A 109001-nucleotide genomic window follows, 5' to 3' on the forward strand; every position below is an offset into this window, starting at 1 on the left:
AAAAGTTTTTAATTTCCTTTGAGATTCGAGTTTGAAAAGTAAAGCTCAGACTCTAATAATTAATTTTGATTCCGCAAAATACTTTTAATTTTCTATTTTATCATAATAATCATCAAAACATTCCAAATGTTTAGATAAAGCCGTTGAAATTTTGATTCGAGATTGAAAAGTGAAGCGCAAATATTTCTGCAGAATCATTGCAAATCCAGAAGTAATTGAATCATTTTCTTCTGATATTCTTGTAAATGGTTCCCCTTCCTCCCCCGTCTTAAAAATTATTTTATGTCAAATTCTTCCTTATGATTACGATTGCCTTTTGTATTTATTCGTCAAAATTTAGTTGTTCTAAATTAAAGTTACAACATTTCCAAAAAAAAAATTATTCCAAATGTTTAGATAAATTCGTTGAAATTTTGATTCGAGATTGAAAAGCGAAGCGCAGATGTTGGAATTTATCCCAAAATTCTTCCCACGTTTGAATTTGTTTCAAAATTCTTGCTTTGTTTAAATAATACATCTCCGCGTAAATTCGAAGGTGTAAGCTCTTAAGAATTTTTAATTTCTTTTCAGCTATTTTCCTCATACTCTCCCTGTGCATACGAGCATTATTTAAATGAGTGCATACAGTGCTTACTATGTCGAAAGTCAGGAATTTGTTCCACATTTTATTCCATGTGTTGGCCACAAATTTTTCAACAACTTCTTCATTAAAAAGGTTAAGAATGTTTTGGTTGTTAGAGATTGTTTGGTGTCCACTCATAGTCATTGCCAGGTCATTCAAGACTGCAGTTTTCTCAACAGGAAACATGATTTTATCTTTAAGTTTTTCGACTTCTTTTTCAGAATAAATCCCACTGGTAGCCAAATCTTCGGGGTTGGTAAAGTTTCATGTGTTGGCCTTGGATGGTAGAAGAGTTTTACACTCAATCTGGGTTCCTCTGGTTTTTAAAATATGGGTCCTCGGAGAAAGAAAATAGGTTTGGTTGATAGCAGACACTTGTAGTTCATTGTAACAATTTTCTCCCTGTTGAATTTTTACCTCCATCGACGTGCATTTGATTATGTGAATCGCTTCCCCGGAAAGTAATGACATATACCCTGGATCTTTCATTATATCATAAGCAAATTGGTTTTTTTGTGGTTGTTTGATAAAGTAGGTTTATTTAAATCTTTTCAGTACACATAAAAAAGGTATAATACCTCTTACAAAGACCTTATACAGTAAAAATTATAATTAGGTATGCTATCGATGATAGATCTCGCCTAAAAACATCAGGTGCCTGAGTAGCTAAAGACTCTGCATTTTTTATAACTTGTTGTTCTAAATTACATTTTTGTGTTACAATGTCGATATACAATTGCTTCATTTGTTTCCTAATGTTTTTCAACATAAATGAATTTTGAATTGACGTACGCGAATATGTCCAAATTTGAAATTGAAATCTTTTGTATTTTTAGGGAAACTTTCGTCTGGTTGGGTTTCAAAAATAAACAATTTGGGTTGTTCGGTTTTCGTAATTTTATATCCACAAACAAGTTCGCTGGATTTAGAATTAAGGGCAAAAGTAATTTCTCCCTTACTAACTGAATATATGGTTTGAGGATTGGACATGTCAAGATCCACCATCTTATTAGCTCTACCTTCGTACAATATACTATATTGGTCGAATTTATAAACATGAGGTTGAACAGTGTTCAAATACTTATATCCTCCTTCTTGATCTATTCTATGAGAGTTATTTTAACAGTTGCTTGAACTACTACGCTTTTCCAAGATCCAAAGGGGTCCGAATAAGCTACAACTTGACATGTCCCATCATATTCAATACTTCCAGTGATCGTTGTTGGATGCGTTACATTACAGTTTGGTTGATCTTAAGCCCATTAATTACGTGATTATTTGATAATTTTAGAATTCCCGATTTATGTGCAATCTCACATTCAGATTTGCTTGTTTCTGTTATGTATTCATTCATTCCGTTATGTACTATTGAAACATGAGAGTGCATTCCGCAATGATATATTGTCCTTCGAATTTCGACCTTACATTGCCTTACCATAGTTTCCGTATATTCACTAATTTGCAGTACTTGGATATACGGATATGTAATGTTTAGGTTCGTTTTCGGGACATCACATTGGCCGACTTCAAGTAATGAAATTGTAGTTATATTCAATTCCCTCGATCCACAATTGTACCCGATCATTCCCCATGCGAGTGATGGAATGAGAAAAAGAAAACTCAAAAGTGGAACAATCATTCTGTAACAGAATCTTTAGTTTTTCTATTAATAAAGATTTTAACTAATCACTTTCATCGTAATTTGTTCATCAACATTTAGTTGGTTAATTTTAAAAATAAGACATCAACCATTAATCTTTGAAACGTGGATGGAGCTGTTTTTAGTCCAAAAGGCATTCTAACGAACTCGTAATGTCCGAAGGGTGTGCTAAACGCGGTTTTGTGAGAATCTTTAGGATCTAACTTGATTTGAAGGAAACCTTTTGCTAAATCTATAATGGAATAGTATTTAGCTCCTCCAACTTGGTCATTAAAAAGTCATAAGGTTTGTTAGTAATGGCACTTTTAATGAACATGTGGGGAAGTTGTCCCAGAGTATTAGTGACTTCTATACTGTATACGTCATTAGTTTCGTCGTTTGGAGTCAAAGTTTTCCTTCTCATTTTGATCCTTATGCAATTGTCAACTTCTAATTTTTGTGTCATAAAATTCAATTTACTATTAGTTTTAATAAAAAAATGAATACCTAATATTCCGTCATAGGGTATGCAGGTTTCATCAGGAACTATTAAGAAATCAATTTCAAAACCGACAATTTTAAGGGTTATTTGTCCTAGTGTTTCCGACGATTCACCGCCTATTCCGAAAATTTGAAAGGTTTTTGTTTTATCGATTACTTTGTCTTTTGGTACGCATTTTAATTTCAATAAATTGGCTTCTGCTCCGGTATCTAATAAGACTTCGACATTATCAGTTTCCCTAGAGATTTTCAAATTAATATAGGGACTATTTTTGCGACAGATTTTTCCTATCGAGTTTATTCGCACGGTAGGTTTTCTGTTTCCATTACTTTCGGTATGCGCCCATTGTACGCTGGAGTCTCCATTTTTGGGCTCATTTTGTGGAGACTGTTCCCGTTTCCCGAATTGCGCGCATTATTTACTGCTCGTTTCATGCAATGCTGTATAACGTGACCAGCTGTTTTGCAATATGAACATATTTCATCTAAATTATCATTAACATTAGAATTTCTACATCTCGCCGCGGTATGACCTATGCCATTGCATAATTGGCATTGAAATTGCGCCATAGGGTTACCTGTTCGATTTTGCATTCTACAATCGTCTGTAGAGTGGGAATTTGTTTTGCAAAATTTGCAAAATTTGTTAGATTTTAATTGGTAACATGTTTTAGCATTGTGTCCCGGTCTTTCGCAAATTTGACACAAGATGGGAGTTTGTTTTTGTCGGCAAAATTTTTCTGGGTGTCCAGTTTGTTTACAAATTGGACAAATTTGAATTTTAAAACATGTACGAGCAACGTGTCCCGTACGATCACAAATTTGGCATTTCATTTCATTTTCGTTATTCTGGGAATAACATTGATCCCTATTATGATCATTTTTCTTGCAAATTTCGCAGAATTTGCGGATTTATTTACGACGGTTGTACCGGAAACAAATTCTCTTATAATTGTCATAAGTTCTTTGTTGACACTAGTTAAGATAATTACGGCTTTATTTAATCTATCTACGTTGTCTACTAGCGAAGAGGTAGTATCCCAGTGATCCTTGTCTAAGTCGGAATTAATTTCCACAGTTTCCTCTAATTTACTCAATTTATTACACAATTTAACAATTATATCATCCTTAGGAATCAACATTTTGTCAAACAATGAAACAAGGAAAATAAATTATTTAAAAACATAAGGGACAAAATAATTCCTATGACATTTAGTCAAGTGATACTCTAACTCTAATTCCCTCACTTCGTGCGTGTTATCTCTAGGACATAAAATTTTAATTTCGGACGCAGGGAAATTATTAGCGCGACATTTATAAAGATGCTTGACCATGCGCTCTTTTAAAATTCTGTGAGAAGGGTCTTAAGGACAAGTTTCTACGTCTTTTCTGACAGGAACGTATCTCATTACAAAAAAAAATCCAATAATTCGATTATAAATTTTAAAATAAAAGAAATTTAATAATTGATTAAATAAAAAAAAAGAGAAATTATTTAATTTTTTCAATGAAGATTGAGAAGGCGAAGAAAAATAAAAAATTCAACGAATAGTCAGACGGGTAAAAGCGAAATCAATTTCGTCAATAATAGTTCTTTTACCGGGAATTGTTGAATAGTTTACAAGTCGTCTGACGATAGTGTTTAAATTTCTATTCTCTTCGGCTAAAGCTTTCACTTGTTTCCTTAGATACTGTAGTTCGGAAGCATTGGCCGCTATAGCATTAGCAAATTTTTCATGATCCTTTTGAATATCCATTTTAGAAATATATAGTCATATATAGATGTACATTCATATATATATATATATATATATATACATGGAATATTCAAAAGTAAAAAAAAATGTACTATTATTTAAATTATAAAAGGGGTAAAAAAAAATTTTAAAATCGTGTTAAAAAACGCGAGGGACTTCGCGTTCGCGAGATAACGCTCGGGAGTCGCGGGTACTAGGCAGCTGTACGCGGGGACTCTACCTGCTACGTTATGCGTGAAGCGATGTGCTTACTTTAGGAATGAGAGAGAAAGAACTATATTCCATTGGAGCAAGAGAGAGAGAGAGAGACATTGAGTTTACTATGTTAGACAATTTTCAAATAAAATATTTAATATAAAATTTTGAAAATATAATTTCTTTAATTCACGATATTTAGAAAAATCAAAAATCGTATTTTCGACCGTTGTGCCGGAAATGATTTCTCTCATAATATTCATAAGTTCTCTATTAACGCGAGTTAAGATAAGTACAGCCTTATTTAATCTGTCAACGTTATCAACTAATGAATTAGGTAATTCATTAGTTCATAATTCATTAGGTAATTCATTAGGTAGTGTCCCAGTGGTCTTTTTCTATATCAGAATTGATTTCCACAGTTTTTTATAATTTACTGAGTCTATTACACAATTTAACAATTATATCGTCTTTGGGAATCAGCATTTTGTTGGATAGTAAAGTGAAATTTTTAATTATTTAAAAACATAAGGGACAAAATAATTCCAGTTACACTTGGTTAAATGGTACTCTAATTCCATTTCACGAACTTCATGTGACCATGCGTTCTTTTAAAATCCTATGGGAAGTTTCATAGGGACAAGTGTCCAAATCATTTCTAACAGGAACGTAACTCATTTGGAGAAAATAAAAAAAAATTAATTTATTAAAATGAAAAAAAATTTTAATAAATTAAATTGTTAGTCGACTGAAAGCAAAATCTATTTCATCAATAATTCTTTTTTTCTCGGGAACAGTTGAGCAAGATACCAAACGACTGACAATATAGTATTCAAGTTTCTATTTTCTTCAGCCAATGCTTTAATTTGTTTTCTCGAATACATCAATTCGCTATTATTATAGTTTTGACGAGACGAAAAAGTTGTTCTTTTAAAGCTTGTGTTACGTCCCAAAAATAATAATTTTATGGTTCGTAATGATACTTTTTATCAAATTTAAATAAAAATATAATTTTGATTAAATTCAATTATATTTTATTTATTTTAAGCCTAGACTTGCGTCTAATAGCTTGAGATTACTTTTGTTGTTTTTTTTTCTATTCTTTGATTCGATTAATAGAAAATTAAGGATGGAAAAATTTATAAAAAGTGGAATGAGATCTTTCTCGAACTGAGATTTTCTACAGTTCAATAATTGGTCTCGGAATCAAGGGTAAATAGTCTTTTTAGGAGTCACTTGTATTTAAAATAATAAAAATGGAAATAAAAAAAATGGAATGTAAGAATGAATTTATACTAAGATCAATCCAAGGATTAACGTAGTACGATTCATTCTCAGTACAGGAATAATTATGACAAGAATTTAGAAAGAAATAAAATAAAATAGCAATTTAATATAGATAATTCCATTCGTTGGTTTTGGATGGTTGCAGGATGACTGGTGCTCGTGCTTCCACTGGCAATGGCAAGATCTTATACCAATTTTCATTAACTTGATATAATGAGGGTAATAAACTGTTACACATGGTTTGTGTTCCCGTTAATTTTAGGATGTGTGTTCTGGGGGTTAAGAAGAAAGTTTTGTTATTTCTTGTCACTTGTAATTCCATGAAACAATTTTCTTCATGTTGAACCTTTACTTCTACCGGTGTACCTCGGTTTCCCTTAGAAGGAAAAGGAATTGTTTTTATTTCTTCGTCTTTAGGAAGAGGTAGAAGTGGTACAATTTCCACTTCTTTGGGAAGGGGTGGAAATATTAAAGGTTCTTCTTCAATAACGTTTAATTTTTGGCTAAGAGCGTCTCGCTCTCTTCTTAATCTCCTAAATCCTTGGATCGGTAACCAAGATTCTCCTTTCGCTGCTTTAGCTTTGGCTAGTCTCCTATTAATAGCCTTTCTTTGTGTTCCGGTCAACTTCTTCGGTGCCGTAAAATATTCAGACACTAAAAAAAAATATAAGAATCAATCACTATTCCGTTAAATCAATAATTTCTGGGAATGTAGAATTTCGTACTAGATTCTCCTCAGCAAGAGCTAGAGTTCTTAACAATATTGCTTCTTCAACTGTTAAATCTATCTCAACAAAGTTTAGGGGTTGCACCTGCTCGATTTGGATAGGAACCCGTAATGTTGGCTTAACAATTGCAGTAGAAACAATTTTGATAGGTTTTTTGATCAAGTTATGATACATCCATGAACTATTTGGAATAGTTACGAATCTTTAATTTCCTCTTTTCCTTTTATTAGAGAAATTTTCTTTGGATGATAAGGATATTTTCTGATTCTTCAAAAATAGATATATTCTATTAGAGAAAGTAGAAATTTTGCAATTAATTTTAATTTTATAGAAAATTAAAATTAATTATCCTTTTAATTAAAATTAATTATCCTTTTAATTAAAATAATTAAAATATTCAATGCTGCAGTGACACGCATGCGCTAATGCAGTTGTTGTGTATCTGCGCGTATGAACAGTAAAATTTGGTTCAAAATTTTAATATTTTGAAATAAATTTATCTTTTTTTATTTCTTTTTGGAAGAAGGAAGTGATGGGTTTTCAAAATCTTATAACAATTCTATTTTTATAAGATTGTTTAGTTGGAGCTGAATAAGGAGATGGAATATTTTCAATAATTCCCTTTTTTATCATTTTTTCAATATTTTGTTGAATTATAATTTTTTCATTTTCAAATCGATAAAAGAAAATAAGGAGATAAAAATTTCTATAAACTTTTATAAATTTTAAAGTATTTTCTTTTGCAAGTTTCTAGATGCTAACTTAATTCCATAACGCGTACTTCATGCAATCCTGTATGAGGACAGATAATTTTCTCCTCAGATTCAGGATAATTGTTCCTTCTGGATTTGATTAAGTGACTAACGATTTTTTCTGGTCTCAATCTATGAGATGGATCATAGGGACACGTAATTAAATTTACTTGAACTGGTACATAACTCATTTCAAAAAAAAATTTCTAAAATTCAATTATTTTATATTTAATCGAGCAAAAGCAACGTCCAAATCATTTATTAATTCTTCTTTATTTTCTGCTGTAGTAGCAGGTACTAATTCCTGGACTCATAGGTAACTAAAGGAGAGAGAGAGAACAAAAATTATTTAACAAAAATTTTATTCTATTTTAATCTAAAACTTTATTATAAGTAGATTCTTCTTTGCTACAATTATCCTTTTTAGGGATTTTATAATTACTTTTAAAGTTAATTATACATTGTTTACAAATCACAGGATTATTTAAATGCCTACATAGGTTTTTTTCTAAATAAAACAATCTTAGTATCTAAATTTAATTTTTTGAAAACCGAAGGATGTATTAATCCGAAGGATGTATTCATATGGTTTTAATTCAGGTTTTACGAAGGGTTTGGAAGATTCAGGAGGATCTTCCTTGGGTAGCGGCGGTGGTATTGGTGTTTCAGTTGGCAGAGGTGGGAAAATTGTTGACTCTTTAAAAGCCTCGGCATCTTGAGCCCTAATTTTTAATATATTCCTACGGTATTTGTCGGAAGGGAGCCACGTTCCTCCGCTCAGGGTTATTTCCTGCATACGCTTCTTCTTCCAGCTGGCTCTTTGTCTTTTAGACAATTTTCTGGATTTTGTGAAATATCCTGACACTATAATTAAACAAACAGCAAAAAAAAGTGTGTTAAAGAAACTCAATCGATTTCTATCAATTCTACGTCATTAATAGGGTTTATTGTTCCATTTCTCACTTGATTTTCCTCAAAAATTGCCCTATTTCTCTGAATCAAGGCTTCTTCAATAGTGAGATCAATTTCAAGAATATTATTATCTTGATTGATATTATTTACTTGAACTACTATTTCTGATTGAATCCTAACAATTGGCTTTACAATTGCCGTTGGTTTAATAGTAATAATTTCTTTTGTTAAATTGGTAAAAATTAAAGAATTTGCAGAAATAGAATTCTACTTTTTATGACCTCTTTTTCTACGACTAGATGGATTAGGATTAAGGTTATCCATTTTATAAAGATAATTTATTCATACTCTTCTAAAATGAACATAATTCACTCGAGAGGCAAAATTTAACACAAAATTAACTAATACTACAAAGAATAAAAATTAATCTTTTTAATTATTTATTTTATAGAATGGATGGATAATTTTGGACAATTGGAATAAGAAAAATAATTCTTACTCTTCGAAAATGGAAGTAATATTTTTCCACTCGAGAGACCGAATTTTAGAAAATTAATTATTATTAGAAATAAAAATTAATTTCTATTTCCTTTAAATAAGAAAAATCAAGATGTTAAAGGCTGCAGAAGCACTAAGAAATATTAATCTTATAACACTTCCGCGCGTATTAACTGTAAAAATTTATTTAAAAAAAAATTTTTTAACAAAACACAAAATTTTTTTACCAAAAATTCTGTGGTTTCCCAATGATCTTTTTCTAAATCTGAATTGCTTTCAATTGTTTTCTCAATTTGACAAATTGCATTACAAAGTTTTACAGTTATATCATTATTAGGAATCAACATTTTGTTAGATAGTGAAGAAAAGAAAAAGAGAGAAAAAAAATTATTTAAATACGTAAGGGACAAAATAATTTCTGTGACATTTAGTTAAGTGGTATTCTAATAATTTTAATTCTCTAACTTCGTATGTGTTGTCTCTAGGACATACAATTTTTTTTTCTGAAGCTGGGTAATTATTTTCGCGACATTTATAAAGATGTCTTGTCATACGCTCTTTCAAAATTCTATGTGAAGGGTCATATGGACAAGTATCACAATCTTTCTTAACAGGAACGTAATTCATTTTATAAAAAAAATTCATAAAAATAGGATGATTTTTCGAAAATTTACAAAAAGTTTAAAAATGGTCAAAGAATTACCATTCAAAAAAAAAATTATTAAAGGGGGTGCACCAATAGGGGGGGGGGGGTGGAAAAATTGATTGCACTAATCAGAATTCGCGAGGGAGCAACCGTTCGCGAGATACCGCTCGCGCGCCGTGGATAATACACGGGGCCTACTCAGCGAGAGAGAGACTGAATTTACTATATTGAACAATTTTCAAATTAAATATTTAATATAAAATTTTGAAAATATAATTTCCTTAATTCACGATATTCAGAAAAATCAAAAATCGTATTTAGAACCGCGAGGGACTAGGTCGCGTGTACGCGGGGATTATGGTCTCTTGCAGAGCAGGTGGCCAAATACTGTAACACTGGTAACTCATGATTTCACATTTGCCGGTAAAACAGTTCCTGCAATTATCAACAGTTTACCAAATGTAGCGCGCGAATTTTAAAACAAACTTTGTAGGAAAAAATATATTTTCCACTAAAATATTAATCTTTTCGCATTTAATAATTTTTATCGACGAAATCTTTGAAATGTATCAAATTTCTTGTATATTTTTTATTTTAAAAAGGTTTTATTAATAAAATGAAGTAACTCTTAAAATGTATTAAAATTATTTGATGTACCCTATATCCTTTGTAGAATAATTTAATATTTATCATAAAGTGTAGTAAAATAAATTATAATAAAATATATATATATATAATAAAAATATATATAGTAAATATATACAAATATAAAAAATAAATATAGTACCATATAAATATAAAATATATAAAGTATAGTATTTAAGCAATATTTATATATTTAAAATAAATACATATAGAAAATATATATTATCAACATAAAAAATATACATAGTAAGTACATATAAATATATATAATAAATATAAAAAAATATAAAATTAATAAAATATAAAGTAATAAATATTTTATAATTATTTAGATGAGTTTTATTTTATTTATTTATTTATTTTTCGAAAAAACTAAACTGCGCTTTTTGGTGCGAATGGATCAATGAAAGATGTGAGCAAAGTGGTTGGGCGGGTTTCCATTCTAAAGGGGTTCGAGACACACAGAAAATATAAATCAGCATTCAGTCTAGTTTGTGCTCTTCGGATGTACCGTTCTGAAATTCTCATCAATCAGTTGAACTGGTTTTTGTTGTGTTGTGTATATCATACATTAAAAAAAAATGCTCGCTAGAAAGTGTTCTTCGTTATTTACTGCTCGTCAAAAATTACTTAAAGGTACTAATAAAAATTGACAAAGTTTTTTTCATTTAAATTATTCAAATAAAATTCAAAACTGTAAAGCAAAATTTTTTCTAAAATAATATAAATTTTTATGAATTAACAATACAATTTTTTCTAAGGTAATATAATTTTTTCTAAGTTAAAATTAAAAAATTAGAAAATTTTCTACAATTTTTTTTTTGTAATTTTTATCTAATTATTAATTATAAATTAATTATAAAAATTCCACTTGAAACTTTTTCGTTCGACAAAAATTTGAAAATCAAGAAACAATTTTGAAACTAAATATTGTTATCATAGATTTGTATTCATAAATTCGCTTTATAATTTTTGATAAGAGTTTTTTTTATAATCACTTGGAATATTCTAATAATCTTTAAGTCTTGGTAAATAAAATTTTAATATTAAAAAAACCACCTGATACTATTTTTGTTTAATTATTATTTTAGTATTTAATCGTCAATTTTAAAGCGGTTAGTAATAAATTAATTATAATTAAAAAAAAATTTTTTACTTTTTGTTTAGAATTGGATTAATAAATTTTTTAAAAAAATTTTTAGGTCAAATGTAACATTTTGTTCCCAGCATCCAGATCAATATTTGGTCCATTTAAGGGAAATCCTGCGCGAAATTATTACGCATTATATATATAATACACAATTATGATTGAATTATTAAAAATAAAATACAGAAAATAGTTGAATAAATAAAATTAATCATTAAGAAAATAATTATAAATTATAAAAATTTTTTTTTTAAAATAATAAACAAATTCGATTTTTTAAAAATAAATTTGCTTTCCATTATTTTTATTATTTGCATATTTAACCATTTATTTAATAATTAATATATTATTAAATAAACAATTTTAATTAAATTCTGAAAAATTCTGTGAAAATTCAAAACATTTTAATGGAATTTTACAAAATAAAACAAAAATCCGAAAAATAATATTTTTGATTAATTTATCTATCTATTATTTTTTTTCATCAATTTTAATGTAAAAAAATAAACTAAAATATTTAATATTAGGAGAAATTTAAAAAACAATTTTCTTCGTTTAATTTATTTTCACAAAAGATTTTTTTTATGAACAAAAATGAATTCAGAGTATTAATATTTAAGAAAATTCATTTAGTGTCTAAAAATAGAAATTTTAATTTAAAAAAAGAATAAAAATTGGAAATTAATTTTGAATAATGATAAATTACGAATTTACTGAATTTTTGTTTATTATTTATTCAGTTTCACTGAATGTTGAATGTTATTTTCGAAAAATTTATAATTCTCTCAATTACTATCTTATCTTGTTTGATTGATTGTAAAGGAAGAAATTAATTTTGCAAAAGAGAACTCATTATACTTGGCATAGAAAAAAAAAACAAAAAGAACAAGACATTGTGAAAAAAAAATTTATTTCACTCTCTATTATTTTTCTTCTTATCTAATGTATTTCTCTTCAACAATAATAGTAATATCTTTTTAGTTAATTAATTAATTTTTCCAGAACATTAATTTTTTTATTAACAATTTTTTTTTAGTAAAAATCATAAAAAATTATATTTCTATTGTAGAAAAATTATATTAATATAGAAAAAATTATTTTTCCAGCTTACAAAAATTTTCATAAATATTACTATTTTTGAAATTTATTTCTTTCATAGTTATTTTGCACTATTTTTATTAATATTTTCTTAACTATTATTATTACCATTTTTTATTATTATTACCATTTTTTTATTATTATTAACATTTATTATTATTATTTTTGTAAATAAATAACTATTTTAAAAAAATTAACATTTATTGGAAAAAAAAGTATTATAATTGCACTTTTTTGAGTTTATTTATTTTGAATTGGATTTTTTTTGCGAGCGAATATTTGGGTTACATTTTTTTTATGGCCCAGAGGGACAATAGTTTACAGTTGAGTTGGTCTCTTTTATATACGAGTGCAAATCTCAATTGTCGTTAACAGGCATCAGTTAAATCTAATCTGTTATTTTATTGGCGAATAGCAAATGTATGACTTCCTAATAATTCTTCAATTTTTTTTCTCTTTATTTTTATTTTTTTTTTCATAATGAAAGTTCAAAAATTTAAATCTAAAAATATAACATTAAATTGTTTTTTATATTAATTATGTTCTAATTACATAATATTAGTCCTACATAATTATAAATATTAATTAGATATAAATTCATAATTGTTAATAATAATATTAAAAAATATTAATTTTTTTTACTATTAATTAATAATTATTTTTTATTTTAAACAAATAAATAAATTTTTTTTATTTATTTAAATTTATTACTAAATAGTAATAAATTTATATATTTACTATACAAGAATAATAATAATAATATAAAATAGATAGTTTAAAAAATAGTACTAGTAGAAAATAAGAATAAAAATTACTTTTCAATGGAAAAATTTTGAGAAAAAAATCTTCGTGTCAGTTTTGAAAAAAATATTTTATTCAGGATGTTCTAAAGAAAATATATCTATTTTTATCTGTTTTAAATTTAGAAAACTGGTCCATAAGTATCATACATTCACTACATATATTACTGGACAAAAGGAAATTTTTTTAAAAGATTTATTACTATATTTTATTATCATACTTTTTAATAATAAAAAATAAATAAATAAATAAAGTAAATAAAAAAATGTAAGAATGTTAAATAAAATTTAATTCTTTTAAGTTCATATTTTTTCTATTATGTACAAATTTTGAACTTCAAAATATTTTACAATCTAATGGACGCGAGTCTAGGCTCAAATATTAAATTTTAATTCCAATGTACATTAACACTGGAAAAAACTTGAGTATGTAAAATTTTGAAAAATAACAATTTTTTTTTTTGATAAAAAATAAAATTTTTTTTGACTCTTTAGGAAATGAAATTCTCTGGTCAAGAACTATGTCCGCTGGACCATTGCTTCACGAGCCTGAGAGGCCAGTGGTAATGACTGACATTCCTGGACCTCAGTCCCAAAAATTATTTAAAGAATTAAATAACATACAGGTAATTATATTTCTTGTATAGTAATTAAGGTAGAAGTTCTTTTATAATTTGAGGTTAAAATTTTTTTTTTAAATATTTCGTTTTACTTAATTTTAAAAAATATTTTCTTTACTCTTTTTGTTCACATATTTTATGCGAATAAGTAAACAGAAAGCGTATATTAATATTTAATAATAACAGTGTTACATCCTGTATATTTTTTTTCAACTTTTATCTTTCAAATTTTATCTTAAAAATAACTTACAATTGACCCTATAAGAGTTGCATTAAACAGACTAGACAAAAATTTCAAAATTATTTTTTTCCCACGAAAATTTGTTCAAACAACATTTTTATTGCTAACAGATTGCACCGTGAAAAAGGCAGTTCAAATTTCATCCCTCTTAACAGTTAATTTTAACCTTTTAGAAAAAATACTTTTTTCCGAACAAAATTCAAAGTGTTTCCAAATGTTAAAGGAATAACCATAAATTGAAATATAACCTATGACCAGATGTCTATAAAGAACGGCCTTTTTTTAAGGGTACGCGTACGGTCGTCCTTGCCCTAAGGTGGCCACTTTTTTATTCCTGAGGTGGCCACCATGTGTTTTTATGTAAAATCACTTTAAATTTTTTTACGATGTAACATTTATCAAAATATATATTACGAAAAATGTAAATTTTATCGATTTGGAAAATTTTATGATGAATAATAAAATAATTTAGTGTTTAATGTATGAAATAGGATAAATAATTAACAATATTTTAGAATGGCTTCTTATAAACAAAAAAGAGTTTGCAACTATTGATTCTTTGATTATCAGCCAAAAACAATAAATTTCAAATAAAATTACCTTAAATTGATTTTTGCAACTATTTTTTTAAATTTTTCAATGGATTTTTGAATCCACCTTGGGGACACTTTTTTTTAAAGCAAAATTTCAACTGATTTTCCATAGTCGCCTAAATTTTATTTTCCTTAGTAAAATAAAAAATTTTTTTTGCTAAAAAATTAGCAAAGGAGATACAGTTTCAGGGCATATATTATTAATTATTAATACCGTTTATGAATTACAGTCGTTCAAAAGATGGGTGGAAACCTTGGAGCCACCCTAATATTATGTTTATAAAAAACAAAAATTTTTATTAAAATCTTTAATTCAAGTTTGTAAGGATTATATATTATTATTAGATGAATATTTTTTTGTGGTTTGTTAATATATTAATTTAAGTAATTTTTAGACAAATTTTTTTTTTCTTATTAAAAAAAATATTTTTTAGAAAATTGTCCTAAAAATTACTTAAATTGATTATAGATTATAGTTGTAATTATAATTATTAATATATAGTTCTTATTATTACGGGAACTGTTTTGAAATAAAAAAAATAAATTTTTTTTTCAGCAAGCTGGTTCAGTTCAATTATTCGTTGATTATGAAAAGTCGACGGGTAATTATGTGTCTGATGTTGATGGAAATATTTTATTAGATGTTTATATGCAAATTTCATCGATGCCCCTTGGTTATAATCATCAGGCGATGCTCGATGTTTTGGCCGACCCTGTTAATCAAGTAAATTTTCTTTTTTTACTTTTTGAAAATTTAAAGCAAAAATTTATGATAATACGTATTAATAATAATTTTTAAAATTAATTTATAGAAAATAATTGCCAACCGACCGGCCCTGGGAGTGTTTCCCGGTGGAAATTGGCCGAAAAAATTGAAGGACGTTCTTTTGAAGAAAGGCGTAAGTAAAAAAAAAATTCGTTTCTCGTGAAAGATACAAAAAAAATAAACATATTATGAACAAATAGAAAAAAATTTTTTAAAATTGATAGAAAAAAATTTATTTAAAAATCTTTAATTTTATTATAATATTATAAATAATATTTTAGGTCGCACCACCTGGTTTGTCGAATATAACAACAATGATGTGTGGCTCGTGTTCAAATGAAAATGCATTTAAAGCAATCTTTTTTTGGTACGCAGAGAAAAAGAGGCAAGGCGCTCCATTTACAAAGGAGGAAATGGATAGTTGCATGATAAATAACAATCCAGGGTCGCCTAATTATTCAATTATGTCTTTCAAAGGTAATAAAAAAAATTATTTTTAATAATTAAACAATTTTACAATTTTTTTTTCCCATTTTTAATAATACATAAAATTCTAATTTTGTTTTTTTCATTTTCAACCTTTTATGTTTTACGATTTTTTTTTTCAATAAAAATATATTAACTTTTTATTTTTCAATAAATGTATGTCCTTTTTTTCTACAAATGTATTTTTTATATTCTTTAACAAAAATTTGTATGTTTTATTTTTTAATAAATTTGTATTTTTTATTTTTAATTAAATATGTATTAATTTAAATTTAATAATAAATTTATTATTCGTCAAAATTTTGTCTGACATATTGGTTACGCCATTTTGTATTTTTCAAATCCGACATCAAATTCATAATTATCGACCCCATATAAACCCCTTTAGTGACAATGTTTTGAGCAAATTGAAACTTTTTTTTTTAAAAAGACACCATTTTGGTCATTTGTTCAGAACCTTTTTTGAATTAATTTTTTCAGGTGCTTTCCATGGACGGACACTAGGCTCCCTATCAACGACTCACAGTAAATATATTCACAAAATTGATGTACCGGCTTTTGATTGGCCGATAGCACCTTTCCCTAAGTACAAATATCCCCTTGATGAAAATGTTCGTGAAAATCAGCAAGAAGATCAAAAATGCTTGGCAGAGGTAAATATTCTCTTTTTAAATTAAAAAAATTTTTCCCCCTTTATTTTCAAATATTTCTCTGTCGTAAAACAAGCTTGACGCCTCGAGATCGAATGCCACCGATTGACTCGTTCGCAACTCTTTTATAGTCGAGTCGTTCGTCTCTGGTGGGGGTAGACGATATTTACCGACATTTGGTTATTTCCGACGCGCGAAATTTGAAATTCACATTTTTTACCTTTAACATTTTATACTAAATGTGTATCATCGATTTATTAAAATCGAAGTTTTTAATTATTTTCACTGATTTGTATTGCTTTTTTAATTAATCTGCATTTAATTGTAATTAATTTGCAATCAATTGTAATTAATCGATATTTCAACAGATTGAAGATTTAATAGTTCAATACGAAAGGAAAAATAGTCCAGTGGCTGGAATAATAATTGAACCAATTCAAGCTGAAGGTGGTGATAATCACGCGTCACCGGAATTTTTCCAAAAACTTCAGGCAATTGCAAAAAAGGTGATAAATTTTGCAAAGATATTTATTTTTTTTAAATATACATATAAGTTTTATTTTTTATTTGTTTTATTTTCATTTTATAGCATGGTTCGGCTCTTTTGATTGACGAAGTACAAACGGGTGGGGGACCAACTGGAAAAATGTGGTGTCACGAACACTTTAATCTTGAATCACCACCGGAAGTTGTTTCGTTCAGCAAAAAAATGCAAATGGGCGGTTATTATCACATTCCTGAAATGAAGTAAGTGATAGTTTTGCCCAACGAAAATATTACATTAATTATTAATTAATAATTACTTTAGAGGTTGCGAACTCATAAGGTGGCAGCGGTGGGATTACTGGCGAAATCGTCGCATTTCGTATATCAGAATTCTATAACAAGATTTTAGAGGAAACATTTTTTTTAATTGTTTCTAATGAATTTTTCTAAAATTGTACATTGTACAGATATTATTTTCGATATAATGAAAAAAATAAAAAATTTACAGAGCAAAACAGCCGTACAGAATTTTCAACACATGGATGGGTGATCCAAGTAAATTAATCTTACTCGAATCGGTATTGGAAGTGATTCAACAGGACAATCTTTTGGATAGAGTCGCACGAGTTGGTGACTATACATTAAAACAATTAATGACAATGCAGAGGGAATTACCGCATGCTATTAATTCAGCCCGAGGTCGAGGAACTTTTATTGCTTTTGATTGCGCGACACCACAGCTTCGCGATTCAACCGTTAAGAAATTATTATCAAAAGGTAAACGAAAAATTTACAATATTTTTTGCATTTTTTTTTTGTAAAAAGTAAAAAAAATATTTTTAATTAAAAAAATCAGCAAATAATTTTTCTTTTTGAAATTTAAACTAAAAGGAAATTTTTTTCGGGGTTGTTTTTAGGAATTCAATCGGGAGGCTGTGGGGAGAAGGCAATTAGACTGAGGCCCGCTCTTACATTCACGGAATATCATGCAAACATTTTCCTCGATACTCTTCGTTCCGTTCTCAAAAATTAAGAAGAATAACAAATTTTTATTATTTTCTAAAGTTTCTTTCAAACATCCAGTGTCTTCCAAAGGTAAAACAGAAAAAATGTAGAGAAAAAAAACTTGTCTTCCATTTTATTGAAAAACAAAATCGTGAGATTATTTTTCTACAAGAAAATGTATTTAGCAGATTTTAACCTCGTTAACAAATAAAATATTATAAATTCTTTTTTAATTATATATATTGAAAATAATGTGCATATCGATTTTAAAAATTATGGGAAGAATTAATATTTCCCTATCTACCTCTTGAGATTTGTTTTAAAATAATTTCGAAAAATGTTGGGAGAATTATATATATATATTTTTTTTGAATATTTGTAAATTCTGTTTAAGTATTAAAAAAAGTGATTCTTTTCTTTATGTACTGTTTAATTATTTGTCTAACCTTTTGAAATTTTTGTATTTTTCTGTTTTTCATTATGCAATTTCCTACTTTACCGATGGTAGGTAACAAAATGAAAAAGGAGGTCTTTAAATGGTTTAACTGTCAACTGACGTTAACTGACCGTTAATTGAAATTAATTAAAGTAATTAATTAAATGTTACAAAATAACAACAATAAAATAAAATTTTTAAAATGTTAAAATTAAAAATAACGGGTTATGTAACCTCAAACTGTCAAGAAATATAAAATAGTTTATTATTTCTCAATAAATATGTTAAAATTATAAATAACGGTTTTCTAACCTAAAATTGTCTAGCCTTAAAAGAATTAATTTGTTTTAAATGAATTAATTCGAATTATCAATTAGAATACTGGTAATATAACCTCAGACTGAATAATAATTTATAATATTATTCTTTTCGAATATCTCCCTCTTAATTACAAGAAATAATTTTTGTTGAAAATATCATTTTCTTATTAAATAAAAAGTAAAATTTTGCATATAAATATCAATTCTTAATTAAATGTAATTTTTTTACCAAGTTTATTAATATTTAAATTAAAAATAAGAAAAACTCACCCATTACAGACATATAAATTTATTCTACCTGATTTTTTTCAATTAAATAGTACAAATAATTAAATATTCTTTTGTTTTCAAAAACTTTTCTTCCCACACTGCGAACAAATCTGCGAAGAGAAATATTTTTACGTTTTCATTATTTTTCGTAAAACTTCGTTAAAATGCTCAAACTCAGGAGATCGGCTCTTCAGTATCATATGATCAACAATTCGTTGTCGTATCTGCAAGAAAGAAAAAAAAATAAAAGTTTGAATGAGAAAAAAAAAATATTTTTTTTAACACAAGAACGGGTATAATTACTTTTCTATTTTGATCTTCATCACCATATTTTTGTGATAAATTCCACAAATTAACGGACAATTGTGCCATTGTTGATTGTTGTAAATCTGCTCTTATTATCATACGAATAAATAAATCTAAAGCTAGTGTTGATTGTTTTTCCAATTGTTCGATTGTGCCCAAATATTTTAAATGTGTTAAAATTTCATGAAGCACCTTCGATGATATTTTATTTACTTCGACAATGAATTTTTGATCTGAACCATAAAGCCGATCATTTGAATCCACCTAAAATTTAATAAAATTTAATTTAATTATTTAAATACAATATAATAAATTTATTTTCTATTTTTTTAAATGTAAGGTGCCATACCCCCCTACCCCTAAAGCGTTACGTAATTTAAGTATGGCTTCTAATGAAAATAAAAGTAAAAATACTTTGAAATTCAGTAATATTAAAACAAATATATATGCAATTTTATAAATAAAAATTCAAACCTTGTCAACATGATATGGATAATTTTCTTGAGTGTAAGTACTCAAAAGATCTAGAACTCGTAGATAGAGATAATATTTCGTTGATGAATGTTCTTCAAAGCAACGTTGAATAGCATTTAAAAGGCCTCGCATCAAGTACAAAACTCCGTGTTCAGGACTGTCCTTTTTTACAGAACATTTGAAAAAATCAAAATAATTTTTCTCATAAAAGACTTTAAAAAAAATTAAAAAATATTCATACTAGCGGAAATTAATATAAATTTACTTACTGGAACAACAAGAAGTGTCGATAAAAAATTCGAAAGATAGGAAAGCAAACATGGTTCCGTACTTTTTTGCCTCCCATCGACATCAATTGTTTTCGGCATTTCTGGAACCAGACTCAATGCCGCTTTGAAAGATGCATCGGCTATGAAAGTTTATAATTATTAATGACTTTTTTGACCTTATAATCGTAATATTTTTGTAATATTACTAAGATTTCTTCGAAAGATTGATTCAAGAAAACGAATTATTAAAAATTATTTAAAAGAAAAATAAATATTTCTAATCTATGTAGGTATTATGGTTAAAAAGAAAAATTTTCCTACCTTGACCTAAACACTGATTGAGAAGTGAAACTTGACCGGAAAGAAGATATAATTGAAGTCGTGAATGAACCGATGATAATGATGGAATTGTAATAAAACAAAAAGCCGCACAAGCTCGAACAAATGCCGAAGTTCGACGCGTGTGATGTCCACGTACAATTTTTCTAGTGTCAACAGCCAATCTATTGACACACTAAAAAAAAATAAAATTTACCACTTTCTAATTACTTGAAAACATAATTATTAATTTTTTCCCCTTTTTTAAAGGACGTGTGAAAATTTCTAAAACGGGAAAAAATAATTTAAAAACGTTAAAAAAAATTTAAAATTTTATACCTGGACCAATTGAACATGAACAGCGTCTAGATTTGGAAAAGCGGCTCTTGCCTCAACATAAAAATTCAATTGCTTCTCAAAATCACGGCCAAAATCGATTCGCTGAACGAGGCCGCAAATTAAATTTCCAATTTGTCGTTTCTCATCTTCCACAGTCAATGCACTGAAATTTTTTAGGACAAAATAATAATAAATTAAGAGATAAAATATTTTTCCTCTTATTACTTATTAATTAGTTTTTAAAAAAGTAAACTTTTAAATCACTTACCTAACAGAATCATGGATAATTTTCATAATAAACATAAGAGCATTGATTACAATTGGATCTGTAATTGGTCCATTTTGAGAGCCAAATCCATCGACAATTATTTTACATACATCAACTTTAATACTCTCCTTATGAAAGAGGTCCAATAGTGGTAGAAAATTATTCTGCAGCAAATTATGAGAAAAACGAAACAATTTTTAATCACTTACATTTTTTTTGGTTTTGAAAATTTTTATTAAAAAAAAATAATTGTAATGTATTTTCAGTTTTTTTTAGATTCTGTGCATAGTAGTATAGCTATGCCGCTTCTGGATAATATCGGTAATGCAGATTCCTACTTACCGACCACGAGGGTAATTTACCGGCCGTTGGTGGGGTACCTGATTTGCATATATTTAAATTATACATACATTATACATTGCATATCATTATATTATCAATTGTCTTAAATTATTACAATTGGTTTTTACTGTATTCCAGATTTTCAAGTATCTTGATACTTTTCCCTCTTATTCTTGAAGGTGTAGAGTTAGTTGTGGACAACAAGATCATCACCAACTTCATACTCTTTGCTCCTTCTCCTATCGTTGTAGACAAGACAGAAGAAGAAGAAGAGTTAGCTGAGTACAACATTTTCTATTTATATACTTCTTTTTTTCAAGTTTTATTTTAATTAATTTATTTGTTTATTTATCATGGCTCACCGAAAATCTAATAATCGAATAGTAGTCAATCCATATGCAAGAGTAGTCGAAAGAGTAAACAAAAGAGTATTATCTCAAGACAGCATTGATGAAATTTGTGAGGTCTCACAAACTTTCATTGACGTTGTCCATGTTGAATTGAGATCTATTGCATCTGAAGAAGTCAATGCTCGTTTCAAAACAGCATGTGAGTGGCATAAAAAGTGTAAGGCACACTTTGCTTTATTAACAAGGTTCGCTAAACGTTATATAATGCAGGGTTCTCATAATAATAAAAGAATTGAAAATTTGCTAAAACAACTTAAATTTTATGAATGCCAGTTAGATAACATTATGGAACTTGCACAAACTAAGAAACATGGAGCTGGAATAGATAAATCGAATGAAAAAATTAAATGGGTAGTTACTAACAGGGCTTTTAACAATAGACTTCAAGATGGAAGTATTATAAATATTTCACATTTAGATATCAATGATTTCTTAGATGATGCTAATTCAGTTTTTAAAGATCAGGTAGAACGAGCATTAAGAGATGGTCCATTAAAAGTATACACAGTTTTTGTTGCTAAGTATAAACAAGTTCTGTCTGATAATACTACAGTTTTTGATATAAAAACCTTTATTGCTAGTACGAAAGAAATTTTTCCTACAACTCATTTAGATGTTTTGTATAATGAAAATTTTAAACAAGTAACGCTTCGCCTTTGTGAAGATTTTGAAGAAAAAGATTCAAATTGACGACTTGATTCAATTCAAAGATTAGATGTAAATTTTAATAGATACAACCCCATGAAGGCTGGTTCTTTTATAGATTAAAGCTTATTACTTCCTAAAACAGATTCTTCATCTATGGGAGGTAATAATACAGAGATTGTTCAAAATCATAAACTTCTGAGCATTGGATGTTATCTAAAATTTAATGAACAAAGACTAAGGTTAGAGACCATTGTCACCTAACTGGTAAATACCGAGGTGTAGCTCATCAATATTGCAACCTAAACTATCAGGAATTGAATACTATTCTTGTTGTTTTTCATAATTTGAGTGGTTATGATGCTCACTTTATTATAGAAGCCATTGCGAATGAGTTTGAAGGTAAAATTGATCTCCTTCCTATTACCGAAGAAAAATATATTAGCTTCACAAAACATTTCCCAGAAAATGGTATAAAATTTAAATTCATTGATTCATTTCGATTCATGGCATCATCTTTGGACAAATTGGCCTCATATCTATCAAATTATTCAATAGTACATTCCGAATTTGAGTCTTATAATGTTAAAACGATTCAGTTATTAACACGCAAAGGAATTTTTCCATATGAGTTCTTCGACAATAGATCGAAATTAAACGAGACACATCTACCTCCAAAAGAGAAATTTTACAGTACCCTAAATGATTCTCATATAAGCGATGAAGATTATCGTCATTCACAAGAGGTTTGGTCTGCTTTTAATTGTCAATATCTCTACGAGTATGTTTATTTGTATATGAAAACTGATATTTTACTACTCGCAGATTTCAGTTTGTTGAAAGTGGTATTAGAGGGGGGATTAGCCAATGTTCAAACAGATATACTCATGCCAATAATCCGTACATGAAAAATTATAATGAAAATGAAGATCCATCTTATATTGTATATTTGGATGCTAATAACCTTTATGGTTGGCTATGATTCAAGCACTTGCAGATATTGTTATGTTTGTTAAAAGTGGTATTAGAGGGGGGATTAGCCAATGTTCAAACAGATATGCTCATGCCAATAATCCGTACATGAAAAATTATAATGAAAATGAAGATCCATCTTATATTGTATATTTGGATGCTAATAACCTTAATGGTTGGCTATGATTCAAGCACTTGCAGATATTGATATTGTTATGTTTGTTGAAAGTGGTATTAGAGGGGGATTAGCCAATGTTCAAACAGATATGCTCATGCCAATAATCCGTACATGAAAAATTATAATGAAAATGAAGATCCATCTTATATTGTATATTTGGATGCTAATAACCTTTATGGTTGGCTATGATTCAAGCACTTGCAGATATTGTTATGTTTGTTGAAAGTGGTATTAGAGGGGGGATTAGCCAATGTTCAAACAGATATGCTCATGCCAATAATCCGTACATGAAAAATTATAATGAAAATGAAGATCCATCTTATATTGTATATTTGGATGCTAATAACCTTTATGGTTGGCTATGATTCAAGCACTTGCAGATATTGATATTGTTATGTTTGTTGAAAGTGGTATTAGAGGGGGGATTAGCCAATGTTCAAACAGATATGCTCATGCCAATAATCCGTACATGAAAAATTATAATGAAAATGAAGATCCATCTTATATTGTATATTTGGATGCTAATAACCTTTATGGTTGGCTATGATTCAAGCACTTGCAGATATTGATATTGTTATGTTTGTTGAAAGTGGTATTAGAGGGGGGATTAGCCAATGTTCAAACAGATATGCTCATGCCAATAATCCGTACATGAAAAATTATAATGAAAATGAAGATCCATCTTATATTGTATATTTGGATGCTAATAACCTTTATGGTTGGCTATGATTCAAGCACTTCCCTATGGTGGTTTTGAGTGGGTAAAAGATGTAGATAGATCTTTTAACTTTAATATCGGTAATGATTCAGATTTTGGTTATATATTAGAAGTTGATTTAGAATATCCACATGATCTACATTAAAGTCATAGTGACTTACCATTTTGTCCAGAACACTCAAAACCACCTGGATCAAAACAAGAGAAATTGCTCACTACCCTCCTACCAAAACAAAAGTATATTCTCCATTATCGTGCGCTTCAACAAGCAATAGAGAGTGGTCTTAAACTCACTCAAATTCATCGAGTTTTAAAATTTAAACAATCTGCATGGTTGAAGCGTTATATCGATTTTAATACCGACATGCGAACAAATGCAAAAATTGAGTTTGAAAAAAATCTCTTCAAACTTATGAACAATGCAGATTATGGTAAGACAATGGAGAATGTACGAAAACGTGTTGATGTAAAACTTGTAACAAAATGGGAGGGTAGGTATGGAGCAGAGGCTCTCATCTAGAAACCAAACTTCCACACACGAGCTATTTTCAATGAAAACTTGGTTGCTGTGGAACTTAACAAAACTAAAGTGCTTATGAATAAACCAATCTATATTGGACTTAGCGTTTTGGATATATCTAAAACATTGATGTATGATTTTCATTAAACAAAACTTAACAAAACTAAAGTGCTTATGAATAAACCAATCTATATTGGACTTAGCGTTTTGGATATATCTAAAACATTGATGTATGATTTTCATTATAAATATATGAGAAACAAGTATAGTAAAAATTGTAAATTGCTCTACACTGATACTGACAGCCTTATTTATAAAATTAAATGTACAGATATCTACTCTGATATGAAAGCAGATATTTGTAAATTTGATACATCTGATTATACTGCTAATAATGTATATGAAATTCCGCAAGCTAACAAAAAAGTCTTAGGACTCATGAAAGATGAGTGTAATGGACGAATAATAACAGAATTTGTTAGTTTACGAAGTAAAATGTATAGTATTCGTGTGGAGGAAGAAGATTTTTTGAAAAAAGCAAAAGGTGTCAAGACGGTAGTTGTGAAAAAATCTATTACTTTCAATGATTACGTGTACTGTCTAAGGAACATTAAAATACAAACTAGAGTACAATATTCTATAAGATCAAAACTACATAATGTACATACACAAAAACAGACAAAAATAGCATTGAGTCCTTATGACGATAAAAGACGTCTTTTAGACTTGTACAAAAAGACGTCCTATACATGTTCTATGTCTTGGCCATTAGATGTCTTTAAGATGTCTAAAAGACGTCTTTTTCATTCAACATTTGAAAATAGAAAAATTTGCATAAATAGAAAATATATATTATTTTCTAAGTTCAACTTGGACTTATAGAAACTAATCAATGCAAAAGTGATTGGAATTTTTCTAAGTTTAATTCATTTAAGTGAGATCGTTAACTTTGTAGAGGTTCGTATCTGTCTTGAACGGCTGAGGTGCCGGAATTTTTTATTATTTCTCCACATTGTATTAAAAAAAATAAAATTAAAATAAATTTAATACAATATTACTGAGTTTCAACTTAGAAAATGTTAAAAAAGAAATGTTTATTTAAGATCTGAAGAAATGTAAAAAGAAGGAATCTAAAAGACGTCTTTTAGACGTCCCTTTTATGTCTTTTAGACGTCCAAAAAACGTCTTTAAGACGTACTTTAGACGTCCTTTCTTATGTCTTTTAGACGTCTTTTGAACGTCTTTTGGACCAGACATAGAACGTTTTTTAGACGTCTTTTAGATGACTCAGAGACATTACAATCATTGTCCCCGAATTGTCCGCGGACGTCTTTTAGACGTCCCTATGCCCACTGGGTTGATATACCTACTCCTTTATTATTATATGCTTGAAAATTTTTTTTTCTTTAACTTTAATAAAAATTTACATATACAATTTTATATAAAATTCAATTAATTTAAAAATTGTTTAAAATATAAAGGTAGAATAATAAAAGAAGCAATTTGAAAGTAATTTTTTTTATTATTATAAGCCTTTAAATATTTACATAATTTTTATAGTATAATCTTATAATATTTTATTCAAATCCAATAACATTAAATTTGCCACCAATATATTTTAATCACAACTTCTCCGACTGTACGGCTTCTTCCATCATTGTGAAGAAGGTAGGGTCAGCTTCAAATAGTTTTGCGAACCTTGCCGGCAGAAAAGTTGTTAATGCAGCATCCAAGTCTACTACAATCCTAGAACCATATTTGGTCTGCACCTTGTTTATTTTAGTTACGTTGTATAACTCATTCACAGTCAACTCAGAAAGCGGCTTCGTTGGCAGAAATCTCTTCATGCGACCAATGGCGTTGACTTTTTGGAAGTCCATTGTTTTAATATCTGTAAGCAAAGAAAAAAGATGGATTTTTAATATTAAATTTATAAAACTAATTTGAAATACAAAATGTTTCAATGAAAGAAAGAAAATTTACCTACCAAATGAGTAGATGATGCTGTATTTGTTAAAACTGCTAGTACTGCTAATGTTGCTGTAGATGCTGAAGCTGTTGGTACTGTTGATACTGCTGAAGCTGCTGCTGCTGGAAATTTAAATAGAAGTGTCGAACCGTTGCCCACTCTTTTACCCCCACTTTAACGACTGCGCACGCAACTGCCTCCACTTTAAGTTAAAAAGAAGAGTCATTTAGAAGACGTGTTCAAACTCGCATGAAAATGACGTCACTAAAATGTTTCTAAAAAAAGTGTCTTTGTCATTATCTACAGGCAGGTTAAAACCTGTCTGAAGGTTTATTAGACAATGTCTTTATTCTATTCAAGATGCAGGTTGAAACATGCTTTAAGATATTCAAACAATACTATTGTTATCATGGAAAAAGACAAGTTGAAACTTGCTTACATATTTTTGGACAATATATTTATTCCTATGGTGCTATAGTACCAGGGAAGAACGCTGCAACAGTCAGACAGACAGGTCTGATGCATGGAACTTTCACTCACTTAACGCGGTAACCGTACGCGCACTTTTGCTGCGCACTGGGCCTTACCACAGCACCCACCACCACACACTCCCACTACCCACAACGCCTGCTCGGTATCTCGCGAACGCTTAATCCCTCGGGGTTCTCTATACCGTTTTTGAAATTTCTAGTTTATACTAAGTGGGTGGTGGTGGATGGTAGTATTAGAAATATACATATAAAGGAAAAAAGTTGGTGGGAGGGGGGTGGTTAACTAAGAGCAATGTATTTTACACAGGTGAGTGGGTGGTGGGAGGGGGGTGTTGCAAAGAAAAAAAATGTATGCAAATTAGGTTGAATGTAAAAAGAGGGTGGGGTGAAAGTGGGTGGTGTTTGCATATTATACGTCCAAAAGGATGGATAGTGGGTGGAATTTGCATAAACTAAAAGGGTTAACAATGAAAATTGAATAATAAACTATAGAAAACGTATGCAAATTAAAAGGGTTAACTAATTTAAATATATGCAAATCAGGTACCCCACCAACGCTCGGTAACTTTTCCATATATTTAAATATATGTAAATTAAAAGGGTTAACTAATTTACATATATGCAAATCAGGTACCCCACTAACGGCCTGTAAATTACCCTCGCGGTCGATAAGTAGGAATCTACATTACCCATATACCCACAAACGCCCGGTAACTTACCCTCGCGGTCGGTAAGTAGGAATCTGCATTACCGATATTATCCAGAACCGGCATAGCTATACTACTGTGCATATTTTTTTAATAATGTCAAGCGACTAGTGCCTCACAAGGATTTATTAATTTTTTTTCGTTTTTTCTCCTTTTTCATTTACAGAAAAGGAGAAATCGACTTAAAATATAAAAAATATATATTATATAGGATATAATATATATTATATATAAAATATAATATAAATATTATATTTTCTAAAAAATTAAAAATTTTGGAGATGTTAGAAATATATTAAAAATATAGAATATATAAAAAATATATAATATATAAAAGTATATAAAAAATATCGTTTTAAAGCTGAATATAATGTAATTTAATTCAATAAAAACTTAAAAATTCCAAACCTAAAATAGTTTTTTCAAAACAAAAATTTCTTCCTAAAATAAAAATTTTTTTTTATTATAATTATAAAATTTGAAAAATTCTCACCATAATCAACAATGATTCGAAGTCCTGTGTGTGAGCGACAATTTTCTCGACAATTGTTTGTAACTGTGGATAGAATTGTTCAAAAATTCGATTTGATCCCAAATGATTGATAATTGCTCCCAAAAATTGATTTAGTTCCGTTACCTACGAACATTAAATTTAAAAAAAGAAATTACCAATTTTTCGTTAATTTTTCAACTTTTAAAATTTTTTTTTAAAAATGAAAAAAAAATTTATTTTTTATAAAATATATCAAATTTTAAATATCAAGTTTCTTAAGCCGCATCAACTTACGGAAAAATGAATAACTGTAAATTGAATCCAAATTTCAGTGCAATACATAAATTTCGTCGAATCTTTGAGGCTCGCCAAATATTTCCAAACTGCATTTAAAACCATTTGACAATCATCTTTCGATGGGGGTTCTTTTACAAAAGATTCGCCCAAATTCCGATAGAGAAGATATTGAGGAAATCCTAACAAAAATTATAAAAATTTATAAATTTATAAAAAGTTTATAAAATTATAAAAAATTTATAAAAATTTATAAAAAATTTATAAATTTATAAAAAATGTATAATTCTTTAAAAAATGTATAAAGTTATGAAACATTTATTAAAAAAATGTACTTATTTATAAAAATAAATAATGTTGTTTTAGAAACAAACAAAAACAAAAAAAAACATTTTTTATTAATATTAAAAAAAAAATAATAAAATAAAATTATTAAAACAAAAAAAATTTATTATTTAATTAATAAATTTCCAATTATAAATTTCTTTATACTGTTACCATCATCTTCACAAGTTGTCACCAAATTTACAAATTCCATCGATCTTTCTGCAATGTATGATGCTTTGAACGACGTTAATGCAGTGTTTATTAATAATCCTCTAAAAAAAGACGAAAAATATATTTTTAGAATTCTATAATAATATTTTTAATATTAGAAAAAAAAATTATTGCCTCTGGCCGTAGGCGTTAAGGCGCTTACAAACACAAATAAAGGCCAAAGGTTCGATCCCCCCAAGGATAATTGATAAATTTATAAATATTAACTACTTTTTGTTCTTACTATCATTTTAATATTAATTTTTTTTATTTATTTAAGAAAATTAATATTATTTGATTTAAAAAAACATTTTATTATTAGAAAATATTTAATATTTTTGTTATACTTAGAAAATATTTTTTTAAGTAACAAAAAAATTTTATTTAAAAATATTAAAATAAATAAAATAATATAATAAATAAAAATAATTTACTTATATAAAAATTTTATTTTCCCAAACCTTTTTGGCATTAATTTGCAGCGTGAAATAATTTCAGTCATTAAATTATCGGTTGCGGTTGCAGCGACAATTTCCAATATCCATTCAAGAGCCGGTGTATAAAGATTCAAATAAGAATGAAAAGAAATATTTTGCTTGATCAATTCAATTTTCATCGATGGCGTGAATAGTTGTTGAAATGTGCAAAGAAAATCGTAAAAATTCTCCTTTGCAAATTCAAAATCTGTATTTTTATTTAATGCCAATCCAACGCGACACAAATAGCAACGAGCGTAAACTGCAATCAATGGATTGCCAATACCGCGAATCATTCGTGTCATTCTTTTTAGTGCTGTCACTGCTTCGCTGCAAAATTTAAAAAAAAAATTTTTTTATTGACTTTGGTCGTGGGTGTAAAGGCGCTTGTAAATGTAAATGAGGGTTTAAGGTTCGATCCCGCACAAGAATTTAATTTTTTTTCTTTCGTTTTTTCTCTTTTTTTATTTAGAAAAAGACAAAAATCGAATGAAAATATAATTAAAAAAATATTTTGATTTCTTTACTTAAATTTTCTGATTCTATTTATTTAGGTAAATAATTCTTTTGGTTTTTCTTTCTTTCTTACCTTGTAGTAAGGAAATTATACGATTTAATAATTGCCATTTCAACAAAAAGTCTCGGCACCAATTCTCGAATTGAGGCAATTTTATAGAACCAATTTTGACAAGTTTCCTTTGCATTCTCCGGAACCATATCCGGTGTAAAATTTTCCGGCAAGCTTGCACTTTTACTCCCAGGTCTAAATTGATGCAAAAAAAGTTTTTTTTTTGAAAAAAATATTTCGTTAGTGACAAGAAAAATACGGAACCGTTCATTAGAAATTAAAATTCTATAGAAAGTTCCACAAAATTGAAGATTTAAAAATGAAAAGGTCTCTTTATGTATTTTTTAATAACTGAAAAAAAGTTCCGTACAAACTAGAATTTTATTACGAAACAAATCTGCGGAACTTCTATGGAACCGTTCCGAAAAATTTTTCAATATATATATTTTGAAATATTTTAAAATTTTTATACAAAAATAGAGAAAAATATATAAAAATAGAGAAAAAAATTCTCACTTGTTAGATTCGGACTTCATTTTTAATCTTTCATATACGAGTTTACCGAAAATGTCCAAAATGTCAGTGATGAGGACAAATTTACTTGGATAAAAGGCAATGACTGAAGTGTCGCCCAACAATTTTGCGCACTGGAAAAATGTAAATAATTTTCTAAAGTAAGAATTAGGTTAAATTTAATTAATTCTTTCAGTGGAGTTTAGAAGAATTAATGAACTAGTTCCGAAAATTATTAAAATAATAAAAAAGGTAAATTAATGGACTGGTACCGGAAAGTATAACGAACTGCAAACAATTTACTGAACTTGTTCCGTAAAAATGAAATTTAAATTCTTTTAGTTGAATTTAGAAGAATTAATGAACTAGTTCCGAAAATTATTAAAATAATAAAAAAGATAAATTAATTTAATGATTTCTTTCAGTTGAATTTAGAATAATTAATGAAGAAGTTCCGAAAAATATTAAAAGAATAAAAAGGGTAAATTAATTGACTGGTACCGGAAAGTATAATGAACACAAAAAAATTTACTGAACTTGTTCTGTAAAAGTATCTAACCTATAGAATTAACAGAATTATTGAAATAGTTCTAAAAAATGATTGAAGGAATACAAAGAGAAATCAATAAACACCAGAAAAATTGAACAAACTTATTTTAAAAAAAAATTATTGAACTCGTTCCGTAAAAGGTATCTGCCTATATATAGAGAATTAATATAATTAACAAACTAGTTTCAAAAAATTATTAAAGGAATAAAAAGAAAAATTAATAAATTGGTGCCAGAGAAATTTAACAAACTTATTTTAAAAAAAATTTACAGAACTTATTCCGTGAAAGAAACTTAACTAATAGAGTTAACATAATTAACGAACTAGTTCGAGAAACGACTAAATGAATATAAAGACAAATTAATGAACTGGTACGAAAAAACGGCCTTGTTTTTTAAATTACAGAACTTGTTCCGTAAAAAAGATTTCTTTTATACTCTTAATAGAATTAATAAACTACTGTAGAAAAACTATTCAAAGAGTAAAGAAGAAAATAAAAGCCGGTACCAGAAACAATTGAGTAACTCTTTCAAACACAATTTTACTGAACTTGTTCCGTAAATGGTGTGCAATCGAAAAAATTGATAGAATTAATAAACGAGCTTTGATAAATGACTAAAAGAATAAAGACGAAAATTAATTAACTGGTATTAGAAAAATTTAACGAACTTGTTTTAAAAAAAATTTACTGAACTTAGTTCTTTGCACTATCACAACGATGTAATTTTTCTTTGCGAATCATAAGTCACAAAAAAGTACGGAACTTGTTCAGGAAAATGTTTTACCAAGCCTTTTAAGGAAAATTTAGTAGTTTTATTTAGAAAACTATGTAATTTTTCATTACAAATCTCAAGTCACATAAAAATACGGAACTAGTTCAGGAAAATTTACCACTAAAGCCTTTTAAGAAAAATTTATCAGTTTCTTGCGAATCATAAGTCACAAAAAATACGGAACTAGTTCAGAAAAATATTTACTCAGCTTCTTAAGAAAAATTTACCAGTTTCATTTAGTATAAACACTATGACAACGATCTAATTTTTCTTTGTGAATCACAAGTAAAAAAATACAGAACTAGTTCAGGAAAATTTTTTATTAAGCCTTTTAAGGAAAATTTAGTAGTTTTATTTAGAAAACCATGTAATTTTTCATTGCAAATCTCAAGTCATAAAAAATACGGAACTAGTTCAGGAAATTTTTTTTGCGAACCAATTTAACAAAATATTGTGAAATTAGTAAATTTTTTTTCTCTTTTCATACCTGAATTGCAATTTTAAGTGCCTTTACTCGAAAATCCGAGTGCCATGCTTGAACAAGTTCATTATTTAATTGCTCGATTCTTGCCATGTATTCCTGTTGTGATAAATCGAGTAATTGTCGAACGGAACCTTCTTCATATTCATCTAATCTTTCGAGTCTTGTTTTCACTCTATCCACAGTTCCACTTGATTGCACTTTTACAACAACTGTAATTATTTATTAAAATCAATTTCTTTTGTTTATTTAATTATTTAGTTTGACAGTTAGTTAATTATTTATTTTGACATTTACTTTTAATTTTAATTAATTTTAATTTTAATTGAATTATTTAATGTAACCCTTTAATTAATTATTAAACTTTACCATTTCATTTTATTTCATAATTTAATTATTTAATCATTTAATTAATTATTGCATTTATTCATATTATCAATTACTTTTAATTACTTTTTTAATTGAATTATATTATTTCATTTTTTAATCAATTATATTATTACAGGTATTATTTAAGTATTTCAAATTTTTTTAAATGCAAAAAAATTTTCCAAAGAAGAAATGAAAAAGATAAATTTAAAATTCAAAATTAAAATTTCAGGAGTGAATTTTTACGAATTTTTGACCTAATTTTCTGTTTTAAAAATTTTAGGTTCCTTATTGTCATCAATGGGAGAAGAATTTTCTGTTTTCGATTTATTAGCGCGTTCTTTATCCGCTTCAGCTTTATTTAGTAATTCTTCAAAAAAATCCGAAAATTCTTTCCAATTTTTTAATTCACGCGGTTTTTGTGTTGTTAAATTTTCCTCATTCACTGCTGGCACATTATTAATTGCACTTGTAACTTTTTTTAATTTTCTTTTTTCCGAGTGCTTTCGTTTTTTACTCTGTTTCTTTGGCATTTTTTTCCCTTTTGTTTTTACGAAAAGAAAATTTTTTTGAAAATTATTTCAATTTTTAAAAATCTAATATATTATAATTATAAAACTTATACAATTTATTATAATTTTATAGATAGAAATTTTTTTTATCTTTTTTTAAAATTTAAAATTTTTTTATATATTTTTAGTTAAGTGATTTAATTTTAATAGCAACGACGTTTTGTCTCCAAAACGTCTGTTAAGTGCACTAATTCTCGTTTCTTGATTAAAGACGTGATTTCTTCTTTCTATGAGACGAAATTTAAGGGTGGGGGGTAAAAGAGAGTGGGAGGGGGTAAGGGAGATATTTCTAAGTCACACGTTGGTTAGACACTTTTTTTCGCAAAACTTGCAATTTTTCTTGGTTAGTGAAATTATACTCAGAGACGAAAGTGTAAAAGTGCTGTTACTACACTTTTTATTTGATCTTAATGAAATAAAATCTTGGAATTTGTCATCTTGTATTAAATAAAATGAGAATTATACAAAACAATTTTTAACTTATAGAATTTATCATTTCTTTACGAAGTACTATACCTATAATTCGTTTTCTAATCATAAAAATAAAAAAACTTAAAATAATTATAAAACATTAATTACGGAACTGGTTCAGGAAAATTTTAAAATACCTATAAAATGTAGATTACTGGTATTTTTAAAAATCAGATTCCAGAAAATACATTTTTAAGTATGTAAATATGTATTTTATCGAGGATTATAAAAAAATTAAGGAACCGGTTCAGGAAAATTTTAAAATAACTACAAAATGTAGATCAGAAATATTTTTAAAAATCAGATTCCAGAAAAACATTTTTAAGTAAGTAAATATATATACTTTATAAAGGATTACAGAAAAATTAAGGAACCGGTTCAGCAAAATTTTAAAACCATACAAAATTTAGATTTAGAGTTTCGTTTAAATATATTTTTTTTAAATAGTGTAGAATTAACGTTAATTTGTGCTTCATCTACAAGTAACGAAGAAATTACGGAACCGGTTCAGTAAAAACAGTTCAATAAATTTTTTACAAAAACAGTAAAGAAAATATAGTGAAGAACATAAAGTTCAGGAAGATTTATACTAAAATAATCCTTGAAAATTAATCGTAGAACTAATTCAAGAAAATTTCTACTGAACTAGTTCGGTAAAATCTATTTATTCCGTTTGTGAAGAAAAGTTAAGAAATAAGAATAAATACCTCTTTCTCCTCCAGACAGAAAACTTGTGATAATCGACAATTTTTCATTAGTCGTGAATTTATTTAAAATTGTATTTCGTCTTGATGTCCACGGTTCGACTAATTCTTCCGTCTTGTCCTTGATCTTTTTTCCGGTTGATACATTCGATGAGTAATCCCACTAGCAAAGTGAAAAATTGCATTTTGGAAAACAAATTGTTACTAATTTAAATAAAAAAGACTGTTAAAATGAAATTAAGGAACCAGTTCCTGAAATTTTTTTGAAATACTTCTAAAAAGCGGATTATGTCAAATTACCTAAGATTTATTAAAAAAAATATACGGAACTAGTTTTGTAAAATTAAAACAGAACTGGTTCAGGAAAAAAACGCTGAATTTGTTTTTAAAGAACTGGCAAAAGAAAAATGTCAATTGAGTACTTCTTATTACAACTAGTTTAGGAAAATGTATACTGTACTAGTTTTTAAAGAACTGGTTCCGAAAATATTACATAACTTTTTTTTGAAGACTTCATAAAGAAAAAATAATACAGAGTTTGTTTTATTAAAGAACTAAGATAGATAAGTAAATTCATAAAAATCTAGTTTTTAATCAACTGGTTAAGGAAACTTGATCTAGGGCAATTTTTTAAAGAACCGGTCCAGGAAAATTAATACAAAAATAATTTCTTACTGTTTTTACATTTTTTTAAGTTTAAAATTTTTTGAAGTTTAGGAAAATAACGTGAAATTAGTTTTTAATGAACTATTTCTGAAAAAATTTGAAATAACTGCCAATTTTTGAAAAAACTGGTTCAGGAAAAATTATTTCCTGAATTAATAAATTATTTTTGGTATACTTTTACAGAAATAAATAAACTTACTAAAAAATATATTAATTATAATTTTTTTAAATAATGATCATATATACCTCGTCTGTCGCCATTTTGGAAAGTGGATCCAACTCCTCGCGAGCAAATTGAGTGAGCGGATCGGTCCCATCGAGATTGGAATGACCCAATAGGGGATCAGCAAATGTTTTTAAACTCGATGTGGAACTTTGTGTCGGGGTTGGTGTCCTTGTCGAGGAACTGGTGCTTGTGCTTCGTAACGTACCCCGTCGAACAACGCTTCTTCCATCGACAACCTAATATGGGTAATTTTAAAGTATTTTATCATTTAGGCTGTAAAAAGTACAGAACCAGTTCGGGAAAATTCTGCAGAATCTTTGATGATCAATCGAGAATATTATCTTTGACTAATTTATGAAAATAAGGAAAAATTTTATGTATATTTGTAATATATTGTGAATTAACGACAAACTACGGAACCAGGTTCTGGAAACCTAGCCAAAAAAGTTTTTTTTCGACTAATTCAAAGGTAAAGGAATAAAAAATTTGAGTACATTTACATTATATTTTAAATTAACCAGAAACTACAGAACCAGGTTCGTCAAAATTTGTCAATTGACAACAATATACAAATTAAAGAACTAATTCCGGAAAATTTGACAAATACCGAAAAATTATAAAAATATGGAACAAAATTAAAATTTTAATACAAATTAATATAAATAAAATAAAAAAAAATTTGCGGAACCGGTTCTAGATAATATTCAAAATCATCAGAATGTCAACTATAAAAATAATTTCTTACTTATAATTCCAGAAGAAATTGTAAAAACGTTCATTTTTGTTATAATTGGACTTAAGAAAGAATTACAGAACCAGTTCCGAAAAAAATAAAATTTCTAAATGTAAATAAAAAAACGCTTCAAAGTAAATTTAAAAAATGAAAAAATATATGTAACGTTTCAGGTACATTATCACTTTGTATTTCGTTTATAAGAGAAAGTACAGAACTCGTTCCGGAAAATTTTCCAAATGCTTTGAAAGTAGATATTAAAATAGTATTTTGCTTAAACTAGTTCAAAAATAAATATGTAAGAAATTTACGTAATTTTTTATCGTATTTCGAAGTGAAGAAAAATTACGGAACCTTATAGGAAAATTTGACAAATGCTTCCGAAAAGAAGATAAGCCTAAATTTAAATAACAAATATAAAATTTTGTATGTATACTCCAAGATTATATTTTTTACAATAATAAAAATTGAAATTACAGAACTAGTTCGGGAAAACTTTAACGTGTACTTTGACAGCGGACTTAAAAAATCTATTTTTAAAGACTCTGAAGAATATAAATAAATAAATATATATATAAACAATGTGTAGCTTTCTAAATATATAAAATTTAAATATGAAGCAATTTTCTTACATTTTTTATAGAACCAGTTCAGGAAAAATATTTCTATCAATAAAAAAAGATCTAAAGTCAAAAATTCCATATTAAAGTACCAAATTAGTATTTTTTTGAATTACTCCCCCCCTTATTTCATACACCCGAATAAAAAGGAGGGGAGTGGGTAATTTTAAAAAATACTAATTTGGTAGTTTAATTAGGAATTTTTTTTCTACTGAACTGCAATCGGAAAATCGCATCGACTTTGACATCCCCTTATGTTTTATACACTTATTTTTTTATAGGTAATATAATTATTTTTCTTTTAAATACCGATATTATTAATGGCTTTAGGGGATGATCCAATACTTCTTCTAATTGTGGACATTTTGTTGATCCGTATTCATATGTTCGTGAGATCCTGAAAATTTTATTTTTATTTAATTAACCATTTTTTTTACAAAATATATTTTTTTTGATAGGTACTAAGAAAGGAAAATAAATACGCTTACCAATCGATTTCCGCCATTTATTCCCAAATTTTTTTTCTCTATCTATAAATATTATTTTTTACAGTAACAATAAGAATAATAATAAATTTAAATAATATAGCAAATTTTGCATTGTAAATATTTTTTCATCTTTTCAATCACAAATATGATGCTTTTTAGGTTATGAACGAAGAGATTTGTTATTTTATCTTTGGTGCGGAGGAAAAAAATATCAAAATTATGCAGCAAAAAATGTATTTTGTACAAATTTTATTTTTATTTATTATTTTTGTCTTTTTTTTATCTCTTCAAGATAGAAATCATCTGTTTTTTTTTATAAATTTTTGAGATTCGAAACGTCAAATACGAAATCTAACCTAACCTAATTTTTGAAGCTAGGTTCAGTTATGTATATCTTCCTATATTTTCAATAAATAACATTTTCAACGAAATCGTAATTTTCATCAATAAAAATATTCAATAATTTATTAATATTTTATCAATATTCTATTTAATATTTAATATTTTTCGTGAAATTAGATTTTACAAAAAAAAGTTGTTTACTATTTAAAATTTTGGTAATTTTAACATTTTAATGTTGGTTCTCCTGTTAGAAGGGTTGAAAACTGGAAATTTATTTTTCTCTACTTGTAAAATGTAAATAATGAAATGTTACGAAAGTTATACCTTTACTTTTAAACGAAAACGATTAAAAATAATTAGAAGTGCTTAATCTAGATAATAAAATAAAATTTTTTTAAACTATAGACAATAAAAAATTTTCTTAACAGTTTTAGAATAAATATTGAAAATTTTCAAAAACTTTTAAATCTAGTGGAAAATTTAGGTACAGTGGAAATGCATATTTATAAAATAGAAAATAAATAAGTAAATATTGTTATAATATTTATTATTTTTGCGTAGGCAAAAAGTGTTTTTTGCAAATACAATCTCCCGTTTTTAGCGCATAATCTTTCCTCGGTATTGCCTTTTGACACTTTTGTAAAATATCTGCATTTCTAAAAACCCTAAAAACCGAATATCTCGATAGCCATGAACTATTTCTCTAGAGGGGAAGCTCACATCGGTGTATGAATATGGGTACGAGCACCCCCACAATATAATAATTTATAATTAAATTAACTTTCTTATTTTTGTCAAATTTTACTAATTTTTTTCTATCCTAAAAAATATACGTTAATAATAAAAAAACAGTTTTAAAATTATAATTTTCGCGCCAATTTTAATAAAAGTAATTTCTCGGAACTTTTCCAAATTTTGAAAAAATTTCACTAAAATATTCTCTCCCTCTCTCTCTTTCTCTCTTTTAAAAACATGCTCATGGGTTTTGTCAGTTTATTGGTGGAATAACCAGGAATAACTGAATTCAAAATATTCAATGGAGTACCAAGTTAGGGGCTGGGGGGGGGAAGCTGGGGAGAGGGGAAACTCTCGTCTCTTTTCTGCTGCTGACAACTTTCTGTGTGTCTTGGTTTTTAAGGTTTTAGAGCCTGTGAATATTTTTTTTTCCCCCAATCATCAAATTTTTTCCAGTTTTCATTTTTTGTATAATTATAATGATAATAAAAAAAGAAGTACATAAGTGATAAAGAGTGACAAATTTTTTTTTTTTCAAGAAGAGAGGAAAAATCAAATAAATAGAGTGTACGGCAATGGCAACAGTTGACGATGTTTTCGAAAGTTGGGAAGACATGGAAGCTTCCGGGGTAAGAGCAGGAGAAAGTGGAAAATAAGGAGATAACAGAAAATAATTATTAATTTTATTCGAAAGATTAGAAGTTTTAGAAAAATTGTCAATTATTGATTTATTTTAGAGAATTATGTAGACAATATGCTAAAATTTTCAAATCGTCACATTCTTGTTACAATTGACAATTTTTATTCTTTGCCTCTCTCTCTCTTTTTTTTTTCTTTCTCGCTCTTTGTATTTGTACACTAAACGATGGCAATTTATCAATTATAATTTAACGAAAAAATTGACTCGACTCGTGATTTTCGTTTTTGTCTATTAATAATAAATATATAACGTCTATATCTATATATACGGACGAGAGTGTTTCACTTTTTTTGGTTATGTCACTTTAAACGATTTTGTGATTGGTCACGCATTTTTCTTTTCTTTTTTTACTTTATTTTTAGTTTTGTTTGCTTGTTATTTTTTTTTTTTGCTAAATTTTCGATAATTAGGTTTTTGGGAAAATTTTATAATTTCCCGATAATATTAATTTCTATTCTATATTCATTCTTATTTTAGGCTTTGGATCGAAAGTTGAATGATCTTCAGATAAATCCTTTGGAAGAATTGAACGACGAAACTTCCAGGTAATAAGTATAAATTATTACAATATGTGAACAAAATTTTTGCAGTTCGTTATTTATGTACAGTCAATTGGAAAAGTTTTTTATATTTTTTTTGCTCTCAATATTTATAGAAGAAAACAAGAATAATTGAATAACGTAAAAATACAATAAATATATGGGTAATTCCACGTGATATTTTTCTATGACATTTTAAAATCGGTTAAACATATTTTTTTCTCCTTCTTTATAGAAAAATATGGGTAATTCCACGTGAAATTTTCCTATGATATTTTAAAATCGGTTAAACATATTTTTTTCTCGTTCTTTATGGAAAAATATTAAATATGGGTGAAATTTTTTTTTTTTTTTTTTTTTTTTTTTTTTTTATGGTGATATTTTTTTCTCCTTCTTTATAGAAAAATATGGGTAATTCCACGTGAAATTTTCCTATGACATTTTAAAATCGGTTAAACATATTTTTTTCTCGTAATTTATAGAAAAATAGAGGAAAGACGATTTTTTAAAGTATTTATTTTAAAACAAAAATGTATATTACAGGCTCACAAGTACTAACGGCTCAGGCACGAGGATGATCATTTTAGGCGATGACGCACTACGTTCACAATATGTTCCACCGAAACCGACGGTGAAAATTTTGAAGAGGCCTTCAAGAAATTCACAGGGTAGCGGCGATGGTCCACTTTTAAATGGCGAAAAACCAAAGCAACCAATCAAATCTCTCAAACAAGTGAGGCATTCCATTTCAAATCGTTCCACCGACAAAAAACAATCGCAAGGAGAGCGATTTTCTAATAAAATTAATTATTTAAAAATTTAATTATTTCTAACATATTATACACTAAATTGAAAGAGAATTTCATGAACTTTCTAGTGCTTTTTTTTATTTTTTTAAATTTCTCTCAATTTCGTAGAGAAATTCCTGTTTGAAAGTTTAAACTCTTAATATCTCAAAACACCCCCCCGTCGATTTTTATGAAAATTATATGAAAATAAAGCTTAACTTTTATAGTTTCTATTCCCATATAATATATTATGGACATTTAATGGGATTAGTAGAAAAAAAATTGTTTAAAAAATGTGTTTTTGAAAAATTTGACAAATGGTACGAAGTTGAAGGTTAGTTAGGATTCAACTTCGTGACATTTGTCAAATTTTTCAAAAACACATTTTTTAAACAATTTTTTTTCTACTAATCCCATTAAATGTCCATAATATATTATATGGGAATAGAAACTAGAAAAGTTAAGCTTTATTTTCATATAATTTTCATAAAAATCGACGGGGGGGTGTTTTGAGATATTAAGAGTTTAAACTTTCAAACAGGAATTTCTCTACGAAATTGAGAGAAATTTAAAAAAATAAAAATAGCACTAGAAAGTTCATGAAATTCTCTTTCAATTTAGTGTATAATATGTTAGAAATAATTAAATTTTTAAATAATTAATTTTATTAGAAAATCGCTCTCCTTGCGATTGTTTTTTGTCGGTGGAACGATTTGAAATGGAATGCCTCAAGTAATAAACAAAATAATTTTAACTCGTTTACATAATTTCATGTTTATTATAAGTATTATAATAATTAAATATAATTATAATTATCGTTTGATTTATTTTCAGAGAGAGCAAGAATATGCCGAGGCAAGAAAAAGAATTTTAGGAGAAGAAAAAAGTCCAGAGGAGAAGATTTTGCAGGATGTTAGTAAAATTCAACCTAAACCTTCTGTATCAGGTAAATATTTATAAATATATAAATTTAAATTGTAAATTAAATTAATTGTAAATTAAAATTAATATAAAATATATTCGGAGCACTTTGAAGAAAGGTACCCCAAAAGGAAAAAATTCGTTTGATTAGGTATACCTTTCTTCAAAGCGCCTCAACAATATTAAATAAATAAATTAGAATTTTTTTTAAAAATATTATCCTTTTAAATAAAAATAAAATTTTTAATTCTAAATTACGAATTTACAGTTTTAGGCGCTAATGAGTCGAGTAATGTAATTAGAATGCCCTTGGGACCGGACGGTACAAAAGGATTTAATGTGAGAAGATAGCGCGTTATCGGGAATATTCTCCTTGTAATCCAACTTTGAACCTCTCGAATTCTCTTCGGAAGGAGAGACGGCTATGAGGCCGTGATATCAGCTCTCAGCTTCGTGCTCCAAGAGGAAAGAGCAAAGAAAGAAAAACTGATCTCGAGTGATAGAAGAATAAATTTTTATATCAAAAAATTCACTCCCGATGAAGAGCACGCGAGCTTACCAGCTATATCCATCAATGTCTCGTCTCGTCTCGATTTTTTAAAAAATGTACAAAATGGAACCACGCTTTCGTCATTTTTTTTTTTTTTTTTGCTTTTTTTAAAAAAATGACGATGGACCTACTACACTTGTCAATCCCCAAAATACTCAGCGTGCGCGCATCGACTCTTAAAAATGGAAGAAGAAAAAAAAAGAATGACAAAGTAGAAAAATTTATTTATACAGAATCATTGTTCACGTTTTCGAACATGTTTCTATCTTTGTTGAGAAAGTCAATTTTTTTTATCTGCACTGTAAAAAAATACTGCACTGACTGACGAATCTTGTTTAATTTTTTTTTTTGTATTTATAACAAAAATGTTGCAATATGATGGCAGAATGTGAACTATGTTTTGTAAATATTCGTCGCTTAGGAGGGAAAAGGAAAAAAAATAGTAAATTTTTACTGAAATCAATTTTAAATTCTCCCTTGATATCTAAACATTCTGTCGGCTTTAATTTCGTTTTAGAATATTTAAGAATTCGGAGGATTTTTTGTTCTTTGTTTTTTTTTTAAAAAAAACACCAAATGTGTAGGTATTTGCTAATCTCATTGGGGAAAATGTATTTTTCTATAGTATTGAATTATATACATAAATGTTTTTTGTATATATATACATGTATATTCTTGTAGAATCTATGGAAAGAAAAAAAAATGATAATTAAGACTAGATATCCAAAGTTTCATTTCCGGGCAAATTGTTTCAAAATATAAAATGTATGAAAAAGATTAATGACTGTTAATAAAATTTCATATATTGCGGTTTTTATTTCTTTATATATGTTTCCTGACCTAATAGGGTTTTTTTTGTAAGTTCGGCAAAATTTTCTATATTTAATTTTTGTTTTATGATTTATGAACTTTTTGTAAATTTTGTGGCCTTTGGTCCGTAAAATTAAGGTGTTGGTTTCTTTAATTAAGAAATAATTTTATTGAAAATATTTTTTCTAATGCATTTTTGCTGTCTATCACATAGCAAGACGATGTTGATAGAAAATCAGCAAAAAATTTAAAGGTGGCGTTTTTGAGAAAATCAACTTTATAATTTTTTTTAAAAAATCGTCGCCATTTTGATAATTCTGAATATTTTTGAAAAATTCTTATGGATTATAAAAGAATGCAAAAAAACACATTAGAATTCACAAAGAAAGCCTTAATAGTATAAGGGGCCGTTCAAAAAATACGTAACGCTTTAGGGGGGAGGGGGGGTCAAGCTATTTGTTACGGTCAGCAGAAAAAATGGCGCTAATTTCTTGTGAAAAACAACATATTTCATTTCCCTAGCATTCTGCCCCAAAAGAATTTAATTAGTTAAAAACAAATTTTAATAAAATTCTTAGTAATTTAATTTTTTACAAAAAAAATTTAATAAAATTCTGCATACAAATTTAATTAATTTTAAAAACTTGGCAAAATTCAATTATTTTCAATGTCTACTAATTCAATAAAATTTCACAAAAGAATTCAATTATTTAAAAAAAAATTTTAATAAAATTCGGCAGGGTTTCAATTCCACCTTTTCCAACTATACAAAAACCGATTCTACATGACCAATAATACACAAGCTCAATTCTACACAAAGGCAAACTCAGCAATGACCGATTCTACAAAATATAACTGTATTAATGTAGACAAATAATTAAAAAACAAAATTCATAAGACCGACCCTTCAATCTATAATTGTACTTCGAATTTAAATATTAAAAACTTAAATCATCCACAGACCGACTCTACAAAGACCGATCCTACATAATAACAACAAATTAACTTTTGACAATTTTTAATTATCCACAGACCGACCAAATTCTTTTGCAGAATTTCAATTATTTTTAAATAAAATTTTCATAAAATTTCTCGAAAAATGAAATTATTCTTAAGAATTTTATTAAAATTTGTCAAGAGAATTTAATTATTTAAAAATTTGATGATAAAATTCTTTATGAGAATTGAATTTTAAGAAATTCAATTTAAATAATTGAATTCTCGTATAGAATTTTCTAATAAATATTAATTTAAAAATATATTTCAGTTAAAATTTTAGATTTTTGAATTTGAATAAATAAATAAATAATAATTGAATATTAAAAGTATTATAGCGTAGCTTTTTAGAAATAATTGAATTTTTAAAAAGTTTAATATTAAAATCTTTGAAAAATTTGAAATTTTTATAATATTTTTAATTAAGAATTCTGTGGGAATTAATTTTTTTCAAAAAGTTTAGTGGAATTTTTTTTTAATTATTTGAAGTTTTTAATTTCTACACGGAGAGAAAATACATATTAAATTTTGTAAAAGTATTTTACAATTTGGGGAAAAAGTGCAACAAACCGAAATTTTGACATATAGAAAATACTAAACAGTGAAAGAAATAATATAAAATTTACTAAAGTTATGTTAAAATTAAACTAAAATTCTTATATTTCATATAATTATACTAACTTTCACATAAGTTTTTTTAAAGTTTAGTATTTTTGACATCAAAATTTTGCCTTGTCACATTTTTTCCCCAAATTGTGAAATTTAATATTAAATTTTACAAAATTTAATATAATTTTCTCTCCGTGTAATATATATGTAATTGGGTCAAGAAATTGGCCTAACAGATTAAAGTTGTCCCTTATAGGCGATTTTGATGAAACTTTGAGAAATTGTAGGGGAATACATGCGAATAAAAATTCCAAAAGTGATTATAGAAAATTTTTTAAATTACGGATGTACAGGTGTTTTCAAATTTTTTTTTTAATTTTGAAAACACAATATCTCCGAGACAAATGGATGGATTTTAATGATTTTTTCAGAGATTACTTATTATTTAAAAGCTTCAGAAAATAATACAAAATAACAACAACAAATATAATCAGAAAATAATTATGTTTTTTTTATTATACAAGAACAGCGTGTATAATTTCGTAAATCGTCTTTACGTATAATATAATAATGAATTAATAAAACAATTCAACTGATATGAACAATTTTTCAGATAAAATAGACGTATATAATATATTGAACTTTGATTATATTATAACAAATTGAAATTATTTCATTAATTAATTCTCTTAATTCGTTGATGTCGCGACATTATTTTTTTTTTTAATTTCAAAGAAATAAATTTCGTTCAATCTGAACATATATAAATTTTCTCTCTATTAAAATATAAATTTTCCTCTAAAGACGAATTCCATATACATTTGTATACGTATCATAATAATAATAAAAATAATTTTAATAATATAATAATATTACTAAAAATAATAATAATAGTAATAATAATAATAATTATAATATCAATAATATTACTTATATAATAATAATAATAATAATAATAATAATATTAATATTATTACTATAATGTGTATGTAAAATTATTTTAAGCGTAAGTAATATTTGTCAGAGGATCAACGCAGTGTAAAAGAAATTCTAAAACATATATAATATAGTTATCTAAATATTTTTATATATATATAATATATATATAAATCTTCTAACAAATTTTGTTCGCTCTTGTAAATCAATGAACATACAGTATTAACAATAGTTAAGCTTTGATTTTATTTTATAATCAGCACTTAAAATATAAATGATCTTAAATTTTAAATTACTTTAATATTTTTTGCAGTAAAAATACTACTATATAATATATATTGATCACAAAGAAATATTTCTTCGTTAATAAAGAAATTTTTTTTTTTATTTTTTTTTTTAAAGAAAGTGTTATTTTCCTCTCTATTTAGAGAAAATTTTCTTTTTCTACTTTAACACAATTTTTTCTCTATATTTTAAAGAAAATTCTTTCTTTAATTAAAAGAAATTTCTTAGCTTCATTCAATTTTCTATAAATACTTGATAAGGGAAAATTTGACAAACAATCGAAACAAAAAGTTAGTCCAATTATTTTAAAAGAAATAAAGACAATTTTAATTTTATTGGTAGAAATTTTTTATCAAAAAAGAATTAAAAATTTCAACTAATTTAAAATTTCAAATATTTAAAATTTTAAACTAATTAAAATTGAATTCTTTACCCTTCTATCAAAAAAGAATTTAAAATTTTAATTAATTTAAAATTTCAAGTAATTTAACATTTCAAAGAATTAAAAATTTCAAATAATTTAAAATTTCAAATATTTAAAAATTTCAAATAATTTAAAATTTCAAATAATTTAAAATTTCAAATAATTTAAAATTGAATTCTTTACTCTTCTATCAAAAAAGAATTTAAAATTTCAACTAATTAAAATTGTCCTTTTTTAAAAAAAACATTGGATCAACTTTTATTGTGACTTTCCATCAGATTCTTCCTTAAAAACAATTTTTTCTATATCCAAAAAAAGTTTCTTGTATCAAATAACAAAACATCTTTCAATACACATTTCGAAATATATTCAATTATAAATTCAAAAATATTAACAAGAAAAATTTATTCAAATAAAAAAATTAGATATTTATAAACGAATTCTTGATTTTAATGTAAGAAAATTTATTTCTATTTTTCTTATATTAAGCTGACAAAAAATAGAAAAAAATTACAACTTATAAACAAGAAAATTTTTATTTTATTTTATTTTTTTCGCTCTAAGATGCATAATATAAACCATTTTTTTTTAACAAAAAGCTTGAATGTGTATAAAAGAATTCTTTTTGCAATTTAAAAGCAGAAGCTTTCTTTTTTCATTTGCGCCCCATTTTAATAACAACAATAATATTAATAATAACTAATGCAATTAATTTAAATTTCTACCCTTATTTCTTAAAAAAAATGAAAATAAAACAATTTTCTGGTACAAAAATATGAAGAATTTTTTTTCATTAAATCTTAAAAATAACCCTAGAAAGAAAGCGTAAATAAAATTAAAATCTTTCTAGAAATTTTGATAACCTATTTTTTTATACATTTTATAACACATTGATAGCGGAGAACCTTGCAGGAAGCTTGCAAAACTTGCATAGCAAGCTTACCGCAATCTTGCTGCAAGATTAACTGCCATGTATGTATTCATAACCTTCGAAATTAAATTCGAAAGAAAATGTAGATCTTTACACCAATCTCTACATTTTTATGACACTCTTTGTCTTGTTTGTTGAAAAAAAAAAATTTTTATCTAAAAACAAAATTTACACTTGTCTCAGTTACTGTAACATGCGTGCAATCGAAATAGTTCCTTATTTGCAAATGTATAATTACATTTTTCACATAAATGTTTAACATCGAGATTTAAAAATTTACTCTTTGTTTCATTGAATTTCTCTAAATAATTATTAATTTTAATGTCCTTACAAAATTTTTTTTTACTATTATGAGTATTTGTTAATTTAACTCTACCGCTTCTTAAATAAAGATCATGACTTCTTAACATTTTTGGTGAGAATTGCATTGGTAGTCGTTTTAATTGTAATTTTCTTTCCTTACCAATATTTCTCAGTCTATTTCTCAACAGTTCTTTATTATTACATGTTCTATTTGTTTGTCGATTATTCTTTAGAAAATTTCCGCCATTTTTCTTCATATCAGCAGTGATGATGTTTAGATTTTTATTGATGTAAATTGTACTCTTTGTGTGTTTGGTACTTTCTTTGTTGCTTTTTGTTTGAATGTTGTTGCTGTTGATGCTTTTTTCACTGGTGTTGATGCTACTGATACTTTTGTTGTTGGGGTTGATGCTTTTGTTACTGGTGTTGATGCTACTGATACTTTTGTTGTTGGTATTGATGCAACTGATACTTTTGTTGTTGGTGTTGATGCTTTTGTCACTGGTGCTGATGCTACTGGTACTTTTGTTGTTGATGTTGATACTGTTGTCACTGGTGTTGTTATTTTTGTTGCTAGTGTTGTTACTGTTGTCACTTGTGTTGATGCTGTTGATATTTTTGCTGTTGGTGTTGATGGTGTTGGTATTTTTGCTGTTGGTGTTGATGCTGTTGGCATTTTTGCTGTTGGAGTTGATGCTTTTGTTGGTATCAGTGCTTCTGGTGTTGGTATCTCTGGTACTTTCGCTATTTGTGAAGTTGTTTCTGTCTTTACTAAAGTTGCAACTTCTTCTGATGGTTCCTTCTTTGTTAAGGATGTTGTCGCTTGTTGCTTCTTTAGAAAAGCTAATCTTTGTGAAAGTGTGTCCTAAATTGAGGTCATCATCTTTAGGAGTGTTATCCGTAAGTGCAGTGTGTTCGTTTCGTTCGCATTTGTTGAAAGGAACATTAAAAGTTGCTTCTTCGTTGGCAGAAGAAGCTGTTAATTGTGATGTATCAGCAGAAGCTTTAACAGCAGCATTAAGAGCAGTGGTTTTAGAAGCAGCATTGATGATAGTAGATCCTTTAGCAGCAGCATTGATAGCAGAAGCTTTGTTTGCTGCATTAGAAGCAGCACAAGCTTTATTAGCAGCATTAGTAGCAGCAGATCCTTTATTAGCAGCATTAGTAGCAGCACATCCTTTATTAGCAGGAAAACCTCCTTTAGCAGCAGTATTAGTGGATCCTTCCTTAATAACAGCAGAGCTATCTTTACTGAAGCTTAAACCTTCTTTGCTAACACTTTGTCGATCTCTATTAGCACTTTGACGATCCCTACTTGCACTTTGTCGATCTCTACTACATCCTTTACTATCCTTTACAGCACTGTCAGTAGCATTTCCTCGGTTTCTACTAACACTTCGTCGATCCCTACTAAATTCTTTACTAACAGCTTTATCAGCCACTTGGTCTCTATTAACACTTTCTCCACTAGCACCTTGATCTTTATTAAAACTTTGTCGATCCTTACCAACTTCTTCCAGGTCCTTCGCACTTTCCCGAATCCTAACAAGCGGAACACGATCCTTATCGTCACCACCACTAAGAATCTTTCTACCACCACTATGAACATTTTTACCGTAAATGGGTTCACACCTACTGACACTCCTCTCACTCTTCTCCTTCCTGTCCCTCTTGTTCTCACAACGTCCATTATCCAAACAAACACTAACACTCCTAACATCACATCTTTTCCTACCATTACCCAATGTGTCACTCCGCTCAATCCCAATGTACAATTCCCGCCATTTCTTCCCCAGTCCATCTTTCCTCGTCTTATCCACCTTTTCACGCACATCATCCAATCGAACATCAATAATCTCATCCTCAACTTCTCGTTTTATCTTCAACTCCCGAATTTCACTCTGTGCTTTCGCTTTCGAACGATTACGATTACAACGATCGGCACTTTTCGAACGACTCTTAACTTCAGTCTTCAATTGTTTCCTCGGTCTTAAAGTTCTTGCTGTCTCGACAATATCAATTGGTTCATTCTTAATAAGATCGGTGATTATTATCGTAGTCGGTGGTTCGGTACTCTGTGGCCTCTCCAATGATTCTGAACTACGATTCTTCCTCTTCCCACCCACATAGTCGACTGATCGTTTCCTTGGTCTGAGATTTCGGAGTAGAGATGAATTATCAATGCCTATATTATCCTTACTGAGTGCGCGTAATTCTTTTGATGTAAAAAGATTTCTCGTCTCTTGTTTCTTCCATAAAATATCGGAATTTTTAGATGTTTTATCATCTAAATAGGTGAAATCGGGTGTTTTAGGTAAATTAATGTGTCTACAGTCTTTGGATATGGCTTCTTTCCCAGTTGTTGGGTCTGATTTATTATCACAGTAACATTGGCAGCGTGATGTATTGGTGAATGTTGTATAGAGTAAACATTCGGGTAAATCACTCTCCAGTCCATTAAGTGGAAATTCAATGAGGCCAACATTTTTTAATAATGGATCAATTTCATGTGGTTCACATTTTATTTTGACATTTTCAATTTGTACCATTGGCACGCCATTTGGTTTTTTTATTTTACTATCCGTTTCCTTACACATCCAGGATAATTGATTTTTTAAAGTTGTATCAGTTTTAAGACATTCGATGTAGAATTTATGAAATTCTTCGAGTTTGTAACTGCAACGGTGACAAATTTGCTTCGGCAGTAGGTCCATCTCGTGCACCTGGGACAAAAATAAGTATATTGTTTAGTAATATTTATAAAACGATGCGATGTTGATTTGGGTCTTTTTTAAAATCTTAAAGAGTCCTAAGGTAGGTTTTTAAAAATTTTCTAATGTCTGGATAAAATCTTAAAATTACGGAAATCTTTTTTCGCAAAAAAATTGATTTCAGTTGGCATTTAAACAATTAGAATCAATCTGTCGAGAGATTGTTACAAATATAAGCTTAAATTATATATTTAAAATTTTTTACATTATTATATATCAGCATTAAAAAGAGGGGAAATTCCTCTTTACACGTGCAATTAATTTCCATTGTTATGAAGCTATTTAAAAAATTTACGATGTAAGCACTTTCTAAATGTCATATCTATACGATGATGAGTTAGTTTCTAAACAGAAATTTGCAAAGCAAGACTTTTTTAATATTAAAATAATCGAATTTAAATATTGATATTTAGATCTCGTTATTGTAATCCCAAAATATTTATAATAATATTTCCCTGAACTTAAGCGTCTAAATCTATTATTTTGGGAATTTGTATCTTTTATCCCACTTATCGACAATGCAGATCTAAACTGATTAAAAATTTCCAACAGCCTTTTCTTGAAAAATATAAAATATTATAACCTATAAATATTTGGGAAACTTATTTTTTATCATAAATACATACGATGAATATTTTATTTTAAAATTGATAATTTATGCTTTCATTTAAGCCCTTTTAGATATTTTTATAATGTTGCGATTTTATTTTACAATGCTTCAAAAAGAGCTTTAAAAATGTGATTTTTTGACACTTTAATCTCATTTTCTATGGAACTGACCGGATGAAAAAAATTTCTTTTGTCATATTCTTATTCAGTGACACCTAAAGTTTCAATAAACACAAGAATTTTTAAGTAAACAGTACATCAACATTTTTTTGTAACCCAATGTGTAATCTTTATTAAAAGGCTCTCTCATAGCAGAATAACTTGTGTGTTTTGTAATTTCATTTAAAATATAAGAATGTGTTTGTTGTTTCGTGGTTTTTCAATGAATTTTCGACCGGCGCCTTTAAATGACACTTTTATGAAGACATACTGAAACTAATAATAAATTCTATATTAATAATAAGAACAGTAATAGAAATAAGAATAATGGTAATAATAATAAGAAGAAAAATAGTAACACTAATATTACTAATATCAAAACTAATAATAATAATAATAATAATAATAATAATAATAAAAATAATAGTGATTATTACTATTATTATTATGGCTTATTTCACAATGCAACTGGATTTATTTACTTTCAAAATTAACATTCCACTTTCGGTTGTGTAAATTTAGTTTATATTGTGTAAATTCCAAAGGGTTTTAACGTTACCCGTATAAGTCGTGAATATATAAATACATAAATAAGGAAATATTAAAATAATAAAAATAATTATTACTTGTTTTGAACTACATGTTTACACAAAGGAGTCGCTTTGAAATAATAATTTTGAATACAATTTCTAATATATTTTAATCTTATAATTTTAACGCACTTGAAATATAAAATACTACAGACTTTAAACTATTGACATCAGGAAAAATTAAAATGTCCATCCAACTATTCTTTATAATTGATTAAATCTGTATACTTGTGGAATAATGTATTTTCTTCTTATATCGTTATGTACATCGCACATTCTATAAAGATCTGATATAATTATCTATATACCCTTAACTCTCGATATCCACATCAATATTCAAAATCTAATTTATAAAATTTACTTTTAAAAATAATTCTAGTATTATATAATTGTTCAGTAAATGAATTTGTACGAATTTTTTTTTTTTAATCAAAGGAACTTTTAACTTTAATAAATAGTTTTGACTTTCTTCTCTCAAAGTGAGATCTCTGGGTAAATATTTGCAGAGATCGAGAGTCGGATAGAGAAATTACATCTTCTGCTCGTAGGAAATTACTGTATGTTTTAATTAACTAAAAATGTTCTTAATTGTTCATTATATATTAAGCATTCCACGTAATTTTTTTTCGTATAAATTCAAACATTTTTTCAACTTGGAGACACCAATTATATTTATATTTAGCATTTGTAGAATTCGATAAACTAATAAGACGTAACAAACAAATCTTAGGAAATCAATTGTTGCCCATGTTTAGAATTCTTTCGATTAAATTGAGTGTTAGCTTAAAAATTTTACAAAATAATTTAACATTGCCTGTTTCTAATCTTAACGCATAATTCGGTGTATTTTGAGGAATTGAGAGAATATTATATTATATTGAGCATTTAATGTAATTTTTTCTCTAAAATAAATTCAAATATTTTTTCAACTTGTAGAGACCAATTATATTTATTATTTAGCATTTGTTGAATTCAATAATCTAATATTGTCTATTTCTAATCTTAACGCATAATTCGGGGCGTATTTTGAGGTATTGAGAGAATCCTTATTAATAAAATCAGATGTCTGTCTGTACATTGCTTAAAACTTCAAAATGTTAACATGATTAGTTATTATGGACATCAGAGATTCCAAAAATGTTCTTAAAAAATTTAATGTATGTATGTATGTATGTATGTATGTATGTATGTATGTATGTTTGTCTGTCACAAAAACTTTGTACCCCAATCACACAAAAACATGTGAATCGATTTAAGTCCAACTTGGTAGGTTATTAGGTATTGACCCAAGGAAGGTTTATAAATTTACAGATTTAAAAAATATTAATTAGAACGGGAGATATTCAATTTTTTCAAAAAATTCAAAAAATCGAAAATTTCAAAATTTTTTATTTTTCATGGATTGCTTTTGAAGTTTATATACTTGAGTATTATATGTTATTTAGTCACATTATAGCATAACTTTGCAAAAAATAAAGTCCTATAACTAATATGTAAGTATAAAAATGTTTTCAAAAAATCGAAAATTTCAAAATTTTACATTTTTTTATGGATTGCTTTTAAACTTTCTATATTTGAGTATTACATGTTATTTGGTCACATTTTAGCATAATTTTTCAAAAAATACTATTCTACAACTAAGATGTAAATATAAAAATATTTTCAAAAACTTGAAAAATGGAAAATTTCCAAATTTCACAATTTTTAATGGATAGCTTTTAAACTCTCTAAAAATGAATATTATATGTTATTTAGTCAGATTTTATCATAATTTTGCAAAAAATACTATCCTACAAGAAATATAAAAAAATTTTCAATATATCAAAAAATCGATACTAATTACTATATGAAGTATAATTCAGTAGTATTTTTGGAGTCTCTGATTAATATTTTGATGTCAAAATAGTGCAATTCAAAATTATTTATCAAATCAATCTAATATTTTCAAGAAGTTCAGAAATATTGAAAATGGAAATTTTTTATGATTAAAATGATTTCGCAGGATGTCAAGAATTGTAAGTCACCTGTGATACAATACAAGCATATTATGCCACTAGGCAAAAACTTACATGTTAAAACGTTTTTTTCATTTTAACTCTAGATTTAACTTTAAGAGATGTTTTGAGCAATGTAAAGACAAAAGTTAACACGGTGTCTATTTTTGTTTAACAAAATTCCCTGCTTTGTCCAAACTTTTCACGGTTTATCTCTTTTTTGTCAAATTTAAATTTACTTGATTTTATCCATAAATAAATCTACAAATGGCTATAAAAATTTACTTATTTTATGAAAATACTGTTTCTTAAGTTCATATAAATATAGATTGTATTACTTGCTGTCGTACAGTTTTCTGTTTATACTAATACATTTAACTGGGTATCTACCAAACGGGAAAAACTGTAAAAAGCTGGGAATATGCCGAACCGGGAATTTTCCTATCAAATTAAGAAAAAGTTTCATTATATTAATTCGCTTTTAAAAAATTGCTTTTTACTTCAATTTTTATTGATGTATAATATTTATGAAAACAGACCCGAGTCAAAATTTAAGCCCTACTTTCAGCCTAAAATTTAGGTCTTATGTTAGGTTTTAGCAGTCGTAACGTAGGGTCTACTTGCGATACAATTAGTTCCAATTAGACTCTACTATAACTCCAAAAACTGTATGGAAAATTTAATTTTTTTAATACATTAATTAAAGTACTACAAATTGATAAATATTGTTCTCTGCATTTGAATTGGTTAAAATAACTAATTTGATAACAAAAAGTCAATCACTGATTCAAATAGTAATATTTTCCTACTAAAATAGCTATAATGGTAACTAATTATTATTTTTTTCCGGTCAAATTAAATTCCCTAGCTATTTCCTGATTTTCCAGATTGGTAGAAACTTAAATGTATTGGTAGAAACTAAAACCCGTCGAAGACGGGTACGACAGCTAGTATTATATAATATCATATTCAGCATTCCACCTAATGTTTCTCCCATAAATTCAAACATTTTTTCAACTTGGAGACACCAATTATATTTATATTTAGCATTTGTTTAATTCGATAAACTAATAAGTTGTAACAAACAAATCTTAGGAAATCTATTGTTCTCCATGTTTAGAATTTTTTTCGATTAAATTGAGTGTCAGCTTAAAAACTTTACAAGATAATTTAACATTGTCCATTTCTAATTTTAACGCATAATTCGGTGTATTTTGAGAAATTAAGAGAATATTATATTATGGTATTTATTTATTTATTATAGTATTTTAATTATTAATATAATTTAATTATAAATTAGTATTAAATAAGAAAATATCGTAAATAGTACTAAAAATTTTAAAAAACTAAAAGTGCACTAGAATACCATTCTTGGAATATAAGTAAGTGGAACAAAACAAGTGGTCAGAATATTAAAGTGAGTTAGAGAAAGAGAAAAAATAACGAATTGAAATAAAATCTGAGAAAGCTATACGCACTAAAAAAAAACCGTTACGAGTTCCGTGAAAGAAAAGTCTTCATATATACATATACAGTGCACCAAAAGAAAAAATATATATAAAGCGAGAAAATTCGCGGGAATTGAATGGATATAAATATAACGTGTGTTTATATGTATTTGTATATACGAGAGAGATATATGTTTGGTGAGAAAAATAATATTGGCGCGAAAATGAAGAAGCGCGTGTTCGTCAATATTTTTGCCACATAGAAAAATTCTCCATTTAAAAGGAAACGATTTCCTCCGCTTTTTTTACTCTTATTCACACACAAACTATCATTTTTTTCCCTCCCGATACTTGTTGTATACAATTTCAGTAAGAATAAACACTCCTTAGAAGCTAAAGTCGAGCTAAAGAAACAATGGAAGTGGCTATACACTTCTATATATATATATATGAACATTTACTCCCTCCCGAAAAAAGAACGGTTGGAAAAAATAGACACTGGAAACGAATTATTTTTTTGTAAAAATCTTTCATATAAAAAAAAAAAATTGGTTTCGTATTTCCTAATGGGGCACACGTTAGCGATAACAGCGATTGAGGAATGAAAGACAGCATTGTTCGCAACTCTTTTTTTTAAAACAGAGTAAAGAAAGAAATGGTGGGAAAAAGTTAAGGGCGGAGGGTAGTGGAAAATGAATAGATTAAAATAAATTATTCCTACGCTATTGAAATGCGAAACGAAGGAGAAAGAAAAAGAGAAATAGAGAGAGAGAGAGGGAAAAATAGACAGGGTAAGTAAAAAGAGAGAGAAAAAGAATCTGTGCACTACTCACCGAAATTGGTAGGATCGAGTTGATTTTCTTGAAATGGTTGTCATTTTTGTCGAATATGTCAATGGAGATGCCCGAGTGCTTTCCACAGAGTCGACACACGCGACTCTTCTCAAGGGTCTCCATAGTCGATCGCGTCAAACTTTAAGTGCAATAACACAGACACAGCCTGTTGCCTGAAACAACAATTCTTTCCTTTTTTTCCCTATATATGCGCGTTCAATAAAAATCCGTGAGCGCCTTTTTGCCTTTACCTCACAAACCACACGCACACACTCAAACGCACTATCTTCTTTCTCACTTCAATAAATGTCAACTATTCCAAACACTACTACTCACTTCTCTCCCTCACCTCCGCTTTTAGAATTATTTTAACACACTGCACACTGACTGTACAATGTGTGATGAGCAATAGCATAAGCAATAGTATTTTGAAAATCCAACAGCAGCGCTGCTAAAAGCCTCGACGACCTCGAGAGCTTAGCTTCCCATGAGAGAATTTTTGTGTGGGAATTTTTCTCTCGGGCTCCTGTCGATAATGTAGAATACCACCTTTATCTACATTACCCTAAAAGACTTTATAAAATAAAATATTCTCAAAAATTATAATCAAATTCATTAAAAACGATTCAATTATTTTCAAAAAAATATTCGAAATTCATTTATTTTCAAAAAATATTCGAAATTCAATTATTTTCAAAAAATATTCGAAATTCAATTATTTTGAAAATATGGGTGTGCTTCCAAAAAGCGCATATACCTCCGATTTTAATGAAAGTTGGTATACTAACGTATTTTGATTCGCTCATTACGAAAATAATAATAAAATTTAGCGCAAATAAGTTTATCATGGTGAAAACCATAAAAAACACCATAAAAATGTGGTTTTTTTTGCATTTAACTCCTAAAAAACACAGAATTTGAAAAAATATTCCCAACAAAAGATGTATGCCTTATAACAAAACACATCTTTTTCGTACCATACATTTTTGTCCAATTGTGATTAATTCTCGCGACAAAAACGTTAAAAACCATAAAATTCGAAATTCAATTATTTTCAAAAAATATTTGAAATTCAATTATTAAAAAAAAAAATATTCAAAATTCAATTATTTTTAAAAAAATATTTTAAATTCAATTATTTTCAAAATATATTTGAAATTCAATTATTATTGTCAAAATTATTTGAAATTCAATTATTTTCAAAAAATATTTGAAATTCAATTATTTAAAAAAAAAAATATTCAAAATTTAATTATTTAAAAGAAAATATTTGAAATGCAATTATTTTCAAAAAATATTCGAAATTCAATGATTTTTCAAAAAAAAAATTCAAAATTCAATTATTTTCAATATGTATATAGTATTTTCATAAAATTTCGCAAAATAAATCAATTATTTAAAAACAAAAATTGGTAAAATTAATCCAAAATTCAATTATTTTCATTAATAATAAAATTCTTCTCAGGAATTCAATTTTTTTTTGAAAAAAAATAATTGCAACTATATTCAATTATTTTCATAAATAATAAAATTCATCGCAGGATTTCAATTATTTTTAATCCAATTTTACAGGAATCGCTCAAAAAAATGTAATTATTCTTAAAAATTTAATTTTAATTCCTCGAAAAAATTAATTATTAAAAAAAATGTTTTTTTAAATTCTTAATTCGAAGAATTCGGGGCGCATGATTATTCCCCAAATGTCATTTTTGCGAAATGTCATTTTTGCGAACTGCACTTTTGCGAAAAGTCATTTTTCCGAAATGTCATTTTTGCGAAATGTCATTTTTGCGAAAAGTCATTTTTACGAAAAGTCATTTTTACGAATTGTCATTTTTGCGAAAAGCCATTCTTGCGAAATGTCATTTTTGCGAAAAGTCATTTTTACGAAAAGTCATTTTTACGAATTGTCATTTTTGCGAAAAGCCATTCTTGCGAAATGTCATTTTTGCGAAAAGCCGTTTTTGCGAAATGTCATTTTTGCGAAATGTCATTTTTACGAAAAGTCATATCAGCGAAAAGCAAATTTTGCGAAATGTCATTTTTACGAATTGTCATTTTTGCGAAATGTCACTTTTGCGAATCGCCATTTTTACGAATTGTCACTTTTGCGAATCGACATTTTTACGAAATGTCATTTTTACGAATTGTAATTTTTTCGAAATATCATTTTTGCGAAAAGTAATTTTTGCGAAATGTCATTTTTACGAAAAGTTATTTTTGCGACAAGTCATTTTTGCGAAATGGCATTTTTACGAATTGTCATTGTTGCGAAAAGCCGTTTTTGCGAAATGTCATTTTTGCGAAATGTCATTTTTACGAAAAGCTATTTTGCGAAATGTCATTTTTGCGAAATGTCATTTTTACGAATTGTCATTTTTGCGAAAAGTCATTTTTACGAAATGTCATTTTTGCGAAAAGTCAATTTTGCCAAATGTCATTTTTACGAATTGTCATTTTTGCGAAAAATACAATAGTGAATCTATATATACTACTAGTTTACTATTGTATTTTTCGCAAAAATGACATTTCGCAAAAGTGACAATTCGTAAAAATGACATTTCGCAAAATTGACTTTTCGCAAAAATGACATTTCGTAAAAATGACTTTTCGCAAAAATGACAATTCGTAAAAATGACATTTCGCAAAATTGACTTTTCGCTAAAATGACTTTTCGTAAAAATGGCTTTTCGCAAAAATGACATTTCGCAAAAACGGCTTTTCGCAACAATGACAATTCGTAAAAATGCCATTTCGCAAAAATGACTTTTCGCATAAATAACTTTTCGTAAAAATGACATTTCGCAAAAATGACTTTTCGCAAAAATGATATTTCGCAAAAATTACAATTCGTAAAAATGACATTTCGTAAGAATGTCGATTCGCAAAAGTGACAATTCGTAAAAATGGCGATTCGTAAAAGTGACATTTCGCAAAAATGACAATTCGTAAAAATGACATTTCGCAAAATTTGCTTTTCGCAAAAATGACTTTTCGTAAAAATGACTTTTCGCAAAAATGACAATTCGTAAAAATGACATTTCGCAAAATTGACTTTTTGCTGATATGACTTTTCGTAAAAATGACATTTCGCAAAAACGGCTTTTCGCAAAAATGACATTTCGCAAGAATGGCTTTTCGCAAAAATGACAATTCGTAAAAGTGACTTTTCGTAAAAATGACTTTTCGCAAAAATGACATTTCGCAAAAATGACATTTCGGAAAAATGACATTTCGCAAAAGTGCAGTTCGCAAAAATGACATTTCGCAAAATTGACATTTGGGGAATAATCATGCGCCCCGAAGAATTCAATAATTTACAAAAATATTAGAATTTTTCACAGAAATTCAATAATTATTTTCAAATATTTCAAGAAATTTGTTCGAAAAAAATCAATTATTTTGATTACAATTTTAATTAAATTCTTTTTGAAATAATTCAATTATTTAAAAACAATTTTTGACAAAATTCTACACGAATATTCCAATTATTTTCTAAAATAATGAAAATTTCACTGGAATTCAATTATTAAAAATAGAATTTGCATGAATTTTTTTTGAAAAAATCAAATGTTTGCAACTTTTTTTTATAAAATATATTATAAAAATTGAATCGCAAACAAATGGATTTAAAAATTCTCAAAGAACTTTTTCAAAAAAATATAAAAAAATAATTGTGATTTAAAAAGAAGAATTTTATTTAAAAATTTTCAAATAAGCAAAGTTCTTTGAGTTTCCCGCCAAAATGAAAGAAACTTGACGTCAACGACGCATGCGCATCAATGACTGGAAGTTGTCAAATGTAAAATAGGTTAGAATTTTAGAAAAGTGATTCATAACAAATTTCATAATTTTTCTCATTTTTTTTAATTACAGAGTGTAAAAAAAGTAGTTTTTTAGATTTAAAAACGCTTTTTTTTCAAAGACTATTTCAATTTGTGAGACAAGAGAGTTCGTTTTATTGTATTATTAAAGTACGTTACAATTTTGTATGATTATAAAAATTTTCTGTCAAAAAAAGTACATCAGGAAAAACAAAGTGATGAGTATAAAATTTTTCTTTCTTTTCAAGATTATTCTTTTTCTTTTACAGTTTTGACACAACGGGGGCCGAACAATCAGCAATGTCCGTCTCACAGATGGAAAGTATCCTTTTTTCGGTGGTTACAATTTTTTTTTCTAATTTTACAATTTTCTTCGATTTTTTACCTAATAGTTTTTTTCTACCTATTCAGAAAAGATTGATCATATTCATTACAAAGTGTGTTTAAATTACTTGTTCAAGGTCATTTTCATCTGCTTTTCCAAATTAGTGTTCATTTTATCGACTGAATTTTTTATTACTGAGAATAATTTTCAAGAATTTAATTTTCAAAACACTGGGGAAAGTTTAAGAAATTATTTTTTATGTATTTTTTATGTTTTATTCATTTTCTGTAATTTTTAGGTTATGTTGTAAATTGTTGAAATTATTTATTTTTTTTTCCTTTAGGAACTTTTGGGAAATTTGCTTACAGATACCTTGGAAAGAAAAAATATAATAATTACTATGTTTCGATGAACAAGAAAAAAAGGAAAACTAAAGTCGCGAGTGAGAAAAATGTTCAAAGTTTTAGTAAATTGACTAATGAGTGATATTTCTTCTTTTCATCCTGATTATTCAAAGTTGATCAATAAATACTGATTATATTAATATTATGAAGTAATTGATTTATTTATTAAAAAGTTGATCAATAAATACTGATTATATTAATATTATGAAGTAATTGATTTATTTAGTTAAATAATCTTTAACGTCCAAGATCCTTTATAAATTAAGGCAAATTAAACGAAAACATTCGGACAATGAATAAAATATTTATTTACTCCGACGTTTCGAAATCTAAATGAATATCCTCTTCAGGAAGTCTATCCAAAAAAATATACAAAATTAAAATAATAATAAAAATAATTTAACAATAAATAAATAAAATAAAAATTAATGGATAATTATCTTACCAAAAAAATAATAATTAAAATATACGAAGACTTAAATTTTTATGCCCTGATGATGGAGTAGAGTCTGGAGTCAGAAAATTATAAAGGAACTTAATATTCATAAAATAAATTTAAAAATAATTAAAAAAAATTTAAAAAATTTTAAAAATGTGAAAAATAATTAATAATGAAATTAGTAACAAGTTAATAACAATTTAAAAATTAATAAAAAAATTTTAAATTTATGAAAAATTAATAATACAATTATGAAAATTAATAATAAATAAAAATAAAAATAATAAATAGTAAAAAATAATAAAAAAATAACACAGATAATAAATAATTAAATAAATAACGGTTCACAATACAATAATTCACAATAAAATAAAATAAAAATAATTTGTCCAATTTAAGTAAAAACGTATTGCAAACTGCAAAGTCAAATTTAAAACTGAGCTCTAAACTCTATCTAGTCATTACAATGAACATTTATTAAACAGAGAAAAACAAAAACAAATAAAAACAATAAATTAAATAAGAACAGAGAATGAAACTCAATGAGTATTTATTACGTTAAATTGCTGGAAATAAAATTCAAAATCATTTCGTACGATTTATCAAAATTATCCAAGTCGGTCATTTTATTTAAACTATTCTCTCCTTTTTTTATGAAAAACATTTCTGATACTTATCGTTTGTTAAGATTTGGTTCAACATCTAAAATATTAAAATCATCCCATTTTATAAAATGTGGAGAGGAATCACTATTAGAATTAGTTAAATGATTAGTAATAGCATTATGATATTTGATATGATATTTAAATCAGAATTACTCATATGTTCCTTTTTACGAATGTGTAACGGTCTTTTAGTCTCTCCTATGTATGATTTACCACAATTACATTAGAATCTATAGACAATTACATTGATTGTGTCTCGAGAGTCTATCCTTACCAAGCTAAATGAATTTATTAAATTTTGAATTGACACTAAAAACTGTTTGGATGTATTTATTTATAAGTGATTGGAGTTAAATATTTTAGAAGGATATTTAAGGATTATATAGACGAAATTAAATTGAGTCTTGCAATGTTGAGTGATAATTGTTCCGTAAATGGTTTAAAAATATATTATTTTTCCTTAACTAATTTCCCCCTCCCCGAAAAAATAGAAAATCTATTCAATCTCAAATTCGCTGTGAAGGAATTGGAGAGGAATTCAAAGAAATGTGAGAAGGAGGAAAAATTGGAGAAGGCAAAAATAAAGAAGGCGATACAAAAGGGTAATATGGAGGGTGCGCGTATACACGCGGAAAATGCGATAAGACAAAAAAATCAGGCACTAAATTATTTACGAATGAGCGCGCGTGTTGACGCTGTTGCAAGTCGTGTTCAAACTGCATTGACAACAAGAAAAGTCACGCAATCAATGGCAGGCGTTGTTAAGGCAATGGACGCCGCCATGAAATCAATGAATTTAGAAAAAATTTCCGGACTCATGGATAAATTTGAGAGTCAATTTGAGGATCTTGATGTTCAAAGTTCTTATATGGAGAATGCAATGTCACAAACGACAACGACAAATGTTCCTCAGAATGATGTTGATTCTTTGATGCAACAAGTCGCCGATGAGGCTGGGTAATTTTTTCATTATTAAAAAATTATTTATTATTTGTTTTTATTAATTAGTTAAAATTCAATTGAATGGAAATTATTTCCTTTTTTTAATTATTATTTACTAATTTTTAATCAATTTTTTTTTATTTTTTATTACAAGTATTTATTTCTTTATTATTTATTTTAGTTGCTTTTCTGTTTACAGTTTTTTCTACTTCTTTTAATCTAATTATATTTGTTTTTTTTGTTTTACTTCTTTTTTTTGAAAAAACTGATTTTCATCTACTTTTTTAATTTTTCAGATTGGAACTAAATATGGAACTTCCGTCGGAAAATTTGAGCACCATAGGATCAACGACAACAATATCACAAGAACAAGACGAATTAACTCAACGATTGGCTCGTCTTCGTGAATAATAAAAAAAAATAATTTAAGAATACCAAAAACAAAAAAAAAATATAAATAAATGCCCAGATTTACTCTAAGTATAGTAGAATAAAATTTATTTTTTAGTTAATAATAATAATAATTTTAATCGGAAAACTGAAAGCACTTTTTATGATAGGCTATAAAGCACGCTTCAAAAAAAAAAAAAAGGATTTAATTGAAGAAAAAGAAGATTATAAAAAAACGACAATTTTTTTATTTATAAAGAGAAATGTTATATTTTTTTTATATTAATAATAATGATATAACAAAATATAAATATATAAAAACTTTTTTCTTAAAACAAGGTTAAAAAAAAATTTTAAATACAATGTTATTAAAAAAAAGTATAAACGGTAATTTGTAATGCAAATTAAAAGAGAAAAAGAAACAAATATGCTAATATATTATAATAATAATATTATTGCTAATATATATAATGTAAATGATAATATTTTCGCCTTTTTTCAATTTTTAAAACTTTTACTCTTGATCCACTGTAAATAGTCCGTTTGTTTAATGAATACATTCGATCGACAAAATAAAAACGTTGTTTTCTTTTCATTAAAAAATTTTTTTCTTTGTTAATTATTTTAAATTTAAACGAATTTATTTTTTAAAAGAAACTAAAAATTTTAGTTCGAATGAAAATTAAATCTTTTTTCTATGAATAATGTACGTCTACTAATAATAATAAAAAACGTAATAATAATGATAAAAAATAATAATAATGACAAAAATAATAATAATAATAATAATGATAAAAAACAATAACTGAAATTACAATTTTTCTTTCAAAGTGAATGTAAATTTTTGTTTTCTATTTTTCAAAATAAAAATTTGTTTTTTTTCTACATAATTTACATTCTCCCATTTATTTATTTAAACATGAGCGTTCGAATCTTTCTCGATAAGTCATTTTTTTCGGACACGTGAAACTAATCGATTCCCTTTCATTGATGTGAGTTGCCTTATATAATAAATTATCGATACAATTAATGAATTCTTGAACTTCGGGTTCGCATTTTAGAGTGTCTCCTTTCATGAATGTATAGCAGTCTATAATCTTTGATATAAAATAATTTTTTTTAAATTATTATTATTTTTAGAGAAATTTTTTCTTTATATTAAAAATACTCTTTTATTTATTAAGAAAAAATTAAGAAAAATTATTTCCTAATTTTTTAAAAGTTACCTAGTGTAATAATTTTAAATTGAGAACAATTTTTTAAGAAGGGGGGTAAAATAGGTAAATTTTAAAAAACAAATACTTTCCAAAGTCTACTTGGGTTTAAAATAACGGTATTTTTACCCCCAGGGTAGAAAAGAACTGTTTTCCACCCTAGGGGTAGAAGAATTATACGCACTTTAATGCCTTGCGACGAATATGGAAAAATGTTGTTTTCTTAAGGTTTAAAAGTAACTATTCTATACCCTTGAAAAGAAATATGATTCTTCCGGGGGCAAAAATGGTAACTTTTCTCCCTAGAGTAAAAAAATGTCGAATTTAAACTTGTGGGATAGTTAAACGATTTTGAAGGACTCGTAACTTAATTTCAATAATAAAATTCAAACCCTAGAAGGAAAGTGTTGTTTTTTACCCTAGGGCAAAAAATAGTAATTTTACCCCCTCGGGTAAAAAAATTTTTTCTAAATCAAAAAATACTAAATGGGAAAATTTTTTTACCTTTTTTTTGTCGACCGGACACGTTGTAACAAGTTTACCATCAGTATAACTCGAAAGAGAATTTAAAATTCTTTGCGCTTCGGCAATATCAAGATTTTGCTCAATACTGTGATTACGATCAATTTCTTTCAATTTATTTATCCAATTTTCCTCTTCTTCCATTGGGTCCTCAATTTTTTCCTCCACCACGTGACCTGTGTATTTGGTAAAAAAAATAGAACAAATTTAGATAAAAATAAAAAAAAAATTTTTAAATAAAAATTAAAATATGATGGGAAGATAAAAAGATACATTTTTTTAGAAATAAATAACTCACACCTTTATTAAAAGGAACATAAATATTTATGTGTACGTATATATATTATATCTAATATAATGTAGAAAATGTAAGAAATAATTTTTTTTTATTTTGAAAACTAAAAATTAGAATTATTAGAATTTTATAAAATTCTTAACCTGTTTGAAGACGTTGAGCAACTAAATGACTAATTTTCAAGAAATTACGCGGTTCATTATTTGTACGTGAAATTTCTTCGTTATTCATGTTTGAATTTTTTTTAAATATTCTTGAAAATTTCCAATTTTTCGAAAAAAAGAATGTTTTTTTATCTACAATTGTAAGAAACCAAAAATTAAATTGTCAATTTCAAATAATTACGAAAATTAACCTATTTTTTTGTCTTTTGTTTTTCGTTATTTTTCTCATATAATTGAAAAAAAAATTTCTTTCCTCCTAGAACTACATTTTTTATGTACAAGTATTTATCATTTTAAATATATTATAATAATTTTTCAAAATATTCACATCTACTATATTTATATAATAACTTTGAAAAAAAAATAATTTTCAAAAAATTAATTTTTTGTTTCTGATAATTTCGAAAAAACAATAATTTATAAAAATCATCGAAATTAATTCCTTTTTTTTGTAACAATTTTAGAAGAAATTAATTTCCATGAATTCAAAATCCTTTTTTTCTCGTGATAATTTCAAACAAAATTAATTTTCGAATATTAAAAATTAATTCTTTTTTTTGTAATAATTTGAAAAAATTTAATTTTTACATAGATCAGAAAATTTAACTTTTTTAAAGATAAAATTTGTAAAATTGGAAAATATTTATAAGAGTATAGAATATGAAAATTATATCATATTTTTGTAAATATGATAATAATGGAGTGAAATTGTAATATTTATCATATTTAAGGGAGGAAAAAAAATTATGATGGAGGCACCCATCCACCAAAGGCTCTTTCCAGTTCTTTTGCAACAGCAAGACAAAGATGATCGTTGTATGGAGCAGCAACAACCTAAACGAAAAAAACAATTTTTTTCCTTAAAATTTAAAAGAAAATGCACTTAAATTACGAGAATTGTAATCATAGAAAGAAACATAATGTGCCTCTGCTAATTTTTTGTTGAAAATACAAAAAAAAAAAAAAAATTTTTACTAATTTTTCTAGGGAGGAATCTACTTTATCGATCTTCTGTATATTTTCTTTGAAAAGACCCATTTTTTTGGAAATTTCAACACGAGGTAAACAAATATATGGTTTTCTTTTGTATTTTCTAAGTAGGAATAGGAATGGAGTTAAATTTTTCATAAATTTAATCGTATTTATCGAATATTCTTTTTTTGGAAATAATAAGTCCATTGTGGATACAACCTTAATGCAAGGATACAAATATGCATGAGATAGAAAAGGATAGAGATATACTAGGGTCTTTTTCTATTTCACGCATGACATAAAGAAGTCCATTGTGAACACAACCTTAATTAGGCCGCGTCTACAACATGTCCCCTACAGTATTGAAACTTCTTTTTTTAAAAAATAGCTACCCAACCCTGATCAGTTGACAAAAATTTTCAGCATTATATTTTTGTCAAAAAGTTAAAATTTAACTTAAAATTTTAAAAATTTTTTAAATTTCAACAGTCGCTTACCTGAATTCCAGTCGGTAAACCATTGCGATCCAGTCCCATTGGCACTTGACAAACAGGAAATCTTAGAGCGTTAAAAAGACAGAAGTAACCAAAATTAAATGGTTTAAGGTATGAGGCATAGTGGTACGGGACAGAATTCGGTGACGAAGTATAAAGAAGAATTCCATTATCGCTAAGTTTATCTAATAAAAATTTTTTCAAAGTGGACGTTACAAATCGTGCCCAATCAGCATTCTCCTGTGGCAAGAAATCCATGTCGGACAATTTGAGAATAGCTGCCAATGTTAATTCCGATTGACAACTCACTAATTTCATTACTTCTGCTCTTGCACTCGTGACACTCTAAAAAAAGGGTGAAGAAAAAGGTCAAGAAAATTTCAACTGCTGCGCGAACGTCATTCGCAAATGTAAAGTATGAGTTAGAAAAGGACACAAATATATCGCTGTCCTTTTCTAACCCATGCATTGCGTTCGCGAACGACCTTCGCGAAGCAATTGTGCTTAGGCCTAAAGTGTTGACGCACATCTATCAAAATGTTGTTAGTTCGTGACCTTAGTTTCTGACAACATTTTGACAGAAGTGTAACGACTTTTTTAAAACACCGTCAAACCGGAAGGAAAGTATTAATACATTCGAAAAAGAATTAATTTTGCCCTTACCTTTCTATTCGTGATAAGATGTCTAAAATCCCCCTTCTCCTGAGTCATCCAATACCTCCAGATTCGGTAACTGTATTCCGAACCCGGCATTTTAATCTAAAAAATACTTTCGTAATAAGCACAAATATTTTCTAGGTTATGTTTTAATAACTATTTTCGTAATAAGCACAAAAGATTCACGACAGCTGAGATAGAAGAGGACAGTAGTAAATCTATATTCTTTTCTACCACACAGCCTACGCGAATCTTTTCTGCTATAAGATCTTTTTATTAAAAATTAATATTTTAAAACCTTTGTTGCAGATCCAGTGACTTGTTCGAAATGACGCACAGCCTTCATCAATGTGGATCGCATTTCTTTACTAACCGAACTCGAACGAATGTCGCCCGATGAGACTTGATAAAATACTTTTAAATTTTTCACATCAACTTGACTGTCTAGTTTCAGCATGGAAATATTTTCACCAACATAAATTTTCAATAGTGGCAAAAGATCTTCGGCATTTTTACACATTGGACCAACACCAACCATCGTGTCTCTGGAATTTTCGCTTCTCATTCCGATGCCTTTTGTTGAGGTTGTTCCTGCAAATTATATTTACATATGGCAATACTGAAATTTACGAAAAAAATACTTGAGACTGTATTTAATATGTAAAATAAGGCCATTTATCGACAAAAAGAAGAATTTTACCTAAAAAAGGGTGTTTTTTCTTCATATCGCTGTAAAATGTGGGTCATATACCCAATTTTTTTTTTTATTTTGCATGTTGTAAACTATTGCATGTTATGGGAGTATTGCTATTCGCGAATGTGATGCATGAGATTTATACTTTCGCCTTAACCTCAAAATTTTATTTCCTTAACTCTCTGCTGATGCTAACGACCGTTTTCGTCAAAAATCGTCATTCTGGACTATGGGAGTTACGTTCTTTGGTGATAGAGTGGGGATAAGGCTAGAGTCCCATGGTAGCGTTTTGCGTTGCGTTTTGTAACTAGGCCATGAGTGTGAGAGAGATACAGATATATGTTTGCTCTATTTGCACTCATTGCCTAGTTACAAAACGCAACGCAAAACGGTACCATGGGACTCCAGCCTAAGTTATCATCAGCAGAAAAGAGACTAAATGGAGGTGTTGGAAAAAAATTCTAATTTTTGTTTTTTGCACATGTATTATGTAATTTTAACCAACCTTCACTGGGTTTGTGTCCAAAAACTCCATTGCAAAATGAGGGAATTCGTGTAGAACCGCCAATATCGCTACCTATGGAAATAGCACTACCGCAGGCGGCAACGATAGCTCCCTCACCCCCACTACTTCCTCCAACTGTACGTGTTGTATCGTACGGATTGTTAGTTTGTCCATAAACATTATTTCTCGACTCAATCCACAAATTCATCTCGGGAATATTTGTTTTCGCTATAATTATTGCTCCAGCCTCTTTCAGTAGCCCCACAACTGTCGCATCTTCCGTTGAAATATGATCTCGTCGACATATCATTCCCATTGAGTGCTTCAAACCTAGAATATTTGTTAAGGTGAGAAAAACCCTATATATCAATATATCTAGGACCCGAACTAAATTCTCCAGCTAAGGCCTTAACACAATTGCTTCGCGAACGCAAAGTATGAGTTAGAAAAGGACAGAAATTTATTTGTATCTTTTTCTACATCATGCTTTACGTTCGCTAATCCTAATCCTAATTCCCTAATGCTTAGGACTTTAGGAACAAATTTCGAATTAAAATGAATTGTTAACCTTTTGCTTCATTGCTCTCTTTTGTTGTAAATGGAACACCCAGATATGGTTTCGTTTTCCTTAATATTTCACGGTCCACATCTGTCTTCAATAATTTATCCACCTCTTGTGCTTCTTTTATGGCACTCTCGTAACATTCCACGACAATTGTGTTCAACAAACCATTCACCTCTTTGCATCTATCAATGAATGTACGCACCACTTCCTCGGCACTTACAGTTCCTTCTCTGTAAATTTTAATGTTTCACTGTCGTAAAAGTGAAATAAACATAATTGTACGTAATAAAATGTAAAATAAACTCTCTATATAGAAGCTACCATTTTATTTGTGACGCGCTCTAAAAAAGGAGGGACTTTAAAATCAAACGAATTATAGGTTAGGTTTGTATTAGATTTTAACTATAAAATTAATTATTGAAATGATTTAATTAAATTCAAAACTGAATTCGATTTTACAGTTTAGGTGTAAGTTACAGTTAAAGTAGAATGAAACCTCTAGGCGTTATAATATAAATTTTACCTGAGAGAGAAAAGGATAGAAATATATCTTGTTCTTTTCCCTCTAATGTAAAATATTACGATTTACGATTAGAGGCGTTTCATTCCGATTAAAAAGTATAATTAAACTGTAAAATCGAAATCAGTTCTTAATTGAAATGGTCTCACAAACACATAACCTAAAATTTGTTGCCTCTTAGAACCATACGTCACATAGTCTAATATATGTATTTTGTATGGAATAATTAATCATTAAAAGGATATTTTCTCATCAATGACGAGAAATGGTAAATTACCGTATTTTCTTCGCCAGACTGCAACCGCTTTCAAGTAATAATTTATTTTTTACAGGTGGAACTCGTTGGACTTTACTGTCGTAATAGAGGCCAAAGCAAAAATCAACAATAATGTCAAAGAGCCAGTGTATCTGGACAATCATACATTTCATAAAATCCACTACCATTTGTTTTAGCATTATGGACAAGGATCCTTGATTTGGCACTGTTTTGTGCTGCAAAAGAAAAAATAAATTTTTATTTTACAGATGCAGCTGTTCCGCTTTCTGCGCTCACATGGGACTTTATTGTAGAAGGAACTTTACGATTTATAAATTATAGTTTTTAAGTGACCCATCCCTGACGATGGTCGCGATGACTCCAGCAGTGCAATGGTGGATAAAGTAAAGGTAAGTATAATCAAGAAGTCACAACAAGATACTTAAGATACTTATAAATACCTCACCGGTGAAATTCGAATAATGCTTTTACATATAGGTGCGAATAAGTAAAAAAGTTGATATTAATTGACGGTGACAGTAAACAAGTTTATAATTAAAAAGTTTCCAAAAAAATGTAAAAATAATAAATGCATGTGAGTTTCGACAATTCTCCATTGAGATTTGTCGCAGCGCACTATGGGAAATTTTACCCTATAAATATGTTTTTTTAAATGTTGTTTATATTGAGTGTGGTTATTTTTTTTAACCTGAACTTCTAAGAAGACTTATACAAATTTGACGGTGTTTGGCAGTTTTCTAATTATTATAAATGTGTCACATAATTAATATTGAAGACGCGTGCCAAAGATTATCTTGCGATTTTTTGCGTTTTTTGAATAAATAATTTTTTTCTCTGACAAGTACCGCATTCGATATCTGGATTTGTACGATGTTTAGAAACAAGAGAAAGAAAAAAAAGAGTATATTCACTGCAATTTATAATTTGATTTTACAAAAAATTGGCCACTGCGATATTTCGCCAACGATTTTGAATCTTATTTAATTGCGGAAAGGTGTAGAAACATAACCAAAAATTTTAATACCCGATGGGATAAATGTCATTGTATAAGGTAGAGATATTTGAAAAACAAAGTTTGACATTTTGGTTCCGCCATTTTGAATTTAGAAAATTCGACTTCAGAAAAAACCACAGATATTAAGTTTCAAGAGAATTAAACAATTTTTTAAATAAAAAATGTTCAATACAATTATAATTAACGTAATTAACGACTTAGTTAACATTTAAAAATATATATAAATATTTACTTATTATGAAAAAAAATTATTTTCTTATTATTATTTTTTTTAAATTAACTTTAATTAAATATCAGAATTTTATTATATTTTATTTTTTTCTTTTCACTTTTGTTATTAATTTTTAATGTTTTTATTTTTATTATTTTATTTTTATGTTTTAATGTTTTTAATTTCTATTAATTTTTTTTTCTATTTTAATAAAAAAGTAATTTATCAAATTTTGCAATTTCGTTTAAAAAAAAATAAATTATAACAAATGAAATAAATTTGTACCTTTTGTTTACTTATACGTATTTCTTTAGGATAAAATTTTGCAATTTCGAAAAAATAAAAAAAACAAGTTGATGAATGAAATCAAGAAAAGGAGAAAGTCACTTTTTGAATCTCACTTGTATTAAAAATTCAAGAAAATAAAATGTTTCATTAAACCATAGATATTTTCCATTTAAAAAAAACAATTTAAAAAAATATCAATAAAAATTTTTTTTTATTTTAATTTTTAAAAAAAAAATTTTTATTTTAATTTAAAAAAAAATTTTGTTTAATTGCAACTTATTTTTGAAAACATTAATTATAACTCTTCTAGGTTAAGAATAACAAAAAAAGTCCAATTAACAAGAAATATTTACATTTATGACTCTTTAAAAACTTTAATAAAAAAAACTATCATTACATAAAAATTTCAGCTAAATCATCGCGTTAATTATTGTCCAATTTGAATTTTTAATTACAAAGTGTAAAAAAAAAGATTCAGTGAAGATGATGAAACTCACCTTATTTCTAGCATTCGAGCACATAATTTTGTGTTATAAAGATTATTATATATTCTTTAAAAATGTGATTTTAATTTTTATATTTATAAATATGTGATACTTGGCATAAAAATAATTTATCACATTGCGATAAAATTGTATACATATGTGTTTATATGTACAAATAGATATATATGTATACAAGATCGACTCGATAAAGTTCTACTGTTGAGCTGTCTGCTTCACTTTATTCAGTGAACTTTCTCTTGCGCAGAACGACTTTACTCACAGGTCACAAACATCATTTGAGGAAACAGGTGTTTTAAATTATTTTCCTCGTCCAATCACAAATTTGATACAGTAGAATATGTTAATATTTGAATTTTTGTATAAATAATGGAAAAAAGAATTATTCTTATCGAAATGAGTAAAATATTAATTTTTTTTATTTGTATAATGGCTTCTTTTTATATTTATTTATTATTTAAGGTCTTTTTTTATTATTTTATATCTTTTTATTTATAGGAATCGCTTTTTAAAATTTTCTATTTATATTCATTTTAGTTTTAATGAACTTACGTTTTTTTAAAGGTGTTCATCCTTTTTTATTTTTAATAATTTTTTATTTATAGTCGCTTCGTTAGGGTACGGTCATGGTCTCCATGGTAACTCCTCGAGAGTGAGAAGGATAGACAACTTTTTCACCTCTCTCACTCTTGAAGGTTACTATGGAAACCCGCTTGCATGATTAGGTCGCAGTCACATTTTTTTATTTTTAATAATTTTTCATTTATAGTCTTCGTTATTATTTAAAAATTTTTATTTTTAAAATTATTATTATTTTAAATTTTTATTTTATTTATATTATATTTATTTTTATTTACGCAGACATCGCTATTATTTAGAGTTTTTTTATTTATTGTCATCGATTTAGTAAAATTTTTTACGCTCAACGGTAAAAGGTGCCTTATGCGGCAAAAAATTTGAGATTATGATTATTTAAAATCTTTTATTTAATAAATAGTATAATCAACGATTATGAATTATTTTATATATAAAATTATTAAAATGTTATTATTTTCTACTATTTTAAAACTATAATCAATGTAGATACACTATTTTTTTTAAAAATAAAAACCAAAATAATAGGATGAATATATAAATGTCTAAGAAGGTGGAACGTATCCTCCAAAAGTTGATTCTAACTCCTTTGCAACTGCCATGCAGAGGTGGTCGTTTTTCGGTCCAGCTATAACCTAAAAATGTTTGGAAAAATATAATTGTAGAATTATAAGTATAAAATTAATATTTGTTGAATTTGGACCTTTTTTATATTTAAGTAAATAAATATATAAACTGTTGTAGTATAAATGTAGCAAAAATAAAAATACTTATTTTTAATAAATTAAACTATATGGTTAAGAATATTAAATTGATTAAAATTTGATTACTGTTTAATATTATTGGAAAAGTAAATGTCAGTTTGATTTGTGCCATCGAAATCAACCCGAAAAACAAGAAAGAATGAAAAAATTCCGTTTGGAAAGAATTTGAGAGAGGAAAAAAGTCGCGAAGTGGAGACTAACCTCAAAATTGATTAGAACTAAGTACTAAGCGACGAAAAAAGAAATGAATAAAGCGCGAAAGTACGAGATTTATTTTTTACTTTTCTTTAATTATGATGTACCTGTATGCCAATTGGTAATCCATTTTTATCGAGTCCAAGTGGTACGTGACATGCCGGAAGTTTGAGTGCATTAAACACTCCCAAATAGATGAAATTATAAAGTCGAAGAAATGAGACATTATGATGCATAACTGCAGTTGGTAATGTCGGATACAACAATACACCATTGTCACCAAGTTTTTCCTGTAAAAAAAATTATTTTTCTCTATGTAAACTTAATTATTATATTATAAATTAATTACTATTAATATCTTTAAAATCCTAAATTTTCTTAATTTATCCAGTTTTTGTTACGCTCACTATTTAAAGGTGTTTAAGGTCTCTGGTTACGAGTTTGATGTCAGATTTTCAAAATTCAAAATGGCGGATCCAATATGGCGGACGAAAATTTAAAAAGTTGAACTAAGATCACGAAAATTACTATTCGGGGGTTTTCGGGGTCGCTGATTACGAATCTGATATCACATTTTTAAAATTAAAAATGGTGGAAAAAATTTCGAAAAATTGAACTAAGGTCACAAAAATGATAACTTAGGGGTTTTTTTGTATCTATATTGTTATAATAAAAAAAATATTGTAAATAATATACAAGAATAATAAAAATACCGTGAGATAATTTTGCAGAGTTGTCGTCAATTGTTTTGCGTTCTCTTCATTTTCCTGAGGCATTACGTACATGTCGAGGAGTACAATAATGCTGCCCAATGTCACTCTTCCACGACCAGTTAAAATGTACCATAGTTCGGTCCAAACATTAGCGCGACCCTAAGTAAAAAAAAAATAATTTAAAATTTTTAATTTTAAATAAATTTTTGTAAATAAATTAATTTTAAACGTAATTTTAAATTTAAAGCAAAAATTATAGCATTAAAAAAGGAGAAAAATGTATTTTTGTGTGGGGGGGGAGGTAGTGAATTAGTTAGGAAGAGTAAGAGATTAGGAGAAGCGCTCCCCACTATTCGTCTAGTAGAGCGTCCGCTTGGTGGGGGGGGGGCGCTTCTCCTAGCCTCGTTCTTCCTAACTTTTCACTTATTTTAACGATGAACTAAAATTGGAATAATTTCTGAAATTAAATTAAAGTATCTTTTTAATTAAAATTAAATAATTTTTTAAATTAAAACAATTTTTTGCATTAAAACAATATTTTGAATTAAATTAAAAATAATTTCGTGAGAAATAAAATAATTTCTTAATATTTTCAATCTCACTTGTCTATTTGTCAGATCGTAGCCAAATTCCTTCAGATCTCTTGTTTTCCAGTATCTAAAAATTTCGTAACTGTTTTCAGAGCCTGGCATTTTAATCTGTGAATTAGGAAAACAAATTTTTGTTTCTAATCATTTTCCTTTATTTATATTAATTATAATAATGATGAAAAACTATTTTCTTTAATTATTATTAATATTTTAATTGAAAATTAAAATTTTTTAAATTAAAAATTAAAATGAAATGAAATTAAAATTTTTGAAGTAAATTAAATTTTTTTTCCTTAAAAAAAAAAAAAAAAAAAAAAAAATTATAATAACTTATTATTATTATAACTTATAATAACTTATAAGTTAAAATAAAATTTTTAATTTAAGTTAAATCTGAATTTTAATGTAATTTAAGTCAAAAAAATTTAATTTGATTGAAATTCTATATTGATATTATTTTTATTATATTTAAAAAAAAATTTGATTTTCTAAAAAGAAAATAATAATTATTACCTCATTGGCGGAACCTGTGACTGTTTTGAGATGATTAACAGCCTTCATTAAACACGAATCTATTGTCTTTGATACTTTGCTTGTTATCAAATCACCAGAGGACAATTGATAGAAAATATTTAAATTTTTCACATCAACGGGCAAATCGATATTTTTTAAGTTAGATAATTTTTTTCCTGAAATTACTTTGAGAAGTGGTAAAAGATCCTCTGCTCTCTTACACATTGGACCAGCTTCAATCAATGTATCTTCGTAATCTTCTTTTATCGTATTCACACCTTTTATCGAAGTTGTACCTTTATTATAAAAGAAGAGAAGAAAAAAAAACAAAATTTTGTAATTTTGTCTTTTTTATGGATTAAAATTAAGTAAAAAAAAAATTAAAAAGAAATTAATTAAAATTAATTTTATTTTATTAATAAATTAAATATAATTAAATATTAACAACTCTTAGACGTAGGAGTACTTAATGTACGAAAAGAACTGTCCCGTTAATTTTCAAATAAATAAATAAATTAAATATTAAATAAATTAAATATTAAATATATTAAATTGAATATTAATTACTATTTATAATAATAATCTGTAATGTAAGTATATAATTATTATTTATACCCTACAGAGAAAGAAATTAGGTTAGTTTTCGCTTAGGTCGAAATTCCTATAGCATAGACAAGCGAAAATTGACCTAAGCGACAATGCTACTTATTTATGAAAAAAACCGAAGAAGGGAAGTATTTTTTTAAATTGTATTTTGTAAACAATTACCTCCACTCGGTTTGTGACCAAAAACTCCACTTGAAAATGCCGGAATTCGAATGGAACCAGCGAGATCGGTACCAATTGCAATTGGGGTACCACATGCACCTAAAAGTGCCCCGTCACCCCCTCCACTTCCGCCGGCGGTCCTCGTTGTATTATAAGGATTATTCGTCTGTCCATAGACTTTATTTCTCGATTCGATCCACGAACACATTTCCGGAATATTTGTCGTTGCAATTAATATTCCACCGGCTTCTTTTACATTGGCGACAATATCTGCGTCCGTCAGTGCAAAGTGATCTTTTCTCGACAAAATGCCCATTGAATGTCTCATTCCTGATTTTTGGAGAAAAGAAATTTTATGCCAAATTAAATACTTAATTATAACAAAATAATTATATTAAATAATTATAATACAACTGTTATAATAAATAATTAGAACATAAGTGTTATATTAACTAATTATAACATAACTGTTATAAATTAACTAATTATAACATAACTGTTATAAATTAAATAATTGTAACATAACTGTTATATTAACTAATTATAACATAAGTGCTATATTAAATAATTATAATATAACTGTTAAACAACAGTAAAGTAACCATAACAGTAACGTTACATAACTAAAACGTTTATATATGTATTAATTTTTATAAATATATTTTTATTAAAAAAAAAAAAAAAAAAAAAAAAAAAAAATTACTTTATTTGTTACAATTATTTATTTATAAATAACCTTACCAGCAACTGTGTTGCCCTCCTTCGTTGTAAAGGGTACCCCAAAAAATGGTTTTTTCTCCTTTAGAATTTCTCGATTAATATTTTCATCTTTTAAAAATTCATCCACTTTTTTTGCCTCAACAATTGCATCACTATAACGTTGATTAACAACTGCATTAATTATTGGATTTACCTCTCTGCATCTTTCAATAAATGCCCTCACTACTTTTTCCGATGTTACTTCTCCATTTCTATATTTTTGGGAATTTTTAAAAATCAAAATTATTCAATCAAACTATAAATTAATTATTGCATATTTTACAAATTTTCTCATTCTTTGTTATATTACAAATGAAATAAAAAAAAAAATTTTTATAAGGTCATAAATTCCATAACCCCCCTCCCTCCCCCTACCCATTCATGTGTAACGTATTTAAATATAAACGACCCCTTAATTATAGAAAAATTAAAAATATTTTAAGAATTAAAATAATGGGGCCATCCATAAACTACGTTACCAATTTAGACGGGAGGGGGGGGGGGGTCCAAAAATCTACAAAATTGCATTTAACGCAATTGTAACGAGGAGGGGGAGGGGGGTCTAAAAATTATGAAAAATTGGTAACGTATAGTTTTTGGACGGCTCCTAACTTTTTTTAAAAAAATATTTTAAATATCTTATATAATATTTTTAATTTTTCTATAATTATAAAGGGTCGATCAAATAAATATGTCACATTTCAAGGGATAGGGAGAAGGGGGGGGGGGGTATGAAATTGTGACCTTATATAAATTTCATTTTTTTTATTTCATTATATAATATATAAAAAATATGATTAAAAAGAAAAACTTTTTTTTTTAAATATTTTAATATTCTTATAATATTTAAAATTTTTTTCATAATTAAGGAGTTACGTCGTTCATTTGTTTTCAAATAAAAAAAAAAATTACCTTATTTTTTGTGCAAGTGAAATTCCACTTTCGAGTAATAATTCATCTTTTATAGGTGGCACTCTATTTTGTTTATTTTTATTGTAATATAATTCAAAGCAAAAATCAACAGTACAATCGAATAAACAATGAATTTGTACAACAATGCATCGTAAAAATTTTATTAAATATTTTTTTATTACTTGACATCCGCCTTCGTTTCCGTCCATGTTACTCTGAAAATTTTTATTTTATAAAATTAAAGAAAAAATTTCTTTTTAACAATTTTTATCTTTATAATAATTTTAAAATAATTATTATATTAATTAATATATATGAGTAATTTATGTACTATGGCTCTTAGGACATTTTTTTATAATTTATAATTTTTAAATTAAAAAAAAAAAATGTCGACGTTTTACTGGTTTTAAATATAATTTTCATGTTTAAATTTTTAAAAAAGAAACAAAATGTCAACGTCTTTCTGGTTTTAAAGATAATTTTTATGTTTAAATTTTTAAAAAAGAAACAAAATGTCGACGTTTTTCTGGTTTTAAATACAATTTTTATATTTTTAAATTTTTAAAAAGAAGCAAAATATAGACGTTTCGGGTCAATTATTTCTATAATGTTTATATTATTTTTATATGCTATTATTAATATTGTTGTTATTATATAATTATTATTATTGTTATAAAAATAACGTTCAGAAATGATGTCACGTTTCTGGGGGGCAAGGGGGGTCTCTATATACTGAACGTGACACGCAAATGTATTTTTTTCATATTTAAAAAAAAATCCAGAAAATAAAAATTATTAATTATAAATAATTAGATAAGTAATAAATAATAATTAAAATAAAATTGTGTAACAAGATGAAGGGGGAATGAAAATTTCAAACATGTACGTGACATCATTTGTGAATGCTCCCTAAATTATAATAAACAATATATAAAAAATAAATAAATTTTAAAAAATTATTATTTTTATGTTTATTATATTTTATTATAAGTAAAAAACAAAAAATATTTTATAGTTAAACAATAAAAAAATAAAAAAACAATTATTTTGATTTTTATAGTTATGATATTTTATTATAAATCAAAAGCGAAAAATATTTTACACTTAAAGAATAAATAAATAAAAAAAATTATTTTTATTTTTATAGTTATAATATGTTATTATAAATAAAAAAACAAAAAATATTTTTATTATTATTATTATTAATATTATTATTTGTTATGTTTATTATATTCAGTCACTCAGATTTTTATTATTATTTTAATTAATAGCCTTGTTAGATTTTTTTATAATTATCATAATTTGCAAATGTCAAACTAAGGAAATTTCTAGATCTATTTATACATATACCTTTTATCGAGTATAATTTTATAAATATCGAGAATAAAAATATAAACGTATATGAGCAAAGTTTGCAAAGAAAATTTGAAAAAAAAACTTTTAAAATTTTAAATTATATAATAAAATGAATATAAAATTAAGGCAAATATAAATGTAATAAAGTTAACAACTTACCGTATTTACAATTTTGCAACACATTATATTGAAAAATTTTTATATCTGTATTTTATAATATTGTACGTGTCTATACAATTAAAAACAAAACCGGCTTATTTTATTATTAAAAACACAATAATTTTTGAACAAAAAACAAAACACATTCCAGGAATTAATTAAAAAAATTATTTTTTTTGTTTTAACAGTAAAAATATTCACTTTTCCCTATAGGTAGTAGACACTTTTTGAAAATTCATGCTTTACTTATATGAAATATGTTTACACATAACTATATGTATATAAATTGTTCAATGTTAAAACTTTGCACGCAGATGACTCTCGTGTATTAGTCGCATCATGTCTGCGAGCAAAGTCCATATTATGCGTACCGTGAATATGTGAAGAATATAAGCAATGTCTTAAGCAATCGTAATAATCTACAGTGTATATATAATGTCTTACAAAGTATGACCAATTAAAATTCAATTACAACGGAAAAAGAGAGTATTTTTACACTGATAGAGAAAAAATCATTTTTTTTCATTTTAATTTAAAAAATAAAAAATACTCACTTTTATTTTTACCATAGAAAAAATTTTATTGCAAAATTATTTCTTTATATGTATATTTATTTACTATTATATTTATTATTACTAATAATTATTTCATAATTAATAACTAGTAATTATAATATAAAATAAATAAATAATTTTATATTAATTTTTGAAAATCAACTTTTGATGAATTTTGATTGCAAATTTTGAAAATAATTGAAATTGAATTCAATTATTATTAAAAAAAAATGTATAATATATTTCGATTAAATTCAATTATTTTCTAAAATCTTAATAAATCCTTCGAAACAATTCATTTATTTATATAAATAGTTAAAATTCTACGCAAAAATTCAATTATTTTTATAAATAGTAAAATTCTTTGCAGACATTCAATTATTTTCAAAAACATCTTTAATATTGAATTTCACGGAGGAAATCAATTATTTTCATAAAATTCAATTATTTCCTAAAATTTTAATAATTTCTTCGCAACAATTCAACTGTTTTTAAAAATACTAAATAAATTTTTCAAAATTTACAATAAAAAAAAAAGAGTTTCAATAATATTGAAATTTTGCGTAAAATTTAATTGAAAATAATTGATTTTTTTCAAAGTGTTTTATAACAAATTATTTGAAAATCAACTTTTAAAGAATTTTAATTGAAAATTTTGAAAATAATTGATTTCTCAAAAATTTTATTGAGTAAATCTTCAAGTGTAAATTTGAAAATGGTAATTAATTAAAATTCTTTAAAAATATTTTTGAAAAAAATAATTCTTAGAATTATTCTATTTTATTATTTTTAAAATTCATTTATTTTCAATATTTTTAAATAAAAATTTCTAAAAATTCGAAAAATTTCAAAATTTTTATTCAAAATTCTTGAAAAAATTTTTTTTTTTATGAATCCAATGGAAATAAATAAAAAAAAAAAAAATTGTGTAGAAATGATTATAGTAGACTAAATAGAAGAAAATAAAAATGTTTTTATTATTTTTAACTATATAGTTGATACAAACAGTTGATGTAATTGGTAATTATTAGATTTAATTGAACAGTATGGTAAATTTTACTATGTCTGATGAGAAGAATTGTAACAATTTGATATTAGGAAAAATTATTGAAATAAAATCGAATTAAATTAACCACCACCTCCACCTGGAGGTTGAGCACCTCCACCTGGAGGTTGAGCCCCTCCACCTGGAGGTTGAGCCCCTCCACCTGGAGGTTGAGCACCTCCACCTGGAGGTTGAGCCCCTCCACCTGGAGGTTGAGCACCTCCACCTGGAGGTTGAGCCCCTCCACCTGGAGGTTGAGCACCACCAACTGGAGGTTGAGCACCACCAACTGGAGGTTGAGCACCTCCACCTGGAGGTTGAGCGCCTCCAGGTCCAAAAGCTGAATTATTATTGGTCATCATATTCATGCAAATTGAATTGCATAACATTTTTTTCCAAGAAAAACCAAATTTTGCTGTACAATATTGGCATAATTCTCTCTTCATATTATGAAAATCGAATAATCTTCCCTCAAACTCGTCCACATCTTGAGATAGAGTATCCTGAAAGAATAAAGAAAAAAATTTCAATTTTCAATTCTATTTAATTTGATTTAATTCTATTCAATTCTATTCAATTCTATACCATTTTATTCGATTTTATTCAATTCTACTCAATGTTATTCAAGTTAATTCTATTCAATTCTATTCAATTTTATACAATTTTATTCGATTTTATTCAATTCTACTCAATGTTATTCAATTTAATTCAAGTCAATTCAATTCTATTCAATTCTATTCAATTTTATACCATTTTATTCGATTTTGTTCAATTCTACTCAATGTTATTCAATTTAATTCAAGTCAATTCAATTCTATTCAATTCTATACCATTTTATTCGATTTTATTCAATTCTACTCAATGTTATTCAATTTAATTCTATTCAATTCTATTCAATTTTATACCATTTTATTCGATTTTATTCAATTCTACTCAATGTTATTCAATTTAATTCAAGTCAATTCAATTCTATTCAATTCTATTCAATTTTATACCATTTTATTCGATTTTGTTCAATTCTACTCAATGTTATTCAATTTAATTCAAGTCAATTCAATTCTATTCAATTCTATACCATTTTATTCGATTTTATTCAATTCTACTCAATGTTATTCAATTTAATTCTATTCAATTCTATTCAATTTTATACCATTTTATTCGATTTCATTCAATTCTACTCAATGTTATTCAATTTAATTCAAGTCAATTCAATTCTATTCAATTCTTCTCGATTTTATTCAATTCTATTCTATTTTATTCAATTGAATTCAATTATATTCAATTCTATTAAATTCTATTCAATTATATTAGATTTAATTCAATTCGATTTTATTTAATTCTATTCTATTATTTTCAATTGTATTCAGTTTTATTCGATTCTGTACGATTTTATGGATTTTATTTGCTTCTGTTAAATTCTATTCGATTATACTCAATTTTATTCAATTCTATTCGATTTTATTCAATTTAATACAATTCTATTCAATTTGATTTAATTATGTTCAATTCTATTCAATTTTATTCAATTTAATTCAATTCTATTTAATTTGATTTAATTCCATTCTATTATTTTAAATTGTATTCAGTTTTATTCGATTGAATGAGATTTTATAGATTTTATTCCCTTCTATATTCGATTTTATTCGCCTCAATTAGATTTTTTTTAATTCTATTCAATTCTATTCGATTTTATTCAATTTAATTCAATTCTTTTTAATTTGATTTAATTATATTCCATTCTATTCGATTTCTTTCGAAACTCTTTGAAAAAGTGAAAAAATTTTTTTTTAATTTTATTAGAATAAAAATAATCGAAGAAAGATGTGAGGTGGAGGTTAACTTCAAAAACAACACCATTAGTCGGGAAAAAAAGTTATTAGTGAAATTGCAGAAGTGCCATTAAACTCTTGCCAGTGTAAATTTTCGGAGGAGAGAAAATAATATTTTTTTTTTTTAATTTCAACGGCGCATTAATAGTAAAAGAGGACAAAAGATAGGAGGTGGAGGCTATACTAACTTCAAAATTACGAATTATTATTCTGAAAAACAGATTTTTGAGAATTTGTAACATTGTAAAAGTTCCATTAGTCGCTGGCAAGTGTAAATTTTCGCAAGAGCGAAGAAATACAAAAAATTGTCGATTGGAAAAATAATAATTGAAGACAAATGTCACCAGGTGGTAGATAACCTCAAAATTTCAAAATGTTGTGAATTTTTAAATGTAAATTTAAATTAAAATTTCTAAAGTAAAAATTGCAGAAAGTACCATTAAACTTTTGCCATTACAACGATTCCGAAGTGCGAAAAAAAAATTGAAAAATTTCAAATCCAATAGAAAAAATAGAAGAAAAAAGTCGCGAGGTGGTGGTTAACCACAAAATTTCAACTTCGCAGCTAATTTAAGTATTTTTAAATGTAAAAAAATAAAAATATTTAGAATAAATATTAAAATATTAATAAAATAAACATAATATCCTTACCCGTGTAATGCACAGTCCAAACAGAAAGATCCAAAACAATGATATAAATTGCATCGTTTGTAAATTGGACATTAATAAATAGTGAAAAAAGCAGAATAGAAAAAACACACTATACTGACATATTTCATTCGATTTGTAAGAAATGAAATTTTAGAAAATTTGCAGTTGTTTATATATATACTGACTTGGAAGAAAGAAATGTACAAACAAACATTCATATGAAAATTTTATGTAAAGAGAACGTATATCCATGAATGTGCATAGATAGAATGTAATATTTGAGAAATTTGTTTCAAAATCTTTTTTTGAAAAGGAGAAGAAAAAAAATTTTTCATTTTTACATATTACGCAAAAAAGAGAAAAACAAATAAAGTTGGTTGACCTGAAGAATGTATTACTATTATTGCAAAAAAAAAAAAAAAAAAAAAAAAAAAAAAAAAAAAAACAGAATAATTGAATTAAAACAAGAGGGAGAAATTTTTTTTTTCTTTTTACACAGAGATGCAAATAAAGAAGTGACCGATTTTACATTCATTTTTCTCGAATACTATTTATTATTTGTGAGAAAACTTAATTAATATTTATAATCAGTAAAATAGTATACATGTAATATATATATATAATATATATAATCATGCATGATAAAAATTACAATAAATGCTAATTATTAGGGATTTTTCCATTTTTTATATTATTATATTTTACGAAATATTAATACTTAATCGTATTCGGATTTAATTAAAATCAAATTAAATTAAATAGAATCGAATAGAAGCAATTAGAATTGAATAGAAGTGGATAAAATCGCATAACATCGAAAAGAATTTAAATAAAACAAAAGAATTTGATAGAATTAAATCAAATCGTATAGAATCGAATAGAACTGAATACAATTGAAAATAATAAAATATGTATAATTGAATAAAATTGAATAGAAGCGAATAAATTCGAATAGAATTATATAGAATTAAATCGAATTGAATAGAATTGAATAAAAATCGAATAGAATTAAATATAATTGAGTAGAATATAATAGAATTTAATACAATCGAATAGAAGCAAATAAAATCCATAAAATCGTATAAAATCGAATAGAACTGTATACAATTGAAAATAATGGTATTGAATTGAATAAAATTGAATAGAAGCGAATAAAATCAAATAGAATAAATTTTTAAAATCGTATACAATCGAAAAGAACTGTATACAATTAAAAATAATAAAATTGAATAAAATCGAATAGAATTGAATAGAATTAAAAAAAATCTAATTGAGGCGAATAAAATCTATAAAATCTTATAGTATTAAATAGAACTGTACACAAATTAAAATAATAGAATAGAATTAAGTAAAATCGAATTGAATATAATTAAATATAATGGAATAGAATCGAAAAGAATTGAGTAGAAACGAATAGAATTGAACGTAATTGAATAAAATCGAATTGGATTGAATTTAACATAATTAAACAGAGTTTAATAGAATCAAATATATTTGAATTAAATTAAATTCAATTGAATTAAATAGATTCAAACAGAATTGAATAAAATTGAACAGAACTGATTAGAATTGAATAAAATTGAGTAGAATTGAATAAAATCGAGTAAAATGGTATTAAATTGAATAGAACCAAATAAAATCGAAAAGAATTAAATAAAATTAAATCAAATTGAATAAAATTCAATTAAATTTAATATAATCGAATAGAGTTGAAGATAATTGAGTAGAATCTAATAGAATTTAACAAAATCGAATAGAAGCGAATAAAATCTATATATATAATCTGAGTAGAAGCGAATAGAGTTGAACGTAATTAAATAAAATCGAATTAAATTAAATTTAATATAATTGAATAGAATTTAATAGAATCGATTATAATTGAATTGAATTCAATTCAATTGAGTAGAATGAAATAGAATTGAAAAAAATCGAATAAAATTGAATAAAATTGAGTAGAATTAAATAAAATCGAATAAAATATAATGCAATTGAATAGAATTGAATAGAATCGAATTGAATAAAATCGAATAGAATGGAATATAATTAAATCAAATTAAAAAGAATTGAATAAAGTCGAATAGAATTGAATAGAATTGAATGAAATTGAGTAGAATTAAATAAAACCGAATGAAATGATATACAATTGAATAGAATTGAATAGAATTAAATCAGATTGAATAGAATTGAATTTAATTGAATAAAATCGAATAGAATGGAATATAATTTAATCAAATTGAATAGAATTGAATTAAATTGAATAAAATCGAATAGTTGAATATAATTAAGTAGAATCGAATAGAATTTAATAAAATTGAATAGAAGCGAATAAAACTAAATACAATTGAAAATAATAGAATTGAATTAAATTGAATAGAATTGAGTAGAAATGAATAGAATTGAATAGAATTAAGTAGAAACGAATAGAATTGAATAGAAATAAGCAAATCCAATTAAAATTTAAAGAGTAAATAGATTCAAGAATAATCAAATAAAATTGAATTTGAATAGAATGGTCAATAAAAGGAGAAATCGATGGCTTGCCATCGAAACGATTCTGAAAAGTAAAGAAAAAAAAAGAAAATTTCCATAAGAATTGAAATTAATAGAAGAAAAAAAATCACGAGGTGGAGTCTAACCTCAAAATTTCCAGTTGCTTAGAAAACTAACCTAAAAATTTTTTATTTTTCTGAAAATTTCTTAATCGTCAGTAAAATATGAAAAGTATTTTTCACTATTCGGCGCTTGCCATCGAAACGATTCTGAATAGCAAAGAAAAATAGAAAATTTCCATAAGGAAAAATTTTAATGGTAAAAACAAAACGTGAGGTGGAGGTTAATCTCACAATTTTTTTCTGAAAATTTTCTATATGGGAAACTTTTTCCAATTTTTTTTCAGTTTTCAGTTTCTTTCTCTAGTCAAAAAATAAAAAGAAATTTCTTTGGTAAAAATAATAATTTACAATCAATTTTTTTTTCTTTTTATTATTTTTATTTTTTTTTTGTTTTTATAAGTTTTAAAAATAGTAATAAATTTTTGAATGTGTGACAGTGAGGTATTTTTTTTTTTATGAAAAGGGGAATTATAATTTATAAAATACCCTTGAACCAAAAAGCATTTACTCTGATGATCATCTGTCTCGCATGTAATCTTCGATGGATGCCTTAATATAACTTCTTGAAAAGCAAAGTTTCGCGCGTGAGGAGTGGTGGTTGGATTCTTGGAGAAAATCTGGGATCCAGAATATCCTGCCATCAAGTTCAGTCAATGTAAAGCCTTAACATTGTAAAGAAGCAGCAAAAAAAAAAAAAAAATTATTTATCACACAAGTTTTTTTTTTGTTTTTGTCCTCCTACAAGTTTTGTTTTCTTCCTTTTTTTTGTCAATAGAAAGCAAGATTTATTGCTCCTGTGAATTTTAATTCTTCTTCTTATAAAAAAAAAAAAAAAAAAAAACAGTGTCAAAAATTAATAAACAGTTTTTTCAAAGTAAGTTATACAGAAAAAAAAGATAAAACTATTTATGAATATGGAAAAAATTAAAAATTAACAAAAAAAATTATTATTAATTTATTCAAAAATTAAAAAATTTCGATTGAATTTAAAAAATCCACTTTGCTTTTGGGTTATAATTAAAAAATAATTCGGGAATAAATGTTACTTTTTCGGACAGAAAATATTTTTTTGAGAATTTTTTTGTTAACATTATTTTTGTACAATATTTTTAACAATATTTTGAATTTTTTAATCAAAATTTTCATTTTTTTTTTAAATTAATAATTTAAATTTTTTAAAAATTTAACTTTTTTAAAAATTTAACTTTTTTACTTTTTTATCTCTTTATGATTTTTTGGATCAATATTTTCGGATAATTATTATTTTTATTTGCATACTTTTTGATTAATTACTTTATTACATAATAAATTTTTTTACATAACTAATTCTTTGAATAAATAATTATTTGAATAAAAAATTTTACCATCAATTTTTTTTGGACAATTTTTTATTTTCAAAAAAATATTTTTTGAATAATTATATTTTGATTCATTAATTTTTTTACCTAATTAATTGTTTTACATTATTAATTCTTTGAATAAATAAATTTTGGAATAAATAACTTTTTGGAATAAATAAATTTTCGAATGAATAATTTTTTGGAATAAATAAAGTTTCGAATAAACAACTTTTTTGTAAAAATAAATTTTTCAATAAATAACTTTTTGGAAAATTTTGTATTGACCTAATTAATTTTTTAAAATAATTCTTTGAATAATAAGTATCTGATAAATAAACTATTGAATAAATAATTTTTGGAATAAGAAATTTTTTTGGATAATTAGTTTTTTCAATAACTACTTTTTTTGACTAATTATTTTATTGCGTAATTAATTTTTTGCATAATTAATTTATTTTACATAATTATTTTTCTCAATAATTAATTATTCTCCTAAATACATTTTTACAAAATTAAAATTTTTTTAGAATAAACTTATAAAAATAATTTTTTTTTAATCCAATTTTCTGTTTTTTTATAAAATTTTCTATTTTGATAAAATTTTCTATTTTTTGATAAAATATTTTCGTTTTTTGATGAAATTATATTTTTCTTTGATGTAATACAAATTATTTTCATTAAATAATATTGTTTTGGATAAAATAAAAATTTTTTGGATTAAATGAAATTTTTTTGGATTAAATACAATTTTTTTTTGTTTAAATAAAATTTGTTTTGGTTTAAACAAAAAATTTGTTAATTAAATAAAAAATATTTTTGTTTTTCTTTTAGAATTTTCCCGCTGCTAATAAAAAAATTAAGAAAGTATATCGTTGTTCAGGCGATTTATTTGCATAATTATTAAAAAAATGGTGGGGGCAACGGTGACACCAAAAAGAAAAAGTTCCATAAAAATGCCATCGCCAGCGCATGAGACACAAAATATTCTCATGACTTATTTGATTCTTATTCTACTGCTAATATCGCTCTATTTACTATACTCCGGATTATTTTAGTTCCAGGACATTTTTCGTTATGGTGAGTGTTTTTTTAAACATTTTCCTTTTTTTTAATTTGAAAATAAAAATAATTATTTACTATTCAAATTTACCTTATCGTATCTACTTAAACAAAATGTTTAACAAAAGATTTTATAAAAAAAAATTATAAAATTGAGAGAAAAATTAATTCTAGTGATAAAAAGGAGAATTAAAATTAAAGGGAATTAATTAATTACATTTTTTGCAAAAGATTTTCAAAAACTATTATGAAATAGAGAATGTAAATTTACGGTAGTTAACATTTGCTAAATATTAAAATAAAATAGAAAATAGTTTCAAAAAATGTTAAAGAAAATAACATTTTTTAACCCGAGGGAGAAAAAGAACTTTTTTTTACCCTAGGGCGTGAATTTACTGTTTTTAACCGTAGATTAAATTTTTTTTACTATTTAACGAATTATTTAAACATTAGAGTTAAAAACAGTAAATTCACACCGCAGGGTAAAAAAAAGTCACTTTACACCCTCGGTTTGAAAAATCGATTTTTAATAATTAAACATAAAAAAAAATTGTACTACCGTATAAAAACAAAAATTTATTAAAAAATTAATTTTTACAAAATTAAGAAAAAAATTGCAAAAAATATTCGTAATTTTATTTTTTTAATAAGAAAAAAAAAGAAAAATTATACAGTTGCTATTTAAATTTTCAGGGTTAAGTAAATGATGTTCAAGTGAATGGAAAGCTTGTCTTTTTGCCAAAAGAAAAAGATGAGCATCACAGGGCAAGACCTCCAAGAGGTGAAGAGAATAAATATATATATACATTGTATGTTATCGTCATCATCGTTAAAATATATATTTCATGTTTTTTATAAGGGTGATAATTCATTAAAAAAAAAACCAAATATTAGCCTTTATATATAATATAAAAATATATAAATATGATAATGACCAATTACTATAGTATAAATAATAGAAAAGAAAATTATATAAATAGAATTTATATATATGTTGTAATATTGATATAATAAAATATATATATTTAAGTGACGTTTACAATAAATATAGAAATTTTTTTTTTTAGGTCATTTTCAAAATATTCTCTCTTCTGGGTTTTTTGGGGGAATTTTTTAATTTAACGCTCTCTAGGGTCAAAAGGAAGCATTTCAGCCCCTAATTTTGACGCTATGGTGTATTTTTTTCATTTAAAAAAATTTAATTTATATATTATGTCCCCTAGGGTTAAAAATGACCGTTTTTAATCTCTAATTTTGAAATAATAAAAAGTATTTATCATATTGCATTTTTAAAGAAAAATATTTTCGAAACTGTTTTTTGAAGTGAATTTTCTTTTTATTTATTTTTTCCCCCTCTTTTTTTTGTGGGTCAAGTGATTCCATCGAAGTGACGGTTACCAGTATCATTAAATAGCTATTTTAAAATCCACCCGCGAAGAGTTATGGAGAAAAATATTTTTTTAAGGTTTAATGGTATTATTTATATTAGGTACTATATATATATTCAGTTCTGAGAATTGATTTCAATAAACAAAAAAAAATTTTTTTTAGAAGGTGACAATCTGAAGGGATTTAAATTTTTTTACTTCGTTTTATATAAATTAGGGAAATTATTTTTTAACATTTAGTTAAAAAAATTAAGAGAAAAATAAAAAAAATTTAATTGAAAAAATTATAAATTAAAATAAAAATTGAAATTTAAAAACACAAACTAAAAAACAAAATTAAAAAAAATAAAAAACAAAAATAAATGAAATAAATGTAAATAAAAAACAAAATGACAAAAAAAAATAAAAAAATTATATTATAAATGAAAATAAAAAACAAAATTACACAAAACATAAGGAATAAAGATAGAAAAAACATTGAAAAAAAATAAAATTACTTTGTAAACAAAACAAAACATACTAAACAATAAAATTACAAAAAAATGAAATTACTTTACAAACGGAATAAGAAACCTTTTAATAAGCAAAATTACCGAAAATAATTTTATTAAAAAACGATACAAAAAATAATTCAACTAAAAAAATTGCATTGTAAGAAATACAAAAAATTACGTGGCAATATAAAAAATTACAAAAAGAAAATAAAATTTCATTACAATCAATTAAAAAAAAAAAAAAAAAAAAAAAAGTAATTTTATTAAAAACAATTCAGAAAAATTAAATAAAAAGTAAAATTACATTACAAGCAAATAACAAAATTACAAAGTAGTAAAATTACCAACAAGGGACATAAAATTACTTTACATTCAATATAAAAAAATGTTTAAAAAGAAAAAAAACAAAAAGTAATTTTAGTAAAAATAATAATAAGAGAAAAAAAGAAAAAAAAACAAAAATATACATAAAGAAATACAAAAAATAAGAAATACAAAATACAAAAACAAAAAGTACAAAAATAAAAAAAAATAAAAATGCAAAAAAACGAAAATACAAAAAATACAGAAAAACAAAAAAAAATACAAAAATAGAAAAAATACAAAAATACAAAAATACAAAAAATACTACCAAATAAGAAAAGACAAAATTACAATTACAACAAAAAGAGAAAAGAAGATTAAAAGTAAAAAAAAATTGATTTTCTTTTTTAGATAATTTTCAATCTTTTACGTTCTCTATCTGTCTCGCTCGCACCGGAAGAAGTGAGGGTAAAAAAAATAAATAAATTTTGACGAATCTCAAGCGTAGGCCGCGTAATTCGTTGAAAATAGCCGATAGTTCCAGCTCGTGTGTTTTAAACATGAAAAGAACCCATATAACCGATATTTTTGGGTGGCTCCTCCAGAAATAGCATTGGACATCGAAAGTGAGTGCAAATTCCACCTGGAAACTGAGGCAGCAAATCATCAGGGCGTGGCAGAAGGAGCAAAAAAAATTTTTCTTAATCACAATAAAAAAAAAAATTTTGTCAAAGAAAAAAAATTACTTTATGACTTGGAAATAAAATGTTTACTAAAAAATTGTTAATAAACAATTAATATCTATATTATTTTTATTACTCGTTTTTATTATTTTTATTATTATTATTATTATTATTATTATTATTATTATTATTATTATTATTATTATTATTATTATTATTATTATTATTATTATTATTATTATTATTTTATTATTTTAAAAAACCATAAAAAATACGTGAAGTTTTAATTTTTAGAAATTTAAAAATAACCGAAAAAACAAGAGTAATGATAGAATGTGTCTTCAACTATACTATAATTTATAAGATTTGGATTATCAAGGTGTTCTTATATATTTTTGAACCGGAAGTCATATTCAAACATGTGCCATGTGTTCATTTATCAACAAGAAGGAAAATAAACTTGAAAATGTCAATTTAGTGATAAATGGTTATAGTGATTTTTCTATAATTAAAAAGCATTCGAAGAAATTTAATTTCGATAGAGTAAATAATTTATGATTTTTCGACAATTCATCAACAGTGTTATATATAAATATATTCTTTTATTTTTAATCTCCTTTGATTGAAAAAAACTATCACTAGCACTATCACTATCACTATCACTATCACTATCACTATCACTATCACTATCACTATCACTATCACTATCACTATCACTATCACTATCACTATCACTATCACTATCACTATCACTATCACTATCACTATCACTATCACTATCACTATCACTATCACTATCACTATCACTATCACTATCACTATCACTATCACTATCACTATCACTATCACTATCACTATCACTATCCTTATCACTATTTCTAACACTATCACTATTTTTAACGCTATCGCTATCACTATCCACATCACTATTTACAACGATATCCCTATTTAAACCATTGTTGTTATCACTATCGCTAACGCTATTCCTATCTCAATCACTGTCGCTAGCACTATTTTTAACACTATCGCTATCACTAACTAAATTATAAATTATTATTATTATTATTTGTAATAATAATATTAATAATAAATAATAATCTTCAGGAATATAAATAAGGTAACATTTTCGTATTGTTAATAATTATTATTGTTGTTATTTTTTTTAATTATCATTGTTATATTTATTATTGTTTATTTAACATAGTAATTTAATAAAAAAAATTTTTTTTTTTGGTTTTTAAATGTACTCTCACATTTTATATACTTTTTGACAGTTTACAAGCAGTTTGACGTTTAAACGACTGTTTTTCTCCACTTGGCAATTGTATTTGAAACATCAACTTGAAAGGAGCAATAAGCGTCCAGTTTGAATTTATCACTCTCCATTCGTATTTCTATATTTTCTATACAAATTTATCGACTTCTACACGCAGTCATTCAATTTTCATACCGACTGTCAATTAAATTGTTTTTAAATATAAAATACTCACATTTTAAAATAATAAAAAAAAAGAGAGAATTGTATAAAAACAGACGAAGACAATATTTAATTTGTACGTTTATTGAGCTTGAAATATTCATTTCTAAATGATTGATTCATCATTTGACCGACTTTTGTTCTTATCCAAACTGGTGGAATTAATGCGAAAAACACTTGTATTCCATGGGCCCAATAACCAGAGCTTCTGTCAATTTTTCCTAATGTTGAAATTGCATTTTTTGCGTATGTTGCTGCGTCGGGTACAAATATATTTGCAATCTAGAGGGGAGAGAAACAAAAAAAGAAAATTGAAAATATTTAAATTTTTGTTTATTTTTGGTAATTTTTTGTGACTTGTGCCATCGAGACGAATTGAAATTGAGAAAGAAATTGAAAAAATATTAAGTAGATTAAATTTTATTGAGGAAATAAGTCACGAGGTGGAGGTTAACCTCAAAAATTAAAAATTAAAAAAAAAACGTTAGGGTTAGAAAAAATGATTTTCGAATCTGGTTGTTTGACTCTTGCCATCGAAATGGTTATGGAAAAGAAAAAAGAATGTTAATATTCCATTTGGAGAAGGATTTTTGGAAGAAAAAAGACGCGAGGTGGAAGATAACCTCAAAATTGTAACTAAAAAAGCGTCGAAAGTTGAAAAAAAACTGTGTTTTTATATTATTGCCATTGTATAAGTTGCAAAAAAACAAAAAGAATTAATTAATTTCGTTTAGAAAAATTTTTACTGAAGAAAAAAGGCGTTAGGTGGAAGCTAACCTCAAAATTGAAATTTAAAAAACTTTGGAAGTTAAAAAAACGGCGCCTTTAAAACCCTGCTATCGAAACAATTACGAAAAGTAAAAAAAAAAATGTTAATATTCCGGCTAGAAAACGTTTTATTTAAGAAAAAAGTAGCGAGGTGGAAGCTAACCTCAAAATTAAAATTAAATAAATGTTAAGAGTCAAAAAGAGATGTGCTTTTAGATTTCTGCCATCGTAATAGTTTCAGAAAACAAAAAAGTTTGAAAAAATTCCATTTAGAAAACGTTTTATTTAAAAAAAAAGTTACGAGGTAGAAGCTAACCTCAAAATTAAAATTGAAAAAAGTTAAAAGTTAAAAAACAGAAGTCTATTTAGTTCCCTGCCATCGTCATAGTTGCAGAAAATCAAAAAGAATAAAGAAATTCCGTTTAGAAAAATTTTAACTGAAGAAAAAAAGCTCGAGGTGGAAGCTAACCTCAAAATTAAAAAAAAAAATAAACGTAAAAAGTTAAAAATAAAAAAGATTTGCTCTTAGATTCCTGCCATTGTAATAGTTTCAGAAAACAAAAAAGTTTGAAAAAATTCCATTTAGAAAAATTTTTACTAAAGAAAAAAGTCTCGTGGTGGAGGTTAACCTGAAAATTCTCCCACCTCGCGATTTTAAATCCCATTTTTAAACGAACGAAATAATATTTCTCATTTTTTCCACTGCAAATCGAATCTTCCCAATGGCACAAGTTATATTTTTGTAAAGAAATAAAAAAAAAATAATTGAAAATTATTTTCAAATATAGTATAGGAGGAAAAATTACTTGTAATCTTTGACTAAAAGCGTTCATTTTTGTCGTGACAAATAATGGCGTCAAATGTTGTACAGTGATTCCATAACGTGAATATTCGGCTCTCAATGCTTCGGAGAAACTATTGGTGTAGACTTTTGTTGCCGCATAGACAGTCATTAATGGCAATGGTTGTAATTCCGAACCAGATGAAATATTAACGATTGCCCCTTTTTTACGTTCCTTCATATCGCCAATTACTAGGCGTGTCATTAATGTTGTTGCTCCCACATTGACATTTATTATTTCCCAAAGATTATCCTCGGGCACTTCGCCCACTGGCATTGGATAATCGTACATTCGTCCCACATTGTTTACTACAAAAAAATTATATTGTTAATAATAATAAGAATTTTTTAATTATTTTTAATAAATTTATTTTATTTCCAAAAAATTATTTTTCTAAACTTTTTTTTATCCCTAGGGGAGAAAGTTACACTTCTCATCCCTAGTGAGTAATTGGATTAAATTTATTTTATTTTCAAACAATATTTTTATTTTTTAAATCCTTTTTATTCCTAGGGGAGAAAGTTACACTTTTCGACCCTAGTGAGTAATGAGATTAAATTTATTTTATTTTCAAAAAAAAATTTTTATTTTCTGAATACTTTTTATTCCTAGGGGAGAAAGTTACACTTTTCATCCCTAGTGAGTAATACAATTGAATTTATTTTAATTTCAAAAAATATATTTTTTTTTTTTGAACCGATTTTATTTCTAGGGAAGAAAGTTATACTTTTCAACCCTAGTGAGTAAATTGATTTTTTTCACAATTAAGTGAGAAATTACTTTTCATGAAAATAAAATAAATTTAATCCCATTACTCACTAGGGATGAAAAGTGTAACTTTCTTCCCTAGGCATAAAATTGGTTCAAAGAATAAAAATATTTTTTGGGAATAAAATAAATACAATCGTTATTACTCACTAGGGATGAAAAGTGTAACTTTCTCCCCTAGGGATATAAAAAGGTTCAAAAAATAATTTAAAATTTAATAAAAAAAATTTAGGAGTAAGTTAAAAAAAATTATAAAATATTTTTTTTTTTTTAATTAATTAATTAATTAATTAATATATTTATTACCTAAAATTCCGACAGGAATTTCCTTTAATTCCTCCTTAATTTTTTCGTAAATTTCCCTTCCTTTACTGAAATCAACGGCGATAATTTTTACTTGAATTTTAGGATTGATTTCTAACATTTCTTGTTTCGTTTTTTCTAATTTCTCTAAAGTTCGAGAAATGAGAACCAAATTAATTCCCCTGATGGCAAGTTCCTTGGAATAGGCTTTGCCAATTCCATCGGTCGAACCTGTTACGACTGAAAGAAACATTCTTTTTGTTAATTAATTAATTTATTAATTAAACAAAAAGATGAAAAATGTTATTATAAATAAATTAATAAAAATAGTAAATGAAAAACAAATAAATAATGAAAAAAAATATGTAGGTAAATAAATAATAAATATAATAATAAAAAATTATATAAAAATCCAAGTCAAAAATAAATTGATATTTTTCATATCGAAATAAATAATTCTTTTAATTTAATGCTAAAATAGACGAATACATAATAATTGATCATTAATAATTAATAATTAATAATTAATAATTAATAATAATAATTTGATAATTTAAAATTTATTTTAATAATAAATAATAATACAAATTTTTTAAATTGATATAACAAAATATGGAATTAAAACAATTATTAAAAAAAATTATTGAATTAATAAAGGATTACTAAACGCAATGAAAATTCATTCTGGAATTTTAAAAAGTTTTTTTCCTTGTTACTAAAAAACTCATTTGCTTTTATACTAAAAGAAAATTATCACTTGAGGAAAAATTTATCACTAGTTTGAGCTCTATAAAAATTCCGTTGAATATTAAAATTCAACTAGAAACAATAAATCTTTAAAAATACACCAACAATAATAAATTAATTTTTTTTTTTTTTGCTTCTGTAAAAAGAAATAAATTTTCTTTTCAAATAATAAAATTATACCTGCGTATGAATATTATTATTATTATTTATTAAGTATAATGATTAGGATTTTAATTTGAAAAATTTTGTTATTTAAGTATATACAATACCAGCCCATTCTCCAAACATGGATTTTAGATCAATGGGTGTTGAATTGAAAATTGGAATGAAAATTTCCAATAGAGCACGACCAACGCGACTGAAAACGTCCAATAGTGCCCAGAGAATAATTAGGCCAATTATTATCCATGTTCCAATGCCCAAAAACATTTCTCTAAAACATATATTAAACTGTCATGAATGCAAAAAAAGAAAGAAATGAAAATAGTTTTATCTTTATTTATTTTTTTTAATTTTTAAATTAATATACAAGATAACAATAACATTCCCTCAAAAAAATAAATAAATAAATAACAACAATAATAATAATAATAATAATAATAATAATAATAATAATAATTCAATATTTTTGGAAGCTATAAAATAATAAAAATCAAAACATCTTTTATTTAAATAATAATAATAAAAATGATAATAATGGTAAAAATAAATAACATTAAAAATATAAAAAACAAGAACAATAGTAAGTCCAAGAAAAATGATAATATATATGTACAATTATAGATAAATTATTCCATCGAGAACTGTCAGTGTTTGTAAAAAAACATTTAGATCTGATTTTTTTTATGTATTTATTATATAAAAGTTACGAGACGAGACGCGAACGAGTAACTAAAAAGTTGAGAATCGATTCAATGCTACATACCCACAAAGGCAATGTCTATACACTTTCTCCTATAGTAAAAAATCCCCCCTCCCCTTTGCACCCCCCTTCGGCTTTTTTGCACCACGAGAGATAACCGATTATTGAAAGTGTATTTTTCTTCAAATTAATTCCTATTTAATTATTTCTATAATCTAAAGCACTATGTTTAAAAGAAAAATATTTTTTTTTAAAATTGAATTTTTAACTACATTTTTAAACTTTTTTTTTTTAACTATAATAGATATAAAATTAGATTTATGAAAAAAATTTAAAAAAAGAAATGCAAACAAAATTTTTTTGACTAAATTATAATTAAAATATTATAGTATTAAATTATATTATAACTGTAATTCTGTTTATACTTCTATAAAAAATTAATTATAAATAGATGAGGAATATTAAAAAGATAAAAGTTAACAAAAAATAAAAAATATGTAAAATATTGGGAAAATTAAAAAAAAAAAATTTTTTTTTTCGTTTTAAAGAAAATGCAGAATATTTTTGCGAGAATAAAATAAATGAAAAACTTGTGTGTTTGTATAATATACGAAAGGAAAATCATGGACCTTGACTTCATATAAAGTTGCCAACAAGTTATAATGTTGTTACAATCTCTCAATTTTATGTCAATTTTAACATACACAAATAAAAGTTGATTATTTTCTTTTAGCACTATTATAATGACTAATCAAATATTCGAATTTTTCAACAAAAAAAAAAAAAAAAAAAATTTTTTTTTACACACATTTTTATATAAATAATTTATTGTAAATTATTATCTCTATATATGTAGACATTTAAATTATCCATTATTTGTTTTCTTATTTCAATTGTTTGGTAGGGCACTAATCACATAATTTTATTAATAAGTAAGTCAGAAAAAAAAATTTTCTTCTTATTACGAAACAAATAGGTAATAATGGAAACTTTCTTGCAAAATAAATAAGCAAACTAACGAAAAAGTAAATAAATATGTAAATAAATGAGTAAACAAATAAGTAAATTAACAAAACAGTAAATAAATTAGTAAACTAACAAAAAAGTAAATAAATAAGTAAATAAATGAGTCAATTAATAAGTAAATTAATGAAAAAGTAAATAAATAAGTAAATACATGAGTAATGATGATTAAAATAAAAAAATAAATACATGAATAATATTTAAGTAAATTAAAAAAGTAAATAAATGAGTAAATTATTAAGTAAATTAACGAAAAAGTAAATAAATAAGTAAATTAATGAAAAATTAAATAAATAAGTAAATAAATGAGAAACAATTAACGATAGAAATTTTGTTTTTCTATTTTTATACTAACATACATTTACTATTAATTCTATCGATTGAATTTTGAGTGTAATAATTGACATATTAATAATGACACATTAGAGAAATATATTTTTAATGAACATTCTTCGTGCAAGTGCATTGCAACACTAAAGATAAAAGTCTCGATGTACTTGGCTTTTTATTTTATACACATTTGCATATCTTATTACACAATTGTTATAAAATTGTTGATAATTTGATTGTTTATTTTTATACGAAAAATTATTTAGTAGGAATTTTTTAACTTTCATTTTTTTGTTTTTTAAAAAAAAATTCTTTCTTTCTTTTAATTTCTAAAAACAATTTCTTTCTTTTTTTTAATTTCTAAAAAAAATTTCTTTCTTTTTTTTAAATTCTAAAAACAATTTTTTTTTTCTTTTTTTTAATTTCTAAAAAAAATTTCTTTCTTGTTTTTAATTTCTATAATAATTAAAAGTATAAATAATAATAGTAAAATTTAATTTTAAATTTTCCCAGAATTTTTTTTTTTTTTTTTTTTTCAATTATTTAGTAAAATTTAAAATTATTTATTTCTCGTATTTAACTACCGAAAGTGAAACGGAGTGGGGGCAATGCAATGTGAATGAGAGAGAAGTTTCAGACTTTCTCACTCACTCTCGTTATCCCCACTCTGGGCGCAGGCGCAGGATCTTTCGTCACCGGTGTGAAATCTACTCTTTTAATGTTACACCAAAGATATTATTTTTTATTTTCTAAAATTTCAATTTTAATTTTTTTCAAATTTTCTAATTAACATTTATTTGCAAGCCACTAAAATCTATGGGGAATTTATTAAAAATTTAAAAAAAAAATGCCTTGATATACTTTTTGACGCTTTTTTCACCTCATGCAACTATAACTATAATAAAATTAATTTTTTTTATTTTCATTAAATTTTATAAAATAAAAAAAATTGGAATAATTTTAACTTTTTGAACTATGTTTATTTATTTATTTATTTATTTATTTACAAAAACAGTTCCCGCAGTCCAAGTGGACTATGTATAAAAATAAAGCATCAAGCAAATTTAAAAAAGTTTTTTTTTAAATAAAAATTTTGTATTCTTTACTATATTTTTTGGTTCAAATAAAAAAAAAAAAAATTTGAAGTGACATAAAAAAGTGGTTGTAGTGTTTATATAGAAAGAGGAAAGAGAGAGAGAGAGGAGGGGGAACGAAGAATTTATTGAAGAGGTGAGTCTCCTTTATTTGGTTCTTTTTCAATTTTATGTATAATTTGTGATGATGATGATGATGCGATGGTGGCCTACTGATGCTTTAATGTATATTTCTTAAGCGCTCGGATTCACAAGTAAGACTACAGTCCATTCTCTTTTTAGGGTACATTCAGCAAAGATTCCATTTGGACTTTAATTCCCGTCTATCTTCCTCAATGTAAAGAACTCATCTCTTTCTTTCTCTCTCTCTCTTTCTTTTAACCATGTGGAATTGAAATTTTTTTAAAATACGTGAATAAAAAAGTCAAAAAAACAAAAAACTGGTTTTTCTTTTTTTACTATTTGTATAACTTTTTGAATAAAAATTTAGTGCTCCAAAAATAAAAATTCATTTCACAATGATCAAAGAGTTCTTATTTTTCATTTGTCCAACGAGAGTGTTGTGTTTTAATTAAATTTTGGGTACGCTACGAAAAATCATCAGGTATGTTAATAAATAAAATATTATTATAAATATTACTTCGTTGTTATTATTTTATTTACTATTCCATTTTTTATATTAATATTTTTTATTTAATTTAATTTAATATAATAATATAATAATTTATTTTAATATTTATTATTATTATTATTATTATTATTATTATTATTATTAATAAATAAACGAATTAATAAAATAAAAATTATTTATTATTAACAATAATATCTATAATTAAATAAATGAATAAATAAAAATAAATTATTTATTTACTAAATTTCATTTGAAGACATTTTTTATTACAAAAAAAGAATTGTTTTAACAAAAAGCAAATAATAGTATTTGTTATTATTAACGAAATCATTTTTCAAATAAATAACAATAGTAATAAAATTTAAAAAAAAATTTATTACTTAAATAAATAATCTGTAATTTAATATTAACAATATAATGAATAGGAAAATTTACAATAATAAAATAACAATTTTTACTACATTTTCGTTTTTAAGCTCGTTCACTATTTAAATAATAATATAAATAAATAATAACATTGTAATGAAAACGATATAATAAAATTAGAACAAAAAATTAAAATTATAATAACAATAATAATAATAAAATTTTCTAAATAAAAAAAAAGTATTACAAATATTAATAAAAAAAAAAAAATAGTGGTAACAATAATAATAAAATAGTAAAAATAGTAATGAAAATAGTCATTTATATTTATTATTATTTATTATAATTATAATAATTAAAAAATAATAATAAAAAGTTTAATAGTTTATACAAAAGTATAAATATATTTCAAAAAATAAAAATTGATGTATGATATTTTAAAAAACGAAATGCAAATTTTGAAAAATGGTAAAAAAAAGTAGAATACAAATGTTAAATAATTAATTGTTTAATTATTCTAAAATTTTTTTGAGCGCAAAAAAAATTGTAATTATAGAAAAGAAAAAAATCTCTGTCATTTACCTTCAATTAAAGGTCAAGGTTACAATGGAGAGAAAATCATGATCCTTATTATTTTCTTTATATTGAAACGCAATGCGAGTACTTATAGACAATTTTTTTTCTCTTATTAGTTAATTATTTTTAATAAAAATTATCATAAATTAAATTATTAATTACTTAAGGTATTTAGAATTAAAATAATAAATAATTTACAATCAATGATTAAAAATTTTTAAATTTAGAATAATAGAAGTTTACGAATAATTAATGTCATTCTTGAAAAATTTCTTTTTTTATATTTTTAATTGTAGAATAAAAAATAATTTAGAATTAAAGTGAAAAAAATAAGTATAAACAAATAATTAAAAATAAAATTTTTGAAAGGTCGACTTTACTGAATCTGTGTTACTTGCTAAAGAATTACATTGCGCGTAACTGTCGACCTACTTGTGTGCGCAGCGCAACAGTTAATTTTGTTTTTTCGTATTTTTTTTTTTTTTTTTTTTTTTTGGTGAAATAACTTTCGTGATTATATACTTTACTGAGATTCGATTAATGTTCCAATTCCAATTTATAGTAAAGTTGCGATACTTTTTCTTTATTACTAAGTCGTTCATTTTTTTACCATTAAACATCATTGTGAAATCTAATAAAATTTACAAATTCTAAAAATAAATATAAAATAAAATATATTTATTTTTAAATGCATTAATATTTTGAAACAAGTTTTTATTTATTTCAATTTTTAGAATTTTTAAGTTTATTTATTGTTTAATAAATTTTAATAAATTACCTGTATTCTTTATTTTGTAAATTTAATTTTTTTAATTTATTTTATTTTTTTTTCAATTTATTGTTATTTTAAATTTTTATTTATTTTTTTATTATTTTTTAAACTTTATTAGGTATTCATTTTATTTCACTTAATTTATTGTTTATAATTTATTTTTATATTTTCTGTATTTCTTTTATAACTTATTTGTTATTACATTTATTGTTACTTTAGAATTTTTTGATGTTATTTTCGTATTTTTATTTCATTCATTTTTTTAGGCTCCATTTTATTTTTTAATTTTTTTTTAATTTATTGTTTATTATTTATTTTGAAATTTTTTGTGTTTGTTTATAATTTATTTATTGTTATTTCATTTATTGTTACTTTAGACTTTTTTTTATTTTATTCTTGTATTTTTATTTAATTTATTTGTTTTAGGCTTACAGCCGAAAATGTAATCCATATTTCCTGGGAATTACCATGAGAAGATGGACAGTCACGAGGATTACGATTTTTATTCTCCAATTTTTTTGGACCATTGTCAAAGGAGGTAAAATTGTGACTTTTACTTTAAATAGAATTTAAGTAGAAAAAAAAATTACAAAAAAAATAATAATTTTAACGAACACCCCTACAGAAACTATTTAACTTCAATATTGCTTAACCAGACACTTTTTACAATTTAAAGAGAATATTTTAACTAAAAAAGAAAAATAAAAAATAACGTACGTAAAAAACTAGGTCAAAGAGAAGCGACCCCCCTCCCTCGACACTGCGCAGAAATAGGTCTGCGCGTTGACTGGTAAACGCCCACTTGGTGGGGGGCCGCTTCTTGTATTCCGTAACCGTTAACATATTAACATATTAAAATTGGAAAAAAATATTTTTAAAAAATGAAAAACTATTTTTAATTTTCCTCCAGAGTCGTATTTTGGTAGCAGAGGTGAAATATGGAAGGAAACAAAATATTCCAGCGGTAATGAAAATGAAAAAATTTTCGACATTACGTCAATTTATTCGTGGACCGGTCCAAATGCCCTGGCAAGATCATCACTTCTAGAGAGACAGGAAAATCTACAAAATAATTGCGAAGAATTGCCAGACATTGAAATTCGTCGAAAAATCACGAGTCTCAATGAATTCTCCAATATTCTGGTCGATGAAAAGCACAAACTTTTGTACTGCTATGTACCTAAGGTGAGAGAATATAGAAAAGAAATACTTTTTTTTAAATATTGCGCGGTTTTTTCCGGACGCAGGAGAGTGGGGGAATGACGCCACCCCCCACTCTCCTCGCACGTTGCGCGCGCATTATTTGTAATTCTACGAATTCTAATTCAAAATAATAACTAATTTCTTCTCTTCAAATTGAAAACTTATTGTTTTAATAGAAAACAATATTTTCGTTAATAAAAAAGTAAATAGTAAATAATAATAAATAAAAAAAATGAATAGAAAATAATAAGAAATGAAAAAATAAATACAAAATAACAATAAATACAAAATTAATAGAAAATAATAATAAATAAAAAAATAAAGAAAATTATTGAAAATTTGAAAAATAATAAAAATTCCACTTCCAGGTCGCTTGTACAAATTGGAAACGTGTGTTAATGGTGATATCGGGAAAATGGGGAGGAAGTGATCCAATGGAAATACCGGCCGATCAAGCTCATGCTATGGGAATATTTCCAAGACTTAGTAATTACACTTTAGAAGAAATTGAAAATAAAATAATTAATTACGATAAATTAATTGTCGTCCGTCATCCACTCGAGAGACTTTTGTCGGCATTTCGAAATAAACTCGAAGCAAAACACGAGAAGAGTTCGAAATATTTTCAAGAACGATTCGGAAGGAAGATAATAAAGGTAAAATTTTAAGGTTATGTTCTCATACCTTAATTCAGATTTTGTTTTATTATTTAATAATAATTTCATTGTAGACAAACCTCAATTAACTTTAATTTTGAGGTTAAGTTTTGTTTTTACCTTGTTTTTGAGGTTATTTTTACGTTTTTACAACATTAATCCCACATTTTAAACAAATTAAAAAGACTTGAATTTTGAGGTTATTTGTGAAAAATTATCTGCATTTTTTTGTCAACAGAAATATAGAGCGAACGCAACAAAGGAATCAATCACTAAAGGCGATGACGTGACATTTCGAGAATTTGTCGACTTTATAACGGATATTAAGAGAAATGGTAGTCATAACGAGCATTGGAAACCATTTTCCAATTTGTGCCATCCATGTATAGTTAATTACAATCTTGTCAGTAAATATGAGAGTCTCGTTGAGGACGCAACGGAAATTTTGGAAAGAATTGGCGCCGAATCAATAACGTAAGTAGAAAATAAAAATTAACTTGAAATAAATAAATATCTTGAAATAAATTTGCAAACGAAATGAGATAAGATAGAAAAGGATAAAGATATACTTGTTTCCTTCTCGCTTTCAAACGGATGCGCCTGTAACATTTTTCGGTTTGTGCGCATCACTCCAAGAGTTGAGACACAAACAGTAAAATTTTCCTCTTAAAAAATAATTGCAGAATCAGAATAATAAATACGAAAATTATTTTACAGATTTCCGGCACGATCATCAAAAAATCAACCAACATCGGAAAAGTTAAACGAATATTATTCAACATTAAGTTTTAAGCAACTTCGTAAACTTGCAAATTTCTACAAAACTGATTTAAAGTTATTCGACTATTCCCTGGAGGATATTGTCGGTTTTTCGATAGCATAATTTTTGAATATTCTTTCAAGATCTTTTTTTACCTCAATTCATGTGATAATACATAAGCTCATTAAATAAAACTCTATTGATACTCAAATATCTTAGACTGTATGTAATAAAAATCTCAGATTTATAAAGAAATTGACACGAAAATTATAATTAAAATATTTTAATATTTATTAAGTGAACATAACCTCTAAAAAAACCTAACTCGTTTTATCAGTCTTTAAAAATTGAATCATTTACAAATATTGCAGTTACAGGAAAATACAACTAATTTTTAGTGGAAAATAAACTCGGTAAGTTAAAGAAGAAGTGTGATTTTTATTTTCTTTCAGATTTGGTAAAATTTTCAAAATTACAATTTGGATGAAGTATTTCAAATAGAATTACATGAACAGTGTATAAAACCAATATTTAAATTTACAATAATTAAATGAATTTATATAATTAGAAATTAGAAAATGATATAAAAATGAGTAAAAAAATTTGTTTACTTCAGTAGAAGAAAAATTAAAAACATAAGCTCGTCGGAATTGCAAAAAAATGAATGAAATATTTTTCACTTGAATTACATAATACTAAATATAAACCTAATTTCATATAAATCCTAATTTCATTATTATAAATTTCCTAAAAATTAACAATTCTTACAAATTTACATAATTTACATTAATTGTTTTTAATATCACAAAAATTGTGTTTATTCTTAAACAGTTAGTTAATGAAGTAATTAGCCATTTTTCAATAAGTAGTTAAAGTATTATTTATGATCAGTAGAAGAAAAAGTTAAAGCATTTGCTTTCGTGAATGTAAAGTTAAAAAATTGAAAATCGTAATTTCAATTTCGTAGATTACAAAACTTTCTGTAAAAAAAAATTCTCAATACGAGTTTTAAAACTGACTATTAATGAAAGCGAATTATTATTTACAAAATTTATAATTTTACTTTTAAAAACTTAGTATAAATGAGAGAAATATTTTTCTCGTATTGAGAATTTTTTTCCGAATACAATATTTTGTTTTGACAAAAAATAAAATTACATTATTTTCGATGAACATTCACAAAAAAGGAACAATAATTCTTTATAAATGAGTAAAAAAACATTATTTATGATCAGTAGAAGAAAAAGTAAAAACATTTGTTTTCTTAAATGAAAATGCGGTTTTAAATTGCTTTCTATCAAAAAATTATTATAATTTCTGATTGCTCACAATTTGGATGAATTAATGAATTAATTTCCATGAATATAATTGTCTTTTTTATATCACTATAGTAAAAAAAAGCTTATTAAAGATCAGTAGAAGAAAAATTAAAAACAATTCGTTTTATTACGAGTTTTTTTTCTTTAACAGAAAGTGAATGAATAATCTAACCTTACTTTTAAAATTAAAACGAGATTTTCAAAAACTTTTACAATAATTGTGAAATATTTTTAATAACCTTGAACCAAATTTAAAATAAGAATATTAAATAAAATAAAATTTTAAAAGTAAGGGTACCTTCAGTTTAGTTCGTATTTTAAGCTCACAAAATCTCTACGAAAATTTTTGTTGAAATTAACTTAAACTTACGACAAATTTGAAGAACTGGAATTTTTCGTCATGTCGAAGTTTTGAATCTTCCTGAAACAGAAAAGAAGTGAAATTAATTACTAAATATAAAAAAATTTTTAACTTTTAAAGGTTTAGAAAATATTCTTTTCTTAGTTTTGTAACGAGAATATTTCTTAAATAAATTAGGAAGAATTTTAACTTACGTTAGAAGGTACGACTGAACGCCTAACCTCAATAGAAACGATTTTTATTTCCATTTTTCTTATTGAAATTGAAGTTTCAATTGTTTCAATTGCGGAACAATTTTTTTTGACATTTTCGCACCAATGGTTTCTTGTAGTGTTTTTTTATTTCCCACTGCGGACAATCGGTTGGGACTTTGTTATTTTAGCTCCAAGTTCTTATCTCGATTCCCAAGTAATTTGCAGTTTTTTCAATTTTTTTCAGAAAATATTTTCTTTATTCACTAATTCCTGGAAAAGAGAAACAAAAGTGGTTAGTTCAATGTAAAAATTATTCAGTGCATAAATTTAAATTTATCAAAAATTATAAAAAGGATTTTTTATATTTTTTGAGAATTATAATTTTTATGAATTATATTATTTTTTGTTAATTATAATTTTAATTTTTCTAGCAAAATTTCTGTTTTAAAATATTCTTACCACTGAGGTGTTGCAAGGTGTCTTCTACAGTTCTGTTCAAAGGAAGGTAAGAATAATCCGTTTTCTTCAATTTTAAAATCTGATCAGAACCCTTGCTACAGTCGACGCATCTTTTTTAAAAATTCCAGAGATAATTTTGTGACTTCAAAATACCAGGACTCAGAATTTGGCGTAAGGTTTAGTATATTACAATTATGATACGATAGCAATAATAACAGTCACGTGTATTTCATTGCATATAATAAATTTTTTATGAATAATACATAAAGATATGAAACTGAAGTATTAATTAGTAAAAAAATATTTTTTACAGAATGAAATGTCTCGAAAAGAAACTTCGTATAAATAAGTGATATCGTTTTGAAAAAAATGAGTAATATATGAAAATGTTTGAGTCAAAAAAGGCTTGCTTAAACTGGACGTAACAAATATCAAATTTTTGATGTAAAAAGCATTAGTATATTTCTCTTTTGAAAATACTGCGTGAAAGTGAACATATTAAATTACAAATCAAACGAATCTGATTGTAACCTAACAAAATAGTTACATGGAATTTTATCCAAAATTATGAATTCGATGAAAAATATAAGAAAAAGATTTTATTTCTTGAAAACATGGAAAACGTTATAAAAGGATTAGTAGTAAAAAATAATTTACTGCTTTAGATTATGAATTTATGAAACTATTATCCAATAATATATAATATAAATGAACGGATTTGTTAATGACTGTGTTGGAAAATGTTACAAATAAATTGTAAAATGATTTTTTTTATAGTGAATAAAAGCACCAAAAACTTTCTCCACATTAATTTTTTTTGCAATTTTAAAGTATTATAGTGAATTTTTATTTCAACTTCAAGAGTAAAGTGTTCGGTGCGGCACAAAAATTAATAAGTGCTTTTAAAAATAGTAAAGTGAAATATTAACAATTACAAATGAAAAAAAAGTTTTTTTTAGAAAATTTGGAAAATGTTTTAAAAATTATTGTATCAGTGATATACATTTTGTATGTATCTTCACAAGGAAAATTGATTTTTTTCTCCACATTGAGAAATATGAATTATTTATAATTAATTATGAGTTTATAATTATTAATTTATTTTAATTAGAGTAAACATATTCATAATAAAGTGTTTGGAAAATGTTACAAAGAGATTGTAATTAATAGTATAGTAAAAATCAACAATTATTCCGAAGGAATAATTATAATGATAATTAAATATAAAAATGAATCAATTATATATAATAATGAATCGGTATTCTATTGAATTATTATAATAATTATACGGAACGAATAATTGTAATATTTGAGTCTTGAATTTAGAAGGAAGGACTTTACTCTTAAAGCTGGAAGGGTCATTTTCACTAACGATTGTTATATGAAAATCGCCCTTACACTTTTCAGAGTACAGTCCTTTTCGAAATTCACGATTCAAATAATAATTTTAATTAACTAAAAATGTTTTTGTTGGTAGTTATTTACGTTTTCATTTTTAAATGAATACCTGAGTCACAATATTTTTAAAAAATTGGTGAACATCAGACGCTTCTGTACCAGGTTTGGATTCTGGCTATTCACTGAAAAGAAAAGAAATATTTAGAGTTTATATGACATTAGTTTTATAAAGTATGCATAATACATTGTAGTTCAATCAATATATATAAATATATAATATAATTATAAATAATAATATATAATATAGTGAAATATATTAGAATATAATAAAATAAAGTAAATTATAATAAAAAATAATATATAAAATATAATTTACTATAGTATATTATATAGTGTAATTTAAAAAAAATTATTCAATTTAAAGCAACTACAAAATACTGTTCATCGAACTCGAATATTAAATTGAACGGAATTAGACAGAAGCATTAGCATTGTGAACGTCAAAATTTTTAAGCCTTTTCACAAACAGTATAATATACTTTCTAAAAAAAATTGAAATTAATTATCAATCGAAATTTTCGATTAATGTAATACAAAGAAATTAAATAATTCACAATTATTTTAAAATATAAATTTTTCTAATGTACATGGTGAAAAGAAAAAGAAAAGTACGTAGTACATAAAAGTGAAAATGAATTATTTAAATATGATATTACGATATATTTAGAGAAAACTAGTCAATAAAAGCATATAATAAATATTTCGAATGAAGTTAAAAATAAAATTGTTTGATTAAATGGCAAATAAATTGTGTACTTACATAGAATTTAGAGAAGCGTTGAAAACGTGGTTGACAAAGTTCCGCAATGGCGGCATTAGTAACCGTTTTCGTATCACTTGTTACTACCACCGCCTCGGGAACAGAATGCACGCCAAAATTGAAATGAAAGAACAAGGTATAACGAGAGGTGGATAGTTGGTCGACTCAGGTGGGAATTTAGTGCGACTGAAGCGCCAGCGGGAAATTACTGAAACATGATATTAAAGAGTAATTCTGATTGGTGGAGCGTTCCAGATGAAAATGAAGAATGTT

At 25.7% G+C, this 109001-nt stretch overlaps 11 protein-coding genes and 2 long non-coding RNA genes across 18 annotated transcripts; 5 read left to right on the forward strand and 8 right to left on the reverse strand.

Annotated features, from left to right (window-relative positions):
• Window positions 1–10659: 10659 nt before the first annotated feature.
• LOC122503977 (4-aminobutyrate aminotransferase, mitochondrial) lies at window positions 10660–18495 on the forward strand. Its single transcript, XM_043614786.1, has 10 exons — window positions 10660–10818; window positions 13723–13853; window positions 15238–15405; window positions 15494–15580; window positions 15729–15924; window positions 16414–16586; window positions 16952–17089; window positions 17173–17330; window positions 17578–17846; window positions 17987–18495. Exons 1-10 carry the CDS (start codon window positions 10764–10766, stop codon window positions 18100–18102), a joined length of 1491 nt encoding a protein of 496 aa, XP_043470721.1. The 5' UTR covers window positions 10660–10763; the 3' UTR covers window positions 18103–18495.
• Window positions 18496–19103: 608 nt separating this feature from the next.
• On the reverse strand, window positions 19104–37929 carry LOC122503976 (VPS35 endosomal protein-sorting factor-like). The gene is made up of 18 exons (XM_043614785.1): window positions 37561–37929; window positions 37382–37469; window positions 35740–35955; window positions 34831–34990; window positions 32718–32923; window positions 30911–31041; window positions 30416–30589; window positions 29812–30156; window positions 29312–29412; window positions 28814–28995; window positions 28520–28663; window positions 21075–21238; window positions 20807–20969; window positions 20471–20663; window positions 20150–20289; window positions 19881–20042; window positions 19404–19670; window positions 19104–19324 (listed from the first exon to the last, which is right to left on the reverse strand). Exons 1-18 carry the CDS (start codon window positions 37575–37577, stop codon window positions 19229–19231), a joined length of 2949 nt encoding a protein of 982 aa, XP_043470720.1. The 5' UTR covers window positions 37578–37929; the 3' UTR covers window positions 19104–19228.
• On the reverse strand, window positions 26362–28186 carry LOC122503978. The gene is made up of 2 exons (XR_006301789.1): window positions 26847–28186; window positions 26362–26750 (listed from the first exon to the last, which is right to left on the reverse strand). It is a non-coding gene; the product is annotated as an uncharacterized LOC122503978 (long non-coding RNA).
• Window positions 37930–38996: 1067 nt separating the features above from the next.
• On the forward strand, window positions 38997–42948 carry LOC122504008 (SUZ domain-containing protein 1). Its single transcript, XM_043614828.1, has 5 exons — window positions 38997–39266; window positions 39815–39882; window positions 40420–40609; window positions 41499–41610; window positions 41854–42948. Exons 1-5 carry the CDS (start codon window positions 39213–39215, stop codon window positions 41934–41936), a joined length of 507 nt encoding a protein of 168 aa, XP_043470763.1. The 5' UTR covers window positions 38997–39212; the 3' UTR covers window positions 41937–42948.
• A 4005-nt stretch (window positions 42949–46953) lies between these two features.
• LOC122503941 (uncharacterized protein DDB_G0287625-like) lies at window positions 46954–56309 on the reverse strand. The gene is made up of 2 exons (XM_043614720.1): window positions 55834–56309; window positions 46954–50152 (listed from the first exon to the last, which is right to left on the reverse strand). Exons 1-2 carry the CDS (start codon window positions 55954–55956, stop codon window positions 47306–47308), a joined length of 2970 nt encoding a protein of 989 aa, XP_043470655.1. The 5' UTR covers window positions 55957–56309; the 3' UTR covers window positions 46954–47305.
• A 3318-nt stretch (window positions 56310–59627) lies between these two features.
• LOC122503942 (charged multivesicular body protein 1b) lies at window positions 59628–63115 on the forward strand. The gene is made up of 4 exons (XM_043614721.1): window positions 59628–59807; window positions 59927–59979; window positions 61982–62447; window positions 62729–63115. Exons 2-4 carry the CDS (start codon window positions 59958–59960, stop codon window positions 62841–62843), a joined length of 603 nt encoding a protein of 200 aa, XP_043470656.1. The 5' UTR covers window positions 59628–59807; window positions 59927–59957; the 3' UTR covers window positions 62844–63115.
• A 586-nt stretch (window positions 63116–63701) lies between these two features.
• Window positions 63702–65415, reverse strand: LOC122503943. The gene is made up of 3 exons (XM_043614722.1): window positions 64859–65415; window positions 64541–64734; window positions 63702–63919 (listed from the first exon to the last, which is right to left on the reverse strand). The coding sequence occupies exons 2-3, from the start codon at window positions 64700–64702 to the stop codon at window positions 63728–63730; spliced, it is 354 nt and encodes a 117-aa protein (XP_043470657.1). The 5' UTR covers window positions 64703–64734; window positions 64859–65415; the 3' UTR covers window positions 63702–63727.
• Window positions 65416–65645: 230 nt separating this feature from the next.
• LOC122503944 (fatty-acid amide hydrolase 2) lies at window positions 65646–71949 on the reverse strand. Its single transcript, XM_043614724.1, has 8 exons — window positions 71713–71949; window positions 69702–69916; window positions 68908–69134; window positions 68340–68669; window positions 67439–67731; window positions 67147–67242; window positions 66487–66828; window positions 65646–65851 (listed from the first exon to the last, which is right to left on the reverse strand). Exons 1-8 carry the CDS (start codon window positions 71734–71736, stop codon window positions 65762–65764), a joined length of 1617 nt encoding a protein of 538 aa, XP_043470659.1. The 5' UTR covers window positions 71737–71949; the 3' UTR covers window positions 65646–65761.
• An 873-nt stretch (window positions 71950–72822) lies between these two features.
• LOC122503945 (fatty-acid amide hydrolase 2-like) lies at window positions 72823–79415 on the reverse strand. The gene is made up of 9 exons (XM_043614725.1): window positions 79042–79415; window positions 77527–77741; window positions 76597–76826; window positions 75856–76185; window positions 75088–75383; window positions 74587–74682; window positions 73985–74143; window positions 73379–73561; window positions 72823–72947 (listed from the first exon to the last, which is right to left on the reverse strand). The coding sequence occupies exons 1-9, from the start codon at window positions 79063–79065 to the stop codon at window positions 72858–72860; spliced, it is 1623 nt and encodes a 540-aa protein (XP_043470660.1). The 5' UTR covers window positions 79066–79415; the 3' UTR covers window positions 72823–72857.
• Window positions 79416–80594: 1179 nt separating this feature from the next.
• LOC122504021 (frizzled-8-like) lies at window positions 80595–83252 on the reverse strand. 3 transcript variants are annotated; one of them, XM_043614843.1, is made up of 3 exons: window positions 83121–83252; window positions 80867–81143; window positions 80595–80782 (listed from the first exon to the last, which is right to left on the reverse strand). In XM_043614843.1, the coding sequence occupies exons 1-3, from the start codon at window positions 83190–83192 to the stop codon at window positions 80724–80726; spliced, it is 408 nt and encodes a 135-aa protein (XP_043470778.1). In that variant the 5' UTR covers window positions 83193–83252; the 3' UTR covers window positions 80595–80723. The 3 variants fall into 3 exon arrangements, with proteins under 3 accessions (XP_043470778.1, XP_043470777.1, XP_043470776.1); XM_043614842.1 differs by having other exon boundaries at window positions 80825–81143; XM_043614841.1 differs by having other exon boundaries at window positions 80595–81143.
• Window positions 83253–86373: 3121 nt separating this feature from the next.
• On the forward strand, window positions 86374–88989 carry LOC122503995. The gene is made up of 3 exons (XR_006301792.1): window positions 86374–86606; window positions 87904–88149; window positions 88825–88989. It is a non-coding gene; the product is annotated as an uncharacterized LOC122503995 (long non-coding RNA).
• Window positions 88990–92542: 3553 nt separating this feature from the next.
• LOC122503986 (inactive hydroxysteroid dehydrogenase-like protein 1) lies at window positions 92543–107164 on the reverse strand. 4 transcript variants are annotated; one of them, XM_043614804.1, is made up of 7 exons: window positions 106511–107164; window positions 106052–106321; window positions 105867–105917; window positions 96174–96337; window positions 95161–95397; window positions 94051–94394; window positions 92543–92758 (listed from the first exon to the last, which is right to left on the reverse strand). In XM_043614804.1, the coding sequence occupies exons 3-7, from the start codon at window positions 105896–105898 to the stop codon at window positions 92546–92548; spliced, it is 990 nt and encodes a 329-aa protein (XP_043470739.1). In that variant the 5' UTR covers window positions 105899–105917; window positions 106052–106321; window positions 106511–107164; the 3' UTR covers window positions 92543–92545. The 4 variants fall into 4 exon arrangements, with proteins under 4 accessions (XP_043470739.1, XP_043470741.1, XP_043470743.1 ...); XM_043614806.1 differs by lacking the exons at window positions 105867–105917; window positions 106052–106321; window positions 106511–107164 and adding an exon at window positions 98149–98264; XM_043614808.1 differs by lacking the exons at window positions 105867–105917; window positions 106052–106321; window positions 106511–107164 and adding an exon at window positions 98145–98247.
• Window positions 99514–104444, forward strand: LOC122503985 (carbohydrate sulfotransferase 11-like). The gene is made up of 6 exons (XM_043614803.1): window positions 99514–99817; window positions 101985–102096; window positions 102469–102743; window positions 103130–103417; window positions 103656–103891; window positions 104135–104444. The coding sequence occupies exons 2-6, from the start codon at window positions 102027–102029 to the stop codon at window positions 104298–104300; spliced, it is 1035 nt and encodes a 344-aa protein (XP_043470738.1). The 5' UTR covers window positions 99514–99817; window positions 101985–102026; the 3' UTR covers window positions 104301–104444.
• Window positions 107165–109001: the final 1837 nt, after the last annotated feature.

The sequence above is a fragment of the Leptopilina heterotoma genome, unplaced genomic scaffold (genome assembly GCF_015476425.1).
Source record: "Leptopilina heterotoma isolate Lh14 unplaced genomic scaffold, ASM1547642v1 Lhet_275, whole genome shotgun sequence".
In the NCBI taxonomy this organism is placed as follows: domain Eukaryota; kingdom Metazoa; phylum Arthropoda; class Insecta; order Hymenoptera; family Figitidae; genus Leptopilina; species Leptopilina heterotoma.

Bases quoted from the DNA above. Each gene is read 5' to 3' on its own strand.
- LOC122503976 (XM_043614785.1), bottom strand. The intron at 35,956-37,381 runs GTATTTAAAAGA...TACCCATATTAG, and splicing joins TAAAGCCATTAATAATATCG to GTTGTCGATGGAAGAAGCGT. The intron at 30,590-30,910 runs GTGAGAATTTTT...GCATCAATTTAG, and splicing joins ATGAAGTCCGAATCTAACAA to ACCTGGGAGTAAAAGTGCAA.
- LOC122503986 (XM_043614804.1), bottom strand. From the start codon at position 105,898: ATGACGAAAAATTCCAGTTCTTCAAATTTGTC. The intron at 96,338-105,866 runs GTAAGTTTAAGT...TATATGTTTTAG, and splicing joins TCCAGTTCTTCAAATTTGTC to AGAAATGTTTTTGGGCATTG. The intron at 95,398-96,173 runs GTATTGTATATA...TGTTTCTTTCAG, and splicing joins CATGTTTGGAGAATGGGCTG to TCGTAACAGGTTCGACCGAT.
- LOC122503945 (XM_043614725.1), bottom strand. From the start codon at position 79,065: ATGTGTTGCAAAATTGTAAATACG. The intron at 76,827-77,526 runs GTAATTTTTTTT...CCAAAAATATAG, and splicing joins TCACTTGCACAAAAAATAAG to AAATGGAGAAGTAACATCGG. The intron at 72,948-73,378 runs GTACATCATAAT...AAACATTTTTAG, and splicing joins GATTACCAATTGGCATACAG to GTTATAGCTGGACCGAAAAA.
- LOC122503941 (XM_043614720.1), bottom strand. From the start codon at position 55,956: ATGGAGACCCTTGAGAAGAGTCGCGTGTGTCGACTCTGTGGAAAGCAC. The intron at 50,153-55,833 runs GTGAGTAGTGCA...TTTTTGTCCCAG, and splicing joins ACTCGATCCTACCAATTTCG to GTGCACGAGATGGACCTACT.
- LOC122503944 (XM_043614724.1), bottom strand. From the start codon at position 71,736: ATGTGCTCGAATGCTAGAAATAAG. The intron at 66,829-67,146 runs GTAAGGGCAAAA...CCCTTTTTTTAG, and splicing joins ATCTTATCACGAATAGAAAG to AGTGTCACGAGTGCAAGAGC. The intron at 65,852-66,486 runs GTAAGCGACTGT...TTTTTCGTTTAG, and splicing joins GTTTACCGACTGGAATTCAG to GTTGTTGCTGCTCCATACAA.
- LOC122503942 (XM_043614721.1), top strand. From the start codon at position 59,958: ATGTCCGTCTCACAGATGGAAA. The intron at 59,980-61,981 runs GTATCCTTTTTT...CCGAAAAAATAG, and splicing joins GTCCGTCTCACAGATGGAAA to AAAATCTATTCAATCTCAAA. The intron at 62,448-62,728 runs GTAATTTTTTCA...TTAATTTTTCAG, and splicing joins CAAGTCGCCGATGAGGCTGG to ATTGGAACTAAATATGGAAC.
- LOC122503943 (XM_043614722.1), bottom strand. From the start codon at position 64,702: ATGGAAGAAGAGGAAAATTGGATAAATAAATTGAAAGAAATTGATCGT. The intron at 63,920-64,540 runs GTAAAAAAATTT...TTTATATCAAAG, and splicing joins GTCCGGTCGACAAAAAAAAG to ATTATAGACTGCTATACATT.
- LOC122504008 (XM_043614828.1), top strand. From the start codon at position 39,213: ATGGCAACAGTTGACGATGTTTTCGAAAGTTGGGAAGACATGGAAGCT. The intron at 39,883-40,419 runs GTAATAAGTATA...TGTATATTACAG, and splicing joins TTGAACGACGAAACTTCCAG to GCTCACAAGTACTAACGGCT. The intron at 40,610-41,498 runs GTGAGGCATTCC...ATTTATTTTCAG, and splicing joins CAATCAAATCTCTCAAACAA to AGAGAGCAAGAATATGCCGA.
- LOC122503977 (XM_043614786.1), top strand. From the start codon at position 10,764: ATGCTCGCTAGAAAGTGTTCTTCGTTATTTACTGCTCGTCAAAAATTA. The intron at 13,854-15,237 runs GTAATTATATTT...TTTTTTTTTCAG, and splicing joins AAGAATTAAATAACATACAG to CAAGCTGGTTCAGTTCAATT. The intron at 17,847-17,986 runs GTAAACGAAAAA...GGTTGTTTTTAG, and splicing joins TAAGAAATTATTATCAAAAG to GAATTCAATCGGGAGGCTGT.
- LOC122503985 (XM_043614803.1), top strand. From the start codon at position 102,027: ATGAGAAGATGGACAGTCACGAGGATTACGATTTTTATTCTCCAATTT. The intron at 102,744-103,129 runs GTGAGAGAATAT...TTCCACTTCCAG, and splicing joins TGTACTGCTATGTACCTAAG to GTCGCTTGTACAAATTGGAA. The intron at 103,418-103,655 runs GTAAAATTTTAA...TTTTGTCAACAG, and splicing joins TCGGAAGGAAGATAATAAAG to AAATATAGAGCGAACGCAAC.
- LOC122504021 (XM_043614841.1), bottom strand. From the start codon at position 83,192: ATGTCCAATTTACAAACGATGCAATTTATATCATTGTTTTGGATCTTT. The intron at 81,144-83,120 runs GTAAGGATATTA...TTATTCTTTCAG, and splicing joins TTGGACTGTGCATTACACGG to GATACTCTATCTCAAGATGT.